The sequence below is a fragment of the Sciurus vulgaris genome (genome assembly GCF_902686455.1).
Source record: "Sciurus vulgaris genome assembly, chromosome: 16".
In the NCBI taxonomy this organism is placed as follows: domain Eukaryota; kingdom Metazoa; phylum Chordata; class Mammalia; order Rodentia; family Sciuridae; genus Sciurus; species Sciurus vulgaris.
The window spans coordinates 54,353,803-54,497,981 of record NC_136477.1 but is presented as its reverse complement, the minus strand read 5'-3'; positions in this window follow the sequence as shown (position 1 = coordinate 54,497,981).

Below are 144,179 nucleotides of genomic sequence, written 5' to 3'. Positions count from 1 at the left end.
AGACATGGTAGGTGATACAAAAGCTCATAGAGAGTGACAATCATGTGGATATATTTGTGAAGCCCAGTACAGTCCTCCACTTTGCAGACCCAGTCACTAAGTTTTTTTCTGGAATTGAGAGTAGAACTGACTCTCAGGGTAGACTCACATTAACCATATTCAGAAGCCTGATGTAAAATACCAGATGGTCAATGTACTGTTTCCTGTGAGCAGTAAGTGGGATTTGAGCAATCCCATTGGTATGGCTATGGTATATTTTCCCTCAAGGCAAATCATAATGCCAGCATTTCTGATTGAACATGAAAGCAAGGTGATTGTTTTCTGAAATATGGCTAAGGTAGTCTGACATGTTTCTGTTTGCTTGGATAAGAACATGGGCTTCAATAAAGAAAGACTTTATGGCATTTGCCAATAAATGGGTGGATCTGGAGACCATCATACTAAGTGGAATAAATCAATCCCCAAAGACCAAAGGTTGAATGTTTTTACTGATATGTAGAATCTAACCCACAATAAAAGGACTGGGGTAAGAAGAGAAGTTCAGTAGATTAGACAAAGGAAAATGAAGGGAAGGGGGTGGGGATAAGAATAGGAAAAATGGTAGAACAAATCTAACATAATTTTCTTATGTTCAGCTATGAACACACCTAAGTGAATCCCACCATCATGTATACCCAGAAGCATGGGGTCCTAATTAGAATAGGATATATTCCATGCTTGTATAATTTCATCATAATGGATTCTACTGTCACGTGTAACTCAAAAGAACCAATAAAAATAAAATAGATTTTAAAAAAGAACAGAGGCTTCAAAATACTTGGACCAAGATGCGTGGTCGATTCACTCTCCTTATTGGTATCACCATTTTGTTCTAAGGTCAATTACTTTAATGAAAACATCCTCCTTTTGTTGATCTAGAAACCAGTCCCTCTCTTTAAATTACTTTTATATAGCTTTGCCCAGACCCCTAACTCTCAGAGGAGAATTGAGAGCAGTTCCTGTGGCTTTCAGAGAGGAGGCTGAATAGATTTGATGTGGTCAGACCCAAGGCAAAGAGCTGGATCTCACACCGCCAGTGGTAGATGGGAAAACTGGGTGGAACTGTGTTGACTTCATGATGGGTCACTCTCCTGACCTATCTGGTCACCCATCTGCATTTCCGTCTAGGAGGAATCAACTGAGACCTGTGCTCTTCCCAGATATGAGGTGAGAGCAGTTGTTTTTCAGGACTTGCATGCTCTTGAATTGGAGAAGTGTTTCTTGCCCCACAAGGCTGACTTTGTGGTACCATATCACATCATGGTATGACATCACGGTCCCTTTGCACAGGTGGAAGCTCTGTGCTTTGGGCGTAGGTGAGGATGAGCGAATGCAGACACATGCACAGGTAAGGAAATAACAATTAAATATCACAAAATGTTCTAGATCCCGTGTGTTACCTGCCAAACTCCTAAACACAGTTCAGACTTGACACCCTCTGGGACCCCCTCCTTCTTCTGGGACAGGTGCAGCAAATATATTCTAAAAATGGCCAGACAATATGTATGTCAGGCTTTGTGAGCCATGTAGTCTCCATTGGCAGCAGCAATCAATCCTGCTGTAACATTTGTGTCAAAACACAAATTTATTCGAATGCGATTAATATATTAGGGGACAATATGAGCATCACACAGATTTCACGTTCGCTTTATACAGTTGCCTCTGTAAGACACGCTACGGGAAACCAGAAAACAGCACCCAGATGAAACAGAACATGTAAGAATATAGAAAACACTCTGACCCCTCAAACATCCACCACCTGCCCTCTGGTCACTGTGAGTGTGATAAGCCACACTGTGCACATCTAGGGCTATAACATTCTAATTCTAATTTCAGATCAGATCCTTCCACCCTCTCACAAGCAGCAACCCTTGCCACACCCACTTCCACAAGCAAATACTAGGTCATTTTCAGGGCAAGTTGGCTATTTGTCAAAATATTTATGTCTCTTGACCATTTAACTTGTATAAAACTGGGTCGCCATCTTGTAGTGAGTCTGCTTTGTCTTGGCATTCATTCCTGAATAAATGTTGGACATTCCCATACGGTTCTAGTGGTTCATAGCAATTTCCAGTTCTATATGCCTTCCCATCAACTCCTCAGTGTCACCAATCCAGATATATGCCTCGTATAACTGCTCCCTGGTGACCATTTTCTTATGGGGCCAGCCCCCTGATCCACACACCCTGAATGCACTGTGCAGATCTGCACCCGAGTGACCTCCCAGTTGCCATGTGACCTCTTGGGATGCATGTCTGCTTGCTTTAAACTCACTGCACAGAACTGACTGTGGGGAACCCATTTGGAAAACACTCTGGGTCCAATCAACTCATTGGCCCATAGGTTTCCTCCTCTCTCTCCACATGCTCCTCAGGGTGTGTGTGCCCCACCTCCAAGCATGGCATGTGTCCCCCAGAGCCTGCAAGTAACAAAATCTTTCTTTCCATCTAGTGTCAATCTTCATCACTGGAGGGCGATCGCCATCTTGAAGATCTTAAATTTAAACATGTTTTCATCAGGCGTTTGTATATTATTTATATGTCACCAGCCAAATTTCAGAGTGGTGTACCCTGTATCATTTTTCCCAGATACCTGTTGCTGTCATTGCACAATCTTGCTTATTGTGTTGTTTTTTAGGAATGCACCTGCCAGGTTAGAGTTGTGTCGGCTATACCTGACTGTGCCACTCTACAGGCAAAAGTGGCCATAGATGATATATTAATGAATGGGCAGAATGTATGCTGGTAAAACTTCATTTGCAGTAACAGACAGCAGACCAGATTTTTACCTACAGCCTCACTCTGTCAGTCTTTGTTGCCCCTCTACTTCGTATGGTCATGTGCCACATAAGCACAGCCAAGGGCAGACCACACAGGATCATAACAGAGCTAAAAACTCCCATTACCTAATGACATCATAACTGTTACAGTTTGTGTAATGTTATGGTTTAGGAAAAAACAAAAGTTCATGTGTGAGAGAGCGCAAGAGAGCTCAGAGGTGAAATGATTGGGTTATGAGAGTCTAAACACCATCAGTGCATTAATCCACTGATAGGGATTAACTGCATGGTAACCGTAGGCAGTAGGGTGTGGCTGGAGGAGGTGGGTCACTGGGGGCGTGACTTTGGGTACACATTTTTTCCCCAGTGAGAAGAGCTTCCTCTGCTTCCTTGTTGACATGTCCTGAGCTGCCTTCCTCTACCATGCCCTTCTGCCTTGATGTTCTGCCTCCCTCTGGGTCCAGAGCTATGGAGTCAGCTGACCATGGACTAAGCCTCTGAAACTCTGAGCCCAAGATAAACTTTTCCTCCTCTAATCACTCCCTTGGCTGGGTTCCAAGGATTGAACCCAGGGGTGCTTAACCACTGAACCACATTCCCAGACCCATTATTGTGTGCGTGCCTGCATGTGTGTATGTGTGTGTGTGTTTTAATTTAGAGACAGGGTCTGGCTAAGTTGCTTAGGGCCTCCCTAAGTTGCTGAGGCTGCCCCCGCACCCAGCCTCCCATGCTACTGGGATGACAGGCGTGAGCCACCAGTTCTTCTCTAATTGTTCTCGTTAAGCCTTTTGGTCACAGCGATGAAAAAGCTGATTAAAATATGTAAGGGCCTGCTGTGATACTAGCACAGAGATGAAATCATCTGACAGTGCATTCTATTAAGTGACACATGATCCTGCATGATTCAGTTGCTGCACTTAGCCCCTGGCCAGGTGTTTATTTATTTGAAGGCCCCTCTCCCCAGCTAGGCCACAAGTTCTATGTAAGCTGGGGGTATTTTATTCATCTCTCTTCTCGGCACCCAGCACAGTGCCTGGCACACAAGGGACTCTAGGTGAGGTTTTCTAAGTAATTGAATGAGTAAGCACACTCTTCATATAACAGATACTTCCAGAAGAACTGTCACGCTCCATCTGCAGATCCAGTGCGAACCTTTGACATTCAGATTCAGATCTAAGTAATATTTACCGAATCCTAGAGCATACTAGAGTAAGAACATGAAATGATGTCATTTTATGTCATTCCTCAAGAGAAACCCATAATATATGTATTATCTCTATTTCATGAGTGAGGGAATTAAATCTCTGCATCACTAAACAATTGTCCAGATTCGGAGACCTAGAACGAGGTGTGCTGAGAGAGACACTGCTGGTTCAAACATGTGGTCCTGCTGGGGGTAAAAGATGGAGACGGTTGGCAAGTCACCGGAGAAGTCCGCTTTATTACAAGATGAGGCTTACATATATACTCTTGGGGCTTCCGGGTTAAGGGAGAAAGTGACGTGTGGGTTTCTGATTGGTCCGGCTTGCCGCCGGCGGGAAAATAGGTGGCGGGAAGCCGAGACTTATGGGAAGAAGAAGCCGCTCAGGGGCCATCTTTGGTGTGGATCGGACTGCATATGGAACCTTACAGGGGGTGACCTCACAGTGACTTTTCCCTCTGCATAGCAAACATGTTATAGCCCTGACTTTCCATAAAATAGGTTTGCCTAACAAAAGGAAATGCAAAAAGAGGGAGTTTTCCTTTCACAAATAGTTACTGAAATCTATTGATGGCCTGGGCACCGTGGTACACACCTGCAATCCCAGCATCTTGAGAGGCTGAGGCAGGAGGATCACAAGTTCAAAGCCAACCTCAGCAACTTAGCAAGGCCCTAAATAACTTAGCGAGGCCAGGTCTCAAACTAAAAGATAAAAAGGACAGGCTGGGGATGTTGCTCAGTGGTTAAACACCCCTGGGTTCAATTCCAGTACCCCCCAAAAAAAAAAATCTATTAATGAACTATACCAAGCTAAATAAGGAGACTTTAGAAACAAAACAAGTGAGGTTTCTAGAAAAAATAAAGAGAAGGCAATTCTTATTTCTAAATAACCCTTAACATTCAAAAGGCTCTAAGAGATCTTTGGTTCTTAAAGAACTCAACCATTTGGCTTACTAGGATCACACTGGTTTTAACTTGGCTAGAAGCAGTTCCTGTATTTTGTATACTCTGTTTACAGAAGGAGAATCGGTTTCAGTTTCACCTGATTTGCTCTAACACACTATAGCAAGAAAGCATTTATTTGGCTCATTCTCCATTTATGTGAGAAATACAAGCAACTCTGAACAGCATCTTGTCTGAACTGGCAAAATTACCATCTGGAGTCTGCAAATGTGAGTCAAAAGAGTTTCCAGGGGAAAACAGAATGTTCAGAACCCACCTGGCCCCCATTATTGTGACAGGGCCTTGTTCAAAGGCCCACGATGCAGCCCATTCCCCAAGGTATTGAGATATTGGGGAGGTGGTCCAACCCATGTCCCTGTGAACCACCCAGGCCATGCCTTGCTCTTTGCAGAGTATGTCACCAAGAGCCCAAGGGAGGGGAAGGTTCTGTCCTCCTTGGTATGCTTCTGCCCTGGCTGGATGCCTGGAATTCAGTGTGTACACAATTCATTTTATGAGACAGATGGAAATTGAGTTATAGCAAATAAATCATATGACACTTCTTTTACTAATGTCTTTCTATAGGGAATCTTCCTGTTGACTAAGTGTGGCCTTGTACCTCCTTGATTAGCCACACAGATGTTTTATTGATATTTGATTCCAATGAGAAATGTCTTCTGTAAAGACTCTCTGGTGTTTCTCAACATGTAGAGTTCTGCCACTTAGGGTAAGTTGCTTTGTGAATGGGTTAATGGTAATCACTTTTGTTCTGTGGACACGCACATGTGATAACACACACAAACACAACCATGCACCAGAATCACCAGCCGCCACCAAACATTTCATTGCTCACCCTATCCAAATGTTTCAAAGGTTGTAGCTTGGAAAGCAGGTGGTTACTTGGACTTGAGAGTTCAATATCTCTTTTACTATTCTCCAAATAGACTTTCTATCAAAAAAAAAAAAAAAAAGAAAAAAGAAAGAAAGAAAAGAAAAAGAGTCATACTTACAAACAAAGGCAATGATCTTCAGAATTGGGCCAATCAGAGTTGGAATTTCAGCTCTGGCTGTGACCATGAGCAAGATAAATCCTCCGAATTCCAAATCCAAATCTGCAAGTTTAGAATATTGATGCTACTGACCTCATGAAACTTTTGTGAGGAAAACCCCAAATGACACAATGCATTGAACAGTATATGTGTGTGTGTGTGTGTGTGTGTGTGTGTGTGTACATGTGTGAGAGAAGAAAGAAAGAAAGAAAGAAAGAAAGAAAGAAAGAAAGAAAGAAAGAAAGAAAGAAAGAAAGGAAAGAAAGAAAGGAAAGAAAGAAAGAAAGAGAAAGAAAGAGAGAGAGATAGATAAATCATTACTAATTTGGGCATTCTTTTTTGAGGATGTTACATTTAATAACTACAATTTCCCTTTCCAAGTGACTTGTAATTTTAAGGCCTGTGCACATTCTAGATGGTTTCAGGACAGAATATTCAGAGCCTAGTAAATTGCATTGTTGGATATCCTGACCTAAGTTTTGAAGGAAGAAGATAATACAGGCAGAATTAACTGAGCAAATAATATGATAGCTCCCTCCGATCTGCAAAGAATATGTTCCAAGACCCCCAGGGAATGCTGGAAAATTCAAATAGTACAAAACCCTGTCCTAAGTACTGCAAGACCACAAGTGTTCATTGATAAGTGAGACAGGGCTAGGAATGGGTGAGTAGCATATACAGCATGGATACGGTGGGCAAAGGGATGCCTCATCCTAGATGGGACTGAGTAAGACTGTGCCAGCTTTCATCATACCATTCAGAACAGTGTACAATGAAAACTTATCAATTGTTTCTGGAATTTTCTATAATTTTCAGACCATGGTTGACCTTGGTTAACTGAAACCTAAGAAAGCAAGACTACAGGGGCTAGGAGTGTGGCTCAGTGGTAGATTACTTGCCTAGCACGGGTAAGGCCCTGCATTCAATTCCCAGCAGGGCAGAAAGACCCCCCCACACGCACCACAATCAAAACCAAACCAACAGACAAATCAAAGCAAAATCACAGATAAGAGGGGACTACTGTAGAATTTGAAAAATAAAATATCCAACTGAGAAAAACAAAGGCTAGAGACTAACACTGATGGTGTAGCCATGGTGTGCCAGGCATGTCATATAAATTATCTTATTTAATTCTCAAACTAAATGAAGAAACTAAGGCTTACAGATTAAATATTTCAGTCCTAACCACCCGGCTCATGAATGGTAGTGCTACAACCCAACCAAGACAGGTGGATCTGGATCTAAAATACTGGGCTTAGTTTTGCCCTGGTGCTTCTCACATCCTAAAGCCAATTATTTAAAATGCAGCAAGAACAGTGCACACAAATAGAGACAAGCAACACAGGACCAGAATTGCAAGGAGGCCCTTCCCAGGCAGCACAGATGGGGCAAAATCAATCAAGTGTCAGTATCGGTTAAGATCCATACATAATGCAGCCCCCTTGCAGAGGCATACACCAAAGTCCAAAGAAGCCCTTTCATGATTCACCAGTGCCGAAGTGCATACAGTAGGGAATGCCATCGCTTTTCTGAGATCAGAGTGTGAAAAATACCCAAACAGCTGGAGCCTTGGAGATGTGCCAACCCCATTTAGACTAGACTGAAAAGACAAACAGAACTGTCAAGTCTTTGCACTTCAAAACTTTAAACAAAGAGTGGAGATTCATTGACTGGGGTCAACTCTTACGATGAACTCAAAAGCAGACAACCTTGATTAACATCCCTTGGCATCATCAAAAGGAGAGGGAGGTCAACATAAGTTGATCAGAAGCTAATCTATTGACCACACACAGCTGTGAAAGGAGCTGTCCGTCAGACCAAAGCGGGTAGACTCCTCCCGGAGGGGGCCCACACAATATCTAGAACCTTCTGCTCTACTATCATTCGAAATGAAAAGCAAAATCTCTCTGCAATGATTGTTTAAACTCCCATGAGTTTTTCTAATGACATCAGAGGAACAGCAAAATAAAGACATCATTCTTTTTTGAGCTAAATTGCTTCTTCTTTTGATGAGTGGCTAATTGCATATTATTTCATCTGTGCAGTGGAGAGCCCCTTGGCAGACAAACAGTTTTGTTATTGTTGTTGCTGTTAATGCTGGGGACTGAACCCAGGGCCCTCTGCATGCTAGGCGAGTGCTCCACCACTAACTGCGAAACTCAAACATTTCTAAGGTTAATTAGGTGTGTGGTGCCCCGGGGAGGTACTGGGGACTGAACCCAGGGCATGGTATATGCTAAGCAAGCACTTTACCACTGAGCAATATCCCAAGCTCCAAAACATGAACCTTTCTAAAAAATCAGTCTCCTCAACAATAAAGTAAAGATATTCAGGTTGCAAGAGGGACAGAGCAGACACAAGACTTTTCTAAACTAAAAATATTAAGAATAAGGAGCATTAGCATTATGTCTATCATAGGTAATACACAGAGTATTTTACAGATAAATACAATCTGCCACTCCTAGGCATCAATAGCTTTAGTTCTATGTGATTTTTTTTTTTAATCTGAGATTTTGATTAAGGACATCTTGGGCTAGCTCACTTGAATGAATAAATAAAAATACTTGGGATCTCCTTAAACTTATGGTGACAAGCAAATTTAAAGTATGCAAATTTACATCCTGCATTCTCTCCACAATGGAAAAAGGATAGTTCCTGAGGCTGATGAGTCTCTGATTTACGCTCAGGTCCATGTTGGAAGAAGCATATTCTCCTACAGAAGAACACATTTCCCCTTAGCACACAGTAGCAAATTTGTGTGTTAGTATCCCACACACATGGTACTTGTTACACACTTCAAAGTGAGCACACTTAGCTATTACTAAGCAGTTACTTATTGATCACTGGGTAGGAAGTAAAAGCAGATGCTTTATCTAAATTACCTCTGATCCACTGATTTGAGAGGTGCTAGAGATAAAATCATAGGCAAGAGGTTACACAAAATTAGCAAAACACAATAAGCTATAACCCTTGAATGTTCAACTGAAATCTAAAAAGAAAAAAATCAAATCACAGACTGAGATATGCCCACATGCTATTAGGAGAAGTATCGAAATGTCACATTCAACAAAACTGGATATTGGTTTGGAAAAAGAAAAGAAATCAGAGGCTCATCTGCCATTTCTGACTCAAACATACCACATGGAATACAAACAGTAACAACCAACATTTGGGTGGCTATGTGAAATTTATAAGGTGAGGAAACCAAACCTCGACACATGGTAGCACAAGTGTGTGGGCCAGCAGAGGAACTCCAGGCCTGCCAACTCTCCTGCTCTGTAGGCAGTGTGATCCCAATGAATGGAAAAGACAACATGTGAGAAGGGGATCTGTGCTTCTCAAGCTTTTTTAATTACAAAATTTTGCACACCATCAAAATGTGCATCAGTAAGTGTTATGGTTTGAATATGAGGTGTCCCCCAAGAGCTCATGCCTGAGACACTACAAGAACCCTGAGAGATGAAATGACTGGGTTATGAGAGTTATAATCCAATCAATGGATTAATCCCCTGATGTGGATTAACTCTAGGTAGGTAGGGTATGACTGAAGCAGTAGGTCACAGGGAGGGGCATGCCTTTTTGTTTATATTTTCTCCCTGGGGAGTGAAGTGCTCCCCCCTCCCGGCCATATATATATATCCCTCTCTCCCTCTCGACCTCTCCCCGTCTCCCCCTCTTATTCCTGGATGTCATGTCCTGAGCTGCTTTCTTCTGTCATGCCCTCCTGCCATGATGTTCTGCCTCACCTTGGGTCCAGAGCAATGAAGTTTTCCAGCTGTGGATCGAGATCTCTGAAAAGAGTGAGCCCCAAATAAACTCTTCCTCCTCTAATTGTTCTTGTCAGTTCTTTTGGTCACAGCAGGGAAAAATCTGATAAAAACAATATTGAATTCAGCAAGTAAATTTCCATGCCTCTCTAAAATAGAATACTAAGGAATGATTTTGAAAAATATCACAGAGGAATGAGTTGGATATGGGGAAGGGTCAACAAATTATTAGGCTTTTAAAAGTAAGCTATGTTTTATAGGATACCCTTTCATAAACAAAAATGAATTAGGTATACAATATAAAGAATACTAAAGTCATTCATCCTTTTATTCATAACCACAAACATCTCCTTGGTGATGTTCATAATTCATGACATTGGGGAAATCAGAGTAGAAAAATCAGCTCCCTCCTTTATGGAACTGATATAGTAGGAGCAGGCTATAGAAAATAAACAAATGAGTATGAAAATGTAAAGTACGTTACATGGCGGTATGTGCTATGGAGGAAAACCGAGAAGGGAGGGAGGAGTAGAAATTGCTGGAAGGAACTCCCCTGCTTTAAAAGAATTCTTCACTGTTAACAGAGCTGAAGGAAGTGAGGGGCTGAGCCACTGACGGTAGGCAGAAGGTGTGCCTGGCAAAGGAAACAGCCAATGGCAAAGGCTTCAATGGCCAAGAGAGTGCTTGGTATGTTCCAGAGACAGCAAAGAGGCCAGAGTGACCAGAGCAGAGAGAGTGAGAAAAAGTGATGGAAGAGATCAAAGTCAGGTAGTGAGTGTCCAAGTCATGGCAGGACATGCAAATCATTACGGAATCACTTAGGTTTTCCTGGAGTGAGGTGGGCAGTCATCGGACACAGGGTGTGATCAGTTTTAAGATGAAGAGTCACTCTGACTTCGGTTTCAAGAATGTACTGGAAAGGGGTAGAGAGCCTTCCCTCAGTCCCTTCAGGCTACTATAACAAAACGTCATAGACGGGTGGCTTATAAACCACAGAAATTCACTTCTCATAGTCTGGGATCTTGGAAGTCCAAGATCAAAGTGCTGGCAGATTTGGCATCTGGTGAAGGCCCCCTTCCTCACCGTCAGTCTTCTCAGTGTAACTGCACTCGGCAGACATGGCCAGGGGTTTCTCTTGGGTATCTTTCATAAGGGCACTGATCCCATTTATGGGTTTTGACCCTCATGATCAAATCATCTCCCACCTCTACCTCCTAATAAAATCACTTTGTGGTTGAGGATTTCAATGTATAAATTTTAGGGAGAAATTAACATTTAGATCCTAGAAGGGATAAAAGAAAAAAAAAGTGAGGTGGTACCTGCCATCAACCCAGTTGGCAATGACCATGCCTCGGACCAGGATGGTGGTGGTATGTGGGCCAAGGAGGGTCAGATTCTGGGCGTGTTTTGAAGGTGGACTTGATACACTGAAAGATGTGGAGGATAAGAGAAAGGAGTCAAGGGTGGTGCAAGGTGTGAGGTGACACCTGCCCCACATGAAGCAACTTGGAAGAGGACTGAGGACTGACCACTGGATATGAGGCCCCAGGTGGCATGGTGGAGAAGACATTGGGGAGGACTGAAAAGAGAATGGGAAGAGAAGAACTGCAGACCATAAGTGTAAACAACTCTTCTGAGGAGTTTCCTTAAGAAGGAGGTAAGGATCAGGGTGGGGTAAGATGTGTCCTGGAACCAGCCACGTCACTCAAAATAGCAACAGCAATTGGTTTCAACTTCCAGCAGTTCAGGTATGTTTATCCCCTCCCTTCAGCCCCTTCCCTACCCCAGGTCGAGAAAAATACCAAGTCCTGAAAATTAAGACTTCTTGATTTAAAGATTAACTTTAAAATAAACCAAAGAAATTAGCAAATAAATGAAGAAAAGAAAGAACAGAGGAAAGGAAATCAGCTCAGAAGAAAAATGAAGGAGAGAAAATACTGTATCTATAATCATAAGAGTCTAAAAGAAGGAAAGAAAATACTATAATTCTAAAAGTATAAGAAATAAATTGCAAGGATTCAAATTGAATTCATAATGGTGGCTACTTTGGGGCTATGGGAAAGGAAGAATGGGCCTGAGCAAGAAGGACAAAAAGTTTCAATTTTATTTGTACTTTTATGTTAAAAAATCAAAGACCTGAAGCAAATATGAAAAAGAAATGTAAAAATAATCAGTTCTGGGCAATGAGTACAATGCTTTTATATATATTTTTTTCACAAAATAAGCACTTATATTTTTAAATGTCAACATTATTAAAAATAACAAGCACAAATAAAAACAAGTAAAAGTGAGATACCTTTTTTTCTGCCCACCCAAGTGGCAAAGGCTTTTATATTCTTAAATGTCTCTTTTAACATATACCAGAGAATCATACCTACTCTTCCCCCACCATACCTCATCCCATTCCAACTGTCTCCAACTTTTACCAAGTTTGGTAGAACTTACCTATCAGAAAATCACAAAATGGCATAAGAGCAATCCACTAGATTTAAACCGAAGAAAATCAACTTTATGGTATTATTCACTTGTCCCTTTGTTCACTAAGTATTAATTATGTATCCATTATACACAAACAAGATCTTTCAGTTGTAATTGTATCATGAGGATCAGGATGAACAACCTCTAAAATATTTTTACCATATTCCCTTAAGAGACCTGCAGGTAAGGACATAAAGAAAGGAAGGAAGGATGAGTGAATTCAGCAATGGAAGGTAAATTCAAGCAATGCTGAACAGAATATAGGATTTCATGAGACTGTGAGTTTGAATAAATCTTACACAGGTTATTAGCTGCCTGTTTTTGTCAGCTTTCTCATCACTGTGACCAAATTACCTGATGAGAACAATAAAGAGGCAGAAAAGCTTATTTTGGTTCTCAGAACTCAGAGGTTCAGTCCATGGTCAACTGACTTCATAGCTCTGGGCCTGAGGTGAGGCAGAATATCATGGCTGAAGAGCATGGTGGTGGAGGAAAGTAGCTCAGGCCATGGCAAGTGGGACAGAGAGTGCTCCTCTCACCAGGGACAAAATACACACCCTTTGGGGTATGTCCCCCTGTGACCTGCCTCCTCTAGCCACATCCCATCTGCCTATGGTTACCACCCAGTTAATTCATATCAGTGGATTAATCCACTGATTAGGTCACGCCTCTCATAATCTAATCATTTCACCTCTGAGTGTTCTTGCATGGTCCCACACTTTGGCTTTTGGGGGACACCCCATATCTACACCATAACACCAGCAAATTTAAATTCCATAAAAAGATCTATATACACTTGGCTGATTTTTTTTCAATATTTATTTCTTCCATTATACAAGTCACTGTTTTGTTTCACAAAGAGAACATAAAGTTATCTCTAGTGTGAAATAATTAACATAAAGGCAGAAATCTTTGTGGTTTATCAAAGGAAAAAGGAAAGAACTAGTCATGGTACTGCAGAAATGCTAAACTTGTCTTTTTTTTTTTTTTTTTCAGAACAAAGGAAAAAATCATAAGTCAATGAATTTTGGCAGGACGAGAATGGGGGTCTGTATATTCCCACCCAGAATTCCCAATCACTTGCACTGATCCCACTGAAAACCAGATTCTCTCCCAGAAGAGATCAGATAGGTATGAGGTGGGGCTCAAAACACAAGAGAACTGTAGGTCAGAAAAGCTTCTAAAAATCATATCCTACCACCCTTCACTGCCAGAGATGGAGACAGTGGAAATAACAGCATGGTGGGGGTCAGGTATGGAAGGAGAGTCATCCAGGCCCAAAGTACACATGCATTTAAATTACATCCACCAGTGTGATTATGTAACCCAGTAGCCAAGCTCTTCAGCGTGATTTAAGTCAGGTTTCTCATGTGCTTACAGCTTCTCTGTCACTTATTTCCCACCCACCCTTCACATTCTCTCCTCTTCAATATATTTTTTTTTCCACCAAGTATATGGTAACAAAAAAAAAAAAAAAAATCAACTACCCCTTTTGAGAGGTTGGGTGTGTCTTGTAAAGCTTAGAAAAAGTTAAAAGCTACATGCTGTAAAATTAACCTGAGAGAATATTCTTGATGAAAAATATTTCCTACTTTGTCTATTATTTCTACCTATAAAGCCAGGGTTAAGACAGTATTTCTCAAATGAATTCTCTGTAAGAAAGTATAATTGGTTTTTCAAATTAAAAAGTTTCCTTTAAGAAAAAGAAAGAAAGCATATTTTGAATCACGAGGATAACCATTTTCTAACCAATGTGAATTCAGAAAATTCACATTTTCTGCCTGTGGATTCAGAGTCTGTGTTGGGAACAAGTAGTGATATTTTTATTGTCCTGGACAAATTGGAAAAGAAGAAAAGTGAAATTAGCAAATATTCAAGACAGTAGAAGACAAACTATATCAGAGCATCTTTTATAAAGGACAGGTTGCCACTGTTTGAAAGGGAAAAGGAAGAACGCAGTCCTCACCCCACAGATGATATAGCATGAGTGTGCTGGGCTCAGAGAACAAGTATCCCCAGTGGTCAGCACCATATTTATCATTTCTCAATAATTCCATTTCCAGGGAAGCCACATTCTCACATTAAAATAACATGCTTAATTCGGACTTTATTCACTTTATAGCTTGTTTGCGTTTAATTGGTAAATTTGTTTTAGTTATATTGTTGCATAAGAGCTATATGCATGGAGTTTATAAGCAGTTTAACATTTATATGTATTTATGTAACAATTTAATAAACATAAGTCAACATGAGGGGGTCCATAAAATTTTATTTCTTTAAAAAGCAGTCTAGTGGCGCACGCCTGTAATCCCAGTGGCTCAGGAGGCTGAGACAGGAAGATTGCGAGTTCAAAGCCAGCCTCAGCAATGGTGAGGCACTAACCAGCTCAGTGAGACCCTGTCTCTAAATAAATACAAGAAAGGGCTGGGGATGTGGCTCAGTGGTTGAGTGCTCCTGAGTTTAATCCCCGATACCAAACAAAACAAAACAAAAAAAGCAGTCTATTGCTTAGGTTCCAGAAACACTGAGTTAAAAAGTATCTACCTTAAATACTACTTGTAATAGGCTGAAATACCCAACCTGATATGCACACACCGAATAGCCATAGCCTACTTCCTAGAACTCATGAATATGTGATCTTCTACAAACAGCTGCAAGGACTCCGCAGCTCTGACTGGGTTAAGGATGGCGTGACAGAGACCTCATCCCGGGGTATCCATGTTGCCTGATATAAGATTCACTTCACATCATTAAGGTCCCCACAAGTGAAAACAGGAAATGAGCGTAATAGGAGAGTTGAGGGAAGAAGTTGGAGGAGGGATTCACCACAGGAAGGGGTCATACCTTGAAGGACACAGGTAGCCTTTAGGGAATCTAGGAAATAGATCCTCCCCGGAAGCCTCCAGAAGGAACACCAACACCTTGATTTTGGATCTGTGATCTCCAGAACTCTAAACGAATAAATCCATATTGTTAGGAACCACCAAATGTGTGCAAATGTGCTACAGCAGCAATAGGAAACGGATACACGACTTGATCCGTCTAGGTGGAATGATCTTAAGAGCCACGTGTCATTATCCAGGAAGTAGGCCCACTGCCCTGTGTGACGGCCCAGCTGTGAGATGTCAGTGGAGGACAGAGGAAGGAATGCAGGCCCCCAGAGGTGGCCAGGTGGGGCACACACTACCAGAAGTGGACAGGGTATAATTAGCACAGGGATTTTCATGAGCACATGTCGTTGGCAGGGCAGGAAAGGAAGCTGAAGGCCATGGAACAAAGGAGAAGGCAGGTAAACTGGGAGGAGCCGTGTGACAAGTGCCCACAGGGCGGGGGGGGCATCTTTGCCACCTCACATAGGGCCTGACCTTCCCTCTGAATCTTAATTCTGCTCTCAAACTTCTCTTTCCCACATTTATGTTTGCTGGCCCAGCCAGCTTTCCTCAAGATCTGCCCTGAGGAACCAGATTCTGACAGCTCTGAAGAGTTAAGGCAAATCTCCCAAAGTCTGAGATCACCCCCTCTGAAGTAGACCCAGGCTCTCTGGCAGGGCCAAGGCACAGAGGACCAGAAATCTTCCACTCCCTGGTCATGACTGAGAGACCAGAGAAAGAAATCAGGTCAAGAGCCCAGTGGACTCTAAAAATGATGCCGAAGGTGGTAGAAACTGAACGTTGAGGGCCGCCATTTTGTTATTTTATTCCCCAAGGAACTAGGGAGAGTGATCAGACCGGAAGGGTCTTGCATGATACCAGCAGAAACCAAATAAGACATCACCGTGACTGACAGGACAGCAGCCGAGGAAAGAGGATTTATGAAGGGTCAGCTAAATGGCATCTGGTAAGAGTGACGGTGTATCTGCTGTCCCCAAATTCTCTTGTCCAGATTCCTGTCATCTTGACTGCTTCTGAGGCCTCCTTTGCCCCACCTACTCTGAAAGGAGAGGATTACACTGCCTGCAATTTTCAGACCTCTGATTCTTTTAGGGTTAATCCCTTCCTGAGCAGGAAATGAGCCAGGGCACAGCACACCAGCGGTTCACTGCTCAGGAAAGCACATCCCGGCCATGGGTGTGAATGAAAACAGAGCTAATCGCATTCCACACTATCACTCAACACTCTCCCACGGCATTGGTTTCTGTATAAGAAACCATTAGAGCACCCTGAAGTATGGCTTTTGATGGGCTGCTCTTCATAATCAAAGAATGGTTTATTACCTAACAAGGTAAAGATTCCCATTCTGTTCCAGAGCTTAGAGCCACCTCGCATCAGTCACACATTTTAAGAAATATTCAGTGACATCATAACTGCTGTTACAACAGAATACTTAGAATGTCTACCCAGACAATTCTGGCTCCATTCTAAAGATGCCTTAAATCTGGAGAAAATCTTTGCCACTTGTACCTCAGATGAAGCATTAATCTCCAGGATATATGAAGAACTCAAAAAACTTAATACCAAAAGAAACCAAATAACCCAATCAATAAATGGGCAAAGGAACACAAATGGTCAGCAAATATATGGAAGATAAATGTTCAACTTCTCTAGCAATTACAGAAATGCAAATTAAAACTATATCAAGATTCCATCTCCCTCTAGTCAGAATGGCAACAATCAACAATACAAGGATATGTAAGTGTTAAATATTTATGAAGATGTGGGGGAAAAGGAACACTCATACATTGCTGGCGGGACTGCAAATTGATGCAACCACTCTAGAAAGCAGTATGGAGATTCCTCAGGAAACTTAGAATGGAACCACCATTTGACCCAGTGATCCAACTTCTCAGTCTATACCCAAAGGACCTAAAATCAGCATTCTACAGTGACACAGTCACATCAATGTTTACAGCAGCTCAATTCACAGTAGCTAAGCTATGGAATAAACCTAGATGCCCTTCAATAGATGAATGGATAAAGAATGTGGTATATATGCACAATGGAATATTACTCAGCCATAAAGAAGAATGAAATTAAGTCATCTGCCAGTAAATGAATGGAAATAGAAACTATCATGCTAAGTGAAATAAGTCAATCCCTCAAAATCAAAGGTCAAATATTCTGATATGAGGAGGCTAACACACAATGGGGGAAGAGGAAGAACAGAAGTTCTTCAGTTGGATTAGAGAAAGGGGAATGTAGGGAAGAAAGGGGGATGAGCATAGGAAGGACAGTAGAATGAATCAGTTATCACTTTCCTATGTTCATATATGAATACATGACCAGTGAAACCCCAAATCATGTACAACCACAAGAATGGGAAGTTATAGTCCATGTATGTATAATATGTCAAAATACACTCCATAGTCATGTATATCTGAAATGAACAAATAAAAAATATTTCTCAGGGAAAAAAAGATACCTTAAATCCCTCAAAATACAGCATCTTACTTTTTTAAACAAGCACTTAAAATGGTTGTAATTATCATTATCAACATGAGGATACATTTTCCCATTCCAAAAGCAAATTCATTAAACTTAACTACTTCAGAATCCATGATAAATTTAAATTGTACCAGAGCAAGATTTAGGTTATAATACCTGTGAGAATAAAAGCTGCAAAGATGATCATATAAATAGAATCAGAACATACTTAAGAAAAGTGACTTTCCTATAGAATATTAGCTTTCATTTGAATGCTAGTTACAATATGCCTCATCCTCTTGAAAAAACAAATTCAGTCTCATAAAACCATAGAACATTAAAACTGGAAGGAGCCTAGAGCTAGTCTTCAATTGGTCAACCATGAATAAGTCTTCTCCACAGTAACTCCAATTAATGATTACCCAGTCCTTCCCTGGACACCAGCATAGGACTGCGTACACTCTCATCTTTTTTGGGGGGGAAGGGGCAGGGGAAACTGGGGATTGAATTCAGGGACACTCAATCACTGAGCCACATCCCCAGCCCTTTTTTGTATTTTATTTAGAGACAGGGTCTCACTGAGTTGCTTAGGTCCTTGCCATTGCTGAGGCTGACTTTGAACTCCAGATCGTTCTGCCTCAGCCTTCCGAGCCACTGGGATTACCTGCTCTCATCTTTAACAACTATTTCCCTCACTCTAGACAACCACCTACCTGGTACCCCTTCTCTCCACCCTTGAGGGGTACTGCTGCCCTTTGCAGTCATGCGAAATAAGTTGGCCTCCTCTTCCTCAAATCAGGCCTCAGAGTTCTCTCTCCTGATCCCTTACGTGAGGTCTGCTTATGACCTCAGCGTACTTATTCCTCTACACTAGTTTTCCTCTCATTTGCCACTGTCCCTTCTGCAGAGCAGGAACCACAACTCAGCCTGGTACTACAGTCGTGACTGGGCTCCCTACTTGGTTTTGGCATCAGATCTGCTATTTTGCTGCCACCAGTATTCTGCCCCACCCCCCACATACCATTTTACAACCCAGATCGTCAGTCTGCAAACATTCCAGCCAGCCTTTGGTCCACTCGTCAGTCTCGAACATTCTCAGCAGTCACTGGTCCAGACTGTTAGCCCGCAAACTCCCTAGTAAGTCATTGGTCCATTGTTATTAGCCCATGAAATCTGACTACTTAAGAATGGCTCCAGGCCATTCTCTCTCTCCCACTCACTCTCACTCTTTCATGTGCTCTCTTGCTCTCTCTCTCTCCTCTTCACTCTCACTAGCTCTCTCGCTCTCTCTCTCTCTCTCTCTCTCTCTCTCGCTCTCTCCCTCTCTCCCTCTCTCTCTCATTTCTCTCTCTCTCTCTCACCCCATGGTGAGACACTCTGTCCACTTAATAAAATCTCTTGCATGACTTCCCATGTCCAGAGTGATTTCTGGGTGCTTTCACTTGGGACACTGGTTGAGAACTGGAATTTCTACAAAAATGAGATATAGCCAGACAGGGTGACATATACCTATAATCCCAGCAGCTCGGGAGGCTAAGGCAGGAGGACTGTGAAGTTGGAAGCCGGTCTGTGCAAACTAGTGAGGCCCTAAGAAAACTCAGCAAGACCCTGTATCAAAAGAAAAAATAAAAAGGGCTGGGGATGTGGCTCAGTGGCTAAGCATCCCTGGGTTCAATCCCCAGTACCAAATAATAATAATAATAATATGAGATATAGTTACATTTATCATAGGCGTCTAATGACTTGACATTGAGAATGACCTACCATTAATGAGCCCAAATTTTGAGCCTCTTTTTTTTTTTCTTTACTGTTGTTTTCTCAAGAGTCCAAATTACCTTTTACATCCTCCTGAGTTATAAAAGTCAAAACAAACTTAAGTTTGTCTAAGAATCACTGCCAGGGATACAAAAATGAAAAGGCAAACGTGATCAGGTGTCATACTTGCTCAGTCTTAAAGGACAAGAAAAACAAGCTGGAAAAGTCTCCCAACTTGATAATTTGCATCTTACACATTTCAATGTTTTGTATTTTCATTTGTGTTCGATGAAAATCATTTCTAATTTAAAAAAAAAAGATCTTTTCTCACTATAAACTGAAAGTAAGCAATATTCTTGCAACTGAAGTTCAGATGATTTTGACACTCTGATTTTGAAACAAAACCTGGAAGTTACTAGTAAAATATTGGCTGGGACAGGTCTCAGAATTATTTCTTGGAAACTGTTGTCTTTCACCTCCCAGGATCTAGAAGGAGAAGCAGTGGGTTTTGCAGGTGGAAGGAAGGGCAGAGGAGGGAGGGAGGAGGACCCGCTGGACCACAGCACAGGTGGAGGCTGAGCCAGCACTCGGTCCAAGGGCTTGGCAGGGGCCTCTGGCTCAGTGTAAGCCCTCACTACTCTCAAACCACATCACCACAGTGAAAGGAAAGACCATTCACCCTGCAGAAGTTGGACATCCGAGTGACACACCTTCTCATTTACACATCCTTTGCTTGACCATCAACAACCACTGATGGAGAAAGAAAAACTCAGGGATTTCAATTACTGTTAATGTCGCCTGAATGTTTGTACTGTCACAGTCTAGGGCTTTCCACTTTTTAATAAGTTTCCCGTAATTATTACAAGTTTTTGGTCTAATTCCAGCTGAGGATTTAATGGGACTCATTCTGACAAGATATAGGAGATTGTCCCAATAGATGCTCATTTGGAAATGGGCCACTTGCAATTTCAAGTGTGCAGAGCTGTGCAAGATTAAAAGTCCTGGCAGTATAATTTCTACCTTGTGTCCCCGGCTCTGTGGATTTGTAGCTCATCCAGGCTGTCCATCTGGGGAGCAAACAGCATGTTCTCCTTGATGAGAAACTCTGGCCAACCGACCAGCTGTGAAAAAAATAGATTACTCTTGTCATTTTTTTTTTTTTTCTGGTAGGTAATTTGCAGGGAGTAAAAATATAATTTCTTAGAAGGTGTGCGGTTAAAAGCAAATCCTAGGGATGCGTCTGATTTACATTTAAAACTTCACTACACTTTTCTATTTGGTAAATTTAATTTTTCAACAACACTCTGGCTGGGATAATATTTCCGGAATGGGAGGAAATGGAAAGGCTGGTTTCTGGTCTGTGCACACTCAGCAAGCCCAGGCTGGGGTGCAGAGGAGAAAGACCGTGGAACGTAGCAGGACTCATCTGGCAGACTGAGCTGAGCACAGTTGCTCTCCCTTCAGGTAAAGGGGACGTTATGATGGAATTAGGTAACTGCTGGGAAAATAGATCTTCCCACTGTCCCCGGGAAGCTAAAACAGTAAACGCATCTTTTTAAGCCTCTGACATATAACTTTATCCTTGTGACATTTCAGAAGGTCATGCTAGATAAATAATCAGGTAATTACAGATCAACTGAGCTGAAAACAGAGAGGGATTGTTAAGAAGGCTGAATTGAGGCGTAACGCGTAACGTCTATAGGTGCAATGTCTTAACCACGCCATGCATTTCCAGCAAGCCAAAGGGAACAGAAAGAATGTGCCAAGTAAATCAAGCCATTCCGTTGGTATCCAGTGGAGAGTTAATGATATAATTTGAAATGAAAGAATTTGCAATAGTTCCGCACACTGCGCTACAAAATATTTAGACATTAATGAATGCGAATGCTAGGCAGGAAATTTCTGTCTAGAATTTAGGTGCAAAGAGTGTCGTGTTTCATAACAACCTATTGCCCGGAACCATAAATTACTTTCAAAGAATTAACTTTGAATGAACTTCACCACTGTTTAACAATTAATACATGTCACACATCATTCTTTTGATACTCACTTATATCCAGAAGACATAAGCACCCTACAATTTGATAAAAGAGCAACAAAAAATAAAATTAATAGGCAAATATTAGAAAAGAATCTCCACAAAAGCAGCTACACTAACAGGTAATAAGCACATATGCACAACACCATGAGTTATCCAGGCAATACAAGTTAAAAACATGATGAGATAGCGCTTCATGTCTGTTAGAATGACTACAATTTTTTGTAATTGTAAATTTAAATTTATTTTAACTGGCACATAAAAATATAAAAATTCTACATCTTTGTGGGGTATAAAATGACTAAAGTTTGAAAGTGTTACAATACTAAGTTTTGATCGGGACATAGAGCAACAGGAACTCTCCAAAAATTGCCTGTGGAAATATACAATGCTTGCTGGGCAGTGCCATATGCTTGTAATCCCAGCAGCTCCAGAGGCTGAGGCAGGAGGATCATGAATTCAAAGCCAGCCTCAGCAGCAAGGCCCTAAGAAATTCAATGAGACCCTGTCTTCAAATAAAATATAAGAAGTGACTGGGGATGTGGCTCAGTGGTTAAGTGCCTCTGGGTTCAATCCCCAGTAACCATTAATTAATTAATTAATTAAAGAAAATAAAATGCTTCAATCACTTTGGAAAACAGTTTTGTACTTTCTTATAAAGTTAAATATTCTCTTACTATATAATCCAGCCATTGTGTTCCAAGTTATTTAACCAAGAAAAATGAAAATATACCCAAAGACTTATATATGAATGTTCATGACAGCATAACAGTCAAAATCCGAACATAAATATCTATCACCAGGTGAATGATTATATAAATTTAAGTATAGTCATACAATGGAATATTATTCTGCAATAAAAAGGAATGACTTACTGATAGACACAACTTCATGGGTTAATCTCAAAATCATTACTCTGAGCAAAAGAAATCAGACATCAAAGGATACTGCCTAATTCCATTTATTTAAAAGTCTAAAAAGAAAATCCACCTAATCTTTAATGACAAACAGATCAGTGGTTTTCTGGAGCCAGGGATAGGAGATAAGTTTGATATTACAGTGACACAGCCACATCAATGTTAATAGCAGCTCAATTCCCAATAGCTCAACTGTGGAACCAACCTAGGTGTCCTTCAACAGATAAATGGATAAAGAAAATGTGGTATGCATGTATGTATACAGACATACACGCAATAGAATATTACTCAGCTTTAAAGAAGAATGAAATTCTGGCATTTGCTGGTAAATGGATGAAGTTAGAGAATATCATGCTAAGTGAAATAAGCCAAATCCAAAAATCAGAGGCTGAATGTTTTCTCTGATATGCAGATGTTAATTTACAATAAGTTGGGCAGGGGGGACAGGGGATAGGGAAGAATAGAGTTACTATATATTGGGTAGAGGGGAGTGAAGGGTGGGGAAGGGGTCTGGGGGAAGAAATGATAGTAGAGTGAAACAGACATTATTACCTCATGTACCTATATGATTGTGTGACCAATGTGATCCTACAATATGTATAATCAGAAAAATGAGAGATTATACTCCATTTATGTATGATCTATCAAAATGTAAATGTATTCTATTGTCATGTACAACTAATTAGAACAAAAAATTTTTAAAAAAATTTACATTTTAAAAGGGTACAAAGGAGCTTTCTGGGTGATGAAAATTGTGCATATTTCAATTATGGTGACAGCTACATGTATAAATATGTCAAAATTCAGCAAGGTAAATTTATTTCATTGTGTATGAATGTATATCTCAATAAATGTGAACAAATTTTTTTAAAAAAAAATCACAGTGACTATGCAATTAACTTAGAAAAAAGTCTATTAAATGATTGTCAAACTTCTAAGCTCATTGTCTTTCACCTCTCTTCCAAACCTACCTCATTAGCCTTCTTGATGGCTTTAAACATGCCAGACACACAAAAATCTTAGGCAAAGGCCTATCATCCCAGACACCTACTTGACTCACTTCCCCATCTCTACCAATTCTTTTTGACCATTGGTGTCATGTTTTCAGTGGGATCTACTCAGTGCACCATAGTTAAAATTGTAACTTCCTATCTTAGTCTGTCTTCTGCTACTCTAACAACATACCATAGGCTAGGTAATGTGTATAGAAAAAAAAGTATTTCCTCACAGTTCTGAAGTCCACAAAGTCTAAGACCAAGTTAAGAGCATCTGGTAAGGGACTTCTTGTGGCATCGCAACATGGCTGAGGGTAGCACATGGAGGAAGGGGAAGGAGAGGGTCAGAGGGAGAAGAAACTGGGGGCAGATCATCTTTTTATAAAGAATCCACTTCCACTAAAAAAGCATCAACCCATCGAGGATGGCCGAGCTCTCATGATCTCAACATTTCCTAAAGGTTCCATCTCCCCACATGGGCTATTAAGAATCGAGTTTCCAATACATAAACTTGGAAAGTCATAAGACCACCCTAACACTATCTGTAACTTTACCCCTTTCTATTTTTCTGTATAATTTTCTCTTTGTAGTATACTTAATATTGTACTGATTTATTATATTTAGCATCATTATCTCCCCAACTACACTATAAATACCACCAGCTTGGGATTTTATCTGTTTCATTCACTGCAGAATAGTAAGCACACAGTAAGCACTTAAAATGTATTTGTTGAATAAATGAATAAATTCATGAGAGGAATGAAATCAGCTCTATAGTCACAATAGTAAATATGAGACAACCATGTCCTCAGATAAGAGACTGTCATATTATGGTATAAAGAAAAATGCAACTACATTCATTCAACTGAAATAGAACAACAGGTTGAAAATTATTTTATATTAGGTCAATGCAAACAAAAGTGGCAACAGCAATATTAATAAAGATACTAAATCTAATAGAATGGCTATCACGTAATTATCAGAAGTACAATTTATGAAGAAGCTCTAACACTTAGAATTGTAGACATTTTTAAAAAACAAAGCATCTAAGATATAAAGCAATAATATTACCAATGAAGCAGAGCTTGGTAAACAAGAATAATAGAAATTTTTTATAGTTTAACAGAATAGACAAAAAAATACTATGGACATAGATGAATTGAATAAAACAATCAATAAGCTTGATTATATATTTCTCAATGGAAAATTATAATTTTACTAAATATAAACTCCACAAAGCAAAGTACAGATCTAATCTGTTCAGAGCTCTATTGCTAACACTTAGGAGTCTGGGATGGAACTGAGCTCAATGACTATTTGTTGAATGAATATTTGTATTCACAAAATCTGATTCTGTACTTGACTTAATGAACTTCAACAAAATGTTTTAACAGATGTTTGAAATGTAGAACTGATGTGATCCACCCTCTATGACCAAAACCAAATGATAGATTATGAGTAATATTAGGAAGGAGAGATTAAAGTATATTAATTATTTTAAAATTTTAAAAAATATATAACTTCTGGGTCAAAGAAAAAAAAATCAAAAGTGCCATTAAAAGCTGTTCAGAAAGCAAAGAACGTAACACTTTCCCATTCAAATCCACTGGCCACAGCAAAAAGCAAGCATACAATATGAAATGCCTTCAATTGAAGTTACAAAAATCATACAGATTATCGAAACTAAACCAAGGGGCTGGGGTTGTGGCTCAGTGGTAGAGCACTTGCCTGGCACATGTGAGGCACTGAGTTCAATCCTCAGCACCACATAAAAATGAAGATACCAAAAAAAAAAAAAAAAAAAAAAAAAAAAAAAAAAACCAAACTAAACCAAGATGGAACTGAAATCTTAACTACCCTAAAAGAAAACAAATTTATGCTGAAAAAGATATTGAGAAAGTCACTAGGACTAGATTTTACTTTGGACAACTAAGTTTAGCTAAGTAAAGAGGAGCTGATTCCACTTTGATACAATTCATATGATAAAATTTTACTTATCCTTAAATTACACAAAAGAGTATCAGCATAATTCTAAATAAAAAATAATAGAAAACTATAGAACAATGTAAATTTATAAGTAAAGATTAAAATTTTGAAATAATGGTAATGGAATTCAACAAATAATCCAAGAATGATAATACCATGTGATCAAGTTAGGTTTATTCTAGGAATGCAGGGGGCTTTAATACTAGGAAATCTATAACTATAACTCATCATATCATTAGAGTAAAAACCATAATCAGTATTTGCTAACTATAAGAAATATTTGCTAAAATGATATTGATAAAGCAGCTATTGCTGACACAAAGTTTACATGAAAGTAGAATATAAGGCAGTTACTCAAATATAAAAAGAACTTTTACCAGTGACCAAAAAATATTATCTTAAATTATGAAACACTAGCTCATTTTAATTAGAGTTGCTAGCTATAATGAGAAGCCTGTATCATCATCTGTATTTAATAGTAATGTGGGAGTTTGAAATAATGCAATATATCTAGAAAATAAAGTAATAGGGATAAATATTACAAAAAGAAATAATGTGGACTTTTTAAATTGTAAGATTATATGCCTCAAATACAGAAGAAACTCTATAAACTACTATTAATATTGATGGGAGAATTTAGCAAATTAGTTAGATCTAGATAACCTATGAATATACAGAATCAACCTCCCTCTAAATAAATGAAAAGAAGTAATATATTCTTGAATGGGGTGACTTAAAATTCACTAAAAGACCACCGAAGTTAATATAAAAGTTTGATACAATTAAAACCAAAGAGAGATTTTAGGAACTAAGTTCACTTTGGGAATTAGACCTAAGAGAAGAAAATGCCCACAATTAACTAAGAAAAAAACTGAAGAATAATGGAGAATGACTTGTCTTATCAGATATTAGAAATTTCTCCAATAATATCCTAGTGGCACTGGATCATGCACTAGAAAATGAGTATAACAGAAAATTCAGCATCAAATACCTATAAGTGTTCTAAATATAAAGATATGCATATGTATAATAGATACAAAGATAGAGATCTACAGGCATATATAAATATATCAAACATTTTATTTCAAGTAGGTAGGAAGGAATGGAGGGTTTAATGGGACTAACCAAATTAGCTATCCATCTTAAAGAAAGCATCGCCCCCTCTCTCTTGAAACTTCATTGGAGAACTAAAATCTAAAATGAATACTTACAATAAATCTTGTAGACTACCTATATGATCTAATTGAAGACCTTTATATTAAAGCAGAAACCCACAAATATTTAAAAAAAAAAAAAAGATGAACTTAAACTATAGATCACTGTTAGACTTTTTTAAGGAAAAAAAGATGCCATAAATAGTGTCAGCAAATGAAATATAGATTGTAGGGTGTATTTGCAATAGAAATGAGAACTAGAGGGTTCATATCTGTAATATGTAAAGATCTTTTGTGAAAAGGAACTGAGCAGACACTTCACAAAAGAAGAAATATGAATGATCAGCAAACACATGAAAAAATGTTCAACTTCTCTAGCAGTTAGAGAAATGCAAATTAACACTACACTGAGACTTCATCTCACTCCAGTCAGAATGGCGATTATCAAGAATGCAAGTAAAGATAAATGTTGGTCAGGAAGTGGGGAAAAAGGTTCACTCACACATTGCTGATGGCAATGCAAATTGGCACAACCACTCTGGAAAGCAGTATGGAGATTCTTTAGAAAACTTGGAATGGAATCACCATTTGACCCAATTATCCAAGTCCTTAGTATATACCCCTGCTATATGCTGACTTAAAATCAGCACACTACAGTGACATAAGCACATCAATCTTCATAGCAGCTCAATTCACAATAGCTAAGCTATGGAACCAACCTAGGTGACCTTCAACAGATGAATGGATAAAGAAAATGTTGTACATATACACAATGGAATATTAGTCATAAAGAAGAATGAAATTGTGGTGTTTACTGGTAAATGGATGGAAGCAGAGAGTATCATGTTAAGTGAAATAAGCCAATCTCAAAAAAACAAAATCCAAATATTCTCTCTGATATGTGAATGCTAACAGACAATAAGGTGTGAGGGGAAAGTTCATTGGATTAGAGAAAGGGGAATAAGGGAAGGGAAGAGATGGGAATAGGGTAGAATGAATCAAATATCAGTTTCCTATGTTCGTATATGAATGCACCACAGTGTAACTCCACATCATGAGCAACCACAAGAATGGGATCCTAATTAAAATAAGTTATACTCCACATGTGTGTAATATGTTAAAATACACTGTATTGTCATGTATACTTAAAAATAGCAAATAAAAAAATCTTTTGTATAATAACAAGGAAAAGACAAACATCCAAATAGAAAAATGGGCAAAAGCCATGGAAAGATAGTTCATCAGGAATGAATGTGAATGGCTACAAATATATAAAAATGATGATCAACCTCATCAAAAGGGAAAAGCAATAATAAAAGAACTATTATTTTCTACCTACTTGAAAGGCAAAATTTAAATAGTAAGAACATCTGTACCTGGTGGGGATGACAGGAAAATGGACACATTTCTACTTTTCTGATGAAAATATGAATTGGTATAGCTTTTTTTTGAAATAATCTAACAATATTTACTAAAACTTAAAAATACCATACCCTTTGCCTCAGCAGTTTTACAGCCAAGAAAAAAGATGCCACATTTTTAAAAGCAAAGCCTAAAATACTACATTTCTTAAATCATAAATGTGATCCCACGTATGTGCATGTGATTTTGTGTGTGTGCACCTGTGAACCACAAAAAAAAAAAATGAAGAAAATGTAAAATAAATAGTTCGCTTGTTTCCAGTGGAAGATTATTGTTAACTATTTTTAAATTATTTGGTTCTTTTCTGTTCACACGAGTTGTTCAAACTGTTCAGAGGATGAAAGTAGACATGAAATTCTCAGCAAGTATTTTACAATCTTTCGAAGTTTAAATTCACATCCCATAAAAGAAGAAAATATTTTTATAAGCAACCTCTTTAAAATGGATCATAAAGACTAATTAAAAATCACAGAACAATTAACATAGAACATAAGTGACTTGAATCCAATCTCTTTTTTATTTTAGGCTGTCCTTATTAGATTTTTGCATCAGAGAGAAAGTTGTGAAAACAGTAATTATTTCATTAAAAAACAAATGAGTAGGTTTAACTCAACTGTTCCATCATTTGGCCTCAAACCCAAGGATTTAAATTAGTCAAGAAAGAGAGTCTAGGATTTTTCCTCATTCAAAACATATTCAAAGAGAGAAAAGTTGAGGTTTACCAATCACGATGGCAAGGGATTTCCACCAGATAGAAGAAATTATTCATTCTCATGCATTGTGTTAGTTTCTTGTGGCGCTTATTAATTTACCACAAAACGATTTAAAATTTGCTATGAATTTGGTGACTTAAAATAATAAAAATGTATTCCCTCATAGTTCTAGAGACTCAATTTCCAAGAATCAGTATCACTAAGCCAAAATCGAGATGTTGGCGAGGATGTGGTCACTCTGGGCTCTGGGGAGAGCTAACTCCTCTCCTTTGACAGCTGGTGGGTGCTGGCTTATTTTGGCTTGTGGTCACATTGCTATCACCTCTGACGGAATGGCCAGAGTGTCTTCTCTTCTGTCAGTTTAAAATTTCCCTCTGTCTCTCTCCAATGAAGACATCCACGATTGCATTTTGGTCCACTCAGGTAATCCAGGACAGCCCCTATCTCAGAATCCATAATTTAATCATATCTGCAAAGAACCTTTATCCAAATAAGGTAACATTTACAGGTTCTGCAGATCAGGGCCTGACACGCAGAGCTGTCAACCCACTACACACTGTGGTTGAATAAATTAGCACAGTATGTATGGAGATGATTTGTTGAACTATGTTTAGATCCTTTAAAATGTATATCTCTTTCTATGGAGTCATACCCTTGCTAAGAATTTATCTTAATAAAATAATTTATTCAACTAATAATTAATGTATACAATCATAGGAATATGGCTCTTCACTTAAACAATCTTTATAATGAAAAATTAGAAAGAGGCTAAATGCCGAACAAGAAATTGTGATCGCTTTATGTATTCATACAATGAAAAGTTTATGATCAATTACATAAATAATGGAAAACTAGCAACCATAAAACAAAAACGTAAAAGTATACTTCTAGACATGGAAAGATGTATGATATTTTAAGTAGACAAAATCAAGTTATCAAACAGTGTGGTCGCACTGCATACTTATATTTTTGCATTGGTATGTATTTATATGTGTATATAATATATGTGTGGGTATTCTGAATCATAGAAAAATAATGGATACAATAATTCATAGTATATCACCAGTGGTTTTTCATAAGTGATCAGATTAATAATTATTTTTCTAAAGTGAATATGTACTGCCGTAATAATTTTTCTTCCAAGTGTCACCTCATTAACATCAACTCAGCTGTAGTTGGAAGGGACTTGATAAAAGATATTCCTCTCCCTCCTGTCACTCAAGGAATACCAAGGGTTTATAGGATCTCTGTACCAGGAATTAGGGATGAAGAGCAAACATGTGTTTTTGTTATATCACAATATCACAGATACTAATGATATTAGGCTAGCAAAATGACTTAGGGAACCAACTCAGAGTCCATGTAATATAAAAAATAAATAAGAAGGCAGTCAGCTCCTCACTGCTTTCTATCTATAAGCTAAGAATAAGCTTTGCTCTGGTGCAGCACAGCTGTGATCCCAGCGGCCTGGAAGGCTGAGGCAGGAGGATCATGAGTTCAAAGCCAGCCTCAGCAAACTTGAGGCCCTAAGCAATTCAGTGAGACCTTTTCTCTAAATAAAATACAAAATAGATCTGGGGATGTGGCTCAGTGGTCTAGTGCCCCTGAGTTCAATCCCTGGTACACACCCCTCAAAAAAGAATAAGCTTGGTACACGCCAGTTATAAAAATTTTATGTCATAGAAGAGCAACCATAATGCCAAATACCCAAGTTTTTTGACTGGGGTGGAAAAGGGTACACTTTCTTTTACCAAAGCATATCCTGAGAGTGAGTCTGAAATGCTCACTCTCAGGGTGTTCTATGGTGTAACAGTTAGCACTCTGGACTCTGAAGTGCCCACTCTACCCTGACCTTCCACCAAGAGATGGGGAGAATAATTGCCATCCTAATTTATTGCCTTTAAGAGTTTCATATCCCTAATATTTGATAGAGCTAAAAATAGTGAACACATCCATCATATATGATAATTTTATAATTAAACATGTAAGGTATACTGGAGTTTCATATGAAGTACAGTGTAGTAGTAATGTGGGAAAAGCTGTGATGTACTAAATACCCATTTCACCATTTTGAATTTTTGCTCCTTTGGCTCAAATTCCACAATTAGGTTTTCAGCAAAGCACAAACATAAGCCGTAAAACATCAACTCACAGACATTTATATAGAAGTCTTAAAAATATTCAAACCATGTATGTAGAGTCACATACGAAATGACGTCAAAAGAGTGTGAGGGGTTACTCCTATGGAGCCAAACGTGTTAAATGGGTCACGGTCACTTGGTGACCTTGGAGACCTTGGGAGAGTAACAGCCTGGCCAACTGGCTATATCCCAAATTGCCAAATGATATAAAAGTGTTTCCAGGTTGAATGAGTTTTCCCTACAAGCTATAGTGATATTTAAATGAAAGCACACACTATTAACTAGACTCATGTGTAGGGGAAAAAGAAAACATTCATGGGTTCATTCTTACCAGGGTTATCTGTAAGATAGGGGCTCAATGCAAATACCTCACTCACCTTACTTTGAGATTCATGCCTGAACAAAAGCTCATTTATAGTGAACCTATACTGGGAGAATCACTTTTGCTATCACCTGGTAGAAGAAATTGCAATACAAATTCTACTGTTTCTTCTGGAGCTCCAGAGAATCAGACTCCTGCAATTGTCCTAAAAGAAAAAAAAATTAAAATAACAAATGGAAGCAGAAACAAGATGCTAAAGAAATGCTGGTGGATTACTGGTTGATTTGAATATTTTCATTTTCTTGAACTGTGCTTACATGATCCAGAGGTCATCAGCTAAGGGTTAATTTAATCCAAGATTTGGCCAAGCCAAAAAGGAGAGAACAAAAAAAACAAAACAAAACAAAACAAAAAAAAAAACCAGGAAGAGTGATATGAGCTATTTTATTTGATTATAGTCAGGTCACTATTAACTTTGAGATATGGTTACCAAATACCGAGTAGGGAAAATATTATATATTATATTATATTATATTATATTATATTATATTATATTATATTATATTATTATGGAAACTATTATAAAAATGGTAGGGCTGGGGAGATAGCTCTGAGCTGGGGAGCTAGCTCAGTCGGTAGAGAGCTTGCTTTGTAAGCACAAGGCCCTGGGTTCGATCCCCAGCACCAAAACAAAACAAAACAAAACAAAAAAAACCAAACAAACAAAAAATGGTAGCTTCAGGTATGAAATAAATATTCACATGTACACAGCAAAGCATCTTTTTTAGAAATTGGACATTATTCAGTTGGAGTTGATTTTTAAATGTTAAATCCATAAATGCACATGACCATTTACATTTTAAAACTTTTTCCTTTAAATGTTAAAATCTGGTATTTGTAACAAGATGATGTGGGGACTCTTCCTATTAAATTGCTTAGACTACTTCAGTTTGTACAGGACAAGCTTATTTTTTTTCTTCCTCTTTTCTAATTATGAATGAAACAGTCTCATTGTAGATCATTTCAACACTCAGGAAGGGTCAAGAAGTAGAAAGATTTCAGTCATGTCCCACTGGGAATGCAAACTGGTGCAATCATTATGGAAAGCAATATGGAGATGCCTCAGAAATCTTGAAATGGAACCACCATTTGACCCAGTTATCCCTCTTCTTGATTTATATCCAAAGGACTTAAAATCAGCATATTACAGTGATATAGCCACATCAATGTTTATAGCAGCTCAATTCAATATACCTAAGCTATGGAACCAACCTAGGTACAACAGATCAAAGGGTAAAGAAAATGTGGTACATATACACAATGGAATATTACTCAGCCATAAAGAACAATGATATTGTGGCATTTGCAGCTAAGCCAAATAAATCAATTCCAAAGAACCAAAGGTTGAATATTTTCTCTGACATGTGAATGCTAATTCACAATAAGCGGGTAGAGATGGAGAATAGTGGTATTTTGGACTCAAACGAGGGGAGTAAAGGGAGGGGAGGGAGAATGGGGATAGGAAGAATAGCCAAATAAATCAGACATTATTACCCTATGTACATATATAACTATATGACTGGTGGTATTCTACATCATGTATAACCAGAAGAATGAGAAATTATACTCCATTATATATGAGGTATCAAAGTTCATTCTAATGTCATGTATAACTAATTAAAACAAATTTAAATTTTTTAAAAAAATATTTAAAAAGGTTGTTGGATTTAGAGAATATCATGCTATGTGAAATAAGCCAAACCCCCCGCAAAAAAAAAAAAAAAAAAAAAAAAACAAAGGCCGAATGTTTTCTCTGAAATGCAGAAGCTCATTAACAGTAAGTGGGGGATAGGGAAGAAGAGAGTTACTTTATATTAGGTAGAAGGGAGTGGAGGGAGGGGATGGGGGATGGGGTAGGAAGGATAGTAGAGTGAAACAGACATTATTACCTCATGTACATGAACGACTGCATGACCGATGTGATCCTAAAATATATACAATCAGAAAAATGACATTATACTCCATTTATGTATGATTTATCAAAATGCATAAACACATTCTACTGTCATGTATAACTAATTAGAACAAATAAAATTTAAAAATTTTAAGGAACAAAGTAGAAAGAAATCTTTACATTCCTACCAACCAGAGCCTACAACTCTTTCTCTGCATTTTAAACACAGGTAAGATTATAAGAGGTCATTCATATATTATGGCTTTGGCTTGTCTTGCCATTTCCTTTGGACTTATTAAAGAAGCAATGCTTTCCTATTTTCAGATGTTGTTAGTTAAAATCCTGATAGTGTGTATTGAAAAACATTGTTGAGAGAATGCTGAAATAATGCTAACAAAGGACTAGAAATACACTTTCAGAAGTTAATCAATGCGAATTCCATGCTCGAGGAATCTCCAGACATGTACAGAAGTACTTCTGTATCTATGCAACTATGACCAAAAAAGGGAACCTCCAAAGAAGATTTGGAAAAGACTTTTTTCATATATGTCCTGCTCTTTTCTAGAATAGTTTATGAATAATAAAGCTCTCAGAATAAAGCATTTGCTGTAATTGTTGTTTCTTTGCTATTGTTTATTTAAGAATAGTTAGGATAACATATGCGTGTTTTCCTCAGAAAAATCAGCACCTCAATTGTTACCTCAGTAACAACTTGGGGCCCCAACTGACATGAACCAGAGTGTAATTAACCCCCACAACAATAATTTCAGCCCAGGAAAGCAGGAAAGAACATTGGAAATGAGCCAGGTGAACCCCAGATGTTAAGGTTGGGAACATTCCAGAATTCTGCATCTGGAGGAATCTACTGCCAAACCTGTCCCATCTGTAACAAAGGTGATCAATTTCTCCCTCGGAGGAGAGGAAAATCAGAAATGGCAAAAACAATCCTGTATCCTCAGTCTTCCAACACCTAGTAACTTTCTCCTCTGGGAACTTTCAGTTCATATGCTTGTACAAGGACAGAAGTGACCAGGACCCAAGACATCAAGAACTGAAGCGAGGATGCTAATCCAATTCAAGAGAAAAGACAAATTACCAAAATATATATACATTAAATGGGTTGGAAAGAACATTGTTGTTATTTTCTTTTTCTCAATCCCCCACCCCCCCAAGTAATAACTAAGATACAACAGTGCACCCTTCTGGTTGAAATATGGAACTACCATTCAAAGTCTAGTTACTCCTGTCCTCTAGTTCCCTGGGGACAACTTAAAATACAAAAGAAAATACAAGAGTTTTTGGTTTTCTCATTCAGTGAGAGGATTCATAACAATTCCTTGACTTCCAGCCTTTGTTTTTCCCTGAGTGATAAATGAAAGAGATTTTCAAATACATCAATTATTTCCATAAGGTAGCTTTTCCACTGAAAGCAGCAAACATGGTAGTAAAGATAATTGCAGAACCCCAAGACGCTCCCTTTACTTAACATGGGTATCTGGTGCTTTGTCCCCTCAACTTTCTTAGAGTTCCTGGGGGACTTGAATGTCATAAATACTCACTAAATATTTGTTGAATAAATGAAACAGACGAGATTATCAATTTTTTCTTTTTTGGTTCTGGGGATTGAACCCAGGGATGCTTAACCACTGAGCCACCTTCCCAGCCTTTTCTTGTATTTTACCTAAAGACAGGGTCTTGCTTAGTTGCCGAGGCTGGCACTGAACTTGCAATCCTCCTGCCTCAGCCTCCAGAGTCCCTGGGATTACAGGCATGTGCCACTGCACCTGGCAAGATTACCAATTTTTGAATCTCTGGCCTTCAGCCAAATCTGAAAATCTGTTATATTCAGTCACGGCTCTGGAATTTTCGACAAAGGGAGCCCTAAGTATTGTGCAATGGAAAAGCAAGTAACAAAAGTGCCTCCCCACTGGTTCCAAATTGGCACGAATGCCTTCAAACAGCTTTGAGTTTATGAACAGTGCAATCCGGTCTATGTAGGTTCTGTTGTTATCCTTATCACCTTTCAACTGAAGGCCATGCTAAACCCCTACTAGAAAACCCTCTGCACACTGCACACTTGCTTTGACGGGACTACGAGAAAAGGGTCACAAACAGCCTTGGGGCAGAAGGCTGCCTCCAAGTCCACCTGCCCCCTTCTGCCATCTGCGGGTATTGAAGGGCACAAATGGAAATCCTGGAGCATCTCCCAGGAGCAAAGGAAACGTGCTTCAGAGAGTCAAAGTCTTAATTTTGGAAATAGCCATAGGTAGGTTCCCACCTCCTTTCAAAAAGTTGAAGGAAAATTAGGACACTGATCTCTGAGGAGTAATTTATAATGTAAAAAATCCCTTCTATCCCCAGTGCAAATAAAAGTCTAGAGCATAGTAAGCCTTGCTTTCCCTTCAGCCTTGGTGTGTTCCCAATGCATCATTACATATTAGATTTTTTTTTTTTTGGTTTGGTTGGATAATTGAAAGTATTCTAAGGCTCAACACAACATGAGGAAAAGTCATAAACATTTACCAAACACTGATTTTTTGCAATATAACCATGCTTCACACCTCTATAAAAGCATCTGCAGTTCCAAAACTGCCCTGGCCTCCTTTGCAATACTCTGTTTTCTGCCTTGATCACATTTCTTAGAATTAAAGAGGCTGAGAATCAACATTCCAGTAAATGAGAACCCTTTCTTTGACACTAGGTTGATATGATGCTATGCTTTCATATGTATATTTGCCATAAACTGTAGCCCATCCCAAAATGCATTACGTGGTCTGCTCAGGTCAATGATCCATGTGACACAGTCCTCTAATAACAACAAAACAGCATGACCCAGCATCAGCAAAAATAAATCTCATATATTGACCAAAGTTTGGGAACATTCCTATACAAGGATCCACCATCTACCACTTCTCAGGTATCCCTGTCAAAAACCACAAGACTGACCATATATAAAAAGAAAGGCCTATTAGACATTCTAGAGCTAAAAATAGTCTCAAAGAATTATGACTGCTGATTTCCAGAAATAGGTGTTAGCCTGAAACTGCAAATATCACCCAGTCACAGGAAATCAATAAAAGCAGGAAAGGAGGTCTCTCTCAAAACTCTTCTGAAATCTATACCAACAGGGGGAAAAAAAAAATACGGTTTCATAAGACACATTTGGGATTCAATTTTCAGCCATAAATCATCTCACCTATAAAGATTTCTTCCAGCAAGCCCAAGCCAAGCAGATATCAGACACTATAATGCTTGCATAAAAATTTATCACAGCACAAAGGGAGGAAGCAAAGGGTACCTGACAAAAGATCCACACTTGATAGGAATAGCAGCAGGATATAATCAGAGAGGAGGAAAAACAGAGACTTCTTCAAGAAATGAAAGACTCCGCACCCGGGCTCATCAGGGCAGCAGAAGAAATACGTTTCAAACAGGAAAAATGCAGCTGAAGAGAGCAATTAAGGATTAAATGTTTATAGAAATAGATGAAGCTGAGAACCAGCAAAGGCTTCCAGAGAGCAGATAACCTGCATCCCCAAATCTGGAGAAGGCAGGCTGCCAAAGTACCCAGGTATTCGAAAATACCTTGCCTATGGCAGAACACCTGGATCCAAGTGCCACAAAGCCAAAAGGGTAAGTGGAAGCCTCAACAGCATCAAGAAATAGCAGGCCAGCTCTGTAGAGTTGTCATGTTGTGATCAGGAAATCGTCGTACAAAAGGGGCCACTGATAGTCTGTGCCGAGTACCTGGGGATAGGTGGAGGAGACTTACCTGGAGGAGGTCATGCTCAGGGAATCCTTTGTAAAATTCACTTAGAGGTCTGTCAGAAGTTAAATAGACAATAGAATACGCTAAGATTTCTAAGACAGCTATAATAGACTCTCAAGGCTTTTAATTAATAAGTCTTATCAAAAATAATAGACTTCTCAGACTGTTATAGAGTGCTGCATGGAAGGTTAGTCATGGGGTGTGCAAATGTAGAATTATGCAAACTCTTTTACAAGATGCAAAAGTTCGATGAAGTCAGTATAGAAGCCTACTATGTGCTTAAGCACCATGGTGGGATAGAGAGAGCAGAGAAGTTTGAGGCACCGTCTCCGCCTTCCAGGAACACAGGAAGTAACCATGTGGGGTGCTTTCATCCTTACAATAATCCTGTGAAGTAGCTATTATCTGCATTCTATAGATAAGGAAACTGAGGCTCAGAGAGGTTAAGTAGCTTGCCAAAGATGGACAGCTAGGAAATGACTCCGTCAGAATTCAAAACAGTAGATCTTTTTCACTATGTTTTCTAATGGATCACAGAATAATGTGTGGCATCAAAAAACAGATGCAGCCGATACAAAATAGCATATGTATAAGCACTGAGAAAAACGGATCCGGGGCAGCACAGATAAAATGTGTGAATATAATGGAATGCTATTGCTGTCTCCTGGACGTCAATGCTGGAGCGAATCAGAGAAGATAGAGATCAAGAGGGCAGAAGCAAGAAAGAAAAGCACCGGAAGAGGGATGTTTCTTGGGAAGGGAACATGCACACATAGGAAACTGGGCTTAGTCCATTCCTGGGGCAGGGAGGAGAGTGGCCTGCCCAGGGTCCAGCAAGAAGGGGCCACAGGGAAGAACAGCAGCAGGAGCAGGTGACATTTGCACAAGAAGGCTGATGTTGAAAGTGAGGGGAAGAGGGGACACAAAAGGTTCAGGAACTGAAGAGTGAAATTCCTACTGCCCGACTCCATTTTAAATCTATTATTTTTCTATAGTAACGAATTAATAGAAGCTTCATGGATTAAAGTATGAGAAATTTACCATCTTCTATTTCTGTAGCCCAATATGGGTCTCTCTGGTCTAAAATCCAGGCGTCTGCAGGACTGCATTCCTTCCTTTCTGGAGACTCTGGGGAAGACTTCCTTTTCTGGCCGGGTCCGACTTCCGGAGGCCACCTACCTTCATCTCCAAAGGGAGCACCACCACACTTCTGCCACCATTCTTCCATGGTCACACTTTCCTCTACCTACAGCAGAAGGGCTCTGTGCTTTCAAGCATGCCTGGTGTTCACAGGGACCCATCCAGACAACCCAGGGTAATTGCTTCTGTGACTAAGTTCCTTGAACCAAATCACATCAGCAAAGACCTCTTGTCATGGAAAGGACATATTCACAAGTTCCAGTGATAGCAACAGACATTTCGGGGAGCCATTATGTGGCCAACCATACCCTTGAATGTCCCATGACCCCTTTACCTGCCTCTAGCTCCCATGTGGTGATGTGCTCTCCTCCCTGCTTCCTGGACGATTCTTCTCTGCTCAGAAATCTCAGTGGCTTCCCAGTCACTGAACACCACGTGTGTGACTTGGCATTCCTGTCTAACTGGAGAGACTTATTTACCAACCACAAAAAGGAACTCAAGCAGCATTAAGGGAGACCTCCAAAGAATGAGGTCGAGGCAGAAGCAAGTAACCACAGTAGGAGGCAGCTATTGATCTGAAGCTGAGTTCAATGCGACAGAGAGTCACCTGTAAAGGGGGAAAGTTTAAGTAACTGTTCTGAGTCCCAGCTGTCTAGTCTAATAAATGGGAGTAACAGTACCTGCTTCCTGGGTTGTGTGGAAGTTAATGACCTAAGTGTAATTAAGTACACAGCAAGATTTTTATCACAAAGTAGGCACTCAATAAATATTAGTTCTCCTTTCCCAGGACAAGAAAAAATAAAGCAACAGAATTATACGGAGTGATTTATGAGACTCATCAGAGGAATTCAGAGATATTAAACTTTAAGCTTAGTTTAGAACAATTGAGCTTTCCACATGGATAGAAAATGCCATATTGCTTCTTTTTATGATATGTGACCATATTGTTATGAATCTAGTGGAAAAAATGTCATTAGTAATGCACATTTAATTGAAAAATTACAATCTAGAGGAACAGCCTATGTGGAGGTGGTAAGTACAAAACTGAAGTTCTTAAGAGTGTGTGTGTGTGTATGTGTGTGTGTGTGTGTAAAACATCATCATTAAAAATCAAATATTGAATAGGAAAGACAGTGGAATGAATGGGACATAACTTTCCCATGTTCATATATGAATACATGACCAGTGAAACTCCACACTTTGTACAACCACAAGAATGGGAAGTTACATTCCATGTATGTCAAAATACACTCTACTGCCATGTATAACTAAAAAGAATTTTAAAAGTATAAAAGAACACATTATATAAGCATAAAAATATCAATGTTGATTTCATCACATTCTAGTCAGAATGGCAATCACCAAGAATAAAAATAACAATAAATGCTGGCCAGGATGTGGGGCAAAGGGTACATTCACACATTGCTGGTAGGACTGCAAATTGGTGCAACCACTGTGGAAAGCAAGTACAGAGATTTCTCAAGAAACTTGGAAAGGACCATCATTTAACCCAGTTATTCCACTGCTTGGTATATACCCAAAGGACTTAAAATCAGCACACTATAGTGACGCAGCCACTTCAATGTTTATAGAATCTCAATTCACAACAGCTATGGAACCAACCTAGGTGCTCTCAACAGATGAATGGATAAAGGAAACCTGGCATGTATACACAATAGACTATTACTCAAACATAAAAAAGAATGACTTTATAACATTTGCTGGAAAATGGATGGATCTGGAGACTATCATGCTAAGTGAAATAAGCCAATCCCCCAAAACCAAAGGTCAATTGTTCTCTGTGATATACTAACACACTTTAAGGGAGGGGGAATAGAACTTCACTGGATTAGACAAAGGGGAATGAAGGGAAGGGAGGGGGGATGAGAATAGGAAAGACAGTAGAATAAATTGAACATAACTTTCCTGTGTTCATATACGAATACACCACAGGAAATCTTCACATCAAGTACATCCATAAGAATAGGATACTAAATATAATAATTTATACTCCATGTATGTATAATATGTCAAAATATACTCTACTGCCATGTATATCTAAAAAGAACCAATAAGAAAATAAAAAATATTCCTCCCATCCAAAGGACTTGCTTTAAAAAAAAAATCAAATGTTGGTGTTCATAATCATGGAGCCTTAGAAAATTTGTGACTTGGTCATTTGTTCATGTAAAAATACTTATTGAATACCACCTATAGTTCTAAACACTTTGAGATAGGTCCTGCCTTATTGGTACTTACATTCTAGAGGAGGAACGAAGACAATAAAAATATATGATAAGTGAACTCTTCTCCTTCATGGAGCCTATTTGCAGTTCAAGTGACATTTTAATTTCATTAGACATTTTCATATTAAAGCAGGAAGAAGCCTTAAGAGATATTATACTAAGATATGACCTATGAATAAGGAAGGAACCATTTATTCTCAATTACTGTTAGAAGATGAGTGTACAGAAAAGTAGACTACTTATTTTTATATCCCCACATCATTCTAAAAATGTTGAAAGATGGTTTAAAAAAATCCATATACATAACAGTATAAAATCAAAGAAAGAGAGAAAAATAGAAACTTGGTGGAAGACAAAGGAAGAGAGGAAAAGAAGAGAAAAAGGAGGGGGGAGAGGAAGAAGGAAGGAAGGAAAGTAGGCAGGTAGGCAAAATAAAAATAATAGTAGAAAATAAGGTGAACCCTAAACATGTGGTATATGGCGGGGGAGAGCATTGGGGTTTTGTTTAGAAATTTGTTTGTTTTTTAGAAAGGTGTTAGAAGTTTGGCTCTTAGTATTTAGCAATCAAAGCAAAGAAACAGCAGAACTACTAAACATAATCACAGGGCTATAAAAATAACAAGAGCCTGAAGAGATGCATGCTTTTGAAAAGGGAGATGAACCAAGGCCATGACAGGCTGCGTTTAGGGCATGAAAGATTTCAAGCCTAGGTTTTTATTTCCTGGAACTCAGATAGCCAACTGCACTAGAACAAAGAGCATACCACGTGAGTCAAGATTAGGACTGACCTTAGGCAAACAACCAATCGGGAGCTAAGGAGCCAACGCCTAGCATTCCAAACCACATACGTCAATATGTTAAGACCTGGGTACCCTAAGCCAATGGAAACATGCCAAACCACACATGCTGAAAGATCAGCCAATCATGTACTTTGCTTTGTTCACATTTCCTGTTCTACTGTGGAGCTCATAAAAATCCCGCTGAATTGAGACTCGGGGCTTCTCAGCCAGTACCTGCTGCGTCAGTGAACCGCTGTGAGTCTGAGCTCAAGCTTGCAATAAAGACCCTCTTGCTTTTGCATTGGAGATGGCTCCCTGGTGGTCTTTGGGGATTCATGATCTGGGCACAACACTTTCACAAGCTCCTGAGACCTCAGAGGAGTCCCTCCCACCTAGTCTCCACAGTGGCAGCACATGGAGTTGTGAGCTGGTAGACAGGTCGTGACCCGCCTGGGGGAGAGGTAGCTCACCTGAGGCTCTCTGGTGTCAATACTCCAACTGCGGCCCCCTTAGGCTTCCACCATAACGTCTCTGAACTTGGAGTTGGGAAGAGATTGCACCACAGCGCACCAGATACAGTTCTTCCTCCATGCTGATACGCTAGCCATAAATAACCTCCAGAGCACAGAGTGAAATACAGGTGAACAGTTAGGGAGTTTTAAGTACTGAGTACCTTTCTTTTTAATTGTCTATTGTATTTAGTGTATCTTTCTATAATTTAATTGTTCATCATGACTGTGTATAGCTACCAGCTTGTCACCACTGGACGTCCCTCGACTACATGGTAAGCTTCACGCATCTCAGCGTAAGCTTACGGTCCAACACCAGAGAGCAATTCAACAGGAGTGATTCCATGAAGGTCCAAAATTATGAAGTCCTGGAGGACCTCTGTATAAGGTGGTGAAAGTTCACATGCAATGATTTCAATGCTTGGATCTTCAGCTCCCTGGAGAGCTGCAGGACATAGCAGAGAAAAGGCAGAGGCGAGGCAGCATCCCCCTACCTAAACCTCATAGCCGGGCCACGGACCACACACAGTGAGCAACTTTTTCCACACAAGTGTGTTGTGCCTGGAGTGTTTTCCTCTGCTTATGTCTGAGAAGAAATAGGAAGCCATTGCACTTCATGAATGCATGGAGCAAAGATGCCTTAGACATTTGTAAGTACAAATAGAGTTAGTAACTAAGCTTGCTAAGACCAGGGCAAAAGGAAATTTGAAAAGTGTTCTCTGCCAGGAACCTGGAGGATAAATCTTCCCATCAATTGGATGCAGGTTGGGTAGAGCCGATGACCCTTCAGAAAGTCAAGGAACCTATTAGAACACTTACCTGATTCAAATACCTTACCCATACATGGGAGACATCCACACCAATATATCTGACCACAACAGCACACTGTTGTGGACATTAGCTCCAGTTTAAATGTCTCTCTTGAACAAAACATTAAAACGTTCAAATGAATCATACATTGGAGGAAAATGGTCTCAGGATAATTTAATTCTGCTCCCACGGTCTCATTGATTTTATATGTTCCTTTACTTTTACAAGACATTCAAAACAATTAACCCTAGTGGATTTTGACATTTGCTGTCCCTTAGAGTACTCTCAACTTTAATTAGATTCCAGAAATGAAGTAACAATATCTTATCAACAGGAAGACATTTTGAGGATGGAAAAGTCAATATCAGACACAACTAAGAAAAGAGGAAAAGCCAAACTCATAAAACAGATAAATTAGTACGATATAATTTACATTTCCAGAATTATCCTGACTTCACAAAAGCCTTCACTGCGGGGATTCTTTACATAACAGATCCCTTTTGTGCATTTGAAATATTAACTCATTTACAAAAACTCCATTTTGAGGACTCACCTATGGTGCTAATCTAGACACTGCAATCAGCAAAGCTTATCTCTTCCATGCATTACCTACATAATTGGAGGCAAGTTATTTTATTTCTCTGATACGTGGTTTCCACATCTCTCCCTACCCAGAATACTGCTCAGAATTATTGAAAGGGCTCAATAGAGCCTATTCTGTAAAGATTTTGTATATTTTAAAGTCATTTTCAAATGCTTATTGTTAGGACAAAAGAAAAGGACTTTGGTGTCTGCTTAGGGCCTCTTGCCTACCAGGTGGGCTCACATATATTATTTGATTTTCTCTTTACCACATTGTTACTATAGAATCTCATCATCATTAAATGAGGATACAGTGGCTCAAGAAGGACCCTGCTCCAAGTCACACAGTTGATCAGTGACAAAACCAACATATTAAGCCTAGTCTATCTGACTTCAAATGCCACATTCATTCCACTACATCACACAGGTTCAATTTCTTGTTCTGTCTCTTACAAATAGCATGACTTAAGCAAGTTAATGAGACTCTCTGAAATACAGCTGCCTTCTCTCAAAAACAGGGTGATAAAATATCCTACCTCAGCAGGTGGCTATGAGGGCTAAGTGATCAGACGCACATAAGACTCCTGGCACCGTGGCTGACCAACTAAGTACCCAAAACATGGATTATTACAGATTTTTGAGCCCAAACAAAATGCGGAAATCAGCATGAATGGAATTTAAATATTTATAGATGGAAAGGATTGCTTTTACTAAGCAGAATACACAACCTCAGAATATTATTCTTAACATTACTGAGCCGTGCATACCTGTAATCCCAGTAGCTTGGGAGGCTGAGGCAGGAGGATCGCAGATACAAAGCCAGCCCCAGCCTCAGCAAAAGCCAGGTGATACAGAACTCAGTGAGACCCTGTCTCTAAATAAAATACAAAATAGGGCTGGGGATGTGGCTCGGTGGTCAAGTACCCCTAAGTTCAATCCCCAGTATGGGCCCCTTGAAAAATTACCAAAGTATTTTACTATGTACCAAGAAAAGCTCTAGATTCAGTATCAGTCCTCAGGAAACCTGGATTCTAATCTCAACGCTGTGTTTTTCATGAATTGTTTGACTTAAGCAAAATCTCTGTAGGCTTCCATTTTCTTTACTATCAAAGGGAGAGAAAATCATGAGAAAATTACCGAAATGAAAACAGAATATAAATCTGAGTGGTGCTGAGTTTTCCTTTCCCCAAATATGTCAGACTTGCTTATATGAAATGAACCTTACTGACCAAAGCCACTCAGAAAGGCTGGAAAATTTAAATCCAACAAACATCTCTTTGAAGGAGGTAGAGAGCAACCAAGTCAGCGAGGGTCTAAATGGCCAAGGTCTGAGAGAAAAGACAGAAGCCCAGAGAACTGAACTGGCATTTGGCTACACGTCTTCCTCTGAGGCACATGCCAACTTTCAAGAAGCAGCTGAGGGATGAGAAAAATCGAGCAGAAAGTCATGTCTGTCAGTCTGTGGAGCTGAACAGAGCTTGCCTGGTCTCAGAAGGCTGGAGCTGGGGCGCAGACTGAGTTGACATGTTCCTGTGCTACCTGCCTGCTAGGGACAAGTGTTATTCCTCTCCAAAGTAAGATATGATCCACAGACAAATCGGCTTCACGATTCACATAAAAAAGTGACCACAGTCAGCTACAAGTAACAAAACATGCACCCCTACAAATTAGCTAAAAAAGAAAAAGGAAAAAAAAAAAAATCAAAAGAACAAAAGTCAAAAGAATAGCTCTGTTGAAGATATAGACATTAAAATAATTACACTGGGATTTTGAAGCCTTATATTAAGTACTGTATTTTAAAGACAATGTTTAAGATACTGAAGGATGAAATGGACAATTCTGGCAAAGATCTGAAAACCATAAAATCAAATGAGATTACAGAAGAAAAAAATCCAGTGAAAGGAAATAAGAACTCAGTGAATAGGTTAAAAAGCAAAATCATCCTGGCTCAAAAAGAGAAATCAATAGGCTGGAAGATAAATCTGAAGAAAATATACAACTGAAGAAGACAAAGAGATGGGAAAATATGGAAAAATATCTAAGGACCAGATGTGATATGGGGGAAGATCTGATAAGTAAAACTGGAATCCCAGAAGAATAGGATAGATGTGGAAGTACTTTAATTACAAAAAACAAACAGAAAAAAACTGGAAGCAGATGCTAAATCCTAAAACTTCCAAAGTGCTACAAATACCAAACAGGATAAATACAAAGAAAAAGATAAAAGGGGAAAAAATTATACCTAGACACTTCATGGTCTGTCAACAGATGAGTAGTTAAAGAAAATATGGTGTAAGCCAGGCGTGGTGGCGCATGCCTATAATCCCAGAGACTCAGGAGGCTGAGGCAGGAGGATCTCAAGTTTGAGACTAGCTCAGTGACTTAGTGAGGCCTTTAGCAACTTAGTAAGACCTGTCTCAAAATAAAAAATTAAAAGGGTTAGGGATGTGGCTCAGTGGTTAAACACCTCTGGCATCTAATCCTTGGTACCAAAAAGAAAAAAAGAAAAAATTACACACACACACACACACACACACACACACACACACACACCACAAATATAGTTTTACTCAGTCATAAAGAAAAATGGAATTATGTCATTTGCAGAGAAATGGATAGAACTGGAGAACATCATGTTAAGTAGAATAAGCCAGACTCAGAAAGTCAAGGGTCATAGTCTTCTCTCATAGGTAGAAACTAGAGAGAAAAAAGCGGAAAAAAACAGGGGTTTGGGGGAAAAAAAAAACAGTAGAGTACAGGAGGGAGCCTGGTGGGGGAGAAGAGATTAAGGAAAGGGGAAGTAGGTGGATATGAAATTGACCAAATTATGCATATACAAATGAATCCCACTATTATGGATGATTACAATACACTAACAACTTTTTAAAAAGTTAGCAAATAAATCAAACCAATAATGTCAAATAAAAATATATTGTGATTAAATGGACTTTATTCCAATAATCCAGTGATAACTGAACTTTTGAAGATCCGTCAATAAGAGCATGGCTTTAATGGAGGAAAAAGAGAAAGTCATACAGAAAAATCGTATAATTGTTTCAGCAGATAAATGACTTAAGTATACTGCTACAACCGTCAAGATTGGGTAGTACAAGAATAGACAAATAGCCCAATATAACCAAATAGACTCCAGAAACCAAAGCATATTGTTAAAAAAAAAAAAAAAAACAGTAGGACCCTATTAATGCTATACTTACAGAGAGACTTTTAGTCTTGAATGCATATATAGTATAGTTTGGCATTTAAGGGTAGTGGGTAAAATCAGTCCTTTCAAAACATGTTGTCATATGAATTGGCTACCAGTACAGAAAAAATAAATAAATTTCAACATCCTTCCCCCTACCCCATTAAATTCACAGCACACACAAAATTTAATTCCAAATACCCTGTAGAACTAAATGCAAAAGGTGAAAACACAGAAGTATTAGAAGAAGAGTCTCAGGACCTAGGCATAAGCAAAGATTTCCTAAAGCACAAAAACAGAGAAAAAGAATTATGCTACATTAAAGATTCTTATTTTTCAAAAGTCACCATTAAGACAGTTAAAACATATTGGAATATTTTGGGGAATACATGTAATCCATTAAAAAGCTCAAAAATAAAGAACTTTTATACATCAATAAAAAAGGGCTGGGGGGGTGGCTCAGTGGTAGAGCACTTGCCCAGCATATGTGAAGCCCTGTGTTCAATCCCCATTACTGAGGAAAAATAATCAATAAGAAAAATAAAAGGGCAATCCTATTGAAAAATAGGTAAATGCTACTTCACAAAACAGGATATCCAAATGGCCAAGGCACCTATTAAAGGGGAATTTGATATATTGTATCTCCTTTCTCATTTGTTTCTAAAAGTGTCTTCTGGCATTTCTTCTAGGATCAATTCTTCATTTAAAAGAGTGTGGTTCAATCTCCATGAACTTATGTGGTTTCTGTTATTTTTCTTGCTGTTGGTTTCTAGTTTCGAATCATTATGATCTGATCTATATACATGCGATTGTATCAATTTTTTTACTTGCTAAGACTTACATCGTGACCTAGAATATGGTCTATTTTGGAAAAGGTTCCCTGAGTTGCTGAGAAGAAAGTAAATTCAACTGTTGCAGGGGCAAAATATTCTGCAGATGTCTCTTAGGTCCATTTGATTGATGGTTTTATTTACGTCAGAAAAACCAAGGCTGAATATTTTCTCTGATAAGTGGATGATGATATATATTGGGGGTGGTGGGTGGGGGTGAGAGAAGAATGGAGGAACTTTAGATTACATAGAGGGAAATGAGAAGGGGTGGCATGAAAAATGGAGGACGGAGAGACATCATTACCCTATGCACATGTATGATTACACAAATGGTGTGAATCTTCATCGTGTACAACCATAGAAACGAAAAGAGGTACCCCATTTGTCTACAATGAATCAAAATGCAGTCTGTAAAAATAAAAAAAATAATAAAAAATAAATATCTTTACTGTGTTTCAATGAACTGTCTATTGGTGATAAGAGTATGTTGAAATCACCCAATATTATTGTACTGGGGTCTATTTGAGATCTAACATTAAAAAATATTTTTCTTATGCAATAAGGTACACTTGTTATTTGGGGCATATATGTTTACTATCAATTAATCATCCAGGAAAATATCAATTCAATTAAAACAATGAGAGACCACCAAAAACCCACTGTAATCGCTAGGGAATGAGAATAACAAGTGTTGACCAGGATATGCAACAGCCACAGGATACAGTATACAGTATACTGCAGTCAGTATACACTATGGTGTGGCAAACTCTCTCAGGCACGTACCTACTATCACACACAGTAATGTGGATGGATTTTACAAACAGAAATGTTGAGCTGAAGAAGCCAGACACACACACACACACACACACAAAAGAACTATACTATATAATTCCATTTACATGCAGCACAAAAACCACACAAAACTAATCAAGGCTTTAGAGGTTAGGAAAGACACCTCCTTTCTTCTGCATGATAAAATTATATCACCTAAAATTTACCATTTAATCTTTCCTTTTTTTTTTTTTCTTTGTTGTACTGGGAATTGAATGAACCCAACGGCACTTAATCATTGAGCCACAACACCAGTCCTCTTTTACTTTATTTCTTATTTTGGGACAAGGTCTCACTAAGTTGCTTAGGGCCTCACTCAGTTGCTGAGACTGGTTTTGAAATCGTGACCCTCCTGGGATTATAGATGTGCACCACCACACCCACTTCCATTTTAACCATTTTTAAATGTACAGTTCAATGGTCTTGGGTATAGTCATGCTGCGCAGCCATTGGTGCTATCCACCTTAGAACTTTTTCCATTGTCCCTAACTGAAACTCTACCTAATTTCCCCTCCCCACAGCCTCTGGTAACTTCGATTTTACTTTCTGTCCCTAAGTTCATGACCCTTCTAGGCAGTTCATGTAATGGAACCATACGGTACTTCGCCTTTTGTTTTTCTAGCTAATTTCACCAAACATATGTCTTGACGGTTCCCCCACATTTACAATTTGTGTGATTTTCTGTTTACATATTTTGGGTGTTTGTATAACTGGGAAATACAGACCAAGAGGGCAGACAATTTAGGGGGTTTGATCTGGTTTAATGGTCAGTTCAGACTTTATGAGCTTAGCCAATAAGTAGGACCAAAAAAAATCAGATTTACTTAAACCATTTTTAAGTGGTTATTTTTTTAAAAAAATTAATAAATAAATGTTGAATGTGCTTACTATTTTTAAGACTTTAAGTGGTAATATTATTGCTAAATTACAATAATTGACTATTCAAAAGGTACTTATATCTTAAGTATTATCCTTCTAGGTTGTCAGTTTCCTAAAGTCATGGATTTGTCTACCACTCTCACTATAATGGTGCTCAACAGACAATTAATTATGTGCTGACAGGGAAAATATTTCTGAAAGGCAATTTGGTAAAATGTACCAGAAAAAAATCTTTAAAATATACTTGTTTCTTGACTCATCTAATCCACTTTTAGGAACATATCCAAAGGTATAATTGTGCAAGTGTAAAAATGTATGTGCAGAGAGATTCCCTGAAGTGAACTATAACAGCAAATAATTAAAAACAATCATTCAGCAATAGGGGATCAGTCAAACAAAATATTTTCTACACATGCTATAGAAAGGCACACATGCATGATTTTTATAATTTAAATCTAAACAAAAAAGGCAAAAAGCAAAAATTACATTACAAATCCAGTTTAGAAAAATACAGTTTATGGTATAATCTCATATTCTAAGATGAAGGGAAACTGGAAAGACAGCCATCAACAGCTTAGCGGGGTTACATCTGGGTGGTGACATGATAGCTAATTTTTCCCTTTAGTTTGCCTATTAGTAATTCTAAATTTTCTACAGTGAAATGTGTTATTTTGTATTAAAAGCAGTCAAAGAGTGGCTTTCCCTGTGGAAATGAAAAGTGTCATCTTGGATCAGATTTATAGCAACTTGGTGATTCATTTATACGCTGGCATACAGAAGTTCTTATTAAGTAGATAGGCAGAATGCGCTCAGGTACACACATATACAAATATGATGGAATGACGGTCTTCATAGTAAACCAGCACTTTCTAGTTCTAGATTAAAATTTCAATGCCACCTTGCAAATAAGTTCTCAGTACCTGCAAGTCCACACCGGAGCATCCGCAGTACATTTGCACACACCAAGAAAACAAAACCAAGCAGGCATTTTGATCTATTGCATGAACACCCAAGGGAAAGGAGAATTTTAATTATATCATTCAGTTTCTACTGTTTTATTAGGTGATGGGTGGTTTCTTATGACTACATGGGTATGAATGAGCAAATGCCTGAGTTTACCGGGTTTACTGAGTGTAGACTGGTTTAACAGTCAGTTCAACTTGTTGCTGTACTGAGTCAATTGATGGCAGAAACTCCCCATTAAGTTGGCCCAACAGTCAGCTGGCCTCTGCCACATCCAATTTGGACGTATCACCCAGGCATGACCTTTGGTAAGGACTCACTCACTCAGCTTTTCCACAGTCTTGATTTCTTGGACTTTATTAATTCCTGCTTGATAAGTGTTCTGACACAAAGGACCAAAAAAAAAAGGAAAAAAGAAAAATTACATTTCTTTTTAGTTACAAGATGTAGACAACAGAAGAGAGATCAAAAAGGGAACTTTAACTCGGCCATTGTTTTTTTCCTCTCACTGTGGGGAGTGGCTACCAGAGGTGAATCATTAGGATGGATAGTTTCTACTCTACTTTTCCACCAGAAGCCGTGTTAACAAAAAAAATCCATGTAGACAACACCAAAAAGTGTTGACTACATGTAGTGTAGTATTGACTACAGCTTGTCCCTGGAACATGTAACTCCTGGATTTAATGCTGGAGAAAATGTTTGCATGGAAGTCTGAGAATCATGCCGAGTTATGAGAAACCCAGACTCTGTTGATGTGAAAGCATGGAATCTGTATCTCTGGGGTGGACACTCTGGGAGGTGGAGAACAACTCATTTGAGGCATTTGACACTGTAGTGTACATCTAGATATCACCAGGTTGCCTTTAGAACTAGGGCTTCTGAACATAATAAATGGTAACATTTATCTCTGGAGTAGCTCCCAGTTCAATGGCTTTCTGGAATTTATGGTTTCCTAGTACATAGGTCCTTTAAGCGGCAAATTCTGTCAAAAACATAACTTATCAACAAATAACTCTGCCCCATTCATCGACGGATTTCTCTCTCTTATTACCACCCAAATGGAAAAGCCCATTTCCAACTGAGGCAAAAAGGGAGACCACCTATAAGTAGAGATAGGGAAGGACCTTGGAGGAGAAGGGAAGGAGAGAATGAGACCATGCCATTCATTCTAGTCTGGAGAACATCCTGTCCCTGCCCCTGACAGCTTCAACCACACCGGCTCTTCCTTAGTTACCACTAGCAATGCCAACCACAAAATCTTCTCTAAAGCACTTCCTCTTCTGCCAACAAACCCTCACCCCCACTCTTGTACTGAAAGGCTTAGAAATCACTTATCTCCCAGTTTGCAAAAGAAGATGAAATAGAGTACATTGACCCCTTTTTAAATCTTTGATTTACATGTCATCGTATCAATCAACTATAGGGACAGATGAGGCCCATAAAAACAGTGACACAGCCACATCAATGTTCATAGCAGCTTAATTCACAGTAGATAAACTATGGAACCAGCCCAGAGGCCCATCAACAGATGAATGGATAAAGAAACTGTGGTGTCTATGTGTGTGTGTGTGTATGCATGTATGTACACATATATGTGTATACATTCTATATATGTATACATGTATGTACGTGTGTGTGTATACACACACACACACACACACACACACACACATATACAATGGAATCATACTCAGTCATAAAGAAGAAAAAATTATGGTATTTGAAGGTAAAGGGATGGAACTGGAGAATATTATGCTAAGCAAAATAAGCCAATCCCAAAGAATCAAAGGCCAAATGTTTTCTCTGATATGCAGATGCTAATTCACAATAAGCGGGGGGGAGGTGGTGGAGAATAGTGACATTTTGGACTAAACAGAGGGAAGTGAAAGGTGGAGAGGGGACATGGGGGTAGGAATGATAGAATTAATTGGACATTATTACCCTATGTGCATATATGATGATATGACCTGTGTAAATCTACATCATGTACAACCAGGTGAATGAAAAGTTATACTTCATTTACATATGATGTGTCGAAAAGCATTCTAGTGTCATGTATAACAAATTAGAATGAATGAATGAATGAATAAATAAATAAATAAATAAATAAACAAAGGTATACTTTGTTCAAAAAAAAAAAAAACCTTAGATAACAGACACTAACAGGCAACCCTCTCTTGGGACCCCTCCCTCTTCCGAAGCTGTTTCTCTCTTCTATCACTCTAATAAATCCTGTTATTTTACCCTCACTCTTGTGTCCGTGGATTTCATTCTTCTAATTCACAAGACAAAGAACCCACCCAACCACGTTCCGTGGGACCCAACTACCTACTTCGAAAAGGAATCATTTTAGTAAATCCGATCTTCATGTTTTATTTTTTTAAATCAACCAAACTTTTTAAGATTTGGTGAACTACATTTTAAAATAGGAGTTTACTTTGAAACAATCAATAGATTTTTAGAGAAAAGCAAGAAAAAAAGTCCAAAAAGTGAACTGAAGATTGGCCTCGTGAACTAAACTTTTTCGGCTCTCAGTCCTTTATTTCTGGTGAGAAGAGAAGAAGGATCGTGAAAAAGAATGTTCCAAGAAAGCCCATAGTGAAAGGGACTTGGGAAACACTAGATGATTTCTGCCCCCACAGAAATTCACACCTTCTACCTAACATACTAAGGATATGGTAACCCAGCAATAAATTTTTAAAACTTTCCTTAACCCAGTGTTCCTATCTACTAAAAATTTGGATTTGATAAACTCCAGCTAAGCTTAAAGGAGATATCTTAAAGACTACTTTCCAACAGAAATAAAATGTAAGCTAGGTAAGTAATTTTAAATTTTCTTAAGGTCACACAAGTACAAATTAAAAAGAGTTGAAATTAATTTGACTCATGTTTCATGTAACTCAATATATCCAAAACAATATTTCAACATAAAATCAGTGTAAAGTTATTAAAGAGAGATTTTACATTGTTTTCTAACAATAAACCTTTGAAAACTCATGTGCTCTAACGTAAAGGAACATCTCAATTCAGACTAGACACATTTCAAGTGCTCAAGAGCTACATGTGATCTGGGGCTACATTAATGGACAGAGTACACAGAAAAATGACATGAATTTGAATGTTTAGAAGTCATCATATTTAATAAAAATATTTAATAAAAATATTTAATAAAAATGCACCAGTTCAGCCCCAATCAACAAATGAGGAACAAGATAACTACATATTAACATTGATTATATAAACAATTTAACCTTAGAGTAAATTGTAAATTGTTTTCAAATGGGAACAAAATCAGCAAGAAATGTTCAGTGACTTTTTTGAAGGTAGACATTTTTATGGAGTTTGTTAATGTATATATCCACTCCACCTAGTGCCAGGCATATAGTAGATGCTCAATAGAACTTTGTGAAATGAATGCCATTCTCATTTAGGAGAAAGTCCTAATGAGGTGTTTCATATGGGATGGTGAACAAATGCTTGCAGTTTGCATTCAATGTGACAAACTGTGTCCTATTCAGAGCACTGATCATACCATTTGCCATTCAATTAAAGAACTGAATAAACTCTCAAAGAAGGAGATTGCAACAGAGGTCAGCAAATTTCTTTGAATAACATGCCAGATAGTAAACATTCTGGGCTTTGTGGGCCATGCATCTGTCAGAGCAGAAGCAGCTGTAAGTAATATATAAACAAATTGGCATGGCTGCATTCCAATAAGACCTGATTTACAAAAACAGGTGATGGGCCTAAGAACTGTGGCTAGCCAAACTCCTGCTCATCCAGCCTAGTGCAATTCAGATAGATAAAACCCAATTGTAACACTCTTCACAATAATACAGAAAAGGTAATACACTTAAAGAATAAACTTAGAAAAGTAACAGACAGAAGTTACACAAAGAAAAGTTTAAAACTCTACCGCAAAATATAAGCAACCCATATTACTAAACAAAGCCTAAAACTATAAAAAACTGAGAAATAAATAAGTAAATGCAGGTACCCCAATAGAAAATGGGCCAATAAAATAAACAGGCAAGTTAAGAAAACACAAAAGGCTCTTCAATACACGAAAGATGTGCAACCTTAATCCTAATAAGAGATTTCATTTAAAGCTACCTTGAACCTACTGGCAAGAATGTACGAGAGGAAGGAGAGTATGCATTGGTACCAATCTTTTAGAGAGAAATTTAGTAACATCTATCAAAATCATAATTGCACATCCCTTTGATTTACCAATCCCACTTCCAGGGATTTTTTTCTGTAAACATACATACATACTTGCCTACCTATGAAATGGCTTAACATACAAAGTTAATACAGCATTGTTACAGTAGAAGATGGAAAAACTTGAGCCCATCATTAGAGATCGCTAAGGAATGGAATACTACACATCCTTAAAAGAAAAATGAGGATACTCTGGAAGTGCTAATATAAGGGTTCTCTAAAATATTTGGAGGAAAACAAAAACACAGAATAGCATGTAAGTAGACTACCTGTTTTAGTTAGTTTTTTCACTCCTGTGACTAAATAATCTGACCAGTACAATTACAGAGGAGGAAAGGATTATTTGAGGGCTCACAGTTTCAGAGTCCATAGAAGGCTGGCTCCATTCCTTGGGACTCAAGGTGAGGCAGAACATCATGGCAGAAAAGCATGGCAGAGGGAAGCAGCTCACATCATCAGGAAGCAGAGAGAGAAAGAGTCTTCACTCTCCAGATACAAAACATATACCCCATAGCCACTCCCCAGTTCCCACCTCCTCCAGCCACACCCTACCACTTCAACTATCCCATCAGGGATTAAGTCACTGATGGGGTTAAGACTCTTACAACCCAATCATTTCTCCTCTGAACCTTCCTGCATTGTCTCACCTGTGAGCTTTTGGGGGACACCTCACCTCCAAACCATAACACTACCATTTGGGTAAAACAGAGGGGAGAAGACAGACAATAGATTTTAACATACAAAACATATGATGTGTTCTTGAATATACTAAAATACCTTTGGAGGGATAAAAAGAAACCAATAGCATTGGTTTCCCATGGGTTGGGGACATGGGTAGTTGGTGCGTAATGGTAATGGGAAGAAGACTGTTCAATGTATATCTTCTTGCCTTTTGAACTTCTAACCTTTTCAAAAATATAAATTCAATAAAAATGAAAAAATGCAGAATGAAATAAATATTAAATAAAAGCCCAAGCAGTGTGATACAGAAGTTTAAGAACATGAATGACAGGGTACTGGGGAACAAAATTGACCAAATTATATTATTCTACTACGTGCATGGATAAGAATGTAAAAACAAATCTTACTAGTATGTATAATTATAATGCACCAACAAATAAAAAAGAAAATAAAGGTTAATTTGATGGAATGAAGCATTCCTCTGGGAATTCGGCATGTGTCCTTTACTTGTGACATCCATTGGATGTGCTTCATGTGGTCATGGAAATAATCAACAATGCTGATTATGGAAAATAACGGACAACTTTGGTCAAATGCTTTGATGAAATAAAAACAGACCTCACATTTATGTTTTATAAAGTACTTACACTAGAGAAATGCATTTAAACAATATTCATTCAATGAATGATAATTTAGCCAATGCTTGCTGTTTATAGCACCATTTAAGACAGTAGGAATACAGCCAGTGAAGGCCAGGACACTTTGTGATCCCCAACTCCATGGAGTTTGCATTCTAGTGGGAAAGAGAGGCCAGATTGCATTCTAATAAAGTCACTGCAATGTAATTTTAGATACTGGTAAATGTTATGAATAAAATAAGGTCAACTTTTCTGGGCACTACCTGGGTAACTGCTGTAGACCAGGTGCAAAGGGATTGCTTTTCTGAAAGGGTGACCATCCACAGGGAGCCAGAAACAATGACATTGTACACTGTCTATGGTATTCCCTGAGTCCATTGGTCTAATGAATAATCAAAATAACAATAATAATAATAATTAGGTCTGACTTGAAAAACTTCTGCTAAGAGCGAGACGTTAACTACTTTTTATTTTTCTAGTTATTCACAAATGGTCATTTTTAATTATTACAGATCAAGGTCAAGCTCATTAGCCTGCTGTTTGCTTTATCTTTTCCTTTTGAAAGTCAGGATGTTTGTTCTTCCCCAGGGTTGTGGAAACTCCCTCACATTCCATGACTTCTCAAAGATTACCAGCTGTAGTTCTTTCATGGGGTGGTGATGAAGGAGCCCATAGACATGGTAAAATGACAAAGCCCCCAAATAGTGAGACCTAGGAAAGTGGAGTGAGAAAGAAGACCATAACTTGAGAGCAGTGCTGCTTTCCCAGTACATTCCTTCCCAGTGATAAAACGAACTCTGGGAGGAGGTGCCCATCAAACCTAACAGGCAGTCTCTGGGAAGAGGCAAAAGCATTGATTCCTCCCTAAGCAAATCCTTTTCCAGGTATCGACCCCTGGCCCTAGGCCCTCCATGAGGCCCAGTAAGCTAAATCCCAGAGACCGACCACTGACCCCAGACTCCCTCCCATTTCACACAGTAAAACACACCCCAAATTCCTGAGTGCCCAAACTGATATGCTCATTAATTAAGTCACCTCTCAGTACAACCTACATAAGTTCAGTCCCCTCTTTTGTTCAGTGGCTCATTTTCCACCAGGAAAGTGGATCCACCGGTGTTACCCCATTCCTGCATAAAATTTCTTGGTTACTGAATAAACAGCTGAGATGATCCATGAGGTTTGCGTCCAGCAGTCTTTTTGTGCTAACACCCAGGATCTGGTGGTCTCTTGGGAGGGCCCAACTGTTTTTCTCTAAATCTCCCTTGAACTTTAATTCTTCTTTACTGATTTTTAGTTTATACATCTTGCTTAAATATCATTATCCTTTGGGAGGAAAAAAAAAAAAAAAATGCAAAGCAAATCAAAGTTGGGCTGCCAGGCCCTTTCTGTATTTGTGAAGGCTGACACCGTCCGCCCCAACCTGGCCCAGCCCTTCTTTGTGCTGCCAATGTAGCTTGTAAAGCCCTTTTGGCTGTTCTGAACAAACATGATTCTAAGCTGTAAGCATTTCCTTCTGAGGAATAAGCTCTCATTTGTCATTTCCTAGGACTTTCTATCTTTTGAAGTAAATTTGATCAGCTCTTCAACGGTAGTTTGTATAATAGGTCTTTCATCGTCGGATCACTGTTTAGCAGGATCACATGCGCATGCACACACCCCAAACCCATTTTGGAAAAAATAAAATTTATCAAAGAGGAAAGCCAACGTATGTGTAGCTTTATTCACTCCAGTGGCCTCGTGTGACTCTTCCCTAATTACAACAAAATGCCTGGTGGGCAGGACATGCCTCCAGAAATGTCTTTTTTCTATTTTTTTTTTTTTTTTTTTGAGCATGACTTTTGTTGGTCGAAACAAAGCACTGTGATCTTTCTGTTTCTCTCTGGAGCTTTCTTTCCTTCTGGTTTGATATTTTATTAAGATAAAAGGTGAACAGATTTTCCTTCATTTTTCCTTACAGAAGTTCATAAGTCAACCCAAAAGGATAATATATCTGGCCTCAGGGAAATGATCAGGCCTCTTCCTGTCTCTCCCTGGGTCTTTGCAGAAGACCATCTCAGTACAGGAAAGAGTTTAAATTAAAAAAAAAAAAACTTATGAAAATAGGACTTTAAAATCAAGCTAAAATTAACTGAAGGGACCAACTGAACAGACCAGAAAAAAAAAAAAAAAAAAAATCCCTAAAGCTGTCTTTTCGTCATGATCTCTCAGCTGGAAGAAAGAAATTCAGCAAAAAGAACAATAGGCCACCCATTCTACCTCAGAGAATTTGTCCCCAGGTTCGCTGTAAATGCAGGGACCAAAGACTCTCCTTCCTATTCTGCCAATCACCAATGTTCGTGCCCTCCGTTCGCTCTCTCTCTTTTTAATGCAAGTAATTTTTGAGGCTCCAAAATTTTCTTTTTTCATAGACAAAAAAAGTCAGTCTCGGAACACTTTGATCCACCCTACCAAAATGTGGCAGGTGAAACTGCATAAAATTTACCTATATGTGAACAAAAATGTAATGCAAACCTCAAAGCAGGGTAGCTAGGACTATTTATTAACATTCTTTCTCTGGACGTTTCTTACCCAACAAATCAGCCTGTTGGTTTGATTTCACTGGGAAACAAGCTTTTCTTTTTCAGTTTTCCTCTCCTCATGGTGGATTTTTTTCTCCTTGCTTGCTTCCTTCCTTCATGGTGGTTACCCTTTTCAAGGACACCCTGGCCTACACTAGTCTGCCACCACACAAGCACAGAGGGTGACCCAGTTCATCAAACTCAGGGTTCTTTCACCCTTCATTTCCTAACAAGCCATACTGACTTTTTCTTAATCCAGATTTTGATTTCTCTAAACCACCTCTGTAAATCTGGGGAAAGAGAATATAAATGTCAAAGTTAAGGTCTTCAAGGAAAAATAAAGACACATCCCCAAATAAAAAGGGATCAAAAGCCAGACGCAGTGGTATGTGCTTATAATTTCAGTGGCTCGGGAGGCTGAGGCAGGAGGATTGTGAGTTCAAAGTCAGCCTCAGCAAAAGTAAGGCCCTAAGCAACTCAGTGAGACCCTGTCTCTAAATAAAATACAAAGTAGGGCTGGGGATGTGGGTCAGTGGTCAGGTGCCCCTGAGTTCAATCCCCTGTACCTCTCAAAAATAGGGATCAAAAGTTTAAAGGAAAAATAAGTGACTAGTTTGGGAAAAAATATTGCAAATGATCTTTGCTCCTTTGAGTTGTTCAGAAGAGTTTGAGCTTACTCAATTGTCTGATTGTGAAATAAAATGGCACACTTTGTTAAATAGTTGTACTATTAGCTGTTAAGTTATATTACAATGTATTTAAGTAGTCTTAACAGAAACGGGATTTTATTTCCAGTTGAGTGAACAAGTCGTAAAAATTATACTTCATTTTCTAAATTGTCACAATTACCGGATAATTTAGGAATCGTGTTACATGTCAGTATGAGGGAGGAGGGGCAAAAGGACAGTCAATGTAGGTGAGAAATGATTGGGTCAGGAAGATGGGTACTGATTGAAAAGGAGATAAAGTGTCATTACCTTCAGGACACTTCCCCCTCCTCCAAACTGTTGCCAAGGTTACCTACCTGCCTCCAGGGAATTGTTCCCGCCCAGCCAGGAGTTAATGAGTTACCCCCTGGCTGACTCCCTTCCTGTCTGTACCCCTGGGTTGCTTCGATTCCACCTTTGGATCCTAGGCAGGACAAGAGAAGGAGGGGGCATGAGAACAAAGGGAATCTAGAATCTATAAAAGGTGCAGGACCCCCCCACTCCCGTGGGCACCAACTTGGAGCCCAACTTCTGCAAAGGAGTCTGTGTGTCTCTTTCTGTGTTCCATCCTTTAAATAAAACTTTTTTGCTCTTGCCTCTTTCTCTGGTGTTCAATCTTCAAGAACAGGACTGGAACCTGACTCTCAAACACAGGTATCAAATATATCTTTCTCATAGGAAATAACATCTTGTGGACTGAGTTATTTTTACTCCTCTTGATACCCCACCACCAGGCAAAGCATCCAACAAACTACCATCTAAGAATAGCAGAGATTTCATTGTGTTGATATTGTAGTTCTTCTATTTAACATAAATGCTCTCTTCTCTAGGTTAATCTGGCTACTGGGTATTTCCCTATCTTATAACCATCAACCTTAAATAATTCAAGCCCTGCCTGCAGGTATCAGAAGCCCATGGGAGAAGAGAGGTCGTTGGAGAAGCATCCCAGGAGTTCCCAGATGGGAGGGGGAATTCAACTCAAGACCAGAGGGGTTGTTGGCATATGTGACAGAAAAGGAAAGGCCAGACAAACATATAGACAGAGGTTTAGTAAAGCAGTAGATACTCATTGAAGGGAGTGAGAAGCCCCATCTTGGCCTCAGGTCCAGATTTACAGAAGGGCTATAGTTAGGGGCTAAATCAGAGGTAGAGTCAGGGTGAAGCTGTATAATTTCACACCGTTTTCCCCAGAGTTTACGAATTTCTCTTATTTTACAAGGACGTGGGTCAAGGGCATGTCACTCAAGATTTACAACTGTGCTTACTATAACTCAATAGCTCATGGGAGTTTCTTTTAAGACTTAGTCTCTCAGTGTCTCTCTCTCTCTCTCTCTCTGGTACCAGGTGTTGAACTCAGGGATACTCGATTACTGAGCCACATTCCCAGCCCTGTTTTGTATTTTATTTAGAGACAGGGTCTCACTGAGTTGCTTAGCACCTCGATTTTGCTGAGGCTGGCTTTGAACTTGAGATCCTCCTGCCTCAGCCTCCCAAGCCGCTGGGATTATAGGTATGTGCCACAGCAACAGCGCTCTCTCTCTTTATCCTAAATCCCTAACTCATGCCCACACTGATTTTCAGAACCCTGAACTTTCTGCACTGAATTGTGCTTCTCATCTTGTGACTGCTTTATTTACTCCATATTTTACTGTGGTGAAATACAGGACATCGGCCCTCTTCCCAAGCCACCAATCTGCCCACACTCTCCCTTTCCAGACTCCTCCACTGTTCTCCCTGGCTGTTCCTGCAGCCACTGCCCCATCTTCCAGGAAACTCATAATTCTTACACTTTCTCATACAGAACAGCTCACTCTTTCCTTCTCTACCTTCTTCTCAATGTAGACCTGCCATGTTCAGTTCAATAGCCATCTACTAAGCACTTGAAAGGTGATGAATCCAAATGACGTTGCAGGTGTAAAATGCACATGAGAATTTGAAACCTTTTTTTAAAAAGAGTTGATTAGTAATCATATATCTTATTAATAATTTGATCAATATAAATAATAATATATGAGGTTAAATATGCTGAATGACAGTCCATTGGGCTTAAAAGATGGTAATAGATTGGATTAAGTAAGAAACATTAATAAAATTTATCTCACCTGCTTCCCTTTAAACTTCTTTTTTTAATGTGACTAAGCAGAAAATTCAAATATGTGACTCACATCTTGTTTCTTCTGGACAAGGCTGATCTAGACCCTGGGGTCTCAGCCTCCTATGGCAATGGAGGTCAATCAAGGTTGTTTATTAAACACAAAGGCATTTTTAACCTCAGAGATGATATGGTCAGTGTTTGGTCTGAATATTAATTACTTCCTTTCTCCTGCATAACATTTCAACTATCCTTCATGAAAATGTGTACGTGTTCTTGCTAAATGGGTTTAGCCAGGACTGCATTCTATATAGGATATTTGCTCTCATCAGCTAAGGCCTTGGGATTAGCTGTGGATGAGAAAGTCATCTTCAGGAAAGAGAACCAGAGTTCACTCTGCAATTCAACATAATTAAACATAATCTCCCTCTTTCACCTCCCTTCCTGAATACCCTAATTTTCACACAGCATGGTACAGCAGGTTCTGATATTAAATTCTAATTCTCATTTTCAGACATTGTTGAAAATACTCAACTAACCATGACGAAGGAAACTTTGTCTGCTTTAGCTCACTGTGGTTCCTCTGGGGGAGTTAGACATTTTCCTGTGTGGTGAAGGCATAGGCTTGATCTAATCTCAGCCACCGGAGAAGCATGGATTCCCCACTAGGCAAGACAGGCTCAGTGCCTAGAGTCCACAAAAGTGTTCTCATTTTTTTGCATTAGAAGAAAAAGTAAAGATGAGAATGAATAGAATATGAATTATTTTCATTTTTATATTAATGCGTGCATAAAATATAATTTTGAATAATTTTTGTGGAGGAAGAGAACCCATGGAGGTACAAGTTTTGAGAGCCCAGGAATATGCTGATACAGTCCTACGGCAGAATGCCCTTGGATGACTGTTCTTCATCTCTCTGTGTTGGTTTCATCATCTATAAATGAAGATAAATAGTGGTTCTCACATCACCAATGAGGCATCATGCATAATCTCCAAGATCTGGTTCGCTCTCCATCCGGGTTCTCCAATGGATTGCACTTCCCTACCCTCTCATAGTTAGTTCTGGCCATGTGACGTGTTCTATCCAATGAAATGTCAGCAGCGTTGATACCTGTCACTTCCAGGTGAACACATTCAGTCACAGGTATATCACATTCCACATCTTTCTTCCTCAGGCTGTGTGGATCATGGCAGGTTGTGTTGATGTGGAAATATGATATAATAGAAGCAGGTGGAAATTCTGAGCTGAAACACAGAGTAGAGTTGCCCTCCAGAGTTATCATGGACCTCCATCATAACCTTCTTTATGTAAACAAGACATAAGCACCTGATATGCTCAATCACTGGGATTTGGGAGTTATTTATTACTCTAGCACAACTTAGGTGAACCCAGTTGATACACTAGGTCTATGGTGATGATTAAAAAGATTATATATTAAAAGTACTTACATTATCATCATCATCTGGCAATACCTAATAATAGGGTATAAGATAATAGCTATTATTAAGTACTTTGCACATAATTAGGGTTCAATAAATGATTGCTTTTATTATTGTTGTTATTGGTTTTGCTGAAGTCATGCTGCTCATCCTCTCATGTCACAGGCTGTTACTGACCCACTCTAATTTCCATTGTTAGGGAATTTATTACAATGGCAGAAATGTCCTGATCTCTTAGTACAGAACATCTATCAATTGATATTTAAGTAAGTCTGACTTCATTCGGGTGTAACCTGCCAAATGCCAGTAGGAATCATGGCCCTCTTCCTGGGGCACGTCCTCTCTCTGTCCTGGCGATCGGTCCCATTTCAATCTATCTGCCACCAGGTTTGCACCTTCGCTCTTTGCCTGGGAATGATGGGATATTTCCTCACTTACATTTGACTAAACAAGGAACTGTCAGGTAGAGTCCATATTGTAAAGGGTCCCCCATTACGCACCGAGCAAAATGCCCTGACATTTCTCTCAGGAGCCTGGGGGCTGTAATTGAACTATTTTATGCTGTCATAAGAGGTTTGGATGCTCACAGTAAGCACAGGAGATGGAGTAATGTCCAAAGAAGGAAAGGAATAAAGTAAAAGTGTTGGGGGCGGGGAGTACAATTCTGAATATATATGCATCAGTCCTTTGATAGACATATACATTATCTGACATATATTTGATCAGCATTACACATTTATATATAGTTCTATATGTTATATATACAATGTATGTATATATCATGTATTATATATATAATAGGATATTTGTATGAATATATATATATATTTATTCTATTTTTTATAATTGAAGAGAGCATTTATTTAATTATAGGTATTTTACTATAATTTTAGAGGAAATACTACACAATTACATAAACACTAAATATAATATATTTTTAATTTGCATAATGCATGGTTAAACCTATACTCTAAAATAAACCAGTATGTAAATGTATGATTACACAAACAGTACACCTTTACTCCATGTACAGAGAATCAACATGTATCCCATTTGTTTACAATAAAAATAAATTAAAAAGAAAAAGAAAAAAAAAAAGAAGGTGGTAGAGGAAGCAAAAATTAAAAATTCCTCATTTTTTGAAAAGTCACTATATATTATAGCAGATTCAAATCAGCAAATCAATTCTTTGATCTAGCAGTTATGAAAGTGTGAATCATAGAAAATACCATATGAAATGTATTTATTCTATTTCTGAACTAAGGACTTGGAAGAACAACTCTAGATTGTTCTCTTAGTATCATACTATTAAGGCAAAGAAATAGGTATTTTTCAGTGATTATCAAAAGTTACATGTGCCACACAAAGCTATGGAGAAATTGGAAAACTTACACGTTGCTGATAGGAACATAAAGTAGTACAGCAACTATGGAAAACAGTCTGACAGTTCTTTAAATATTAAGCATGGCATTACTGGATGATCTAGCAATTCTACTTCTGGGTACATATCCCCAAAGAATTGAAAACAGGGACTCACGTACTTGTACGTCAATGTTCATGACAGCATCATTTACAATCACCAAAAGACTGAAACAGCCCAAACGCCCATTGACAGATGAATGAACACACAAAGGTCATGAAGCCAGGCAATGGAATGTCATTCATCATTAAAAAGGAAGAGAATTGTAGGACATAGTACAACACAGATAAAACTTTGGAGGCATCACCATAAGCAGTAAGACTATCACGAGCATAAAAAATTCAAATGATTCTGCCTGAATGAATTACTTAGAGTGGCCAAATTCATAGAGAGAGAAAATAGAGCGGTGGTTTCCAGGGACAGGGGAAGGAAGGGGAATTGGGAGTTACTTTTTTAATGGGCAGAGATTGTTCAGTTTTATAAAAAAGAACAATATCCTTCAGATGACTGTTGGTGACAGTTGTGTAACAATGTTGTTTTAGTCACCTTTTTTGCTGCTGTGACTAAAAGACCCAACCAAAACAATTGTGGAGGAAGAAAAGTTTATTTGAGGGCTCAGGGTTCCAGAGGTCTTGGTCCATAGAAGGCTGGCTCCATTCGTTGGGGGTCCAGTGAGGCTGAACATCATGGCGGAAGGGTGTGGCAGAGGGAAGCAGCTCACATGGTGATCAGGAAGCAGAGAGAGCCTCCACTCTCCAGATACAAATATATACCCCAAAGCCACGCCCCCAAAGCCACGACCCCAGTGCCCGCCTCTTCCAGCCACACCCCACCTGCCTCCAGTCACCACCCAGTTAATCCCATCCGGGATTCATTCACTGTTAAGACTCTCATAACCACACATGAGTTTTTGGGGACACCTCACAGCCAAAGCATAACAAATGCAAATGTACTTAATACCTCTGAACTGTACACTTAAAATGGCTAAAATGATAAATGTCATGTTATATATTCTAGCAGAATTTTTTAAAAGGTTACACGTGCCACGAACAAAACAGGTAGAGGCTGGCAAGGAGGATGCACCGTGGGAGCGCGAGCACTCTTTCGCGGAGTGGAAAGGGGACCAGCTGTCACAAGGAAAGGAGGGAGATTCAGATGACACCAATTAAAGCAGGGCAGCCAGGCAATTCAGTGGAAAGTATTTTGACATTGAGTTTAGCTGCAACTTCCCCAGCCTTTGATGCCTTTTTCCTCCAGGGCCCTGACTCTTCTGTCCGGCAGAGTCGGGGAGCTCTTCCCAGCTTCACTTCAGAAAGGAGATGCAGATGGCAGCACTGCTTTCCTCCTCGTCTTCATCTCCTTGCCAATAAATGCAGCTTCCTTTCCAAGGCGCCCATGTTGCACGTGTCAGGCTTTTTCCGCTCCCTTCTCCTTTTATTAATTTTTCTTTCGGCTTCAGACATATGGAGAGACATGTGTTGGTGCAGGCACAATTTCCTGTGCCTCTGCCAAAGTTAAGGGCAGCTCTGAAACTGAGGGAATTGATCTTAGACCTGCGAAACTGATTCAGAGGCCAGCAGGAAGTCTGAAAATGCTAAGGAAGAATGGTATGTGGCCAGACTGTAGCCTGCTAAGGCCAGAAACGAACTCAGGCCCTGTTGGCAAGGACACCGCATGTTAATCTGTGTCACTCAGCATTAAAAATACCTCAAGGCTGGACGGGGCATGTAGCTCAGTGGTACAGTGTTAGCCTAGCATGTGAGAGGCTCTGGGTTCAATCCCGAGCACTTCAAAAAGAATATCACTATGGTGTTGGTTGTGCTGAGGGGGTTAAAAAAAAATTCACCTATTGATGAGAGACATTCTGTGGAACTGGGAAGCAAAGCTACTATCAAGCGCTTTTGTGTGAGTTAGAAAAGGTGCACCTTCTGGTGGAGAATCAATTGCAAGAAAGGTTAGGGGGATGGGGTGAGAGAAGAATGGAGGAACTTTAGATTATGTAGAGGGAAATGAGAGGAGGGGTATGAAAAATGGTGGAATAAGAGAGACATCATTACCCTATGTACATGTATGATTACACGAATGGTATAAATCTACATCGTGTACAACCACAGAAATGAAATGATGCACCCCATTTGTATACAATGAATCAAAATGCAGTCTGTAAAAAATAAATATAAAAAATAAAAAAAAGAAAGGTAGACCTCATCCCACCCATTTCTTGTGTGAAACAATTAAAACATATTCTTCCTCCTAGCTCTCACGGCCCCATGCCAACGGGGCACAGGCTGGATCTCAGTCTCCAGGATATACTTGGTCAACCTTAGCATATATGGCTCAAATCCACACAATGGAAAGCAGGGAGCAATTAAAAAGGAAAGATCTGGAACTGGAGGTGTAGCTCAGAGATGCCAGAGAGTTTGCCTCGTATGCATAGGGCCCTAGGTTCACTGCCTGGCACCACAGAAAAATAAAGAAAAGAAAAATACCAAGAGGAAAGATCTGCAAGATATATTAATTATTGTTGGTAAGTTCATTTGTTTGTTTTTGCAGAACTGGGAACTGAACCCAGGGCCTTTGTGCAAAGACATATGATAAAATAAAATAAAATATAAAAGGCAAAGAAGAGTGGTTTTGTACATGCAAGTATATGCATGGGGTATTTCTGAAAATATATGCAAGAAACTGTGTATCTTAAATGTGGCAGGTCTGAGGGTTGGAATTCCTGGCTACAAGGAAGTGAAGGTTAGAAAATGGAATGGGTTCCAAATGTGCTGACTGGGCAGTGCTAATAAATTTGTTACTCCTTTTCTTTCTCTTCTTGTTCTCTGTCGCTGCTTCCTTTTTTCTGTATGTGTTTTTGATTAAGTAACCTTGCATGCATGAAGATCACAGGATCTCCATTAATGTGATTTCTCCTGTTTTCTGGGACAAGGCTCAAACAAGGGGAAATACTGAAAGAGGTAACATGGATCTCTTGCTAAGGAACACTACTGACAAGGAGATTTCACTTGAATTAACAAAAAGTTGAGGTCTTGCTCTGGCCTTAGAATTATCTATAAATGTTTGAGGAAAATCTAGAGGTGCTACTGGGATGTCCTCTTATTCAGTAAGTATCTTTGGTTTCATCTTACCTTATACATAGCATCTAGTCAATACGGATTAGGTATTTGTTGAGTGTTTATCATATGCTTAATGTTGGTATACATTAATGATACAAGACAATGGAAAATTTCTCTTGTATAAAATCTTTGTTCTGTCCTTTTCTTTAATTATCATTTCTATTTCATAATTTTTATGCCTGTAAACATTTTAATACAGAAAAAAGTTCTCCTTTCCATCCCTGATCTCCCACCCACAAATAGAAGTAACCAGTCTTAAGGGTTTAGTGGCACATGCCTGTAATCCCAGCGGTTTAGGAGTCTGAGGAGGCGGGTTGAAAGTTCAAAGCCAGCCTCAATAGATTAGCAAGGTCCTCAGCAATTTAGTAAGATTCTGTCTCAAAATAAAAAATTGTAAAAGGGGCTTGGGATGTGGCTCAGTGATTAAGGATCCCTGGGTTTAATCCCCCACCCCTCAAAATAAAGAAAAAAAACCCAGTACCCAGTTCATATTTTAATAGGGAGTTAGAGAAGCTGCCTTTGCTAAAACAAGTGACTTTTTACTTATGTCTGCAGATGCCCAATTGGAAACTAAAAGTCAAATAAAGCTTGGCATCTCTGCCTTCATTTTATATCTGTCTCATTTATTACCTTAAACTTCGTGACCTGCTCAGCTCTGCATATAGACATATGTGTTTGTGTTAATCATTTAAGGAGTGTACCTCTAAAACTGAGTAATGGTAAGTTCATTAGCCCTAAATTTATGTAACCTATCTCATCCCCCTTCAAGACTGAGTTAAGATTTGTAGGAACACTGAACTGTCACCTTTTATAGCATCAGACCCTTGGAGTGGTGCCTCAAAGTCATTGTCCCCTTCCAAGATCGCAGGTCCAATGGATAAAAGCCCTGAGCACCAAGTGGGAACTGCCCCCTCACACATAAAATGCCTCTGGAGACACCTTGCAGAACCAGAATTTGGAGAATGATCAACCAGACCGCAGTTTGACTGAGCTGCTTAATTATATCTAACTCTCATCCTCTCCTAGTTCTTCCTCTTTTTAAACCTACAGCTCCCACAGGCACCCTGAAGACAGGACTGAGATGCTGGATCTCAATTTGCCTTTCCAATAGGTCATATTGGTCAACTTTTCACCATTACCTTTTCTTAGGACTTCTTGGACAAGGGATGGGACCTGGTTTGTTGGTTTCCAGAGTACTCTGGAAACAATATAACTTCTTACTTCTTATTTAATCCATTCTTTTAGAAAATAATTTTCCCCTCTTTGAACACAATGATAACACATCATGCCCTCTATTCTATTCATTTTGTTTTTGCACATGCGCGTACACACATACACACACATTTACCTTTGAGATCTTCTCACCATATCTACACATCACATGCTTGTCCTTTTTCTACAGATACAGTTTATTACTCTCAAAGGATAGGCACAACTATTTTAATAAACCAGTCCCCTACTGATGAGTAACGAGGTCACTCCCAGTCTCTTCCTTTTACCAACAAAATACCATAACTACATCATCTTTAACTTTCAACTATGGGTAAAGATAGCCCAGTATACATTCGTGGAAAAATAATTGCTGAGTCAGAGATTATATGCACCTATAATATTCGTAGACATTGAAAAAGTAACTTCAGTGACGTGGTCTCAATAATCTCAACAGATTTTGTTTTCTCACCAGTAGCACAATGTGTTATTAATCAAAATTTCAATTTTTGCCAATGTCATTAGTGAGAACTGATGTATAAAAACTTTTCCATTTTTGCTTAGTTTCATTAGGAGTATAGTTAAGAACTTCAATATTCACTTGAAAGACATTTTTATTTTTCTATGAATACGTAGTTAATAGGCTAGTCTTCATTGATCCAAAATTTTCCTTATTATTCACGTTGATTTATTTTTTCCATATAAACTCATAATAAGTTAGTCTAATTAAAATAAAATTGGTATTTGTTACTGGAATGTATTCAATGTATAACTTTAAAACACACTTTGAATTTATAACTTGTAAATTTCATTTAAAGAGAACAGAAATATTTATGATAATATTGATGTCCCTGTCATTGAGGCTTATTTTGTATCTTCCAGAAATACTTTGTTTTTTCTACTCATTCAAATATTTCTTAAGATTATTCTTATATGTTGTCTTTTTGATACCATCATAAATGCTTTCTTGGGTCCATTATAAATTCTGTTCATTCATTGTTCACATACAAGAAAGCTACTGATTGTTGAATACTTAATTTGTTCCCCACAATTTTTAATATCTAATTATGTTCAACATTATTTATCATTAAAGAAAGATAAGTTGAAGTGATAATTAAACACCACTACATAATTTTAGGATGACTAAAATTAGAAAAGAACAAAAAACAATATCAAGTGTTAGTAAGAACAGGAAACAACAGCAGCCCCGTTACTACTGATAGGGATGCAACATGACAGTCACATAGAAAAGCAGTTTTGCTTCAAAAGTTAATATACAACTGCCATATGACCCACACCTTTTAGCCCAAGATATTTTCCCAGATAAATGAAAGTTAATGTCCATATTTAAGTCTTGAACATGAATGTTTCTAGCAGCCATACGTGAACTAACCAGACACTGGAAATATTCCAAATGTCCATCAATAAGTAAATGAATAAACAATTTTTGGTATGCCCATAAGATGGAATGCTACTCAGCAATATATACAGAATGAAATGGATGAATTTAAAAATAATTATGCTGAGTTAAAGGGCAGACAGTGAAGAATGCAAACATCTGATCCCATTTATGTGTAATTCTAAGAAATACATGCTGATCTAAAGTCACAGAAATCAGATCAGAGATACCATGGCCTAGGAAAGTGGGATGGGAGGAAGTAATCACAAAGGAAACTGTGAAGAGGGATGGCTATATGAGCTTGATTGTAGTGATGGTTTAATTGATATCTACATACTCTTCATCTCACCACATATACAAAACTCACCAAATTATATATTTCAAATATGTACATTGTTATGGTTTGGATGTAAGGTGTCACCCAAAAGGTCATATGTGAGAAATGCAGGAAGGCTTAGATGTGAAATTGTTGGGTTATGAGAGCCTTAACCCAATCAGTGAATTAATCCCTTGAGTGGTAATTGTAGGCAGGTAGGGTGTGACTGGAAGAGGAGGGTCATTAGGGGTGTGGCTTTGGAGTATATATTTGGTGAGCTGAGCTTAGTCTCTCTCTACTTCCTCATGTGATGTCTTTAGCCACTTTCCTCCACCATACCCTTCCGCCATGATGTTCAGACTCACCTCAAGCTCTGAGGAATGGAGCCAGCTATCTATGGACTGAGACCTCTTAAACTGTAAGTTCCCAAATAAACTATTCCTCCTAATTTCTCTTCTCAGATTTTTGGGTCTCAGTCACAAAAAAAAAAAAAAAAAAAAAAAAAAAAAAAAAAAAAAAAAAAAAAAAGCTGACTAAAATATATACTTTATTGTATATCAGTTGTATCTCAAAAAATTACAATAATAAACATCACCATTACTTTTTTGGTGGTGTTAGCTGGTGTTCTACTTGGGCTCAGTCAACCCGTAAGTCTTTGCATTGATTGTTCAGTTTTACTGGTCTGGGCCAAGCTCATCACTCTATATCTGTCATCAGCTGATGATTTACAAGTGGTCCAGCTGATCTGGGGTAACTCAGATGAGACAATTCAGATTGTTCCACATGGTCTCTCATCCTTCAGCAATACCGTTCAAGCTTAGCCTCATTGCAGGCACACAATTCTAAGAGAAGAAGAAAAGGATGTAAAGACTCTTGAAGTCTAGGCTTGGAACCACCATATCACATTGGCCAAGATAAATCAGAAGTCCATTTTAGTTTCAAGGGAGAAGGTAGATTTTATCCTTTGAGGGGAGAAACTCTAAAGTCATATTTTAGAAAGTGTGGACACTGGGAAGGGTATGAAATCATGGTCATTTTTGCAATTAATCTACCATACCCAATAAGGAGCAGGTATTGCTAAATACTAGATACTAAAAACATTACTTAATTTGATCCTCATGCAACTCAGATCAAACTGGTAGAATTCTAATGTTGAGATGAATAATAGGATCTAAGAGAAGAAGTAACCTGCTCAAAGTCCCATGGCTAATCATTTGCAGAGGTGAAATGTAAGATTTACTCTGCCTAATTGCAGAACATCTGCTGCTAATAGCTGTACATCATTGCTTCTTTGCAGTGCTAGAATGTTCATTCCAAAAGTTGTGACCCATCTGCCTAGGAGGTTAGGTCTCCACCTCAATACCTCTTGAGAAAAGGCACCAGCAATTTCTTCACAGAGGGAACAGACCAGATGAGGGAACAAGAGGAACTTTTCTCTATTCTTAATGTGTATGAATCAAGCTCTACACTGGATGTCTAATTTCAGATTGAAGTTGAAATCTCTGAAGCAGTCTGAATTTCAAATCCAACCAAGAAATACTCCAAAGATTGTATACTAAATCCCTGGAGGCATTTCAGAGGCATGAATAAGATTGTCCTATTTGAAAAACTCATTGATACTATTCGGTCTACTGAAGGTTGATTATTACCATATCTACCTGTTTGTGCCTGTTTGTATGGGCAATTTCCAGAGTACTAATGGATTGTGTTCCTAAACTTCAATTGTAAGCCAATGATTTAGAAATCAGATTGCATTTTTCCATAGAAATAATACCACAAATGCTTCCAAGATAGCCTATTAAAACCCACTTAACACATAATGGCTAAAATATGGTACAAAGAAGAAAACAGTACTTCCCTGCAGTTTTTTTAAAAATAAAATGCTTCAGAATTAAGTGCCTGACAAGTTCCTGTATGCCCTCCAAAAATGGAAACAAGCAATATGAAGATTTATTTTCCAACAGCTATTCTGCTTTAGAAGGCAGAATAAATAAGCTAACATTTAGTTTTAAATAACAATTGATTTCATCTCACTACACATAAAAAGGAAAGTCATACACCCAGGCATTACATATATATGTGTGTGTGTGTGTGTGTGTGTGTGTGTGTAAACATAAATATATATATGAATAGTTCCAATTGTAAAATTCAGTTTAAATTTTCTATACTGCGTACTTGATCTGCCATAACAAAATTCCCTAGACTAAGAGTCTTAAACAACAAGAGCCTCACAGCTCTGGAGGCTAGGAAGTCTAAGATCAAGGAGTTGACCAATTTGTTTCCTAGTGAGACCTCTCTCTTCCTGGCTTGCAGACAGTCACCATCTCCTGTCCTCATGTAATAATGGGGCAGTTGATGGGGGTGGGGGGGGTGGGGGTCAGGGAGAGAAAGAAAGAGAAAAAAGGAAAAGGAAGAGAAAGTAAAAAAGAAAAAAAGAAATGGAGAAAAGAGAAACCAAAAGGGGGAAAGTGGAAGAAGAAAAAGAGAAAGGGGAGAAGGAAGGAAAAGAGAAAGAATCAGAGAAAGAGAAAGAAAAGTGGATGGCAGAAAAAAAAGGACCTTGCTCTCTTCTTAGAAGGTCAAAAATCCTACTGGGTTAAGACCCCACTCTTATGACCTCAGTTAACATTAATTACCTCCTAAAAGTCTTATCTCCAAACACAGTCACATTAAGGGTTAAAATTTCAGCAAGAAAAAAAAAAAATGGGGGTGGCATCATTCAACCCATAGCACTAACTGGATAAATGAGACAGCTCTGAATCTTAAATCCTCTGCTCCACATCTTCCCGTGGCATCCCATCCCCCTCATAACAGAAGCCCAAGTTGTTAAATGGGCTGTAGGTTAGACCAGATATGATCTGCCCAGGCCCTTTCTCTCTGTGACTTTGTTACCTACCACCTTTCCTCTCTCCTCTCACTCAGATCCAATTGTCTCTGACTTTCTTACTGTTCTCCAAATACAGTGAACACCAAGATCTGCCCTGCCCAGCCCTCCATGACCACTCCATTTAATACAGCAACCACCATACTCCTCCTCCTGCCATCCAGATGCCCTCCTGGATCTCTATCTTCCTTCCTTAATCTTTGCCATTTCATTTTTCCCATTTAAATCACTGTGTAATTCAGACTGGGAGATAGGAGTTAAATTTCATTCTGCTACATATGGATTTCCAGTTTTTCCAGCACCAGTTGTTGAAGAGACTATCTTTTCTCCAACGTATGTTTTTGATGCCTTTGTCTAGTATGAGGTAATTGTATTTTTTGTGGGTTTGTTTCTGTGTGTTCTATTCTGTTCCATACTCTTCTTGCGTATTTTGGTACCAGTACCATGTTTTGTTACTATAGCTCTACAGTATAATTTTAGTTCTGGTATTGTGATGCTTCCTGCTTCGTTTTTCTTGCTAAGTATTGCTTTGGCTATTCTAGAACTCTTATTTTTCCAAATGAATTTCATAACATCTTTTTTTTTTTTATTTCTATGACCCTGCACATACTAGAAGAACATGTAGGCCTAACACTCCAACATATTGGCTCAGGAAATGACTTCTATAACAAGACATATAAAGCATAAGAAATAAAAATCAATAATCAATAGGTGGGATGCAACAAATTAAAAAGTTCATGCACAGCAAAAGAAACAATCAAGTGTGAACAGAGACCCTCCAGAATGTGAGAAAGTCTTTGCCACCTGTACCTCAGACAGAGCATTAGTTTCCAGGATATATAAAGAACTCAAAAAACTTAACACAAAAATCATACAAAAACCCCAAATAACCCAATCAATAAATGTGCAAAGGAACTGAACAGACACTTCACAGAAGATAAACAAATGGTCAACAAATATATGAAAAAATGTTCAACATCTCTAGCAATTAGAGAAATGCAAATTAAAACTATACTAAGATTCCATTTCATTCCAGTCAGAATAGTAATTATCAACAATATAAGTAACTATAAATGTTGGTGAAGACGTGGGGGCAAAGATACACTCATACATTGCTGGTGGGAATGCAAATTGGTGCAACCACTCTAGAAAGCAGTATGGAGATTCCTCAGAAAACTTGGAATGGACCCACCATTTGACCCAGTTATCTCACTCCTCAGTTTATACCCAAAGGACTTAAAATCAGCATACTATAGTGACACAGCCACATCGATGTTTAGAGCAGTTCAATTCACAATAACTAAGCTATGGAACTAATGTAGGTGCCCTTCAACAGAGATGAATGAATAAAGAAAATGTGATATATATACACAATAGACTATTACGAGGCCATAAAGAAGAATGAAATTATGGAATTTACCAGTAAATGGATGGATCTGGAGACTATCATGCTGAGTGAAATAAGCCAGTCCCCAAAAGCGGGAGAAGAGGTCAGGAGAAGAATAGACATTCAGTAGATCAGACAATGGGGAATGGAAGAAAGGAAGGGGGATAGCAAAAGAAAAGACAGTGGAATTAATCTGACATTTTTTTCTCATGTACATACATGAAAACAACACAGTGAATCCCACCATTATGTACATTCATAAGAATGGGATCCTAACCAAAATAAGATATATTCCATGTTTATATAATTATATCAAAATGGATTTTACTGTCATCTATAACTAAAAAGAAACAATAATAAATATGTAATTCATAATTCATTATTAGTTCTTAATCATCTCACCACCACCACCCTTAATATGCCAATCCTATGATAGCAAGAATTCCATATCTTTTTGTCCTTTCTATGGGACTTCACACCTCTGGATTTCAGAATTGCATGAACAACTTTTGTAAATTATTTCAGAATCTACTTATTCACCTGCACACATTTCTTTAACATGTAGAATTTTGATTTGACTGTTTCCTTTACATTTTCTGCATAAATGGAACCAATCCTCTTTTCTCATCGACAAAAGATATATCTGAAAATATCTAAGGAGCCATTAAAATTGCAGGTAGAAAATCCATTGTTGTAATGTTTGGAGCAACAGCATTTCCACTGATTCTGGGTTTTCAAATCATTCTTGAAAAATTCATGTTTTCTATATTCCTATAGAGTGGCATAAATCTATTTGAGACTGTTCTCTAATCGATACTCATTTGGATTGAACAGCTCTGTAATGTTTTAGCACCCTACAGAGTTATATCTACTGTCAATAAAGTATCCATTCATGAACCGTCTGTATTATATTACTTAAAACCTAAAATTATGTCCATTATGATAAAGATCTACTTCAATGATTTTTGCCATTTGATATCATTGAATTAAAACTTTACTACTTTCTTAAATCTACTCTCTATCAATTAATCTAGATTAGATTAGGGGAAAATCCCCATCATTGTTATGTGTAAATCCATTTCATTGCTTCCAAGTATTTTTTTTTTTTTTTTAGTATAGCAACTCTGTCATTTATTGGTGTAATTTCTATATTGCAGCTCTGTTTATATGTTGCTGTCGTAAAACCCATTCGTTCTGATTTTCAATTCATTGGATTTGGTCGAGCAGACACCATGGCTTCCAATCAGACTACTAATAATGCCAAATTGAAAAATGGTTTTGCAAGGCTTGTAAAAATCAGAGGTGGGATACAAATTCAAATTTCATTTTAACTTAACTCGAAAGCTGAAGAAAATACTTTATATACTGCCTATACTCTCATACCCACTGGTCCCATTTTATGGCTTTGATATTCAACATTGGTCCTCCCCACCGTTTAATCGTTCACCAACCAAAAAGCAACCCTACTTTTAACACATTCTGAAGCATTCTTTTTTGCAGGGCCCTGCAGAATCCTGAAATGTCTTTTCAAACTCCTTTAAAGTTGAATAAATTAGCATTGTAATACAAGACTATCTTTTTTTTTTTTCAGCTAGACTTCATTGTTTTAAATTTTTCTATATTATTTGTCCTAATTAGTTGTATATGATAGTAGAATGCCTTTATGCATTTTGATAGATCATACATACGTGGATTGTGATCTGTCATTTTTCTGATTATACATATTGCAGGATCACATTGGTCATGCAGTCATACATGTACATGAAGTTATAATGCTTGTTTCACTCTACTATCATTCCTTCCCCCCAAACCCCTGCAAGATGATCTTTTAGAATTATTTAGGGCACAGATTTTTAGAAACATGAAAATGATACTTAGTAGCAATATCAAGAGTCCAAGGAACTAGAAATTACATTGAGTGTCTACCAGCCTTCTAGGTAATACAAAAAGAAGCAACACACAGACCCTGCCCCAAGGAAATTATAAACTATACATATATACAAAAAGTATCCAGCAACAAGCATAGCATCCTAAAATAACATTATTAGAAAAATGGAAGGGATGGGGGAGCAGAATAGGAAAGACAGTAGAATGAATCAGACACGACTTTTCTAGACTGGTAACTTAATGCATGACCAGTGTAAAAGTTATACTTTATGTGTGTATAATTTGTCAAAATACATTTTACTGTCATGTATAACTAAAAAGAACAAATAATAACTGTTTTCACCCAGTTTTGAAAAAATGATAAATGAAGGATGATATGAGAATGAAGAAATGATAAACAAAAGAATGAATATGATAAACTTTCCCAAGGACTTCATACCTTCCAAGAGATCCAACTCTGGAAAAACTCCCCCACTATTCAAGATATAAAATTTCTGAATGTCTGTTCCACTATATGGAACAAATTCACTCCTCCTTAAGAAGAAAATATTTCCAGTTCATCATGTAAAAATGTGGAAACTCTCCAACTTTCTTATAATCATTTTCATTGCTATTCTTTACTAAGTTTAAGAAGCCACAGTTCAGTGATAAATTGTATATTTTTCTTCTCATTTTTCTTCACAAGAAGAATTAATCCTTTCCTTTTCTGTTTAAAACAAGTTTTAGTTATTAAATAAAAGAGTCACATAATAAAGAGATTATGAATATGTTTGATAAATATTTCAGTATGGCTTACTGTCATCATAATTTCAAAAAGGATTACTTTAATCTCTGTATTAAAACATAAGAGATGGAAGCAAAGACTTAGAATTTTATCTCAGATAATAAAATAGCCAAAAATAGAGAATTTTTAGGAAAAGAATATTAATAAGAACATCTATGGCATAGAATGGAACTCTATTTGCTTTTGGTGTTTGTTTTTGTTTTTGTTTTTTGGTACCAGTGATTAAACTCAGAGACACTTAACCACTGAGCCACATCCCCAGCCGTTTTTATATTTTATTTGGAGACAGGGTCTTGCTGAGTTGCTTAGGGCCTTGCTAAGTTTCTGAGGTTGGCTTTGAACTCATGACCCTCCTGCCTCAGCCTCCCCAGATGCTAGGATTACAGGTGTGAACCATCATGCCCAGATGGAAGTCTATTTTTAACTAAATATTTTCTGTTAAAAAAGACAAAATTCCAATTCTCTTAGTGCAGAATTGTAATTAAGTTTAAACTATTTAGATAAAATCCATTTAAGTATTTGCCAGGTTGTAGATTACCTTAAAATATCCGAATAATATATTCAAAATCTACCTTTCAAAAACACTTATCTGGACCCACAGGGTGTCTCCTGAAGATTAGTTTATTGTCTGAAAACCCCTTTCATCTGCCAGCATGTACTGTTTGGTTATAAATTCAACTCTAAGTCCTGAGAATCTGCACACATCAGGGATTTTGTAAATAATCACCTGATCTCAAGCTCACCATACCGTGATGGATAAGGTGGTGAATTTTGAGAAAAGTCACACCATGGCATTTGATTGATCAATATCAAGATTCTATCATTGCTGATCTACCCTTCGGTGTCACAAATTAAAGGTAAGACTTCATTTAAGTCAAAAGTTAGAGATCAGTTATATCTGTCATCAAATACTTGAAAAGCTGTCGGGGGGGAAGATGGGTGGATCTCAGTCTGTGGCTGCAAAGAACTGCACTTGAACTAGAAGGAGAGGGACCCAGAAGGCAGCTTTCAGCTCTAATGAAGGAAAAGCTCGAATTAGAACCAACTGGAAATGGAATCTTACAGGGTATGAGGGAGGCATTCCTGGTCACGTGCTGTGTCTGACCATTTGTTGGAGATGTTATAAAAGAATGTGAGCTTAAATTTCAAGCATTGCTTTTTTCAAGGTCCCTTTAACCTCTTGAGACTTTGACCTATGACCTGCCCTATTCTTCACCCACCCAAACTCATATTTTATATTTGTTTGGCATGAATCGATTCTATTTATATTCATGCCTCCATAGTGTGTAAAGCAGCCTCTTGATGACACAGAAATTTCAACCAATTTCTGTGTGCAGAAGCTCTTGGAGATAGTGTCCTTGATGAGTGAGAAACTATTGGCTGAGCTGGGCATGGCAACACATCCCTGAAATCTGGGCAACTTGGGAGGCGGAGGCAGGTAGACCTCAAGTTCAAAGCCAGCCTCAGCAATTTAGACCCTAAGCAACTCAGAGAGACCCTGTCTATAAATTAAAAAAAAAAAAAAAATTTTTAAAGGGACTGAAGATGTGGCTCAGTGGTTAAGTGTTGCTAGGTTCAATTCCTTGTACTAAAAACAAACAAGCAAACAAATAACTATTGGCAGAATTTCCAGAGGTTCATGTGGAGCAGAGATAAAGAGATAAGAGGCCAAACACAATTAAAGAAGTATAGGAATACACTATTAACCTGTAACAAGTTTCAAAAACTCTTCCTCTTCTCCGCCTCTCTTGATAAATTTGGGTAAAACAATTTTTGACAGCACCAACAATCTCTCCCCCATCAATGTCTAGGCAAAGAGCTATTATTGAGATCACCGATGGTCAAAGGAAGACGTTTGTGTAATGAGGTGGCAGGATATTTTGGCACAGATCTTCTGTAAGTACTATGTTGATTAATTACCTCTGAAGGTAAATACAGCATTTTAAATATTATACATAATTTTTACAATATATATCTAACCATTTTTAAGAGAACCTCAATTCACCCTTCACCCTGCTTTGTCCCTAACCTACAATCCATCCCTCACCCATCCCTGAGTGACCAGCGCCTCACTATGAGATGGGGCATGACAAGGAGTGAGGCTCTGGGATTGAATGGAAAGCAGAGATGAAGGAAGTTCAAGGACAGAACCTGGGATACAGTTGGGCTGACAGCTGGTGGGGTAAAGAATGGAACACGTTAGAGGAATGGAGTAACGATAACTAAGGCACACATTACATTTTACTTTTAAAAATCAAGTTTATAGGTCCCTTTTTCAATTTTTAAATCAACCTGCAACCTACTCACGTAGGGAAGGTAACAAAGGCAGAACATGTTGCAGATGCTTCTGTGAACTCTGTGTTCCCATCTAGAAACAACAACCCTGGGATGGCAGCCGAGATAGGACATCTCATGACTAGACCAACCGGGAGTGACATAAACAAGAAGAGAAATAGTTCATCCATTCCCATTTCTGAAAATGAATGTATCTTAACCATTGTACTATGGGATACATCTGCCACTTAAACTGTCAGTACTAATGAATTGAGCCTCTGGGGCACCATACACCCACATAACACCCAGGGAGTACCTATCTGATTTCACAATATCCTTTCCTCTTCCTAAATAACTCTGTGCTGCACTATATGAAAATGAATGAACATTACTCTATGTAAATGTATGAATATGCAAATGGTATGCTGTTACTCCATGTACAAACGGAAACAACATGTATCCCATTTGTTTACAATAAAAAAAAGAAAATGAATGAAAATGAACTGGGACTTAAAGTTTGAGGATTTTGCAATTCACTTTGAGATATATAGAAAGAGTCTCAATTGCTACCTTGGAAATTCAGTTAATGCTAGGAAGTGAATCTGTTGAAATGCCAAGTATTTTCTTCTTGGTCTAATTCTCTAATTAATATAGGTTATCAGAGAGAGGAATGGTCAGTAAATACAAAGGAATTAGAGATTTAAGAAAATGGATACAGATGCTGCAGTGTAGTTTCTCTTGTGCGGGGCTAGGGTAAGGGCAAGGAGTCAAGACCCAGACTCTGGGAGTTGGGTGGAAGCAGGCTTGTGGCAAGCTGCCTGCAAACTCATTTATTGTGGAAACAGCTATACATTTTATAGGTTTCTTGCCCAATCACAATGTGCCACAGGGGATCTGACCACCAGGTTCCTATATGGGTTCCCTTGGTAACACTGAGTCAACTTGGGGCAGTTGTTTACTTTCCTATGTGACCAAAGCAGAACACTCCTCCCCACAAGTTTTCCTTACACACTTGAGACGTTCACTGCTACCAGCAAAGAACTAGGATTTCCCCCAACATTGTAGTATTAATCTAAGTCTGGAGTAGTCAGCAGTCAGTAGAGTGAAGAAGTCTGGTCAGTTTGAACCTACTTCCTATAGATATCATCTACTAAAAAGATCTAAGTATGTGGGAGTGCTTAGGTGAGGGAACAGAAATGGACCTGACACACACAATTTAACTGGTTGCCGTGAGTTTCTTAATCATAAAGCATTTGCATCTTAAAACCAAAGATAAGATGGGATTTGTGGAAAATCATCTGAACTGACATGATACTCATTATTCCTTCCAATCCTAATAATGATTAATAAAATATATGCATTTTATATACATAGTCATAAAGTTTATCATCAGCATAATTAAATACCTAATGTTTCTTAGATACAGAATCTGAGTCCAATGATTAAGCTTTTGAATTGTACACACTCATGGGTTTTTAAAAGCATAAACAAAGTCAAGTCTGTACATGGAAATTGTGAATAACACCATCCCATTTTGAATGGTACTGAAATACCAGTACTTCTGAGAAATTTTACAGCTAACTATATGGGAAACTATGTTTTGTTGAATATGAAGGTATATTTGTATCCAGTGGCCTGCAAGATAAATCTGATATGCAATGATGAACTACATTTATTTCAGCTATTATAAAATAAGCTCTGTTATAATGAAGTATATATTATAATATATATCACATGCATATGACATAAATATGTAATACAAAGTTAATATGTATATACTATATAACATAATCATATGATTACATAATTGTATTATGTTCTTTACGTGATTACAGTTTGTGATCACCTAAATACATTCTATTTCTTTAGTTCTAAAGAGTTTTTCTCTTCTCATTCCCACTTTCCTTTCTTCTTAGATGTTTTCCTTCAATGTAATGAATTTTCATTTTTGATTCTTGATGTATTTGATTTGGCCTCCAATGGTTCATTAACACTTTTGCATATTCTCAGAAGTTCCCAGAATTAAGCCATTTTACCACTCTTTAAACATTTAAATCTCTGATTATATATATAAATACTGAAAATACCTAAAATTCTTTTAGTGACAATTCTCTTCTAAACATGCTTACGCATCATACCTAAGTTCAAAATATATGACATCTATTAAATTTTGTGCTTATTACTCAGAAATGTATACAATTCTTAAAGCAGTCATTACTTACTTCTCTCTCTCTCTCTCTCTCTCTCTCTCTCTCTCTCTATTTTTTTAGAAGTGACTTTCATAGCTGGGCGAGGTGGGGCATACCTATAATCCCAGTGACTCAGGAGGCTGATCACAAGTTCAAAGCCAACCTCAGCAACTTAGTGAGGACCTAAGCAGTTCATTGAAACCCTGTCTCTAAGTAAAATATTTTAAAAGGGCCAGTGATGTGACTCAGTGGTTAAGTGCCCCTGGGTTCAATTCCTAGTATCAAAAAAAAAAAAAAAAAGTGACTTTCTTAAATCACTGAAGACCCATTCTAGTAACAGAAACTTAAAAAACATACAGTCTGGGAAGTGAAGGGAGGAGAAGGGGTATGGGGGAAGGAAGGATAGTAGAGTGAAATAGACATTATTACCACATGTAGATGTATGACTGCATGACCAATGTGATCCTATAACATACAAATCAGAAAAATAAGAGATTGCACTCCATTTATGTATGATCTGTCAAAATGTATAAATGCTTTCTACTGTCATGTACAACTAATTAGAACAAATAAACTAAAAAGTTTTTAAAAAACAGTCAAAAACCAACAATCATCACAGTTACATATTAGAGAAATGAGTCTAAGATTTTTGTTTTTGTTTCATTTGGAAGGTAATATCCATCTCCAGGAATAAGAGACTGACAAAGGCAGGACGTGACAGTCCCCAGGGGGAAGCAAAGCACTAGCTAAAGAAAGTCCCATGTCAAGCGACCTTATCCAACGTTGGAGCTTCCCTGGGCACAGCAATCATTAATCCTGTGGTAGTACAAACTGAGATACCACTGACCAGGAGAATGAGGTGTTGAGTATTCCTCCTGCCTTTACCAGAATAGGCTCAGAATTTGAGCCAGGCTGTGCTTCCAGGAAGAAAGTATCAGAAAGGACAATAGACTAGACCAGGAAGAGTTGACCTGCGAGAAAGCAAATGAGCATGCCTACACAAAGATCTGGCACTACTCAATTTTGAAAACTGGTCTCTCAGGCATGAAGCAATGACCGACTCTCATCTTACAAAATGTGACTACGGTGTAAGACCACCCTGGCCCTCCCCACCTCCCTTCCACCGCATCTCCTATCACCGTGCTCACTCCAGAGCCCTGTGGAAAAGAACGACCAGACCCTGGATTGAAATATTGGCTTAGTGCTTTTAATCCTCATGTTGTATGAATATAGTGCACTGCACTTGCCTGCAATAAGATTTTTTACATTAGTCCATTCATGAGTGTGTTCATTTTACCAAATTATGAATCAAATCCCTTGAAATATTAATGTTGTAAAACTCAATGTGTATTCATGGTGGTTATATATGAGGGGCTGTCAGATCCCAACCCCAATTATGTGTACTTACTGAAAACACATTCACAAATGAATAGAATTCAAGATCATAAGTTCTATTAATTTTAATGCTCCCAAGATGAATCAGAATTTTTAAAGAAAATAGCTCATTTGCTTGGATCCTTAGCTCTGGAAGTTGTTTTAAATTAGTGAAATTGGTTGTCCTGAAATGTTTAAGTCGATGTAGAGTTTTCTTCTCACTTCTGAGGATTCTTCCAGTGATTAAGGAGGTTTTTTATTTTATTTTATTATTAACTAGAAATTTCCCCTCAATAACTGTTAATATTTTTAATTGAATATGCATGTGTTGCCTAGCATCAGTCAGTTCAAAATTATGCATAAACCATTAAAGGCTGAATTTCATTAGTCTTCTAATTTTTCTATGAGCTTCTGTGTTATTTCCCCACTGCTCAAATCTAAAATATTATGTGACAATAAATATTTAAGAGGATGAATTACACAGCAATTTTCACTAATAGAATTCACCATAACTGAAGAAAACATTATAATGAATATGTATCAAGATTCATTTCACCAAATCTCAGAATATTGAACATTCCCAAATGCCCCTAACATGCAAATAAAATATTGATATAATAGAAGACAAACTTGTGAAATTTGCCATCCAGTGACATTTCATAATAACAAACACTTAATTTTCTATTTACAGTTAAATTCAGATGCATGAGTCTATATAAATATATACATATATCTATACACATACATATATATATGCTGATGTTAAAGGGTTTATGATATTGTTGAGAATGACATTTTGCTGACCTCTTCTTGCTCATAAAATAATATACGTACATATATATCTGTGTAAACATATTTATGTATGTAAAATATATACATATATGTATATATGATGTATATGTAACTTATAACATAAAATAACACTATATATTCATTCATTGAAAGCATCGTGTTGACCTTAAGAAGGATAAAACAACACAGACATATCTTACATGTCTCTACAATGTGTTCATTCAGTTTAGTTGTCACTAGACATTTGTGGCTACTGAGCATTTGAAATGTGACCAGCTCAAATCTGTGACTATAAAATACATATCAAAGAAAGAAGACTTTATGCCAAAAACTATGAAATGTCTCAGTAATAATTTTTATACTGATTTCATCTTGAAATGATAAGATTTTGGTTATACTGAGTTAAATAAAACACACCATTATAACTAATTTTACATGTCTCTTTTCACTTTCTATTGTGGCTCCCAGAAAATTTAAAGTTTTATGTGTTTCTCATTGCATTTCTATTCAATAACACTAAGAGAAACTGCCAATAAACCAGTAAATAAAAAAATAAGCACAAAAGTTATGTGGGAAAAAAGTATTCTGAATCTGACCTTCAGGAAGCATTGGTAGAATGTGTAGCAGGTTGAATAACGGCCACCAGAGATGTCGAGTTCCAATCTCTGGAATTGGTAAGCATTATCGCATTGGTGGGGAAAAAAGATCTTTACAGATATGATTGAATAAAGAATGTTTTAATTTTTAAAAAAGTTATATTTGTTCTTTTTGGATATACATGACAGAGTGTATAGTGACATATTACACAAACATAGAGTATAACTTCCATTCTTAAGGTATGGAGTCTCACTGGTCGTGTGTTCATATATGAACATAGGAAAGTGACGTCCCCTTCATTCCACTGTCTTTCCTATTCTCATCCCCCTCCCTTCCCTTCACTCCCCTTTGTCTGATCCAATGAACTTCTGTTCTCCCCTCCATGCCCCCTTATTGTGGGTTATTAGCATCTGCATATGAGAGAGAATATTGGGCCGTTGGGTTTTGGGGATTGGCAGAATAGAATAATAAAGGATATTGAGTGGAGATTACCCTAAATTAACAGGGTGGTCCTTAAATGCCATCACTAGGGTTCTTGTGTGAGAAAGGCAAAGGGAGACTACACAGACAAAGAGGAGGAGGCAGTATGACCACAGAGACAGAGATTGGAATGATTTAGGGCAAAGGACACCATGGCAACAAGAAGCTGGAAGAAGCAAAGAACGCTTCCTTTGAGTCTCCAGAAGGACTACATCCCTGTCAACATCGAACTCCCAGAATTGTAAGGGAAGAAATTTGCATTGTTTTAAGGCACCCAGTTTATGGTTATTTGTTATTTGCTCTCCTAGGAAACCAATACAGAGGACAATGGGAGGGAAAGGTGGTCGAGAAAGGCCTTTAGAATAAGTGGGAAGAAGAAACTACTGGAATGGAATGATCAGGGAAAGTCTACTTGAGAAAGTCTTGTGTAACTGAGATACGCAGAATGAGATGCTAACTATTTGAGGAGACTACACCGAGTATTCTAGTTATAGGGAAGAAGACATGGAGAGTCTCTAAAATGGGAAAAGACTTCCACCTCTTCTTTTTTCTGTCTTCTAATTGGTGCATTATACTTACGCATAGCTGGGACTCACTGTGACATACAAGTTTCACCTCTTCCAAGAACAGAAGGAATATGAGCGTGTTGGAAGCATTCTGAGCAATGGGGAGCACAGATCAAGAAGAAAATAGGGAAGCAAGCAGGAAGAGCAAGACCCCATTTGTTGTGAGGAGGAGTATTTTTTGTTTGTTTGTTTGTTTGTTTGTTTGGTACCGGGGACTGAACCCAGGGTTGCTTAACAACAGAGCCACATCCCTATCCCTTTTTTATATTTTATTTAGAAAAGGGTCTTACTGAGTTGCTTAGGGCCTCACTAAGTTGCTGAGGCTGGCTTTGAACTCGACATCCTCCTGCCTCAGCCTCCTGAGCCACTGGGATTACAGGTGTGTACCGCTATGACTGGCAGAAGTATGGGTTTTGTTTTAATTATATTGAACTGTATTAAACAGGGGAATATCATTTATGTTTTCAGAGAGAGACTTCAGAGGTTGATTGGTAGAGATGATGTTGGAAGAAAAGAGCAAAACCCATCCAGAAGCTGTTACTGTACACCAGACAACAGCTGTAGATAATATGGACCAATGTGATATCAGTAGAGACAGTGAAAACCAGAGGAGTTTGAGATACATCTTCAAGATTCAACATGAAGCAATTGCATGAATTTAGTGTGGAAAGTGGGAGCGCACAGAGTTTAAGAAAACTCCTAGGTTTTAGACTTGGACATCTAAATGGATATTGGGACAGGGAACACTGGGAGAGGAGCATTTTCACAAAATGTTATGACGTAGTTGTAAAATAATATGAATTCTTAAAAATATATTTTTAGTTGTAGATGGACACAATACCTTTATTTTATTTATTTATTTTAATGTGGTACTGAGGATCAAACCCAGTGTCTCACGCATGCTAGGGACAAGCTCCACCACTGAGCTACAACCCCAGCCCCAATAATATTAATTTTTGAAATGCCTGTATACTTGATATCACATATATCAAGCAGAGATAAATGTGAATTCAAATGAATTTTGAGGTCCAAGGAGCAAATTTCAAGGTACAAATTTAGAAGTTATATGTAGTTATAGGTAAATATATGGGTATGGATAAGATTATCTAAAGAGAAAGTAGAAAAGCATAAGGAATTGAGCAATGAGGAACTCCAGAGTGTGGAGATCAAGGAGAAGAGTAAATGCTAAGGAAAGAGACTATGAAAAAAGACTACTCAGAAAACCTACAGAGGGAGAATAAAAACCTGAAGAGTACAATATCACAGACGCCAAAAGGAAAGACTATTTTGAGAACAAGAAATCATCTGCTGTGATGAATAGTGCTGAAAGGTTGAATAGGAATATTGAGAGGAAATGGCCATTGGATTTGATTTAACACAATGAAGGTCAGTAAAAATTTTGTCAATATCAGATTTCATAAAACAGTCAAAGCAGAAGTCAGAAGGCATGGGTTGAAGAGTGGAGAGATTGATTTTGGTGTAGAATCTAAGGTGAGAATCTGATTTTATTGTTCTCAATGTGGATAACCAATTGAGTTTAAAACAGTCAAGACTAAGGAGTGTATTTTACTGGGATTCATAGTTACGTGGAAAAACTGCTTTAAATGAAAAAAATATGAATACAAATGTGAGCTTCTTCTTGAGGAGGAAGCAAAGGGATGGAATCGAGTCCCACACTCAGGTACTTCCAGTGAAATTGATAATGTTCTTGCCATTAAGTTGATCACAGCTTCCTATGAACTAATTTCATAACTATATTCATAATTTACATTCAAGTACAGGCAGAGGATTCTGGGAAGATGACAGAGTAGGAAGAACCATGAATCTGCCTCCACACCTTGACACAATTATGTGAGAAAAATTTGTCTGATGTTACAATTTTGAAACTTGAGTCTACTGAAGGTTTGCATCCTCCAGAAGGATTGGACAGTAAATTGCAGTTAATTTTGATTGATTTTAGGTTTTCCCTCAGCAGCAGATAACTTCCCCTCACCCAGTCACGTACATGTCCCTGGAGCAGGCTGGGTGTGATCTTGCACACAGCTTGTAAGAGCAAGGTGGGCATACGCTTGTCCTCTGAATATCAGGGATCTGTACTTAGGTAGCTGATTTGCTACCTGTGATCAGGGAGGTGCAAACAGAGGCAGGTAGCCACTGTTGCAACACTCCTACATAGTGACAAGCTCTTGCCCTATAAACTGAAAATAATTTCCAGGGGAATTAAAGGTCTGGCACCTTCTCTACCCTTCAGCTTTCTGTTTTCCCCTTTTAGGAGCCAGACATTAAAAAGTAGGAAATTCAAAAGCAACCACATATATGGTAAAAATTGCAAAGTTATTCTGTATGCCTAAGGAAAGGAGCAGGCTCAGACAAAAAGACGAGACATGATCTTATGTTTATACCTCAAGTAGATCTTTGGTATGGAGACAGCCTACAACAACCAAAACAAAACAAAACAAAAACAAAAAAGTAGCAAAACCCTGAGGAAAGGGGGAAAATATGACTCCCCGACTTATCCCTTTATTAGATGAAAATACCCAGTTCAATAATAACAACAACAACAAAAAAACATGAGGCATACAAAGATCAGGAAAGTATGGCCCATTCAAAGGGGAAAAAAAAAAAGCCAACAGAAATTATCCTCAAGAAAGACCAGAAACTAATCAAAGATTTTAAAACAACCATCTTTTTTAATGACAATTTTAAATTTCAAATAATTAAAAGAAGATGTGGGGAAAACATCAAGAAAGCGATGCATGAACAGCAAGGAAATATCAATAAAGAGATAGAAAACCTAAAAAGAATTTTTAAAAAAAATTCCAGAGTTATAAAATATAATGAGTAAAATTGAAAAAAAAAAAAAAAACACTAGAAAGATTCAGTGGCAGATTTGAGCAAGCAGATGGGATAATCCATGAAGTTGAAGATAGAATAATTCAAATTATTGAGTCTAAAGAACAGAAAGAAAAAAAGATTAAAGAAAAATAAAAAGACTCAAGGACCACGTGGGATACATCAAGTGAACTGACATTTATATCATAGGGCTCCCAGAAGGAAAACATGGAAAGGGGAAGAGACTATTTGAAAAAATAATAGCCAAAAATTTCCCACGTTTGATGAAAGTCAAGAACATAAAAACCGAGAAGTTCTACAGACTTCAGGTATGAACTAGAAGAGATCCACACTGAGATACATTATAATAAAATAATCAAAAGACAAAGAGAGAATCTGGAAAGCAATAAGAGGAAAGGGACGAGTTAAAAACAACAGAATTAGCAGTACTTTTCTCATAAGAAAGTTGGGAATCCCGAGTTAGAGGACTAAAATATTCAGTTTCAAAAGGAAAAAAAAAAAAAAACTGTCAAACCAGAAATCACATATCCAGAAAAACCATCCTTCAAATTAAGGAAGAAATTAAAGCATTCCCAGAAGTAAGGCATCCCCAGTAAAGTGGGGAGATAGCTGTTACCACTAGACCTCTCCTTTGAGAAACATTAAAGGGAGTCTTGCCGGTTAAAATGAAATGAGTCTATTGTTGGCAAATGGATGAAGTTAGAGAATATCATGCTAAGTGAAATAAGCCAAACCCCCAAAACCAAAGTCCGAATGTTCTCTCTGATATGCAGAAGCTAATTCACAATAAGCGGGGTAGAACTAGGGAAGAATAGAGTTACTTTATATTAGGTAGAGGGGAGTGAAGGGAGGGGAAGGGGTGTAGGGGAAGGAATGATAGTAGAGTAAAACAGACATTATTACCTCATGGACATGACTGATGTGATCCTGCAATATGTATAATCAGAAAAATGAGAGATTACACTCCATTCATGTATGATCTATCAAAATGTATAAATGTATTCTACTGCCTTGTATAACTAATTAGAACAAAATAAAATAAAACTTTAAAAAAAAGGAAATGAGTCTAGACAGTAACTTGAAACCATATGAAGAAATAAGGATCTCAGTAAATATAAATTCATGGGCAATTGTAAAAAGTAAGTATTAATTATAACAATGATTTGAAACTCCACTTTGATTGCTACATGATTTACAAATTAATTTTTTAAAATATTAGTCTGAAAGCCCATATTATTATAACTTTGCTTTGTAACTTTACATTTTTGTTTTCTATATAATATAAAAGAGTAGAGTATTTTAAAAATCAACTCTTATTTTGTGTTTTGGGATATAATGTATAAAGATAATAATGTAGTGACATGAGAACTAAAAGGATGAGGACCAGGCTGTGAGGTGGGAGAGAATTTGTACATTACTGAAATTAAGCTGGTCCAAATACAAACTAGAAAGTTAAATCAGAGATGTTAAATGTAGTCCTCTTGATCACCACACAGAAAATCATTATGAAATATACACAAAATGGAATGAGAAGGAGATTAAGACCTCTTACTAGAAAAAAGCAAGTAAACCCAAAAGACATTAATGCAGGAAATATTGGACAAAAAAATGTAGAGACCTATAGAAAACAAATAACCAAATGACCAAAGAAAATCCTTCCTTAGCAATGATTACATTAACTATAAATAGATCAAACTCTTAATTTAAAAGACAGAGGTTGTCAGAATATGTGTAGTAGTTGGACTTACCTTGAACCTAAACATATAAACAAGTTGAAACTGAAAGAATGGGAAAAAAAAATTTTTAATGCAAATAGTTACTGAGAGAGTAGAGGTGGCTATATTAACATCAGACAAAAGAGGTTTTAAATTGAAACAGATTATAACAGACAGGATATGCTATGTTAATAGAAGGTTTAGTAAAACAACAATGATAATAATAGTTGGAGACTTCATTACCCCACTCTCACTAATGGATAGGACCAGCAGAGGGGAGATAAGAAAATTAACAACTTAAACAAGTTGTCAATTTAATAGACAAATATGCAAAATTCAATCCAACAACAATATACCACATTCTTCTCAAATTCACATGGGACATTTTCTGGGATAGATCTTTTGTTTGGTAACAAATTAAGCTGCAATGTATTTAAAAGAGATCTATATCATACAAAGTATCTTCTCTGACAAGAGTAGGACAAACAGTAATAATCAGTTACATTCCTATATACCAACAATGAAAAATCTAAATTAAAAAAATAAATAATTCCATTGACAATGTTATCAAAAAGAATTTTTTATGTTTATGAAGAATTTTTTTAATTATTTATTTTTTAAATTTTTTATAGGCTGCATTTTGATTCATTGTACACAAATGAGGTACAACTTTTCATTTCTGTGATTGTACATGATGTAGACTCATGCCATTCATGTGATCATTACATGTTCATATGGTAATGGTGTCTGTCTCATTCCACCATTTTTCTTACCCCTGCTCCTTCTCGTTTCTTTCTACACAATCCAAAGTTCCTCCATTATTCTCTCACTCCCCACACCCGCCTCCCCCATTATATATCATTCTGCACTTATCAGGGAAAACATTTGGCCTTTGGATTTTTGGGATTGGCTTATTTCACTTAGTATGATAGTCTCCAATTCCATCCATTTATTTGCAAAGGCCATAATATGATTCCTCTTTATGGCTGAATTTCCACTGTGTATATATACCACAGTTTCTTTATCCTTTCATCTGTTGAAGGGCATCTTGGTTGGTTCCACAATCTAGCTATTGTGAACTGAGCTGCTATAAACATTGTTGTGGCTGTGTTACTGTAGTATGCTGATTTTAAGTCCTTTGGGTATAAACTGAGGAGTGGAATAACTGGGTCAAAAGGTGGGTCCATTCCAAGTTTTCTGAGGAATCTCCACACTGCTTTTCAGAATAGCTGCACCAATTTGCAACTCTACCAGCAATGTAAAAGTGTGCCTTTTTCCCCACATTCACACCAACATTTATTATTGTTTGTGTTCTTGATAATAGCCATTCTAATTGGAGTAAGATGAAATCTTAGAGTTGTTTTAATTTGCATTTCTCTAATTACTAGAGATGTTGAACACTTTTTCATATATTTATTAATTGCCTGTACATCTTCTGTAAAGTATCTGTCCAGTTCCTTAGCCCATTTATTGATTGGGTTCTTTGTATTTTTGTTGTAAAGTTTTGTAAGTTCTTTATAAATTTTGGAGATAAGTGCTCTATCTGGAGTGTGTGTGGGAAAGATTTTCTCCCACTCTGTAGGCTCTCTCTTCACATTCTAGATTGTATCCTTTGCTGATAAAAAGCTTTTTAGTTTGAGTCAATCCCATTTATTGATTCTTGCTTTGATTTCTTGTGCTTTGGGAGTCTTGTTGAGGAAGTCTGATCTTAAGCCAACATGATGAAGATTTGGGCCTACTTTGTCTTCTATTAGGTGCAGGACCTCTGGTCTAATTCCTAAGTCCTTGATCCATTTTGAGTTGAGTTTTGTGCAGGGTGAGAGTAGAGGTTTAATTTCATTTTACTGCATATGGATTTCCAGTTTTGCCAGCACCATTTGTTGAACAGGCTATCTTTTCTCCATTGTATGTTTTTGGCTCCTTTGTCTAATATGAGGTGACTGTATTTATGTGGTTTTTGCATCTGTATCTTCTATTCTGTATCATTGATCTGCCTGTCTCTTTTGGTGCCAATACCATGATGTTTTTGTTACTATTATTCTGTAATATAGTCTAATGTCTGGTGTTGTGATACCTTCTGTTTCACTTTTTCTACTCAGGATTGTTTTGGCTATTTGAGGTCACTTGTTCTTCCAGATGAAGTTCATGATTGCTTTTTCTATTTCTATGAGGAATGTCATTGGGATTTTAATTGGAATTGCATTGAATCTGTATAGCGCCTTTGGTAGAATAGCCATTTTGACAATGTTAATTCTGCCTATCCAAGAACATGGGGGATCTTTCCATCTTCTAAGGTTTTCTTCAATTTCTTTCTTTAGTGTTCTGTAGTTTTCATTGTAAAGATCTTTCACCTCTTTTCTTAGATTGATTCCCAAGTTTTTTTTTTTTTTTTTTTTTTTTTTTTTTGAGGTTATTGTGAATGGAGTGGTTTTCCTAATTTCTCTTTCAGATGATTCATCACTTATGAATAAAAATGCATAGATTTTATATCCTGCTATTTTGCTGAATTCATTTATTAGTTCTATAAGTTTTCTAGTGGAGTTTTTAGATCTTCTAAATATAGGATCATGTCATCAGCTAATAGTGACAGCTTAAGTTCTTCTTTTCCTATTTGCATCCCTTTAATTTCTTTCGTCTGTCTAATTGCTCTGGCAAGTGTTTCAAGGATGATGTTGAATAGAAGTGGTGAAAGAGGGCATTCCTGTCTTGTTGCAGTTTTTAGAGAGAATGCTTTCAGTTTTTCTCCATTAAGAATGATGTTGGCTATGGGCTTAGCATAGATAGCCTTTACAATGTTGAAGTATGTTCCTACTATTCCTATTTTTTCTAGTGTTTTAAGCATGAAGGGGTGTTGTATTTTATCAAACACTTTATCAGCATCTATTGGAATAATCATGTGATTCTTAACTTTAAATCTATTGATGCAATGAATTACATTTATTGATTTCTGGATGTTGAACCAAACTTGCATCCCTGGGATAAACCCCACTTGATCATGGTGCATTACCTTTTTAATATATTTTTGTATGCAATTTGCCAATGTTTTGTTAAGGATTTTTGCGTCTATGTTCATCAGGGCTATTGGTCTAAAGTTTTCTTTCTTTGATGTTTTTGTCTGGTTTGGGTATCAGAGTGATACTAGCCTCACAGAATGAATTTAGAAGGGTTCCCTCCTTTTCTATTTCCTGGAATACTTTGAAGAATATTGGTATTAGTTCTTCTTTGAAGGTCTTGTAGAATTTGGCTGAGAATCCATCTGGTCCTGGGTTTTTCTAGGTTGGTGGGCTTCTGATGGCTTCTTCTATTTCGTTGCTTGAAATTGATGTGTTTAGATTGTGTACGTCTCCTAATTCAGTTTGGGAGGATCATATGTCTCTAAAAATTTGTCAATGTTTTCAATATTTTCTCTTTTGTTGGAGTATAGATTTTCAAAATAGCTTCTCACTGTGTTATGTATTTCAATGGTGTCTATTGCGATCTTTCCTTTTTCATCACGAATTCTAGTAATTTGAGTTTTCTCTCTCCTCTTTGTTAGTGTGGCTAGGGATTTATCAATTTTGTTTACTTTTTCAAAGAACCGACTTTTTGTTTTGTCAATTTTTTGAATTGTTTCTCTTGTTTCAATTTCATTGATTTCAGCTCTGATTTTAATTATTTCCTGTCTTCTATTGTTTTGGTGTTGATCTGTTCTTCTTTTTCTAGGGCTTTGAGATGTAATATTAGGTCATTTAGTTGTTGACTTTTTATTTTTTTAATGTATGAGCTCAATGCAATGAACTTTCCTCTTAGTACTGCTTGCAGAGTGTCCCAGAGATTTTGATATGTTGTGTCATTGTTCTCATTTACCTATAAGAATTTTCTTATTTCTTCCCTGATGTCTTCTGTAATCATTACATCATTCAATAGCATATTATTTAGTCTCCAGGTATATGAGTAGTTTTTGTTTGTTATTTTATCATTCATTTCTAATTGCATTAAATTATGGTCTGATAGGAGACAGGGTAGTATCTCTATTTTTTTGTATTTACTAATAACTTTTTTGTGGCATAGCATATGGTCTATTTTGGAGAAGGATCCATGAGCTGCTGAGAAGAAAGTATATTCACTCCATGATGGGTGAAATATTCTGTAAAGGTCCATTAAGTCTGTATCATTGATTGTATTATTGAGTTCTATCGTTTCTTTGTTCAATTTTTGTTTGGAGGATCTATCCAGTGGTGAGAGCAGTGTGTTAAAGTCCCCCACTATTATTGTGTTTTGGCCTATTTGATTATTAAAATTGAGAAGGGTTTGTTTGATGTACATAGATGCTCCATTGTTTGGGGCATAAATATTTAAAATTGTTATTTCTTGCTGTTTTATGTTTCCCTTAAGCAGTATGAAATGTCCTTCTTTATCCCTTCTGACTAACTTAGATTTGAAGTCCACTTTATCTGATATGAGGATGGAGACCTCTGCTTTTTTACTGGGTCCATGTGCATGGTATATTTTTCCCCATCCTTTCACTTTTAGTCTGTGGATGTCTTTTTCTATGAGATGAGTCTCTTGAAGGCAGCATATTGTTGGGTCTTTCTTTTTAATCCATTCTGCCAGTGTGTGTCTTTTGATTATTGAGTTTAGGTCATTAACATTGAGGGTTATTATTGTGATATGATTTGTATTCCTGGTCATTTTGGCTTATTTTTGGTTTTTAACTTGACTTGGTTTCTCCTTTGATTGGCTTTTCCTTTAGGGTAGCTCCCTCCCTTTGCTGACTTGCATTGTTTTTCATTTCCTCCTCACAAAATATTTTGCTGAGAATATTCTATGGTGCAGGATTTCTATTTGTAAATTCTTTTAACTTTTGTTTATTGTGGAAAGATTTTATTTCATCATCAAATCTAGAGGTTAGTTTTGCTGGGTATAGGATGCTTGGTTGGCATCCTTGTTCTTTCAGAGCTTGAAATATATTGTTCCAGGCCCTTCTTGCTTTTAGAGTCTGGGCTGAGAAATCTGCTGATATCCATATTGGTTTCCCCTTGTAAGTAATCTGACGCTTTTCTCTCGCAGCCTTCAAAATCCTATTTTTATCTCGTATGTGAGGTATTTTCATTATAATGTATCTTGGTATGGACCTGTTGCAATTTTGTACACCTGGTATTCTGTAAACCCCTTGTATTTGATTTTCCATTTCATTCTTCAGGTTTGGGAAATTTTCTGATATTATTTCGTTGAACAGGTTGTTCATTCTTTTGGTTTGTATCTCTGTGCCTTCCTCAATTCCGATAATTCTTAAATTTGATCTTTTCATGATATCCCATAATTCTTGGAGGTTCCATTCATGACTTCTTAACATCTTCTCAGTTTGTTCAACTTTATTTTCAAGATTAAATATTTTGTCTTCATTGTCTGAGATTCTATTTTCTATGAGATCTATTCTATTGGTGATACTTTATATTGTGTTTTTAATTTGGTTTATTGTTTCTTTCATTTCAAGTATTTCTGTTTGTTTGTTTGTTTGTTTGTTTTTTCAAAATATTTATCTCATTATTGAAGTGTTCTTTTGCTTCCTGCATTTGCTCTTTTAACTGTTTACTGGAATGATCATGTATTGCCTGCATTTGATCTCTTATCTCATCTTTTGCTTCATGGATCATTTTAACTATGCAGATTCTAAACTCTTTTCCTGTCATCTCTACTGCCATGCTGTCATTGGATTCTATCACAATAGCATCTTGGTTTGTTAGGGACACTTTCATCCCCTGTTTTTTCATATTGTTTCTATAAATTCCCCTCTAGCAGTAAAGATCAGAGATACTGAAGTTCCCCCCTTGCAGGCTTATTATGACCCTGCAGTTTTCCACTACCTCTCCTTTGAAGGGGAGATCAATACCAGTAACTCCCAATACAGAGAAAATGCAGCCCTGAAACAGACAGCCCCTATAAAAACGTTAACATTATTGTAATGAACAGGATCAGTTTGATTGCTATTTATAGTGTTTCTAGTTGTGACCAAGAGGATGGGGGAGAGTGTAGGATGTAAGTGAGTAAATAGAGGTACCTGTCAAAGGGCCTCCAGTCTCCTGTCGGTGTCTCAGGAAGGGAGCCGCCCTTCCACTAATGATGGCCACACCCTAGGAATATTTCAAAATGCCTGCACCAGCCTCTAAAGAAGCTGGGGCGCCCCAGCGAGAGTGCACTGAGTCAGCACGGAGTCAGGCGCAGTGTCCCTCTACGGTGGGAGGGGGAGCAATCAAAAAGGATTTTTAAAACTATGAAGCACTGCTGAAAGAAATTAACGGAAACATAAAGAGAAAGACATCCCCTGCCCGTGCATCAATGTTAAACTATCAATACTACCCAGAGTTATCTGCAGATTCAATGCAATGACCTATCAAATTCCCAAAGATATATTTGGCTAAAACAGAAAAAAAATTCATCCTAAAATTAATATGGAATCCTGAAGGACTCACATAGCCAAAACAATCTTGAAAAATAACATCAAGTTGGAGAAATCACACTTCCTGATTTTGAAACTTACCACAAAGTTACAGAAATTTAAAAAAAAACCTGTGGTACTGGCATAACATACATATAGTCCAATGGAACAGAAAACTCAGGAAAACAAGTCCCATACATATGGTCAGATGATTTTCACCAAGGGTGAAATCACATGGGGAAAGGAAAGATTTTCCAAAAAATGCTGCTGGGAAGACTGTAAATCTGCATGCCTGCGCCCTCTTATCTAACCCTGTACACAAAAATTAACTCAAGGGGTTTGGGATATAGCTCAGTCGGTAGAGTGCTTGCCTCACAAGCACAAGGCCCTGGGTTCAAATCCCCAGCACTGCAAAAAAAAAAAAAAAAATTAACTCAAAATGAATCAAAAAGCTAACACCCTAAGACTCTTAGAAGAAAACAAGGCAAAAGCTTCACAACACTAGATTTGGAATGATTTGTTACATATGACATTAAAGGCAAGGCAACAAAAGGAAAAACAGACCAAATGAATGTTGTGAACATTAACAACTTGTGTAGGTTAAAGGATGCTGTCAGCTAAGTGAAAAAGCAACACATAGAATGGGGGAAAATACTTGCAAATCTATATAGAGGGCTGGGGTTGTGGTTGTGGTTCAGTGGTAGAGTCCTTGCCTAGCATGTGTGAGGCACTGGGTTTGACTCTCAGCACCACATATAAATAAATAAAATAAAGGTCTATCAACAACTAAATAAATATTTTTTTAAAAATCTATTCAGAGAACTCCTAACTCAACAATGATAAACAGCAAACAACCCAATTCAAAAGTGGGCAAGGGACTTGGATATTTCTCCAAAAAAGAAAGACCTATAAGCTGCTGAAAAGATGCTCAACATCACTCATCACTAGAAACACACAAATCAAAACCACAATGAGGTAACCCCTTTGTCACGCGGGGGCTTTGACCCAGGAAAAAGATTCAGGGTTCAGCAGGTGGAAGAAGATGCAAAGCGCGGTTAGGATAGTAGACATGCTTAATTCAGTGGTGGTCACAGCCAGTAGTCAGCTCCCAGCTTCAGCTTCAGCCCCCAACCAGTTCCATTTTAGCTTCTCTCTAGCCCATTTCCATGGGTCCTTTTTATATGCAGCCAAAGAAGGCACAGTGCTAACAGGTTCCATTAGTGGGGCGCATGCTCACAGGTTCATGTTCATGAGTCTATACCCTGAACCACGGTGTTTCTGGCCTTGACTAACCATAACACAGCCAGTTCCCAGCCCTGGATACACACTAAAGACAACACAGCCTGCTGGAAGTCTCCCTGGGGGAGCCTAACTACAGTCAATTTTTTGTCTACCCCAGTAGGAGAGCTACTACTATGAGAGAGAGAGAGAGAGAGAGAGAGAGAGAGAGAGAGAGAGAGAGAGAGAGAGAGAGAGAGAGAGAGAGAGGAAAGAAGGAAGGAAGGACGGACATAAGTATTGGTGAGGATATGGAGAAAAGGAACCCTTGTGCACAGTTGGGAATTAAAATGGCACCACTACTGTGTAAAATAATATGGTGGTTCCTCAAACATTTTTAAATAGAATTACCACATGATCCTGCCATCTCATTTCTGGGTATAAACCCTAAAGAACAGAAAGCAGGATTTCAAAGAACTATTACTACATATGTGTTCATAACAGTATTATATGTATTATTCCCAATAGCTAAAATATGAAAGTAAATCAAAATTCCATCAACTGATAAATGGATAAGCAAAGGATGATAGAATGCCTACAATGGAATATTATTCAGCCTCTCAAAGAGGAAGAAAAACTGCCATTTATGACTGTATGGATGGACTTTGAGAGTATTAGCCTAAGTGAAATAAGCCAGCCAAATTAAGGCAAATACTATACAACTCCACTTATGTAAGGTACTTAAAGCAGTCGAAATCATAAAGACAGAAAGCAGAATGTTGGTTTCTGGGGACTGCAGAGAGCAGGGAATGGTTAGTAATTGCTTAATCATACAGAGTTTTGTTTGGCAAGAAGAAAAGCATTCTGGAGATGGATGATGGTCATGATAGCACAATACAAATGTACTTAACACTACTGAAACCTGTCTTCAAAAATGCTGAAGATGGTTCATGTAAGGTTATGTTCATCTGACTACAATAAAAACTATTAATTAGGTGGGACTTCAAACCCAATGAATGAACATTTAAATAAAATGCACTTTAAGAATATATAATTTTTTTAAAGAACAAACAGAGGGTATAGAAAGTCGCAAGATGTCACTTCAAACCAAATAATCAAAACAACCCAGAAAAGCTACCAATTTACACTATTTAAAGGTTCACCAGATTTCTGAGGATGTAAAGAAACCCAAACAAATTCCCAAAAGAGATGCATCTTAACCAGGGTTCCACACTTTCTTTATCCTTGGCAGAATAGCAGAAACAAGACAAATCTGCCAAGGATAAAAATAAGATAAAACTAGCCAAACTTTGAAGGAACCATTAACAGCTCCATGGAGCATGTGTGATGAATCCTAATCACAAGCAAGTCTAGGCCACCCTGCCCACTCTTTCCATGGGACTTACTGGAGTGTCCATGCTCATAAGCCGGGAGAAGCACAGAGCTGGAAGAGCCTTCACCGAGGACAAAAGCCAGGCAGTGGCCCCTGAAGCCCAAGGGCAAGACAGATACCAGGCCTTCCCCCAAGTGAAGGGAGAGGATGCTCAAAGCTGAGGGCAGGGAAAAACACCAAGTAAACATCCAGCGCCTTATCCAGTGAAAGAAGCCAGACAGAAAACATTACATAATATGTGATGTTCTTTATATGAAATATCTAGAATAAATAAATCTATAGGAACAGATGCATACTAGAGGTGGCCAGAGGTTGGAGAGAGAGTACTAATTGGGAGAAACTGCTTAATGGATAAGCAGCTTTATTCTGGAATGATGGAAATGTTTTGGAACTGGAGAGAGGTGGCCCTGTGAAGGCACTAGATGCTACTGAATCGTTTGCGTAGAGTGGTTAATTTTATATTATATGAATTTCTCAGTTCAATAAAGTATCTAATGCTTTATCAAATAACAATAAATAATAAAAATGCCTAAAAACATTTTTTAATGCCAAGGGAAATCCATCCAAGGTACCCTGGATCTAGATGGAAGGGACACCGCTCCAGAGGGAAGGGCAGGGCACCTGGGTAGCCAGAGGTCCCCTGAGCTGCAAGAAGTTGGAGGCAGACCAAGAGAGGAAAGAGGACTCCTACTGACATGGAAAGCTGGCAAGTTGGATACCTGGAGTTTCAGCAGACCCTGTTGAAGGTCACAACTTCATGCTTCAAGGCATTTGAAGCCAGCGGTGACTGTATATGACTAAAGCTGAGCCAAATCCCAAATTCAGCTTGACTACAGATTACGTTGATTTAGTTTCTCATACGAACAGTCTGTTACAAGAAGCGACATCATTTTTGTGGTGATAAATATTGTTTCACTGTTCTTTATATATGATGCCTGGCATAAAAATCTTAAAACCATGATACATGTGAACAAACATGAAAAAAAAAATGTGATTTATAATCAAGAAAAAGAAAAGGTCAGTAGAAACAAATCTAGAGACAGCTTAGATATTTGATTTATCAAACAGGGACTTTTAAGTAATTATGAGAAACATACTAAAGGAACCAGTATAAAATTTGGAAAATATGTGTGAACAGATAAGGAATGTTAGTAAAGATAGAAAGGATAGTCAAGAATGGCCTTAGTCCATCTTCTGTTGCTATAACAAAATACCTGTGACTGGATAAGTTATAAAGAATAGAAGTTTATTTGGCTCACAGTGCTGGAGGCTGGAAATCTAAGAGTGTATACCAGAATCTGCTCAGCATATGATGAGTGTCTTGCTACATCATGACAGGGTAGAGGGCATCATATAGTGGCACAAAGCCAGTATGCTAGTTCAAATCATTCTTCCTCCTCTTGTAAAGCCAGTAATACCATTATGGAAGTTCTATCCTCATGACCTCATCTAATCCTAATTATTCCCAAAGCCTCCACCTCTAAATCGCATTAACATATCAATTTGGGGATTAAATTTCCAATACATGAAATTTTAGAGGACATATTCAGACCATATCAAGCATCAACAAAAGAACAGATGGGGGTGAGAAGTAAATTATGCTAATATCATGTTCTTACATTGTTCATAGCCTTTAAAAGTCTTACCCTTAAATTATATAATCTCTAGAGCAACCACTAAAAATTATACAAAAAGATAGAAATAAAAAGTCAATAGAATAAATAAAAGGAAATGCTAAATGCAGTAATTTACTCAAAAGAAACAGGAAAGGAGGCATTGAGAATTAAGGAACAGATGGACAGATGGAATAAAATACCAAGATACCAAGATCATAGATGAAAATCCAACCACATGAATAATTATATTAACTGTCAATGGACATTTCAATCTATATTCCATGTAAAGACAACAATCATCATACTGGATTTTTTTAAGCACAAAATCCCATTGTATGATTATGTCAAAATATACAACTACACCAACAAAAGGGGGGAAAAAGCACAAAAATCAAATCTGCTGTTTCATAGAAACAAACTTTAAATACAAAGGCACAGGTAGATTGAAAGTAAAGGTTTAACACATATTCCTTGTTTTAGTCAGGTTTTTCACTCGTGTGACTATAGGACTCAACCAGCACAACTGTAGAGGAGGAAAAGATTATTTTGTGGCTCACGTTTTCAGAGTTCTCAGTCCATAGACAGCAGGCTCCATTCCTCAGGGCTCCAGGTGGGGCTGAATATCATGGCAGAAGAGTGTGGTGGAGGGAAGCAGCTCACATGATGATCAGAAAGCAGAGAGAGAATCCACTCTCCAGACACAAACATACCCCAAAGCCAGTGCCTGAGCCACGCCTCCAATGCCCACCTCCTCTGGCCACACCCACCTGCCTCCAGTCACCACTCAGTTATTCCATCAGGGATTCATTAACTGATTGGGTTAAGGCTCTCACAACCCAGTCATTTCTCCTCTGGACCCTCTCCCATCATCTCACATGTGAGCTTTTGGGGGACACCTCACATCCAAACCATAACATTATATGCAAATAGAAAATATGGAAAATTCATAAAGAAAATATACAAAAGTATTGCATTTAAAATTCATAGATAAGAGCACCCTAATTGATAACAAAGAAAACCCTAAGGACAGTCAGAGCTCTGGCCATTTTGAGAAACAGGACTGAAAGAAAAGATGCCATATTCTCTCCAGAAATATTCTTCTAGGCACTTTGCAAACAAAAGTGACTACAGGGTTAGAAAACTCCTTCACATTGGCATGCGCAGAATCAGAGAGACCTGGGGAAAACTTACATGTGTACAGAAGGTGTGCAGGTCTGTTTTTCCTTGTCATTGCTCCCTACATAAGTACAGTGTGACTACTGACCACTATTTACACAGCGCTTACATTGTTTTAGGTATCATAAGTAATCTAGTGCTGATTTAAAGTATAAAGGAAGATATGTATAGGTTGTATGCAAATAATTCACCGTTTTATGTAAGAGACTTGACATCCAAAGATTTTGATATCCATGGGGTGGGGGCTCCTGGAACCAGTCTCCTTCTCCTGAATATATCAAGGGACAAATATATTTATGCATCTGTGTGTATATGTACATAATACATATATACCGATATGTCTTACATATACATAGACACACTTAAAAGCCTATATGCATGCATACTGGTTTAGCCCACTTTTTCATTGTTATGACCAGAAGACCTTGTGATGGGCTGACAGATCCAGCTCCATGAGAACGTTATAGGCCAGACTCTAAGGGAAATGACTAAACAGACTCCATTTTGCTCTGAGACTCCATGTGATGTAGGAAATAAGCTTTTCCCATGGGAACACCCTGCCTCTGTACCCATCATCTGTTACTTAGTGTGACATGTTTAACAATACAAAATGACAATTCTTATGTAATAAAAAATTGCTCTATTGATCCCTATTTCTCCTAAACAATGTACCATGTAAATGGTAATTGTGTGGTTGTAGTAACCATTCTTTAGTTTGTATCTAGGTGACCCACTTTCCACTCTGTTGATGATCTCATGATATTAGTTTGTAATTTCAAATCATTGCAACAGACACTTATGATTGATGTGATTTTTTAAAATTTATTTTTATTGTAAACAAATGGGATACATGTTGTTTCTGTTTGTACATGGAGTAACAGCATTCCATTTGCGTAGTCATACATTTACATAGGGTAATGATGTTTGATTCATTGTTATTTTTCCCTTCTTCCCACCCCTCCCACCCCTCTTTTCCCTCTATACAGTCCCTCATTCCTCCATTCTTGCCCCCCTTTCACCCTTCATTATGTGTCATCATCCGCTTATCAGTGAGATCATTCGCCTTTTGGATTTTTGAGATTGGCTTATCTCACTTAGCATGATATCCTCCAATTTCATCCATTTGCCTGCAAATGCCATAATTTTATTATTCTTTATAGCTGAGTAATATTCCATTGTATATATACCACAGTTTATTTATCCATTCATCAATTGAAGGGCATCTAGGTTGGTTCCATAGTCTGGCTATTGTGAATTGAGCAGCTATGAACATTGATGTGGCTGTATCTCTGTAGTATGCTGATTTTAAGTCCTTTGGATATAGGCCGAGGAGTGGGATAGCTGGGTCAAATGGTAGGGCCATTCCAAGTTTTCTAAGGAATCTCCACACTGCTTTCCAGAGTGGCTGCACTAATTTGCAGTCCCACCAGCAATGTATGAGTGTACCTTTTTCCCCACATCCTCTCCAACACCTATTGTTGCTTGTATTCTTGACAATCGCCATTCTAATTGGGGTGAGATGGAATCTTAGTGTAGTTTTGATTTGCATTTCTCTTATTACTAAAAATGGTGAATATTTTTTCATATGTTTGTTGATTGCTTGTAGATCTTCTTCTGTGAAGTGTCTGTTCATATCCTTAGCCCATTTATTGATTGGGTTATTTGTATTATTGGTGTAGAGTTTTTTGAGTTCTTTATAGATTCTGGAAATTAGTGCTCTATCTGAAGTATGAGTGGCAAAGATATTCTCCCACTCTGCAGGCTCTCTCTTCGCATTGCTGATAGTTTCCTTTGCTGAGAGAAAGCTATTTAGTTTGAATCTATCCCAGTTATTGATTCTTGCTTTTATTTCTTGTGCTATGGGAGTCCTGTTAAGGAAGTCTGATCCTAAGCCAACAAGGTGAAGATGTGGACCTACTTTTTCTTCTATAAGATGCAGGGTCTCTGGTCTGATTTCAAGGTCCTTGATCCATTGTGAGTTGAGTTTTGTGCAGGGCAAGAGATAGGGGTTTAGTTTCATTCTGTTTCACATGGATTTCCAGTTTTCCCAGCACCATTTGTTGAACAGGCTATCTTTTCTCCATTGCATATTTTTGGCACCTTTGTCTAGTATTAGAAAATTGTATTTATTTGGGTTTGTGTCCGTGACCTCCATTCTGTACCATTGATCTACCTGTCTATTTTGGTGCCAATACCATGCTGTTTTTGTTACTATTGCTTTGTAGTATAGTTGAAGTTCTGGTATTACGATACCCCCTGTTTCATTCTTCCTGCTAAGGATTGCTTTAGCTATTCTGGGTTTCTTATTCTTCCAGATGAATTTCATGATTGCTTGCTCTATTTCTGTAAGATACGTCATTGGGATTTTAATTGGAATTGCATTGAATCTGTATAGCAGTTTTGGTAGTATGGCCATTTTGACAATATTAATTCTGCCTATCCAAGAACATGGGAGATCGTTCCATCTTCTAAGGTCTTCCTTAATTTCTTTCTTCAATGTTTTGTAGTTTTCATTGTAGAGATCTTTTACCTCTTTGGTTAGATGGATGTCCAAGTATTTTTTTTTTTTTTTTTTTGAGGCTATTGCAAATGGAATTGTTTTCCTCATTTCCCTTTCAGCTGTTTCATCGCTTGTGTATAAAAATGCTTTAGATTTATGTGTGTTGATTTTATAGCCTGCTATTTTGCTGAATTCTTTGATGAGGTCTAGAAGTTTTCTGGAGGAGGTTTTTGGATCCTCTAAATATAGAATCATGTCATCCGCAAATAGTGACAGCTTAAGTTCTTCTTTTCCTATTTGTATCCCTTTAATTTCTTTAGTCTGCTTAATTGCTCTGGCTAGAGTTTCGAGGACAATGTTGAATAGAAGTGGTGAAAGAGGACATCCCTGTCTTGTTCCCATTTTTAAAGGGAATGGTTTCAGTTTTTCTCCATTAAGAATGATGTTGGCCATGGGCTTAGCATAAATAGCCTTTACAATGTTCAGGTATGTTCCTACTATCCCTATTTTTTCTAGTGTTTTGACAATGAAGGGGGTGTTGTATTTTGTCGAGCGCTTTTTCTGCATCAATTGAAATAACCACATGATTCTTTTCCTTAAGTCTATTGATATGATGGATTACATTGATCTATTTACGAATGTTGAACCATCCTTGCATTCCAGGAATGAACCCCACTTGATCATGGTGCACAATTTTCTTAATATGTTTTTGGATATGGTTTGCCAATATTTTGTTAAGGATCTTTGTATCTATATTCATCAAGGATATTGGTCTAAAATTTTCTTTCCTTGATGTGTCTTTTCCTGGTTTGGGTATGAGGGTGATATTAGCTTCATAGAATGAGTTCGGTAGGGTACCGTCCTTTTCTATTTCCTGGAATACTTTGAGAAGTATTGGAATGAGTTCTTCTTTGAAGGTCTTGTAGAACTTGGCTGAGAATCCATCCAGTCCTGGGCTTTTCTTGGATGGTAGATTTTTAATGGCTTTTCTATTTCATTGCTTGATATTGATCTGTTTAAATCGTGTATGTCCTCCTGGTTCAGTTTGGGAGGAGCATATGTCTCTAGAAATTTGTCAATGTCTTCGGTAGTTTCTATTTTGTTGGAATACAGATTTTCAAAGTAGGTTCTTATTATGTTCTGTATCTCAGTGGTGTCTGTCATGATATTTCCTTTTGCATCATGTATTTTAGTAATTTGAGTTTTCTCTCTCCTTTTTGTTAGTGTGGCTAAGGTTTGTCTATTTTGTTTACTTTCTCAAAGAACCAACTTTTTGTTTTGTCAATTTTTGAATAGTTTCTTTTGTTTCAATTTCATTGATTTCAGCTCTGATATCAATTATTTCCTGTCTTCTACTACTTTTGCTGTTATTCTGTTCTTCTTTTTTCTAGGGCTTTGAGCTGTAATGTTAGGTCATTTAGTTGTTGACTTTTCATTCTTTTCTGGAATGCGCTCCATGCAATGAATTTTCCTCTTAGTACCACTTCCATAGTGTCCCAGAGATTTTGATATGTTGTATCATCGTTCTCATTGACCTCTAAGAATTTTTTAATCTCCTCCCTGATGTTTTTTGTTATCCATGTTTCATTCAATAGCATATTATTTAGTCTCCAAGTGTTGGAATAATTTCCTTTTTTTACTTTGTCATTGATTTCTACTCTCAGTCCATTATGATCTGATAGAACACAAGGCAGTATCTCTATTTTTTTGCATTTCCTAAGGGCTGCTTTGTGGCATAATACATGGTCTATTTTCGAGAAGGTTCCATGTGCTACTGAGAAGAAAGTGTATCCACTCGTTGATGGATGGAATATTCTATATATGTCTATTAAGTCTAGGTTATTGATTGTGTTATTGAGTTCTATGGTTTCTTTGGTTGGATTAGGTTTGGAAGATCTATCTAGTGGTGACAGCGGTGCGATAAAGTCGCCCAGAATTATTGTGTTGCGGTCTATGTGATTCTTGAAATTGAGAAGGTTTGTTTGATATACAGGGATGCACCATTGTTTGGGGCATAAATATTTACTATTGTTATGTCTTCCTGATTTATGGTATGAAATGTCCTTCTTTATCCCTTCTGACTAACTTTGGTTTGAAGTCCACTTTATCTGATATAAAGATGGAAACCCCCGCTTTTTTACTGAGTCCATGTGCGTGGTAGGTTTTCTCCCAACCTTTCACCTTTAGTCTGTGGATGTCTTTTTCTATGAGATGAGTCTCTTGCAGGCAGCATATTGTTGAGTCTTTCTTTTTAATCCATTCTGCCAGTCTATGTCTTTTCATTGATGAGTTTAGGCCATTAACGTTCAGGGTTATGATTGAGAAATGATTTGTATTCCCAGTCATTTGGCTTATTTTTGGTTTTTAAGTCGGCTTGGTTTCTCCTTTGAGTGGTTTTTCTCTAAGGTAGTTCCTCCCTTTGCTGACCTCCATTGTTGTTTTTCATTTCCTCCTCATGGAATATTTTGTTGAGAACATTCTGTAGTGCAGGCTTTCTATTTGTAAATTCTTTTAACTTTTGTTTATCATGGAAGGATTTTATTTCATCTTCAAATCTGAAGGTTAGTTTTGCTGGGTATAGGATTCTTGGTTGACAACCATGTTCTTTCAGAGCTTGAAATATGTTGGTCCAGGCCCTTCTAGTTTTTAGAGTCTGGGTAGAGAAGTCTACTGCTATCCATATTGGTCTCTCCCTATATGTAATCTGATGCTTTCTCTCGCGGCCTTCAAAATCCTATCTTTATTTTGAATGTTAGGCATTTTCATTATAATGTGCCTTGGTGTGAACCTGTTGTGATTTTGTGCATTTGGTGTTCTGTAAGCCTCTTGTATTGGATTTTCCATTTCATTCTTCAGGTTTGGGAAATTTTCTGATATTATTTCATTGAATAGGTTGTTCATTCCTTTGGTTTGTATCTCTGTTCCTTCCTCAATCCCAATAATTCTTAAATTTGGTCTTTTCATGATGTCCCATAGTTCTTGGAGATTCTGTTTATGATTTCTTACCATCTTCTCTGTTTGGGCAACTTTATTTTCACGATTAAATATTTTGTCTTCATTGTCTGAGATTCTGTCTTCCAAGTGGTCTAGTCTTTTGGTGATGCTTTCCATTGAGTTTTTTATTTGGTTTATTGCCTCCTTAATTTCAAGGATTTCCGTTTGGTTTTTTTTTTTGAGAATCTCTATCTCTTTGTTGAAATGATCTTTTGCTTCCCGCAGGTGCTCTTTCAGCTTATTGGTATTATCATTCATTGCCTGAATTTGCTCTCCTATCTCATCCTTTGCTTCATGAATCATCTTAATCATGTATAACCTGAAGTCCTTTTCTGACATTTCTTCTAACAAACTGTCATTGGATTCTATTACTATAGAATCTAGATTTGTTTGGATCATTTTCTTCCCTTGTTTTTTCATGTTGTTCATGTATCTGCCCCTCTAGCAGTGCAGATCTGGGGTATTGCAGATTTCCCCCTATAGGCTTATAGTGGCCCTATAGGTTTCCAAAACCCTTTCTTTAAGGGGAGATCAATATTAGCAGTGCCCAAATCAGACACTATGCAATCCTAGACCAAATAGCCCCTATGGGGACAATAACAAAATTGTCATAATAAACCAAATGAGTTTAAATATTATCTTTGGTAAAACAAACAGGTTTGCAATAAGGTCTGCAGTTTCTAATGGAGGACAAAGAGGATGCAGAGGGATGTAGAATGTGGCTGTTAATGGGATAAGAAAAGAATATACAGAAGTTCTAGAAAATAGGGTGAGAGTGTAATCAAAAGAAATAGGATGTTAGCATGCAAAAAAGGGAGAAAGAGACTGAGGGAACAGGTAAACAAAAGGAAAATAAAGCAAGAAAAGTAAAGAAATAAAAACTTAAATTTCTTGAAAAAGGAGAAAAAAGAAAATCTACTGTATAACAGTCATATACTAATGAAACCTCCCACTGTTCAGTAGCCTGATGTATGAGAGGTACCTGACAATGAGCTTCAAGCCTCCAGCAGGCGTCTCAGGATGGGATTTGCCCCACCCAAAGATCGGAGCTATGGTTTCCAGGATTATCCAAGATGGCCACTCCAGCCTCAAAATGTGTTGGCAAATGGGGAGCTGCAGCTCAGGGGTGGACATGGTCAGCTGGAGGTCCTGGAGATGGGATGCAGTTGGTCCGGCAGGGATCCTAGAGGTCCAGTGTGTTTGGTGTGGTTGTGGGATCCAGGAGGTTGGGTGCAATCAGTCGGTCTAGGGTCTTGGTGATAGGGTGCAGTCAGTTGGTCTGGGGATCCTGGCGGCAGGGAGCAGTCAGTTGATGTGAGGGCCCCAGAGGCAGGGAGTGATCAGTTGGGCTGAGTGATCCTGGAGATGGGGTTCAGTCAGACTGGCCAGGGGTCCTATGGGGCCTGGCTCTGGAAGCTTTCTGCTTAAAGCTCCCTGCTTTCATTCAGGGCAGTGTCTCTCCAGTTTTTCGAACCATTTCTCAGTGTTCAGGATCCAGTCCTTCTCCCTAGGGTTTTTCAGCTCCTGCACAACAGAGCAACCTGGGGTTCCAAAGGAGGAGAGTGAAGCCTAGCTGATGTGATTTTTGGTATAAAAACCCCTACAAACCTGTGGTCAATGCTGTTCTCCCAATAGCTATTTTTGGGGGCATTGTGTGAGACAGTCAGTGGGCCGGCTTAATAAAGACTCTCAAATTTGGACCTCTCAGTGGTGATCGGTTTGTTCTTAAGTTATGCCCCATAACAGACCTGACAAGAACAACATAGAGGAAGAAAGGTTAACTTGGACTCACAGTTTCAGAGGTGCAATCCATGCTGAGTGGTCTCCATAGCTCTGGATCCAAGCTGAAGTAGGACATCAGAGTGGAAGAGTATGACAGAGGAAAACAGCTCAGCTCATGGAGGCCTGGAAGCAAAGAGAGAGCTCCACTTACCAGGGACAAAATATAAACCCCAAAGACACAACCCCATGACCCATTTCCTCCAGACATACCCTACCTGCCTACTCTTACTTCCCAGTTAATCCATGTCAGTGGATTAATCTAATAATCTAATTACTTCCCCTCTGAAAAATTCTTGCAATATCTCACACATGAGCTTTTGGGGGACACCTCATATCTAAACCATACCACATACACAGCCCAACCTCCATCAGTGCCAAAAAAAAAAAAGCAATTTTAAAGGATTAAACAGTATCCACCTGAACTAACATCAACTCACAGGAAGTGCTCAGGTTTGCGCAAAGAACGGCTGAGTTTAAGACAAGACTCAAAAGAGGAAAAAACTATTTCCACCATTAAAGGGGAAATTTAATGACCACAGAATACTGAGGATGTAACTGTTCAGGATGCTGATCCTGCCAAAAGAGGGCAACACCAAAGAAATGCCAATACAAAATTGGGGTGCTCACGGAAAAACATAGAGCTGTAGTAAACCACAGAATAATCTGCAAAGTAACCTAGGAAGAACAAAGCTTTGCATAGACTCTAATTAATAAACCCTGAGAACCTAATGGCCATACTTTGAATAAGTGTATGCAAAGAATAACTGGCAAGAAATGGATGTCACAATATACCCCAGACTTCTCTATCATCCAGACTGCAACCAAGTGTTTGCTCAGTTTATTTGTTAGGATTATTACCAGTTACCTTGAAAAGAAAGAAGTAGTCAATGATATCAGAACCCACTGTATACTCAAAAAGTTGTATGTATCAATCAAGAGCTCAACAAATAACAGTTGCTGTTCAAGAGTCTGAATTGCATAGACCCTAAGTCTTTCTCTCTGGGTGACATGTGTATACTATATACATGGGCCAAATCCACGAGGGGAACAAAAAAGAACCAAACTATAAGATCATGAACAATCATGTCCAAAAATGTATAAAATCTTGTAGCAAAACTGCTAAAAGATATAATTAAAAAATTACACATCGAATATCAGTAATTTGTAAAACCAAATCACATCATAATCCCCCAGATGTTGAAGTAAATACCCATTTACCTAAGTCACATGGTATCCTTAAATAGGTCAGGATTATACCTTTCAACTCTTGAATTGTATAAATTAGCACTGTCCCTTCACATTTCTGTACTAAAGTCTTACAATGGAAGAGTCATCCAGAGAAGGGGAACAAAGACACCATTGTTGAAGGACTCTCGATTTTTAAAAGCCCACTGGAATGCATAAAAACGACACAGAGACCCACTTAATGGGACAGTGTAAAAGAGGAGGTGGTCACTTGCCCCTAAAATGCTTTGCTGAACAGGTCCATTTTGAAAGAAGAGCAGGCTTTGAAAGAAACTAATCTACAGGCATGTAAAAGAGAGAAAGAAAATACTTTCAGAAAAGATTTGAGAGGATAAAACGCAGGAAGTCAATCTCTCCAAGGCAGAAGTCTGAATCAGAGTTGAGTTGCCTTTCCCCAAACTGACTGGAACTTATTAAAGTCTTGAATCTGAACACCCGGCACTAGAAATTTCAGAAGAACTCACTGATTTTTAGTGCGTTTGCTGGAGGCTACAAATGGAACAAGGACAAAAATACATCAGGCAAGCTTTTTATACATTTTCCACCATTTTAATCCAAACCAAAGTGAAGAATTACTTCTCTAAATCACCTTCCATGTTGGGACTATAACCCTTCCTTCATATTTCTAAAGACATTTACACGCCCAGCCCAAGTGTGACAGGAGGAAATGTGTACAAAAATCCAAGAAGAACCTGCTCTGGATTTTAAGATTGTATAGATATGAAGAAAGACAGAGTCCTGGATTTTATGATTGTTTTAAAAATATTTTCTTAAATGTTATGTAAATAATCATGCACCTGATAACTTAAAAAGAGGACAAAATACACGTGGGAAGTTTAATTTGAGAATTACTTTGTTTACTTTTCTGGGTTTTTGTTTATGAAAAACAGCAATTCCTTGACCCTCTCTCCTCTATGTTTTTCCCCTTCAAAGACAAGGACTTAGGCAATCAGTTTAGAATATTCATCCATATCTGTAAATAACATGTTTATATTGTTTTGATTTTTCCTTTTTTAAAAAATTTTTCACAATGGAACATGAGGATCTGTTTCTTCCTACTTCTACCACATACCCAGCCCGGTCCATTTCTTCACTATTATTATGATTATATAGAAAAGATCAATTACTATGATTGCAGAAATTATGATAGTATAAACACTATTCATAGCAGAGAAATGAAATGAGCTATATTCATTTTTAAATTTCTGCATTTTTAAAATTTTCTCTGATGCTAATAACTATATTACTGCTGAATCATTTGCTTTGCGTTTTCTACATTTACTGTAAATTAATTCAAGCCCCAACTCTTGTTCAGGTTTCTAAATCTCCTCTCATGACAATCAGACACAACAGATTTTGATCAGTTTCTTACTCCTAAAGAAATCTTTCTTGGAGTTTTCTGACCTGCTCCAATCCAGGCCGATTTTCCTCTCTGCCTGATACACACCCCTTCACCTCTCCCCCTTCACCTCTCCCCCTCCGCTGCATCTTTTGTAACTTTCTAAAAAAGGTGCATGAGGTAAATATTTTGCAATCTTGTATGTTTTCAAATGCATTTATTCTAAGCCAGGCATGGTGGCACATGCCTGTTATCTCGACAACTCAGGAGGCTGAGCCAGAAGGATCTCCAGTTCAAAGCCAGCCTCAGCAACTTAACCAAAGCAACTTAGCAAGACCATGTCTCTAAATAAAATGCAGAAAGGGGCTGGGAATGTTGCTCAGTGGTTAAGCACCCCTGAGTTCAATCCTTGGTACAAAAAAAAAAAAAAAAAAAAGCCTTCATTCTAACACCACTGTTGATTGATAGTTCTCTGCTACAAAATATTGAAATTGGAAAATGTTTCCTTTATATTTTCAAAGGTGTTATCTTAGTGCCTTCTAACTTTCATGGTTAGCAATTCTAAATTATCCTGATTTGGAATCATTTTTATCTGACCTGTTTGTTCTACACACCCATCAGGTCTTTCCTTTCCACAGAGGTAAAATCAGTGTGATATTTTCACAGAAACAAACAGATCAGTAGACAGGAATTGATAATCCAGAAATAACTTCCCACCATAAATGAAAATAAAATATGTAGAAATATGACAAAGTCCCAATTTTACTTTAATAAATAAAAATATTTTACTTAGTAATACTTTGCACAACTTGATATTCATAAGAAAGTAATGTCCTTATACCACATTACTAAAAGAGCAAACTCCAAATGAAGATTTAAAGGTAGACATCTTCTTAAAAATTCTTTAATCAACATAGATCCACTGTACCTGACTGCCACAGAGAACCAGAGCAACAAATGAAAAACAATTTTGAGGACCACAATGGGGGGGAAATCTTGAAATCAGCAAGGAAGTGACAGGAACTCTAAACACCCAGAAAGTTGAAAGGCAACCTAGAGAAAAGAACAAAGCAAACTGCAACTTGGACACCTGCTCCCTGGCTAGGGAATGTCACACTACCTGAAAAAGGTAAGCAGAAAAGTGCCAGAACCCTAACCACAGCAGCACGCTGGTAGTCCTCATTGTAGAATCCCAGTCCTCACAGGCTTTAAATCCAGTGTGGAGCTGGCTGGCCCAAGAGGGCTCTGCTGCAAAGAAGGAATCTGCGTCGGGTCTCCCCCAGTCACCAGAACCCAAGCTGCTAGAACAGCCACTGCTAGCGGAAAGATTAGGAGAGTGGAGGGAAGGGAAGAGGTGCAGGCAGAAGGCAAGGGAGGGAAACCCCGGGAATTGAATTAGAGCAAATGATATGCCATGCCTTTAAAATTATGTCAGAATGAATCCTAATGTTATGCATACCTAAAAGAATAATAAAAACAGTGCTGATAATCACTCCCCCAAAAAATAACCTTAATGGTGAAATGGTGGGAACTAAGCACCTATAATAAAAATGAAGAGATAAGCCCCTACCTCTGTCATGATTCCACTAATATAAAATTCAATTTTAAAATGAAAATTAAACAACGGACCCACCATTTGACCCAGTTATCCCACTCCTCAGCTTATACCCAAAGGACTCTAAATCAGCATGCTACAGAGATGTAGCCACATCCATGTGTATAACAGCTCAATTTGCAATAGCTAAGAGCTATGAAAGCAACATAGGTGCCCTTCAACAGATGCATGGAAAAAGAAAATGTGCTGTATATATATGATGGGATATTACTCAGTTCTAAAGAAGAATGAAATTATAGCATTTGTTGATAGAAGTATGGAATTGGAGAATATCATACCATAAAAAATAAACCAAACCCAAAAAAACCAAAGGCTAAATGTTTTCTCTGATATTCAGATGCTGATTCACATAAGGGGTGGGGCTAGGGAAGAATAGAGTTACTTTATATCAGGTAGAGGGGAGTGAAAGGAGGGAAAGGCGTGTGGGGGAAGGAATGCTAGTAGAGTGAAATAGACGTTATTATCTCATGTACATGTATGACTGCATGACCACTGTGATCCTTCAGTATGTATAATTAGAAAAATGAGATTACACTCCATTTATATATGATTTATCAAAATGTATAAATGCATTCTACTATCATGTACAACTAATTAGAACAAATAAATTTTTTTTTTAAAAAACAGAAATAGACAACTACATAGTTCAGCAATTCCACTACCGGGTATGTAATTCCTAAGGGTATGAAATTATTATACTGAAAGTATATGTGTATTCCCATGTTTATGGCAACACTATTCACAATAGTTGAAATAAGGAATCAACATAAATGCCCACTGGTGGATGAATGGATATGAATGGATAAAGAAAATATAACATATGTACACAATGGGATATTATTCATCCATAAAAAGCAGTGAAATCCTGCCATTTGCAGCAACATGGATGGAACTGCAGGTTACTGTGCTAAGTGAAATAAGTCAGATTCTGAAAAACACATACTCCTCACTCTTTTGTGCAAACTAAAAAGTCACTCTTGCAGAAGAACAGAATGGATAGTGGTTACTCGAGACAGGAAGATTGGGGGGAAGTGGATGAAAAGAAGCTGAATCAGAGGTACCCAACCACAGTTAGTGATGAGGAATTAGTTCTGGGTTTTCCATAGCACAGGAGGGTAATTCTTGGTGAGAACAATCTATGATATATTTCAAAATAACAAGAACAGTATGAAATTTCCAGCATATAAAATGATTAATTTTTTTAAAATATGGAAATGCTCATTACCCTGATTTAATTGTTACACATTGTATATATGCATTATGGGATACCATAATGTACCCCATAAGCTTGTACCTCCAAAAGATGCACAAATATTATATATCGATAAAAAAATCTTAGAAGAAAATTCAGGAAACTACCTGTAAAATACAGGAAATAAGATCTGCTTAACCAGCACTTACTAAATGGGAATTTAGACTTATTTAGTTACATAAAAAAATTTAAATGTTTGGATTGCAACAGATATTAGAAAGCAGCATAGACAAATTATAGATTTAAGGTACAGTAGTTAGTCACAGTTTTCACTTTTCACAGTTTTAGATATCTGCAGTTAACAACCGTCTAAAAATATTAAGTTTCCAGAAATAAGCAATTCATAAGTTTTAAATGACTTTATTACTGTATATTGTTGTATTTTATTATTAGTTATTATTTTTGATCTCTTATGATGCCTAATTTATAAATTGAACTTTATCATAGATAGGGGAAACTTTATCATGCATAGGGGAAAACTTACTAAAACTTACTATATGTTTTAGTCAGCTTTTTCATTGCTGTGATCAAAAGACCAGACAAGAACAATTTGAGGAGGTTAAGTTTAGTAGGGGGCTCATGGTTTCAGAGGTCTCAGTCCATAGAAGGTCAACTCCATTCCTCAGGGCTCGAGGTGAGGCAGAACATCATGGCGGAAGAGTGTGGTAGAGGAAACTGGCTCAAGACATTATACCAAGAAGCAGAGAGGAAGCTCTGCTTAGCAAGGACAAAATATAAACCCAAAATGCATGCTCCCAGAGACCCACCTCCTCCAGCCACACTGATCTGCCTATAGTTACCACCAAGTTAATCCCTATACTAGGATTAATTCACTGATCAGGTTAAGGCTCTCATATCCCAATCGTTTTTCCTCTAAACCTTTTTGCATTGTCTCACACATGAGCTTTTGGGGAACACCTCACATCTAAACCATAACACTATGTAAAGTACTACCCCAACTTTCAGGCATCTGCAGTATGTCTTGGGATATATCCCCCATAGGTAAGGGGGCACCTCCATAAATAGACAAAATATTGCATCAACTGACAAGAGAAACAGAAACACAATCAAAGTAGGAAAATGGGAAAAAAATGAATAAACAATAAGAACCCCAGAACCTCCTTCTATCCTGGCAAAACAGGAGGAAACTGGCTCAAGACATTATACCAAGAAGCAGAGAGGAAGCTCTGCTTAGCAAGGAAAGACTTGTTGGATAACAAATTTCTGATTGGCCTAACCAAGGTCCCTTTCTTGTTTATTTGTTTACTCCCTTTCATCCACATTCCCTTCCCTCAAAGACAAACATTTGTGATAAGTTCAGAATGAAAATATGTGTTACTTCAGAAATATGTATTTGAAATTAATATATCTCATAAATTCAACAAATAAGAATTAGATAAGCATTGCCAATCACGTCCTTTTCCATGCAATCTCTGGGTCACATGGCATGTTTATACTTAATTGGACTAGGTCCAGACAGTGAGTTCTCCATATTGACTGAACACTCCTAGTCTGCTGCATAATTAAAGAGGACTAGAAATAATAAAACCAGAAACATCTGCCTTCACTGCCAGTCTCAGATGGAAACTCCAAGAAAGAGATGAGTTTCAAGTTGAAGTTTATAACAGTAAATAAATCTTGCCCTTGGCAAGCAATGCCAGCTGTGAGGCACTGGTGACTTGTACAAAGGTATTTCAAAGTACTGGCACTTCCTTAAATGGAGTTTAATGTATGACTTGATAAAACAGCAAAGATACTTTAAATAGATACACGTATGTATTTAAGCATATGTATAGGCCAAACTAGATGTTTGTGATGTTTTTAGGTTTTTAAGTTTTATTATTTCCAATAAGATACTTTGTTCCTAATTGAAACTGTCACAGGAAAATTCAGCTAGAGTATTAAATAACTAAATCCTGTGTTGTATATATCATTTGATTTTCAAATTGATGACCTGAGCCAACTACGATGAAGAGCACGACTGGGCCCAGGCATGAAGCTGGGAAGGACAGGACACTACCTGGGCCCACTATGTGACAATCCTCCAAAGGGCCAGTCGTCCATTTGTACATAGACAGACCGAGGTTGATATCCACCTGCCTCTGCATCCTCACTCCCTTGAGACCAAAGACCCTCCCAGAGGCACAGTAAGTTGTTCTAGGCTGGAATTGCTTAGGAGGTTGAATGACCTGCTAAATGGCCATGCCAAATGGAAATTTCAGGGTCGCTGGCAGACAGACAATCCATACCAGCTAATTTTCTGCAGAACACATACATGAGGACCAGTCTGATACACTACAGGCAATTAAGAATAAATGACTGCCTCTGACTCCATCCAGATCCAAACTGAAAGTGGAATATCTTGGCAGTCTGTTTGGCTTTTGACTGAACCACAAATGGGGTGTTATTACCTAGAAAAAGTAGGTAATAAATGACCATGTGGCTTCTCTCTGATAACCATAAAGTTATCATAAAAAGCAAAATTGACATGGTGCTTTCAATTTATAACAGAATTTGGATTTTCACACCAAAACCTAAAACAACTGTGCTCTTTTTTATTTTTTAATAAAACTGAAGAATTCTGCCACCTGGATTAAAATTTGAGATATATAAATATAATGTAATTAAAAATTTGCAACCAGATTATGTTGTACTTTGTCTCCTGTGAGTTCCTTCTTACAGAACCTACATAATACTATAAAAATTATATAAACCTGGTTAATAGGTAACAATCATGAAATTGAATTTTAGGATAAGTGTTAAAAGCTTGATATTTCTTGGTCATGATTTGATTATGTTCCACGGCCTTCTTGGCTGGATGCTGGAAAGCTAAACTAGTATATACCCAAAGTTCAAAAGAGTGAGAGTTATCCAAAGGTCATAAAGAAATTATAGTTCAACATTATGATCTAGAGCAAAAATAAAATGACACTAGAATCAGAAAATTAATAAGGTTGAGAGAAAATATAGATAAAAGTCTTCAAAAATTTTATTTGTCTTTAGTCTCTTTTTTATGACTACCATCTACTACCAGTTTGGGGTTTTAACCAAATAAAACCTAGGTATATGAGAATCTGTGTACCTACTGTCTTTAAAATACTGAGGGCTTAAAATTCTTTTTTAAATCAATGGACTTTAGTTTTTAGTTTTAGATTTCTAGTTTTTAGTTTTAGGTTTCAGAAAAATTCAATAGGAAGTGTGGAGAAATCTCATATACATCCATTCTCCTTACCTCCCCCACAGTTTCCCCTATTGTTCACATCTTGCATTACTATAGTACATTTGTTATCATTGATAAGCCAATATTAACACATTATTATTAACAAACATCCCCAGTTTACATTAGTGGTTGTAACGGCTAAAATGAATTGTCAACTTGATTGGATTAAGAGATGCAGATGATTAAGAGGCCTCTGGGCATGTCCAGGAGGGCGTGTCTAGGAATGATTGACATGTGGGATAGTGCACTTAAGTGGAGACCCTCCCTAAACATGGGCAGCACTGCCCAATAGGATGGAATAAAAGTTGGAAGAACAAGGAAGAAATGCAGATGCAAGCTCGGCTCTTCTTGAACGGGTTCTTAATCACTGCTTTGATAGTCTGAGGATATTGGATTCTCGCTTCTTCACTCTTCCAAAGTGGACTGTCAGTGATTCTCCAGGTAGTTTCCAGAAGCCTTGGTCTCAGACAAGGGTAGTCCTGTTGATTCTTCTTGTTCTGGGTCTTCTGAGTCTTAGACTGCACAGTTGCTGGTTCTTCCAGCTCTCCAGCTACAGACAGCCATGGTGGACTATCCAGCTTCTAGTCACATAAGCCAATCTAATAAATCCCCTTTTTATAATCATACTTCCTAATGTTTCTGTTCCTCTAGTGAACCCTGATTGATACAGGGATAACCCAGTGTTGTTGTACGTTCCATGGGTTGTGACAAATGCATAACACATAGCCACCACTACTACACACAGGATAGTTGCACTGCTCAAAAAAAGAAAAAAAAAATTCTCCGAGCCCATTTTCGCATCTATGAGGATACCAGTCTTTTCTTATAGTGCACTTATAAAATCTCCCCTAGCATAGAGAAAGAGGATCCAAATTCCCCTTCCCTCCTCTGTTTTCCCCAAACCACTGTTTTGTTTTTATTTGCGGTCCTGGGAATTGAACCCAGGGGTGCTCTACCACCGAGCCAATCCCCAGCCCTTTTACTTTTTTTATTTTTATTTTATTACTTTTTTCATTTTGAGATGGGTCTAAGTAGTGCAAGTTGACCTCAAACTTGGGACACTCCTGCCTCAGCCTACCCACTCCCCCTGAGTTGCTGGGATAATAGTCATGCACCACCAGACACCACACTGCTGACCTTTTTATTGTCTCTAAAAGTTTTGCCCTTTGACCCAGAACTTTTTATTTCCTTAGTATTCTTCTTGGAAAGAATTTGGCCTTGTTTTCCTACACAGGCAGTTGGTGCCCCACTAATGACTGGCACAGGGGACAAACCAGACCTGCACACTAACTTCCCAGGATGCTTGAGCTAAAAAAATCAGGAAAAAAAAATGAAACTATAAATGCTGGGGGCAATATTTAGATTTAAGCATTTTGCTTGGTCAGATGATCTGTCTCATGGAAGAGCAAAGCTAGAGAATAAAGAAAATAATGGAGGGCAAAACAAGAGAAATACTGAATCCATGAACTATCATTGGAACGAGTGTTTTAAAAAGTGGACACAGACACATGAATTCATTCACATGGAAAGAAGAGCGAATGTCTTCTGTCACATTTGCCAAAAGGCTCCAGTTCTTGCTCATAGGAAACAAAATGACACACAGTCTTAGTGTCCAAATTTAGTTTCTAGAAACTAATTCTGTTTCTGGGGTGGGAGAACTCAGGGTAGGGCTGGCACATCTAGTTGAAAGACAGGAAGAATGCTTTCAGAATTTCTGGTGGTGATGACAGGGAGCCAGCTTGAAGGGGCTCCCACCAGCCAAAATGTGATGTGTGTGAATGTGAATCAAAAAGACATGGATCGAATGATGTTACATGCACGGACGACTATGCCGCAGTGAATCCCACAGTTATGTAGGAATACTGAAAATTAAATGATTACATTTTGAGAAGTTCTTTGAATATAGCGAAAAGAGAGTGAGCTGTTTAGGAGTTTCAGAATTCTGACCAGGCATGTTATTATTGAAGCACTAAATTGCTGAGGTTATACCAAGATTTGTCATTAGTACAAAAAAAAAAAAGACTTTGAACCCTAGCTCAAACTATGTGTGAACTTGGGTCATGTTTAAATTCCCCTTAGCCTCAGTTTCTCCATGTGTAAAATAATGAAAAGAGTACTTACTTTATAGTTGTTTTGAGTGACAATATGTCACGCATACATGTCTCATAAACATGAGACACAATGTCCCATTCATAAAATAATTCTGTTGTGGGGCACAACTTAAGAACAGACCGATCAACACTGAGAAGTCCAAATTTTAGAGTCTTTATTAAGCTGGCCAGCTGACTGTCTCACACAATGCCCCAAAAATGGCTACTGGGAGAACAGCCCCGACTATAGGGTTGCAGGGTCTCTTACACCAAAAATCACATCAATCATAAGTGTCTGTTGCTATGATTCCAAACTAACATCATGAAATCATCAGCAGATGGGGAAGTGGGTCAAAATGACCCAATCTAGGTACAAACTAAAGAATGGTTACTAACATTCACACAATCATTGTTGACATCAATGTTCACATGGTGCATTGTTTAGGAGAAATAGGAATCAAAAGAGAACAATTTTTCATCACATTAGAATTGTCATTTTGTATTGCTAAACATGTCACGCTAAGTAACTGATGATGGGCACAGAGGCAGGGTGTTCCCATGGGAGAAGCTCATTTCCTATATAACATGGAGTCTCAGAGCAAAATGGAGTCTGTTTAGTCATTGCCCATATAGCCTGGCCTATAACATTTCTATAGAGCCAAATCTGTCAGCCCATCACAGTTCACAGTAGTGAAATTGGGGAAGGGCATAAATACATAGTTGCATTTTGTTTAATTTAATATGAATATAGAGTTTCATTTGCTTTAATTTGCATAAAGAAAGCTGATGGATTAAAATGTAGGACAAAAGAAACAGTTTCTTCTTCCTCCAGAGAGAAAACTAGGGAGAACTGAAAAAAGTGGAAGCGAGACTGTATCATACCTTTTGAATATTGTTTTGACTGATTTTATAACAAAAATTAAATCAATTTTAAAATCAATTCAAATATTTCTCCTCCAAACTATGCACCAGGGTTAAATATTTTTTCATGATATTTGGTCATTTCTCATGTTCCTGATAAGTTGCTCTTATAGATTCATTTCTGTATCCACACCCATCAGATTCTGTAACCTTCTCTGATTTACAGCATCACAGAGTAAACTGTATTTTCTGTCAATTTGTCTCAGATTTCCAAATTCCTAGTAAACACTTCCTCTATGTTCTTGCATCACATCCATAGATGTGATTTTAGGTAGTATCCATGCAGATCATTACTGTTTCAGATTCCTCCACTCTTCTCTTGATAATTATTTTAAAAATGTATTTTGAAAACTAGATTTATTTGAAAATACCTTATGACCTAGCTTGGAAATCTTTTAGTTTTCATTTTTTTATTTGTTCTTTTTAGTTATACAGTTATGACAGTAGAGTGCATTCTGACATGTCATACATACATGGAGTATAACTTCCCATTTTTGTGGTTGTACATGACGTGGAGTTACACTGATCATGTATTCATAAATGAACAAAGGGAAGTGATATCAAATTCATTCTTCTGTCTTTCCCATTCCCATCCCCACTCACTTCCCCCCACGCCCACCCTGTCCCAATCCAGTGAGTCTCTACTTCTCCCTCCCTCTGTCCCACCTATTGTGAGTCAGCATCCTCATATCAGAGAGAACACCGGGCCTTTGGTTTGGAGGGACTGGCTTATTTCACTTAGCATGGTAGCCTCTAGTTCCATCCATTTACCAGCAAATGCCATAATTTCATTTTTCTTTATGGCTGAACAATATTCCATTGTGTATATGTACCACATTTTCTTTATCCATTTATCTATTGAGTGGTACCAAGGTTGGTTCCATAGCTTAGTTATTGTGAATTGAGCTGCTATAAACATTGATGTGGCTATGACACTACAGTATACTGATTTTAAGTCCTTTGAGTATATGACAAGAAGTGAGGTAATTGGGTCAAATGGTGGTTCCATTCCATAGCATGGAAATCTTGACTCAAAACAATCTTTGAATGTAGGATCTAATATGAATTTCCATATTTTAAACCAATAATTATTCTACTACCTTTTGAGAATTCCCATGTTGAAAATAAAAACTCAGATAAGAAAATGAGATAATATTGCTTTGATGCATTAGAGTAGGAGGAATATTAATTTTTTTCTCACAGATAATTTGTTTCTGCTTGGTGGATAAAGAACAGAATATGGGTTGAAGTTGTTTTTAGTTTAAATTCACTTTTAGTGTTAAAACTTTCTCTCTGCTCAAGGAACCTAAAGAAATAATTACTACTTGTTATAAATTCTTTATGTTCAAAATTCGACACAATATAAGGTTTAATAATGACAATGTTCACACAGACCTGAAAATCTTCTGCTTTCTTTTTTCTCTTAGGGACATAATTTCTTTAAAACATTTTGAGAATCTGGTTGAACGGAATAACTCTGGTTTTTTTTTTTTTTTTTTTTTTTTTTTCAGATTATTCAGGAAATGGAAATGTAAGCTGCTCGTGCCTAAAATGAAGATGTACTATAATTAGAAATCCAGGAAAAGCATTAACCTAGTTAAAACACATGTCTTTTATTAGAGGATAAGCAAGAATGAAAAAAAAAAACAGTATTTTCATTTTCTGAGATGCTGTCACCAAGATGTGATGATATTCTAGCATGCCAATTCAGAGAAGGAAATGGAGAGAGATTCAAGTCTCAGGTATTTTTCTCTTGGACATTTAACTCCAAGAATACAGTTTAAAAAAAAAAAATACGGCTTGACTGAAGTGACAGGCCTAAGCTCTAAAGAGCCAAGTCTGAAATTCAGGACTTTCATTTCCAGTTGAAATTAATTAAAATGAAAGGCATACATGACATAAAAATCATTTTTGCATCTATGAGGATGCCAGTCTTCTCCTTTAGGAAAAGACGCCTTTTTTACAGTGCACTTATAAAATCTCCCTTAGTATAGAGAAATAGCATGCAAACTGACTTTTCAATTGGAATGTTGAAAAAGAATGCATTGACCTTGAATACGCTATCCAAATGCATTGTCTTAGCACCTCACTTTTCACCTGTGTACAAATGGTTTCCAAAAGAACAGTCCTTTCTCCTATTGTCAGAGTTTACATATCCCCCAGGAGTTCATGTAGGAGACAATGCAAAAATTTCCAGAGGTGAAATGATTAGATTATCAGAGATACAACATATTCAGTGGATTAATCCACTGATATGGATTACCTAGGTGGTAACTGCAGGCAGGTAGGGTATAGCTGGCGGAAGTAGGTGACTGGAGGTTTGCCTTTGGGACTTATATTTTGTCCCTGAAGAGTGGAGTTCTTTCTGTGCTTCCTGGTTGACATGTCCTGAGTGCTTTCCTCTGCCCCACCCTTCCGCCATGATGTTCTGCCTCAGCTTGGACCCAGGGCTATGGAGTCTGCCAACCATGAGTTGAATCTCTGTAATGATGAACTAAAATAAACTTTTACTCCTCTATGTTTTTCTTATTGGGTACACTGGTCACAACAATGCAAAAGCTGCATCAAACATGTATCATTGCTTCAGTGAGAATTGTTTGCACTCTTGTTTTATGCCCATGCCACCATCTTGTTCCCATCTCAAAGCACTGTGTGGATTTTTCATTCTGCTTGGAAACTATTTCCTGAATTGACACAGGCTTCTGTATCTTTTAGGCTTCACTTTCAGACAGACCTTCCCTTCATACCACTTCGCCCTATCTTATTTTTATGTGGTACATACAGTGACTAAAATTATTAGTTATATTTGTATTTATCTGTTGATTTATGCTGCCTACTAACTTGATTCCTAGCTCATCAAGGCCAGGAAATCTGTCTTGTTTACCTCTATTGCTGGTGCTTAAATAGCACCTGACCCACTGTAGCCAATTAAGTGAATGTAAACTCTTTGACAACAGGAACATCCTCTTCTACTCTCTGAAGTGCTATGGATATAGTAGGTAATTGAAAGTAACTCAATCTTAAAGGAGTTTACCACTTTCAAATGTGAACAAACACAACTAACCTCTCAAATCCTGTTTAAAACCAAAAGAAATGTTTGGAAAATACTAGGTTATTAGGTCCCAATTAAAAGTGTCTATGAAAGACTCCAAAAAGTTTTTGAAGTATGTGGCCTTATTTTTCCTAACTAGATACCCTAAATATGAAAATAAATCTATAATATACTCTATACTTGGACTATAAGCCATATTATCAAAATTTGAATCTAGACTTAAATAAGCTCAGGGGAGGAAAATATTTTAGTTCTTTCAGCTACTATGAGGATATAGTTTAATAATGTAACTACTAATTATTCCTAATTTAGAATGAACAACTCTTGTATAACTTAATACAGCTTTAAAATGACCATGGTCCCAAAATGTCTCTTTGAAATAGGAGGAAATGACAAGAGACAGAGAAGAAAATAACTAGTAAAAATATTTACACAAGAACCTGACCAGAAAAGTTAAATTTAATTTTAGCTATGTAGTTACATTATACAAACACAACTAACCTCTCAAATCCTGTTTAAAACCAAAAGAAATGTTTGGAAAATACTAGGTTGTTAGGTACCAATTGAAAGTGTCTATGAAAGACTCCAAAAAGTTTTTGAAGTATGTGGCCTTATTAGAAATATTAGGTCTATAGAAATATTAGGCAACAAGAATATTAGTTGCAAAAGAGTGGCTTCACTAGGCAAAAATCAGTTGAAAATCAATAACTTATTGTGGTTAACTCTATCACTACTGAAGGTTTTGTAAATGTCAAACGCTATACAGGCAATTGACACTTCAAATTATCTAATCCTCCCAGGAAACCTATTAGCATTATCCCTGTCTTACAATTGAAGAAAGATGGAGAAATTAATCAACTTTCCCAAGTTCAAAGATTTAGCCAGTGCCAAAACAAGGATTCAAACCCAAATCTCCCAACCTCTATCTTTGCCTAAAACTTTCCATTTGCATTGCTGGCTGGATCTCCACGGTTGGATGCTTAAAACTCAGCATTTCGAAGAATCTTTTCTGTGTTATCCGACAAATAAAATAAGAAAAGGGAAGAACCTGTGGGGATGCACTGGACGTACATCAGACCAATATTTACTTACCCATGAGGTCGAGGATAAGCTTTGTTTTCATCTTTAAAAGTTTATTTTTCTGCTATTAATTTGGAGAATGTGTGAGAAGCAAATTTACAGGCCAAATTAAATTGCAAAGTGCAAGATACAATGGGAAATAATGTATTTAGAATCGGATGCATCATTCCAGTTTTCGAACTAACGTACAGCAAATTGAGCTGAGTCTAGAGAAAACGTAGATAAGATGAGTTTAGGAGCAAATAATAGAATGTGGAAATACAGCCAAAATGGAACAATGCTTCAGTTTAATAGCTAAAAAAAAAAAAAAAAAAAAATTCTCATAGAATTTACCGCTCTACACAACTGGCATAGCAAAACACACAGATATGGAAGGTAAGGGGATAAAAGTTAAACAAAAGAAATGATATTGGGGGCTGGGGTTGTGGCTCAGTGGTAGAGCGCTTGCCTAGCACATGTGAAGCACTGGGTTCCATCCTTAGCACCACATATAAATATATAACATGAAGTTGTTGTGTCCATCTACAACTAAAAAATTTTTTAAAAAAGAAATGATATTGGTAAGTTTTTGGTGAAGGTAATTCCAAATGCCATTCAGCAAGGATTTACCTACTTTCCTTCAAACTTTTTCAAACATCATCAGAAGATTAAATGCTAACGGGATGAGCCAAGTCTGAATCTCGACCTTTATTCTTCTCGTTATTAGCCTCATGCTGGAGGGAAGGCATCAACTTCCCAGAGATTCCTGATCGATCAAAGTAAAGTTAGTGATAACCATCTCACAGTGTTTAAGAGTAAGCAAAATAGTGTGTATTGAGAGGACTTTATAATCTGTAAAGCATTATACGAATGAAAAAAATAACTATGGCAGAAAGCATACCTGAAAGGGTATAAATTAAGCACCTATAATAACTTTAACGGACTTGGAAAGCCAAAGGTCTTATGTTTTCTCTGATATGTAGAAGTTTGTCCAAAATAGATTTAAAGAGAGAAAGGGAAAGGCGGGCATTTCAGCAAAAGAGACGAAAGATGGGTGCACTAGATGAAGGGGACTGAGGGGGACGGGAAAAGGAACAGGATAAGGGAAAAACAGCTGAATGAATTGGACCTAACTTTTCCTGTGTAGATATATGAATATACAGCAGTGAATTTCACCATCATGCATATCCACAAGATATGAACCAAAAAAACCCCTTAAAAGTAAATAGCAGAAAGATGAGTGGAGTGAAGTGAAGGTGAGAAGTGGCAGGAAAAGGGAAGGGAGGGAAATACTGGGAACTGAATTAGAGCAAATTATATTCCATACTTTTTAAATTATGTCAAAATAAATCCTAATGTTATAAGAATAATAAGAACAATGTTGGTAATCCCCCCCAAAAACATCCTTATTGGTGAAATGGTATTACAAGTGCTTAGTTCACACCTATAATAAAAATGAAAAGATAATCCCCTACATCTGTCATGGTTCCACTAGTATAAACTTAAATTTAAAAATTACAATTAAAATATGGATGGCTATAAATGCATAAAGGAACTAGAAAGATGTGAGTCCTGTAATTATTGACTTGCAAGGATGATATTCAGTGCGAAAAGCAAATTGTGTACGACATGATTCTATTTCAGTAAAAACAAACAGTGCATCTGTGAATATAAGCAGGAATATATTTGTATAAAGAGCGAGCAGGTAGCAGAGTGGACATGTCAGGCTGCCAGGGTCATGAGATGGGAAAATGCAGAACTTTGGTGTGACACATGCACACGAGCGTAGACACATACACACACAGGTTTGTGTCATTTGCTTTTGTAACCACAAACCCATATTATTTTTCTAATTTAAGAAACAAAAGGAATTTTTAAAATAAGAGTAATATAAGCCTTTGAAAGCAATATTCATATTATCCCTCAAAATGTAACCCCAGCATGAAGCAGCATCCAAACTTACAGAATCATGTAATGCATCAGCAGCGTTCCAGCTACGTATCTAACATACTGAACTCATCCTTGGTCTATCAGTCCAAACCAACAACCAAATCCAACTTTCCACTGAAATCATCCCCACCCTGGAACTGAATCTAGGGGGAAGGTCCAGAGAGCCCTGGGCCATCTGAAACTCTGGTGGAGTGATTCAGAGATATGGGGAAAGAAAAGAGCCGTCCGTCTTCTCAACAGATAACATGAAGCCAGAGACTTTATATTTAGAGCATCTAAGCCACCCAGGAACTTGGTCACCTCCTTGGCACAAGGGTGCATAGTTCACATCATTGCAGGAATACTTTCTACCTAAAGTTAGCAAGGGGAAATTAGTTTTCTATTTCTTTTTAATTCTCTTAGAAAAGGTTCAGCAAAGTGTAGAAACTTTCCTCAGCCATGCTGAATAGGTGTGCAAAATATACCATTATGCTTCAGGGTTCCAACTCAGAGAAATCCTAAAGAGAAGCAAGAAATGAGCTTTACAGGAATGTGTCACACTTTGCTTTTCTTCTCGAATCCTTTATTTTTCATCCTCATGAAAGTCTGACTCAATGGAAATTACGATGTTTGCCAGAGCAGGTAAGAGCTTCTGTGTTTCAAATCAAAGGAACTGGGGATGGGTCGGAGGGGAAAAGAAGATTTCCAAAACCCAGGCAGCATTTATAGACCAGTGGTGACTTCTCCAGGTCACCACTGTGGGGAGCTCTTCCCTGGAGCTTCAGCTGGATGTTTGGACAAGTCCCCAGGTTTGCCTGCCTCTCTCTCTCTCTCTCTCTCTCTCTCTCTCTCTCTCTCTCTCTCTCTCTCTCTCTCTCTCTCTCTCTCTCTCTCTCTCTCTCTCTCTCTCTCTCTCTCTCTCTCTCTCAGAAACCTGTTCAATTCCTGGGGTGAGAGGGACACGTGGTCACTCATTAGGCATGTTTTCCTTCCCTCCAGAAATACTTCTTTGAATTTAGGGACCACTTTATTCTCACCGAAGAGTCCTAAGGTACTTTATTTTAGTGGCAATTTGCGGATGAAACCTAGCTAGGTCCTTGGTTTTCCAACTGATTCTGTCACATCTTCAAAACAGCAGAGGTACAGCTTTGAAAGGGGCCAAAGGCTTTGAAACGGATATTCTCCTGCCTAACTCCAGAGGAGCCGGTACCAAGAGGAATGCTCTTCTAATCTATTTAAACAAATGATTCAGAGGGTACCAGTGTTAAACAAATGAGCCCTGCTCTTTGTGAGGCAGATTTCTCCAGCTGTGCAACAGAATAGGCTCCACACGAAAAGCTCTGGTCCCTTCCTGCAAAGACCTGAACCCAGCCATGGGCCTTTGAAAACGAAATGTCCTCTATAAGCTGCACAGAATTGATTGGACTTTGCTTTAGCAATATTTACTGGGCCTAGTGGGCCCTCCAGATGAAGAAGTCACAGCTTGAGGACACTTACACACATTTAAAGAACGTCTTTTCTTCACCTTCAAGGCGGAAGAACAGCACGAGGAAATTCACAGAATCGCACTCAGAAAACCTGAAAGTTACATGAAAGGTAAAATTTGAACAGGAGAAATTCTCCAAAGGTGGATAAGGACAAAAATAAATAAAGTTGGTAGAGGAGCTGCTAATTCAATAAGCTGTGCAATTCGGAATCTAACTACATTTCTAAGTAGCATCCTGTATCCGAAATGCTGTCTCCCCAGGGTCTTCTCTTTGTTTTCAATGAGGTATTAAGGATGATTCGCATCAGCTCACAGATTTATGGACAAGGGACTAAAAAAAAAAAAAAAAAAGTTGAAGTTACAACAAACTTAGAAGCAAAAAAAGAAGCTACTAAAATTTAACATATGAACAGATATTGTGAAAGTTAATAAAAAATTAAAATATGAACAGATATTGTGTTTGAAGTATGGTGAGAGCTTTATTGGTCTGTTTTATTAAACTATGCTAAAAATATATTTTTAAAGAAGCTTTCTGAATCTCAAAAAAATAAATTTTTTAAAGAAAATCCAAAAGAGCTTCAGATAAGCTTAAGGTTTATCTGAGGAGGATGAAATAGAGCTAGATGAGTCTGCAGAGAGGACAAGTTCAAATGTGAAGCAGTAATGAGCTGGAGAATGCCTTGAGATGAGAGAGTCTTTGGCAATGAGGGGGGCAACTATTTTTCTTGGTACATAATATATAGTATCTTTTTATGTAGTATACAAAGGGAAAAGTTCTTTGGTTCCTAGCGTGAAGCTTAGTTGGCTGTCTCTTTGAAAAGCAACGATTATAGCTAGTGTAATTAAAATAATTATAAGAGAAATGGGCACAAATCCTTCTCATCATGTAACTTTAAAATGCCACTTTTAGGAAAAATTGAGGAAATTAGGCATGCACAAATTGAGAAAATTAGACAGACATGCATGCACACGGTTAGACGTAGTCTGAAAAATAACCTTTATTTTCCAAATGGTAGTATTAATGATGTTAAGGTTTGAACAGGGCCACCAATACCTTTCCCCATGATGGATCAAACTTGGAAAAATTAGAACTCAAATCCAGTTTACTGGCTGGCTTATCTCTCACAGGAGAATGGGTCATTCAGAACACCAGTGTCCCCAATGAGAGGGCTCCTGGAGAGCTAGCTGGGCAGGGTGTGTGATAACCTAAGCCATGGTTATTTTTGCTGTATCAGTATGACTCAAATCGTAAGCTAGCCTTCCAGACTAATGACTAGCTGAGTCTAAGAATAAATAAGTTTCCTTCTGTCTACTGTGTAAAAGTGTGCCTTGTTCTTGAATTCGTCATTTCTTTTACTGTCCACTTTTATTGGTGGTTCTAATGACTTAGTTGTCCTTGCCTCATTTCTTTGTGATTATCTTTCACTTGTAGATGCCTAGAAAGCATTGCTTATGGAATACCTGCCATGAAATAAATTGCTTCAAGAACCCTAGCAGACCGTCTGTGACTGATCCAGGCTGTCTGTCACCTGTAACCTCTTTTTTTTTTTTTCCCCTTCTCAGCCTCCTCTTGGTGCTGGGGAATCTTTTGGGCACAATCGCATCAAAGTAGTGACCTAAGGGTGGTCACTCTTAGCACCAGTGAGGTTGCTTTTATAAAACAGACATCCCATTCCAAACACTTGGAAGAGTTGAAGCCAAATTTCATGGAAGGCTGCAAGGGGCCACCACTGCCCTCCAAAATGGGCCCAGGAGAAATGTTTTCCCCAGAGTTGACCACAAGGGAAGGTAAAGAAGGAAAAAAGAAGAAAAGAAGGAAGAGAGACCAGAGAGAAGGTGCCGAAGGCTAACTCATAGGAAATTAAGTACATAGGGAAAACAGTGAAAACAAAAAAAAAAGTTTTCTGGTCTTAAAGAATTTCTGCAGGGAGCTGCTAGCTAGCAAGACCATTTACTTTTCGTGGCCATGGAGTGTACCCGTGTGCCCCTCAGCCATTACAGAGCATTAGAGAGAGTTACACATAGAATGTGGAATAAATTGCTAACTGATCAGAAAATAAATTCTCTTGTTATACACATGGCTGTATTCTTGCATTGATGCAACATGCACTTTTTAAATTTTTAAAAATTATACATATATAAATCTATAAAACATTAGGATACATTTTGACATAATCACAAAAGCATGGAATATAACTTGCTCTACTTCAGTCCCCAGCACCCTGTCCCCACTCCCTATTCCCTCCCTCTGGTCCTATCCCTCTAATGTTCCATCCTTCTGCAATTTATTTATAGTGTTTTAAAATCAATGTCTTGTGGATATACTTGTTGTTGGGATTCACTGTGCTATATTCACGTATGTACATAGGAAAGTTCCATCTGATTCCAACATGCACTTTTGAGGATTATTGGATTAACAGTTAAGGCAGGATGGCATTAAGCCTTTGTTACCACAAACAGAGACTGAGCCTCCAAGTGTCTACTTAATTGAGAATGAACTTTCGGGGATAAGCCAATATGGTAGACATGATAATCAAAGCCAGAAAGCCAAACGAAGTCGGCTGTGAGATACTGATTTTGGGGTTTCCTGTCTACTGTAGGAGACATTGTGCATAGATAGGAGCTCTTTATGCAGCAGTTAAGTGACTTGTGATTGCCTTCATGCAGGCTGAATTAAGGCTGCATTGTGTATTATGCTGTGTTAGCTGCTCTTACAGCATGATTCATAAAGTCAGGAGAGAGTAGGTTCCCCTGATCTCTAACTATCCTAACTATTTCAATCATATGGAAAGAAGGAGAAATGACACACACTCATTTTCTTATGATTCCATTCTCCAGGGAGCATAAAGTCCCATAACCCCCTAAGTGGTCAGGCATGCTAGGGATTTCAGGAGGAACATTATTCTTTCATCTCTCTCACCAAGCTTGGACGTCTTGACTGATATCAAGATGAAAGCAACTTCCTGACCCACAGGATATTACAGCTGCCCTGAGCAGCCTGCTCTGAGAGGTTATAATAAGGGCATTTTACACCGTGCTTTTACCAGACACGTGATATCATTGATGCCTTGTGACTGTCTTCTCCCGCTTCAGGCTTGAGCTAAGTAAGGCTTCTAAACAAGCATCTGTTGTTCAAGGTTGTCTCTTACTATGTACTCTGTTTCTATCATACTCATAACACATTGCAATTAGATATTTATTTTCCATGTGATAGCCTGGCATGTGGCAAGTAACTGAAAGGGGAAATGTCACCATGGTAGCTCCAGGAGGCTCCCCACATCAGGCAGAGGAACCCACAGTCCCTGGGTAGGAGCTCCAAAGAGTGTCTCCTGCCCTCTCCAGTTTAGCTGAAGTACCTCCCTACCTCTCATCCCTCTCAGGACAACTTCACTCAGCACTGCCATCGGGGACAACTCAGTACCAGAAGAAAGTTTTGTAAAACCTAACCATCAACATTCTTCTGAGAACCCAGGAGCTGGCTCATTCGAAAGGCAGCTCTCCCGAGCAAAGTCCTTGTGTAGACAGCTTGCACCAGAGAAATTTTTAAAAATACATGAATGAGGAAATAAATAGATCAAGAGACATCAAACAAGGGCTAATAAAACATGCTTGATTCTGTTTGCACCGACAAAACAATGTTTGTTGAAAAACAACTATTGCTGGGTGCAGTGCTACGTACCTATAATCCCAGTAACTCAAGAGGCTGAGGCAGGAGGATTTCAAGTTCAAGGCCAGCCTCAGCAATTTAGCAAGGCCCTAAGCAACTTAGTGAGACCTGTCTCAAAATAAAACAAATGAAAAAGGGTAGGGGTGTGGCTAGTGATTAAGTGCCCCTGGGTTCAATCCCCAGTACCAAAAACTAAAAGAAAAAAAAGAAAACTATAACAACTAATGCTAATGAGTTTCAGTTTGAGGTGAACCAGGTAACTCATCCATTGAAAACTGTCCTAATCTTTTGTAAATGACAATATGAAGGTGTAACAGGATCTCTTTCAGGTAACAGACTTTTCGTTTGGAATGTAAACCTTGCTGCTCAACCACTGGAGGCTTATTTTTAAAATGACATTTTTTTTCTGTCCTTTTCTCTCTCTTCCTTTCCCTAACTGTGGAAAACAAGATTGACACTCTTCCCATCCTAACCCAAGTTATCTGTCCTTCCATTTACTGCCCACCTGAACAAAGAGACTCAAGATCTGAAAGTGGAAAAACAGCTGTCTTAGGAAATTGTGAAACATGAATCACATCTACTGATTAAAAGCTCAGTGGGCTCGGCGGGCACAGTTAGTAGCCAAATAAAATGGGACAGAAAGTGGCCAGAGCAAGCTTTATTAGAAATTGGCTCTCACGAAATTCCCAGACCCCGGGGGTATAGGAACCCCGAGAAAATTGCACGTGGCCCTGGCTGCCCAGGGGTTTCATAGGCTGGGATGGGAGGGGGTCCTGTTGAGTGACAGGGGGTTGTGAAGGGTCAGTGGAACTTTCCATCCACCTTGCTGGGAACTTTCTGGTCACCTCTGGCAGGCTGGTCTTTCTTTGTTCCAGCTGCTCAGCTCTGCCCCCTACAGTCACCTAATTTCCAACCTAACACTGGTAAATATCTGGCAAACAGTTCTTGTATTCCCCATTTTAAAGCCACTGTTCCCCTGTCCGTTAGAATAGTGGCCTCTGTGACACGAGTCCATTGCCTTTCTCCTTTGCAAGCAAGGCAATAGAGCTTCTTGTTCCTTTTTCTCAAAACCTTGTCCTCATTAATAGATCGGCATCAGGCACAAGGATCAAGCTTTGGGCATCAAGGAGACAATTAGTACTCCTTAACCCCACTCCTTTAAATTTATACTGAGATAATTCCAAGGAAATAGAGCATTTAATATGCACCAAAGCAGTACATCAGTAGTTTGAATCACTGTAAAACACTTGCAAAATATAAGCTGGGAGCACAGCTAGTGGCCAAATAAAATCGGACAGAAAGTGGCCGAAGCAAGATTTATTGGAATTTGGTTCTCGGGCGAAATTCCCAGCCCCCTCGGGTACAGGTCAGGGTAGGGAGCAGAGAAAATCCGCAGGAGACTCTGGCTGCCCAGGGTCTTTATAGGTGGGAATGGGCGAGGTTCCTGCTGAGTGACAGGTGGAGGTAAGGGTCAGTGGAGTTTTCCTGCCCGTTTGATTGGTCGCGGTTTTGGCTCACTGCCCTCTGCCTCAGTGGCTCTGCTCTCCCTCATATAGTTGCTCAAATTCTGACCTAACACAAAACATCTAAAGGGAGCTGCTAGCTAGCAAGACTAATTTTTTTTTTTTTTCCTGGCCATGGAGTGTACCTGTGTGTCCCTCAGCCATTACAGAGCAGTACAGTTACACAAGGAAATTCTATTTCTCTTCAAAAAAGGTGATAAGGGTGAAGCAAGCATGGGATTAATTTTTTTCCTATCTTGGCTATAATTTTATCTGGTTGAAGTACAATCATATTTGGGGGGAGGGTACCGGGGATTAAACTCAGGGGCACTCAGCCACTGAGCCACCTCCTCAGCCCTATTTTACGTTTTATTTAGAGACAGGGTCTCACTGAGTTGCTGAGGGCCTTCCTGTTGCTGAAGCTGGCTTTGAACTCGCCATCCTCCTGCCTCAGCCTCCAGAGCCGCTGGGATTACTCGCAGGAGCCACTGCACTTGGCTCCGCATTTTTAGAGTTGAAAATCCCAGAAACTAAATATAAAGCAAGTCTCTTTCAGTATCCTGCATGGTACTTACCATCAGTGGCAATCATTTCACTTATTGGACAAGTTTAATTGCTTTGGGTCTCTGTCCCTGACTGGGAGGTCAGTCCCGTGGTAGCCAGGGCCTGCATGTCTCATTTGTCACTGTGTCCCCAGCACTTACTAGAATGCTTGCCAAAAACCATAGTGTTCTTCTCTTTCTCTTCCATCCCACCTCTGATCTAGGCTCCACCTATAAACTACTGATACTGCCATTTTCCGGTGACGAGCTCTGCTCCCTCTAATGTTGAAGTTTGAACACTAGAGAAGCACGCCGAGGCAAGCATATTAAGCAGGTTTTACTTAAAGTTAATAATATAGACTTCTCCCCGGAGGAAGAAGGGGGCCATGGCTGATGTTCTAGAATCCCAAGAAGTGAGTGCACCCTACATCTTTTACAGATTAAGGTCCCTTTTGTTCTCTTCCCCCTTATCTCTCCTTCCTGCCTATGTGACTAGGCCCTGTTTTGCAGGTGAGATGGGCAGGGGGAGGGCCAAAGTGATTCAGTCAGGCAAGGGCCCAGGGGGCATTAATTAGCAGCTCCTTGCCTGTAGTCCCTGACAAGCACAGGTAAATTTGGTAATCAATGGGCTGGAGATCCTTGGCATTCCTTTCTCCCAGGGGCAGTCTCCAACTTCCAGAGGCAGATGGCTCTCATGGCCTCCCTTTCCTCAATTTGACCTGATCCCCTATTTCTACACTAACCGCCTGTCCCCAATTCTGGCTTCACTACTTCCCAGAATTCAGCCATTTCATACCTCCTCCTTGGTGGGAGACGATCCCCCATGTGTTTCTGAGACAGAGAAGCCTGAGATAAAGATGAAGCTCCTGCTGACTACCATGTCATAAGCAATAAGGTCCTTTGTCTCTAAACCAGAAGCCTCACGTGTCTTCTGTCAGCTTCCCTGAATCTGTGTCAGGCTACCTGGCTAGCCTGCAAGTCGCTGGGTGAAATCTCAGCCTTCACACTTCCTGGGAGTCCTCCACTCCTACCTGGCACAATGGAATATTGTTCTCACTACAGCAGCCCCCTCAGTCCCCTGCCCGCAGCCTGGTGTCTCCCCAGGCAGCCAGCCTGATACAAGAAAACTGAAACAAATACAGCAACAACTCTGTTGAAAAGCCTGCAATCCGTTCCCATCTTTACAAGGCCCTGCACATCCCAGTGTGTCTGGCTGCCTGCTGTCTTTATCTCATTCTGTCTCATCCTGTGGACTCTCTCCAGGTGCTCGGGCCTTTCCTCTCAGCACCTGCCATCTCAAGACCTTTACATGTATGTTTTCTCTGCCTGAAATGCTCTTATTCAGAGGCAAACCATTCCCCCACCTCCCTCTACTCAGAGGTCTCTCTGAGTCAAGTCTGCCCTGATCACCTGATTCAGCATGGCAAGTGCCCCCCGCCCCACACTTAGGCATGCTTTGCTTAGCCCCTTCCTCTGCTTCGTTTTCTCTGAAGCACGTTTTAGTTTCTAAGTGTGCACCTTTTGGACTTTCCTTTTGTTTGTCTCCTGACACTAGAATGCAGTTTCCATGAAGTCAATTGCTTGGCTTGGCTCACAGCAGTCTCCCTGATCAAGAACAATTCCTGCAACATAATAGGTGCTTAGTTAATTCTTGTTAAATGACTGAGTATGAATTACTGCTCAGTTTCTTCTTAATCATATCATTTTAGGCAAATTGCATAGCCTCTATGAGACTTAAGTTTCCAAATTATTTTTTCCAGCATTTTATTTTATTATTAAAATCTTTTTTTTTTATTTTTACAGACAGCATTTTGATTCATGGTACACAACTGGGGTACAACTTTTCATTTCTATGGTTGTACACAATGTAGATTCACACCATTCATGTACTCATAAATATACATAGGGTAATACTTTCATTCTACTATCTTTCCATTCCCCCACCCCCTCTCATTTTGCTCTACACCATTCAAAGTTCCTTCATTCTTCTCTTCCCCCCGCCACCCCCCCCATTATTTATCATCATCCACTTATCAGAGAAAACAATCGGCCTTTGGTTTTTTGGACTTGGCCTATTTTAATTAGCATGAAGTTGTCCAACTTCATCCATTTACCAGCAAATGCCATAATATTATTATTATTTATGACCAAGTAACATTTCATTGTGTATATATACCAGTTTTTTTTTAATCCTTTCATCAATTTAAGGGCATCTAGGTTGGTTCCACAATCTGGCTATTGTGAATTGAGCAGCTATGAACATTGATGTGGCTGTATATCTGTAGTATGCTGATTTTAAGTCCTTTGGGTATAAACCAAGGAGTGGGATAGCTGGGTCAAATGGTGGGCCCATTCCAAGTTTTCTGAGGAATCTCCACACTGCTTTCCAGAGTGGCTGCACCAATTTGCAACCCCACCAGCAATGCATGAGTGTGCCTTTTTCCCCACATCCACGCCAATGCTTATTATTGCTTGTGTTCTTGACAATAGCCATTCTAATTGGAGTTAGATGAAATCTTAGGGTGGTTTTAATCTGCATTTCTCTAATTACCAGGGATGACGAGTACTTTTTCATATATGTTATTGATCACCTGTATATTTTCTTCTGTGAAGTGTCTGCCCATTTCCTTAGCCCATTTATTGATTGGCATCTTTGTATTTTGGGTGTGAAGTTTTTTAAGTTCTTTATAAACTTTGGAGATTACTGCTCTGTCTGAAGTGTGTGTGGAAAAGATTTTCTCCCACTCTGTAGGCTTTCTTTTCACATTATTGATTGTTTCCTGTGCTGAGAAAAAATCTTTTTAGTTTGAATCTATCCCATTTATTTCTTGCGCTATGGGGGTCTTGTTAAGGAAGTCTGGTCCTAAGTCAACATGATAGAGATTTGGGTGTACTTTTTATTCTATTTGGTGAAGGATCTCAGGCCTAATTCCTGGATCCTTGATCCATTTTGAGTTGAGTTTTGTACAGGGTGAGAGATAGGGGTTTAATTTCATTTTGCCAGCATCATTTGTTAAACAGGCTATCTGTACTCCATTGTAAGTTTTTGGCACCTTTGTCTAGTGTGAGATAACTGTACTTATGTGGGTATGTCTCCATGTCTTCTATCCTGTACCATGGGTCTACCTGTCTATTTTGGTGCCAATACCATGCCTTTTTAGTTACTATTGCTCTACAGTAGAGTTTAAGGTCTGGTATTGTGATACCTCCTGCATCACTCTTCCTGCCCAGGATTGCTTTGGCTATTCTGTGTCTTTTTTTCTTCCGCATGAATTTCATGGTTGCTTTTTCTATTTCTATGAGGAATGTCATTGGGATATTAATTGGAATTGCATTAAATCTGTATAGCACCTTTGGAATTATGGCCATTTTGATAATATTAATTCTGCCTATCCAAGAACATAGGAGATCTTTCCATCTTCTAAGGTCTTCTTTAATTTCTTTCTTTAATGTTCTGTAGTTTTTATTGTAGAGATCTTTCACCTCTTTAGTTAGATTGATTTCCAAGTTTTTTTTTTTTTTTTTTTTTTGAGGCTATTGTGAATGGAGTTGTTTTCCTCATTTCCCTTTCAGATGTTTCATCGCTTATGTATAAAAATGCTTTAGATTTATGCATGTTGATTTTATATCCTGCTATTTTGCTGAATTCACTTATGAGGTCTAGAAGTTTTCTGGTGGAGTTTTTTGGATCCTCTGAATAGAGAATCATGTCATCAGCAAATAGTGACAGCTTGAGTTCTTTTCCTATTCACATCTCTTTAATTTCTTTAGTCTGTCTAATTGCTCTGGCTAGTATTTCAAGGATGATGTTGAATAGAAGTGGTGAAAGAGGACATCCCTGTCTTCTTCCAGTTTTTAAGAGGAATGCTTTCAGTTTTTCTCCATTAAGAATGATGTTGGCCACAGGCTTAGCATAGATAGCCTTTACAATGTTGAGGTATGTTCCTACTATCCCTATTTTTTCTAGTGTTTTGAGCATGAAGGGGTGTTGTATTTTGTCAAATACTTTCTCTGCATCAATTGAAATAATCATATGATCCTTAACCTTAAGTCTATTGATGTGATGAATTACATTTATTGATTTCCAGATGTTGAACCAATCTTGCATTCCCGGGATGAACCCCACTTGATCTGGTGCACTATCTTCTTAATATGTTTTTGTATGCAATTAACCAGGATTTTGTTAAGGATTTTTGCATATATATTCATCAGAGATATCAGTCTAAAATTCTCTTTCCTTGATGTATCTTTATCTGGTTTGGGTATGAGGGTGATACTAGTCTCACAGAATGAGTTTGGAAGGGTTCCCTGCTTTTGTATTTCCTGGAATACTTTGAGAAGTATTGGAATGAGTTCTTCTTTAAAGGTCTTGTAGAACTCGGCTAAGAATCCATGTGGTCCTGGGCTTTTCTTGGTTGGTAGGTTTTTGATGTCTTCTATTTCATTGCTTGAAATTGATCTGTTTAAATTGTGTATGTCCTACTGGTTCAGTTTGGGAGGCTCATATGTCTCTAGAAATTTGTCGATGCCTTCGGTATTTTCTATTTTGTTGGAATATATATTTTCAAAGTAGCTTCTCATTATGTTATGTATTTCAGTGGTGTCTGTTGTGATATTTCCTTTTTCATCATGAATTTTAGTAATTTGAGTTTTCTCTCTCCTCTTTGTTAGTGTGGCTAAGGGTTTGTCTATTTTGTTTACTTTTTCAAAGAACCAACTTTTTGTTTTGTCAATTTTTTGAATTGTTTCTTTTGTTTCAATCTCATTGATTTCAGCTCTGATTTTAATTATTTCCTGTCTTCTAATATTTTTGGTGTTGTTCTGTTCTTTTTCTAAGGCCTTGAAATGTAATGTTAGGTCATTTAGTTATTATTTTTTTAATGTCTTAGCTCAATGCAATGAATTTTCCTCTTAGTACTGTTTTCATAGTGTCCCTGAGATTTTGATATGTTGTATCGTTGTTCTCATTTACCTCTAAGAATTTTTTTATCTCCTCCCTGATGTTTTCTGTTATCCATGCTTCATTCAATAGCATATTATTTAGTCTCCAGGTGTTGAAGTAGTTTTTTATTTTGTATTTGATTTCTAATTTCATTCCATTATGATCTGATAGAACATAAGGTAGTTTCTCTATTTTTTTGCACTCACTAAGGGCTGCTTTGTGGCATAACATATGGACTATTTTCAAGAAAGTTCCATGTGCTACTGAGAAGAAAGTTTATTCACTCATTGATGGATGGAATATTCTACATATGTCTGTTCAGTCTAATTTATTGATTGTGTTATTGAGTTCTATGGTTGCTTTGTTCAATTTTTGTTTGGAAGATCTATCCAGTGGTGAGAGAGGTGTGTTAAAGTCACCCAGAATTATTGTGTTGTGGTTTATTTGATTCCTGGAATTGAGAAGGATTTGTTTGATGTATATGGATGCACCATTGCTTGGGACATAAATATTTACAATCATTGTCTTCCTGATTTATGCTTTCCTTAAGCAGTACAAAATATCCTTCTTTATCCCTTCTAACTTTGGTTTGAAGTCCACTTTATCTGAAATAAGGATGGAAACTCTGGCATTTCTACTGAGTCTGTGTGCATGGTAGTTTTTTTCCCCATCCTTTCACCGTTAGTATGTGGATGTCCTTTTCTATGAGATGAGTCTTTTGAAGGCAGCATATTGTTGAGTCTTTCTTAATCCAATCTGCCAGTCTATGTCTTTTGATTGATGAGTTTAGGCCATTAACGTTCAGGGTTATTATTGAGGTATGATTTGTATTCCCAGTCATTTGGGCTTATTTTTGGTTTTTAACTTGACTTGGTTTCTCCTTTGAATGGATTTTCCTTTAAGGAGTTCCTCCCTTTGTTCACCTACATTGTTGTTTTTCATTTCCTCCTCATGGAATATTTTTCTGAGAATATTCTGTAGTGCAGGCTTTCTATTTGTAATTTTTTTTAACTTGTTTATCATGGAAGGATTTTATTTCACCTTCAAATCTGAAGTTTATTTTTGCTGGGTATAGGATTCTTTGTTGGCAACCATGTTCTTTCAGAGCTTGAAATATGTTGTTCCAGGCCCTTCTAGCTTTTAGGGTCTGGGCTGAGAAATTTGCTGATATCTGTATTGGTTCTCCCCTATATGTAATCTGATGCTTTTCTCTCACAACTTTCAAAATCCTATCTTTATTTTGAATGTTAGGCATTTTCAATATAAGGTGCCTTGGTGTGGATCTGTTTTGATTTTGTGCATTTGGTGTTCTTGTAAGCCTCTTGTATTGGATTTTCCATTTCATTCTTCAGGTTTGGGAAACTTTCTGATATTATTTCATTGAATAGGTTGTTTGTTCCTTCGGTTTGTATCTCTGTGCCTTCCTCAATCCCGATAATTCTTAAATTTGATCTTTTAATGATGTCCCATAGTTCTTGGAGGTTCCATTAATGATTTCTTACCATCTTCTCTCTTTGAGCAACTTTATTTTCAAGATTAAATATTTTGTCTTCATCGTCTGAGGTTCTGTCTTCCAAGTGATCTAGTCTGTTGGTGAGGCTTTCCATTGAGTTTTTTATTTGGTTTATTATTTCCTTCATTTCAAGGATTTCCATTTGTGGTTTTTTTTTAATCATTATCTCTTTGTTGAAATGATCTTTTGCTTCCTGCAGTTGCTCTTTCAACTGCTTATTGGAGTGATCAGCTGGCTGTCCTGAAGGTGGGGTGTGGTCGGTCTGGTTTAGGGGTTCTGGAGGCGGGGAGTGGTCTGTCAGGCTGAGGGGTCCTGGAGACGGGGCTTGGTCGTCAGGCTGGGGGTCCTACAGGTCCTGACTGTTGTTGCAAAATGGCAGCAGCCATGTGTAACCAAACCTGCAGGTACTATGCCAGTGGACTTCCAGGCAACAGCAGGCAGCTGGCGATCCACTGGCAGTCTGTGGTTGTTCTATTGGCTACTGGTGTATGATCAGCAGGTGGACCTCGGGCAGTGGGTGATGGGTAGGTGAAAGGCAGGCAACAGGCAGGCAAGAGGCAGCCAAATGGCAGATGATAGGCACCAGTCAGTGAGCAATCTGCACTCAAAAAGTAGTTGATATACTGGCAGACTGCAGGTGTTCGCAGTAGACAAATGGGGTAAAAAGCAGGGGATCCATAAGCAACAAAAACTGCCTCACTGAGAAACAGATATCCTCTGCTTGAAACCTGAGTTATGGAGCAACAGGGAATGCAGCCTCCCTCTAGTCCGCCATCTTGGATCCCCCAAGTGTCCTAAGTATTAAAAGAGAATTACCATTCTTTTATGATGGTAGAGAGGATTGAAGAAAGTACACATGAAAAGTACCTAGACAGCATTTAATTAATGAGAGTTCCACTTAAGATCTCAGTGAAACTTATGTTAATTATCCACTGGCAATTTATATTAATTAGATGCCAGTGATTTTAGTATCATCGGGGAACATTTGATGTTATAGATACAGACATATATCACTAATCATATCTTCCATCTTTATATCCTTAGCATACAGTCCAATTTCTAACAAAGACTAGTCACTCAGTAAGGGTGTCTGTTTATTTTCTCTCATTATGAGAAATAATATCACGCTGGGCACCATGGTGCATGCCTATGATTCCAGTGGCTCAGGAGGCTGAGGTGGAAGGATAAAAGTTCAAAGCCAGCCTCAGTGACTTAGAGAGCCCCTAAGAACTCAGCAAGACCCTGTCTCTAAATAAAATACAAAAAAGGGCTGGGGATGTGGCTCAGTGGTTAAGCACCCCTGGGTTCAATCTCTGGTACCAAAAAATTTTTAAAAATCACATTAAAGAAAATCTGAAAAAAATACAGAGGAGAAAAAAAGTCACCAGTAAAAGGCTCATCATTATTATTTTGCTAGATCTTTCCGATGACTATTTTTCAATTGTAATTATAATATATTTGCTATATCCTTTTTCGCTTATTTTTGATAATTTTTTTCATATAGCTATGTAGTCTCTCCAATTATTAGTTTCTGACAGTTGCATCATTTCATCAAATAGATGTATCATAGTTTACTTGAACATCTTCTCACTATTAGATATTGAGGTAATTTCCAACTATTCATTTCAATAAATTTTTAAACAGGTAAAAAACAGAGGGAGGGGCTAAGGTGTAGCTCAGCCCAGTGGAAGAGCAAGTATTCCTAGCTTGTATGAGACCCTGAGCTCAATTCCCAGCCTCAAAAAAAAAAAATAACAGAAAGGGAAAAAAAATCTACTTTCCCTTTCTCTCTCATTCCCCTTCCTGCCCCTCTCCCCTAAACTTATACACATATAACCGTTTTGTGGGAAAAAAAAAAAAAAAAAAAACAAATTCCCCTACTCCTCATTTGCAAGAGAACACTTGAACACTTCTGAATAATTCATGAGCACATAAAGATGAAAAAGATATACATCATCTAGCTGATTATTAACATAATACAGCCAAATGAAACATTATCCTAAAAAAATCACTTAATTGCAGCTGTGGAAATGAGACTTTGAACATTTTAGAAAGAAGTCATATTTGAGATGTAAATAAATACATTTCAAAATTATTTTAAGGCATCTCCTAGTAGAAATTCTTCCCTGTAAATGATGGTTATTGGGTTTTTTTCCCCCACAAAAATGGAAAATCAGCTCTTCTAATTTACTAGGTTAGTGAATAACCTAGAGAATAATATAGTGAACTTCTAAAATATCTGTAAATAAAAGGTCACATAAAATCACCTAGCGTTCTGTATATAAACATTAGTAGTTTTGATTTTTTTAACTTTTCCATTAGGTCACATGAAAAATGACTTAAATGATAATATAAAAGCTATGTGCTACTTATTTCAATCATGATAATGTTTGATTATATAATTTCCTGGAAGAAGTATACTCCTTACATAAAAAATGGAAACTATGAACTGAGATAAAAGTGAGCATAAAGACATTTATTTTACTCAGGACCATCAAGCAGAGTAAACATTAAAGAGACTCATAGGTACTAAACGTACGTAGGACTCAGAAGATCTGGGTTCCAATTGTTTTTTCTTTGGTTCTCCTTCCCACAGCCCCTGTGCTCCAATCTCTCAGGGACTCTCTACTCCTGGGTACATGGTTGCTTCCTGAATTTCCTTTTGCAATTCTTCATTTCCTGGGTTAAATGTCTTCTTACTCTTGGTTTATCACCTTATTCTTGCTAAAGTCATCCCTCTATTGTTAAAGTAGTTCTTCCAGTTGCTTCCCAAGAAGGTAAATGTTTCCAGTACTGGTATATCTGGAAAATATCTTTATTCTTCTCTTTATCCTACTTAACAGTTTGGCTGGGTCCATACTCTTAAAATTTTGAAGGCACTGCTCCAATCTGTTTTCACATCAGTTCTTGCTAGAAATTGAGAAAGCCATGCCTTTTAGACTTCAGGTTGGAGGTAGAGGACCTGGAAGAACATCTCTCTCTGATTTCTTATTTATTTATTTATTTTTTCTTTTATCTTTCTTTTGGTACTAAGCATTGAACCCAAGGGCACTTAAGCACCAAGCCATAACCCCAGGCACATTTTTATTTTCTATTTTGAAACAGGGTCTCACTAAGTTGTTGAGGCTGACTTTGAAGTTGAGATTCTCGTGCCTCAGTCTCTTGATCTGCGGGGATTACTGGCTGTGAAATAATAACTTTTTTCCCTTATTTTCTAAAACATGTTGAAGAATGTCCTCATTTCTTGAAGCGATGATAAATACATAGGCGATGACTGGTTGATAAATTGTTCTCCCCTATTCTATCTTTAAAATGTTGGAATTCTGTTTTCCGTTAATATGTCCTCATGAATCTGGCATCCATGAACTTTTCTCAGACTTTTCCATAGCCTTATATTATACCTGTTTTTTCCCCTTTTACATCTTAAGAATAAAAATTTTTAAGTTTACAATCAGCTGTACAATACACCTGTACATGTATAACAGAAATAAAATGCTCTACTTTAGTTTGCTGCCTTTAATTTATTTCTTCCAGGATTCACAAGAAATCTAGTTATAAAAATTCTTGGATTTGGCAAATGTACTGGAAATTTATTTTGTCAGAGTTCTGAAAGTTACAAGCCTAAGATCAGGGTACTGATCACATGAGCTTTCCTTGGTGTGTAAGTATGGAGAGGGAAGGAGGGAGGGAGGGGGAGAGAGAGAGAGAGAGATTTTTCTCTTTTTATAAGGCCACCAATCCTATTGAATTGCAGCCCCATCTTTTATGATCTTGCTTAACTTTATTACGACCTAAAATCCAAACACAGTCACACTGGGCATCAGGACTTCAATGTATGAATTTCGAAAAGACACAATTCAGTCCATAGCAACAAGCTATACACAGTATTTAGGTACAGTTATAGTTACAGATAAATGTTACACACCCAAGACTTGCACAGTACCTTGAATGTGGCAGGTCCTCAATAAAACATTCATTTGCTGAGTGAAATGGCAACTTTTAGCAAATAATTCTACAAGAGAGCTCAGAGAGGAAGATCTTGTGTGCTCTCCTTTAGACAAAGTCAAATGAAAATGTGGAACTATGCATACTGCTATATTTGCTATATGAAAGAATCCATTAAGAATCCACTAAGACTTCCTTTAGACATTGAGCCATTTAAATATTCCACTTATGTTTGGTTTCTTTCCGAAGAAACTGTTAACCCGAGTTAGGTATAGAGATATATAATAATTCAGAACAAAAGTCACAAGCAATCAGACTGACAATTTGAGTATTTTCAAAGGTTTCAGAAAGACAAGATTTTTTTAACAGACTGGAAAAAGGAAGGTAGAAGTACAAGCATTGGAAATTGAATACATCTAATATATGTTTCTAACCAAGGACAGGTCCTCAACCACCCGTGACTTTAAGGGTACGAGGAGTTCAATGATCTCTTGTGCAAGAAGAGGCAAACTGGTCATTGCATAGACGTAACTCCTGTCAATCACAATGACTATGGAGGCTTTTTCAATGCAAAAATTGACTGTATTCTCTGAGGTATCTGTTGAAATGTTTTATTTTTTTCTTAC